General features: G+C 41.3%; 1 protein-coding gene across 1 annotated transcript; it reads right to left on the reverse strand.

Annotated features, from left to right (window-relative positions):
* Positions 1-17,333: 17,333 nt before the first annotated feature.
* On the reverse strand, positions 17,334-118,755 carry mapk1 (mitogen-activated protein kinase 1). The gene is made up of 9 exons (XM_080208517.1): positions 118,596-118,755; positions 63,601-63,783; positions 62,241-62,430; positions 35,905-36,021; positions 30,154-30,268; positions 28,293-28,424; positions 23,581-23,690; positions 20,849-20,991; positions 17,334-19,466 (listed from the first exon to the last, which is right to left on the reverse strand). The coding sequence occupies exons 1-8, from the start codon at positions 118,721-118,723 to the stop codon at positions 20,872-20,874; spliced, it is 1,095 nt and encodes a 364-aa protein (XP_080064643.1). The 5' UTR covers positions 118,724-118,755; the 3' UTR covers positions 17,334-19,466; positions 20,849-20,871.
* Positions 118,756-140,849: the final 22,094 nt, after the last annotated feature.

A 140,849-nucleotide genomic window follows, 5' to 3' on the forward strand; every position in this document is an offset into this window, starting at 1 on the left:
GTTTTGGCCGCCGTACTTACGCAAGGATATTTTGGCCTTGGAGGGAGTGCAGAGGAGGTTTACTAGGCTGATACCGGAGTTGAGGGGGTTGAGCTATGAGGAGAGGCTGAATAAACTAGGCTTGTACTCATTAGAGTTTAGAAGAATGAGGGGAGATCTCATTGAGACATATAAGATGATGAATGGGATGGATAGGATAGAGGTGGAGAGACTCTTCCCGCTCAGAAAGGACAGTAGGACCAGGGGACACAACCTCAAGCTAAAGGAGGGGGGGGGGGGGGGGGTGCGGTTTAGAACGGAGTTGAGGAGGAACTTCTTCACTCAAAGGGTGGTGAATCTCTGGAATTCTCTGCCCGTTGAAGTGATGGAGGCTACCTCGCTAAATATTTTTAAGACGCGGGTTGATGGGTTTTTGATAAGAGAGGGGATTAAGGGTTATGGGGAGAGGGCAGGAATGTGGAACTGAGCCACGACAGATCAGCCATGATCTTACTGAATGGCGGGGCAGGCTCGAAGGACTAGATGGCCTACTCCTGCTCCTATTTCTTATGTTCTTATGTATGCACTGAGAATTGCCAGAGTACCTTGCACAGACTTGCTGAATCTGAGGCCTGTGGTCTCAGGTTATCTAAGTTCAGATGGTAAACCTTTTTATTCAGAAAGGTACCTGGATGGCCCACTGGAACCTTGATGGTCACATGAATGCAGGCTGTGGCTTCCTGGGTGAGGGGGAGTCCAGCAATAACTGAAGCCTTTGGCTTGCCCTGCCTGGCTGGTTTGGTTCATTCAATGAATGAATGAATGTGCGGTCCATCTGAACACAGCATCAGTTACAAGCTTGACAACGCGATGGACAGCTGAATGAGAAACTCCACCAAGATCCCCCACTGACCTCTGGAATGATCCAGATGCATACAAAGTGACTTTGAGACTGGCAGTGGGTGCCTGCCCACACATTTGGAAGAGATCACCAGCCCAATCATGTGGCATTATGAAACCATGGTGTCCTGAGAGAGAGGCAGAACCTCCTGTAGCACTGGACCTCAGATAGGGTGAGGTAGCTGGATCTCTGCCTGTACCCTCCATCGCAGGATGTTGCATCTTCTGAGGTGCTCTCTTCCTACAATGCTGCCTGCAAACACCTGGCTTCTTCTCTCTCTAGTCCCTCCCTCCTCGAAGGAGGTGCTGCCAGCAGCGTACACAATGCCTGTCTTCTGAAATACAGATGACACTGCCCTGTGCACTGAAGACTGCAATGGGCTGAAATGCTCTAATAGAATTGACAGAAGAGTCCTCATTACAAGGCTAACAAAGCAAATACTTCAGAGGAAACGGCCTGAAATCTCAAGACTAAAGCAAATTCCCACAGCCACTGTCCCCTTTTATCCTGCCCTTGAATAGAAAATGTGATAAAATGGTATGTCCGCCTGCCCATATGTTGTAATAAAAATTGGATGGGCAATGTGAAACTCCACTCAGTTACCCTTTCAGTTGCCTTAACTGGCTGATCTATTATTGGTCGTTGCACTGCTGACTCTGCATTGTGCCCTCTGACCAAAATACCACACCAGTGCATGATAACATTGGGACATTTGATCAATATCTTATTATGAGATTTTGGGTTGGGTGTATGCCACTGATATTATGTAAAATTCTGCCCACTGTTCCCTCTAGCACTCAGTCATTGCTGCCATTGTAGGGCTGGGAGAGGAGATGAAAATGGGAGATGAAATCAGTTTGTCACTGGGTTGAATGACTGGGAGCGTGTTGCCAATAGCAGCAGGTTGTGCACCGCTGTGCAGGCAGCTGTGCCACTCGACCAGAGCCAGTTTGTGGTGCTGCAAAGAGAGAGTTGACCTTCACTACAAAACCAGGAGGAACAATAAAACACTTCAGAGTGTTTGAAAAGGAAGATGAAAGCAGATGTGAACACAATGGCACTGCAAGCAAACAGATGGCTCTGGGCTGTGACACTCCTCCCCCATACTCACTGTCACCAGCAAGAACATTCTCACAAACCTCCATTCAATAAGCACAAAATGTATTGAGTAAATTCAGCACAAACATGCACTGTAAATCTCACTACTCCCAAGAGCTGAATTAGTTTTTTTTTAGAAAACGTGTCAGCTTGAAGCTTGAGAGGGAAGCTATAACGAGTGGAAAAATCTGATTAAAAGCACCAAGGTTTATGGCAGGTACAGATACGAATTTACAAATCTATTATTGCCATGTCTATTAATATGTTAATATAAATTTTGCACAGTGCATGCATTTCTTGTTCATAAGTTTCACTGCCTGCTGTTACGTTTTTTTTCCTGCTGTATTTTCACTAGAATGATTCCAAGGAGCAATGGTTAATGCTGCTGCCTCGCAGCTCCTAGGACCAGGGTTCAATTCCAGACTGGGTGTCAGTGTGGAGTTTGTAAGTTCTTCTTGTGGCCACGTTGGTTTTTGCTTGGTGTTCTGGTTTGCTCCCACAGTCAAAAAATGTGCAGGTTAAATGGTTTTATCATGATAAATTGTCCCTCAGTATGTCTGTGCATGGCTGGGTGTAGCCTGGGATCTCATCCACCTGTCCTGGTTGAATCCCACCCAATGTCCAATGTCTGTCAGGATAGGCTCCAGCCCGGAATTAGAGTAAGCAGTCACTTAGAGAGATTGAGCAGTTCAGGCCTACACTCACTGGTATTTAAAAGAATGAGGGGCAATCTAATTGAGGTATGTATTATGTTAAAGAAGATTGACAGGGTAGACAAAAAGCAGATATTTCCCCTTGTTGGATATTCTAGAACAAGAGGCCATGGTTTTAGGCTAAAATTTAAATTAAAAATGAGGAAGAATTACTTCCTGCAAAAGATGGAATCTGTGGAATTCTCTATCCCAGAGTGCAGTGGACATCGGAACACAAAACAAATTTGAGCAGATAGATAGGTTTTTAATTGGTAGTCGGATGAAGGGTTATGGGGAGTGGGCAGGAAGGTGCAGATGAAGCCGAGGTGAGATCAGCCATGATCGTATTGAATGGCAGAATACATTTCAGGGGTTAAACTGCCTACTCCTCCTAGTTCTTGTGTAGCATTTACTATTGTATTGCTATGTCAATATTTCCCATTCAATTTTGCTATGTCAACTGTCACAACGTAGTTGCAGGTTCAGACCAAGAGGTGGCCCTGAGGCATAGAGTGAGCCTGTCTCTCAACTCTATAACCATCTTATGTTCAGCAACTGACTTTCCAACAAGCACCAAGATGGAGGCCTGGCTGTGAGAAGAACCGTGACTGCCAGATCCTTCTGGCACAGCCAGAGTCTTACCGCATTGTGCACTGCCCTGGAGCTGGTTGGTGTGATGAGTGTGCCTTTGCACACGTCTGGAAAGAGATGCCGTGGTTTTTGTCACGATTCATTCCGAGCAGCCCCGTAACGCAGGACCCCATTGTGCTCATTCGATTGTTCCTAGGGACACGTACCCAGATAAACATCAGCTGCTGCTGAAGGACTGCCAATTTGGTGAAAGACTTGCTGGTCTTCCTGAATGTTTCAGACAGGCACATTCCAAGGTCCAGGACTAATTGCTGAGGGACACACTGAAGCTTATGGCAGTTGCTGCAAAGGCTCAATGGAGATACACCACTGTGCAAGTCTTCCTGCTGGAATCTCTGTAAAACCTCTCAGATGGTATACTTGAAATGAAATTAATAATTGTAAGATACTGTAAATGGTATACCTAGTGAGGTTCCTCTTGAGTTTGCATTTTGTCATATCAACTTTGAACTGTTACACTACGAAAAGTATATTTTTGAAAAATATTGATTGATTGTATGGTATCATTAAATTTCTTGAAACCAACAACTCCTGGTGGGTGAGACTTGTGGTCTCCGGTCTTTGATCCCGGACAACTCCCCCAGTTAAGTGCCTAGTTGATACACGATGCAGTGGGTCTTCCCAACAGGGGGTATTATGGGGCTCTCGCCCTTGGTTCTTTTGCCAATAACCATAAATTGTTGAATTCTATGTTCCCCACCATTCCATCAATGGGAATAGTTTCTCCTTATCCATGCTCTTCAGCTCTCTCACGATTTTGAGTATCTTTAAAGAGAATGTTGAAAGGAGATTTGATAATAAGAACAGTCCCAGCTTCACCAATATATGAAGAGGTTTACTTCTATTATAAGAGGAAAACAGTGGCACTGTGGTTGTGTCATTGGACTGGTAATCCAGAGGCCCAGGCTAATGTGCTGAGGCTTGGGTTCAAATCCAGTGATGGCAGCTGATGGAATTTAAATTCAATTAATAGAGCTGGAATACAAAGTTATCTTCAAAGTGATGTTGGCTATGAAATTATCACCAATTGTCATAAAATTAATGATAGTTGTTAAAATTGTCTAATTCACTAATGCCCTTTTGAGACAGAAATCTGCCAGCCTTACCTGGTCTGGCCTACATGTGACTCCAAAGTGGTTTCTCTTAAATGCCCTCTGAAGTGGCTGAGCAAGCCACTCAGTTCAAGGGCAGTTGGGGTTGGGCAACAAATGCTGGCCTTACCAGTGACACTCACATCCATGAAAGAATAAATAAAACATATGCCAAAGCCTCAGTAGCATGTCTCTGTCACATTTAATGATGAGTCAAGTTCATTCCATGCATCCAATTAGGTCATTCTATTCACAGCCCAATCTTTCACTTTGTCATAGTGGTCTACAACTAAAGACTTTGGGTCAGAACTGGGAGAATGCCCCCACTAATTTTTTTGCTGGGTTCAGTTGGGAGATCTGCATGTGCACCAATTTGCAGGAAGGACACGTGTGTCTCCCACCTCTGGACAGAGGGCCTAAGGGCAATCCATGGGGGTGTCCCACTGCCATTGGGATCAGTTGGGGTTGGAATGAGGCCAGCAATCGGGGTGGCAGGTTTGGAGATCGGGTGCTCCAAACTGAGATTTTGGGGGGGTGGGGGGAGGCGGCGGTGGCATTGGGGCTGGCCTGGGAATGCTTGTGAGGGTCACGATTGGGCCGTGACGAGGGGACAGCGCTGTGGGGGTCCTAGGCCAGCCAGCGATCAAGACTCTGGCGTGAACAGGCCCCTCCCGCCCGAGATTTTAATGATATTCACGATTGTGACCTCTGCATTGCAGAGTGTGGGAGATACGAGTCTGAACTTCCATTGAAAAAACAATAGTGAATTACACCATTTTTCCGGCTATCAGAGAACACGCTTTCCACCTTTCATCCACTCCCAGATTTTAAAACTCAAACTCAGCATTTCATTCTCCTGCACATCTCCTTCCCTCCCCACCGCCACAATGAGGACACATTGGGAAACAGTGGAATCATTTAGCTAATTGACCAAATCAATAAAACCGGAGTTCATTCTTTCACTTGACCTCTAACCGACCCCACCCTTCAAATTTGCAATTAAGCTTTCCAGCTTGAAATGGACATGGACCTACATTCCACCTGTCGCAGTGCTGTTCCTCTCTCCGTTCCACCTGACGTGGTGCTGTTCCTGTCTCCGTTCCACCTGTCGCGGTGCTGTTCCTGTCTCCGTTCCACCTGTCGCGGTGCTGTTCCTGTCTACATTCTACCTGACGCATTGTTGTTCCTGTCTTTAAAGAACAATGCATCATTTGACTTTTTGCAAAAAATCAAATCAAATGATGTTTTAAACTATTAAAGGTCACACAATCGTTATAAACATGGAAATGTGATTTAAAATCAGAAAAATGTGGGGCATTCCACTGTAGTGGAAAATAAAGATTTGTGTTAATAACATGCTTTGCTAAAAAGAAATAAATTTAGATCCTATTTCCTCTTCTCAATGATTTTACTGCCATTTGGCAAGCTAGGCAGAAGTGTTCCAGGGAGGATACGCACTACAATGACGCACCCTTACTATAGAGCATCTTGCTTTCAATGTCCAACAACAGCCTGACTTCATCTGGGTGAGGTTCTGCAGTTACTGCCATCCTGTTGCAGCAAGACCCAGATGGCAGTAATAACTTCAAAGGTGACTCATTGTGGCTTAGAGTTATGATGGATTTATTACCAATGATAAATAGATAGATAGATGCAAACAAGGGTCTGACAGAACTGAAAACACAACTACTCTCCACTCCTCCCTGTTCCAACTGAGGTTCCTCCTTGACCCAGGAGGCACAACGTTGCATCTGATTGGCTTGCCTTCCCACACTGCCACTCCAGAGGGTCCAGCCCAATCACACGCCCATCAAGGATTATCCCCTTAAAGGGGCCACACTACCAGAGCAGACTATCTTCCCCTACTAATAAATCACTCCTCTTTAATGACATGCCATCAGACAATAGAAAGAGCAGCTGCCTAGCCTCAGTGTAGCTGAGCCCAATGAGAAGAGGCTTTGATGTTTCAAGGTTATCTTCCATCTCTCTATAGTAATGGTGACACATCTTCTACCCAAACTGTGTAGCAACAAGGACTTACTACAAAGAGAAAACAAACTGCAATGAAAAAAGTGACAGATGACTCTTGTGATAATGCAAAGTTATAACACAAACACTTGAGGTGATGTGATTCCCAAATGCTGTTCTCTTAATTGTAAATGAGTATTTAGTGGTTTTGCTAAAAGTGTGTATGGATTTGGTTGCAAGACACTGGAGAAAGTGTGCAAATGTTTTGGGATCTAAAACTGAACAGTGATGGTTTATGAACTCAAGATAGGCAATAGGATTAATAAATCATGTAGGAATCAAACTGCCTGACTCACACAGATAATTGCCAGGGAGAGGAGTGGAACTGGTGGCAAAGGGCAGGAACCAAAACCAATAATATAGGACTTCCTGATACTTACCTGGAGGAATTTTGTTCTCAACTGTGATTGGAAACCAGACAAGCAGGATGACAAACCAGAGACTGTGGAGGGGTGACAGCAGCAACAGGTAGATAGAGCTTGGTGTCATCAGCGTACACGTGGGAATCAACATTGCATTTTCAAATCACTGAGACAACAAACGGGGCCAAAAATAGATCCTTTGGTGACTCCAGAGGTAAAGATGGGGTGCAAGAGCAGATACCTTTGCATGTGATTCTCTACTGCAAGTGGATAGCTAAGAATAAGACCAGACCAGGGATTCCCAATCAACTGGGAGATGGAGAGACATTGGAGAAGGATACTGAACTCAACAGTGTCAAAGCTTGCAGAGAAGCCAAGAATTTGTGGCAGGCGGCGGGGGAAGAGAGAGAACAGGACATAATTTACCACGTCACAGTTACACAGAATTTAATTTGAAATTTTAAGAACAATTTCAGTAATGTTACAGTGGCAAAAACCTGACTGAAGGGGTTCAAATTGGAGCTGCAGGAAAGACGGCCAGATATCATAGTAATGTGTTCAAAGACTTGACAGGAAAGAGGCAGGGGGAGAAGTGGAGATGGGCTTATAGTTTGCAGGGACAGATGGGCTTCGGAGGGCACATAACAGTTCTTTCTCAAGTAAAATACCAGCTCGAATGGGGGTTACAACAGGAAGATTGGATGAGCAACTTGGTGGGAATAGAGGAGTAAGAAGTATGTCTTATAGTGATGAGTTTGGAAAGGGAACGAGGAAGACCATATCATAGATTTTATTTCCCTGGTCTCTTGTACTTCTGCCTTTTAAAAGGAAGGCAGGCAGTGCGGAAGAAGTTTTCCATTTCCACCTGCTGTTAATCAAAATGCATTGTTATGCAACAACGTACACATTTTGGTAATTTCTCATTTGCGTGTGCAATGAAGATTAAAGCATTTCTGCAGACTATAACCCAGATTATTTGGACTGTATACATCACCCTAGAGATGTGATCTTGGAACATGACCACGTTACATTCAACTGCACTAGCAGCAATCAAAAAGGAAATAAAATGTAATACCATATAGCTAAAGATATGTCAGAGCACATTTTCAGCGTCACAATCTTTGATCACAAAGACATTTAAACGCCAAAAGCATTACAGAACAGACTCCTACAACTCGGGGCATTTTAATCTCATAACAGTAAAGCAAGACAGTAAACCATATACAAAATGAGCCTGGAACATTATAATTTAAACTATTAGGACAAGCAGGCAGCCGGTTCCACCCAATGTAAGGAATATTTTTGATTTCTTTAGCTAAAGAACCAATCAATGCTTCATATAAAAAGTAGCTAAGCTTGTGTGTTGGAACTGTAATGCCATTGAGTCAGGGAACTAGGACAGGCCAAATGATTGTGTCTTTTTGTATCCATCATTGGAATTAACTGACAGAATTCAGCCAGCAACCTATTTTACATCCAACTCAACCTGCCTCACTTCCAGACAAACCTTGTATGGCTTCCTCTCTCAATTGAACCTTTGGCCCTCAAATTACCGTTGGCTTCCTCCATCCTTGCTTCTAACCAGGATACCAGGAGATGTGGATGCTTATGAGACTACAAAACATAGAACATTACAGCGCAGAACAGGCCCTTCGGCCCACGATGTTGCGCCGACCAATTAAAAAGCAATGACCCTCTAACCTAAACCAATCCCTTTCCATCCATAAACCTATCCATGGATCTCTTAAACGCCCCCAAACTAGGCGCATTTACAACTGCAGCAGGCAGGGCATTCCAATCCCTCACCACCCTCTGGGTAAAGAACCTACCTCTGACATCCATCCTATATCTACCACCCCTTAATTTAAAGCTATGCCCCCTCGTGCTAGCTTTCTCCATCCGAGGAATAAGGCCATCACTGTCCACCCTATCTAAACCTCTAATCATCTTATATGTTTCAATAAGGTCCCCTCCTAGCCGCCTTCTTTCTAACGAAAACAACCTCAAATCCCTCAATCTCTCCTCATAGGACCTCCCCTCCATACCAGGCAACATCCTGGTAAACCTCCTCTGCACCCTCTCCAATGCCTCCACATCCTTCCTGTAATGTGGGGACCAGAACTGCACACAATACTCCAAGTGCGGCCGCACCAGAGTTTTGTACAGTTGCAACATGACGCTGCGGCTCCTAAATTCAATCCCCCTACCAATAAACGCCAAGACACCGTATGCCTTCCTAACTACCTTATCTACTTGATTCCCAACTTTCAGGGATCTATGTACACATACACCTAGATCCCTCTGTTCATCAACACTATTCAGAGTCCTACCGTTAGCCCTATACTCTACACATCTGTTATTCCTGCCAAAGTGAATTACCTCACACTTTTCCGCATTAAACTCCATCCACCACCTCTCGGCCCAGCTCTGCAACTTGTCCAAGTCTCTCTGTAAACTATGACACCCATCCTCACTATCTACCACACCTCCGACTTTGGTGTCATCAGCAAATTTACTAATCCACCCAACTATACCCTCATCCAGATCATTTATAAAAATTACAAACAGCAGTGGCCCCAAAACAGATCCCTGAGGCACACCACTTGTAACCGAACTCCATGACGAATACTTACCATCAACCACCACCCTCTGTCTCCTATCTGCTAGCCAATTCCTAGGAATTAATAGGAGCAGAATTAGGCCACCCGGCCCATCGAATCTGCTCTGCAATTCAATCATAGCTGATATTTTTCACATCCTCATTCTCCTGCCTTTTCCCCATAGCCCCTGATCCCCCTTTTTAATCTCTGTCCTAAAGAGGCTCAATGACTGGCTTCCACAGCTTTCTATGGCAAAGAGATCTACAGATTCACCACTCTTTGGCTGAAGAAATCCCTCCTCATCTTGTTTTAAAGGATTGTCCCTTTAGCCTGAGGTTATGCCCTCTGGTTCTAGTTTTTCCTACTAGTGGAAACATCCACTCTATCCAGGCCTTGCAGTATTCTGTAAGTTTCAATTAGATTCCCCCTCATCTTTCTAAACTCTGAATACAGACCCAGAATCCACAACTGTTCCTCACATAACAAGCCCTTCATTCCAGGGGTCATTCTTGTGAACCTCCTTTGGAACCATTCCAAGGCCAGCACATCCTTCCTTAGATACGAGGCCCAAAACTGCTCTCAATACTGAAAATGAAGTCTGACCAGAGCCTTATACAGCTGCAGAAGTACATCCCTGCTCTTGACATGAATGCGAACATTGCATTTGCCTTCCTGACTGAATGTGCAAGTTAACCGTAAGAGAATCTTGAGCAATGACTCCCAAGTCCCTTTGTGCTTCTGATCCCCTAAGCATTTTCCCATTTAGAAAATAGTCTATGCCCCCATTCCTCCTTCCAAAGTGCGTAACTTTACACTTTTCCACATGGTATTCCATCTGCCACTTTGTCCCGTCTCCTAACCTATCAAAGTCCTTCTGCAGTCCCCCTGCTTCCTCAGTACTATCTGTCCCTCCACATATCTTTGTATCATCTGCAAATTTAGCAACAGTGCCCCACCCCCTTTGCCTATCTGCCTGACCTTCCGATAGGACATCTATCCTTGGATATTTAGATCCCAGCCCTGATCCCCTTGCAGCTACATCTGTGATGTCCACAGCATTGTACCGGCCAATTTTAACGTGTAAAACAAGCTCATTTACTTGTTCCATATACTGTGTGCATTTAGGTACAACACCCTCAGTCCTGCATTGACCACCTCCCTTCTCATACTTGTCACTTTTTTTGCTCTGAGGTTAGATTACTACCATCTTCTGTACTCTGTTCCATTACGTAGTCCGGAAACTTTACTAACCTCTCCTGAGCCTTCAGTGTCTTTAACTAGTTGAAAATCCTCATCATTAACCTGCACTTCTACCCTCTCTAACTCTGATTTTCTAATTCTCCATACAACTGAACCCTCCTCCCCCTATTATTTAGTTTAAAGCCCTATCTACAGCCCTAGTTATACGATTCGCCAGGACTATGGTCCCAGCACGATTCAGATGAAGACTGTCCTATCAGAACAGGTCCCCTCTGCTCCAATATCAGTGCCAATGTCCTGTGAATTCACACCCATCCCTCTCACACCAATCTTTGAGCCACGCATTTACCTCCTTAACCTTATTGACCCTGTGCCAATTAGCTCATGGCTCGGGTAGTAATCCAGAGATTTTTTTTGGTTCAACTTCTTAATTTAGCTCCTAACTGTTCATACTCCCTTAGCAGAAGCTTTGTTCCTGTTCTATGTTATTGTTACTTTTGTGGGCCACGACAACTGGACTTTACCCTCCCACTCCAAGTCCCTCTGCAGCCCAGATGAGATATCCCAAACCCGAGCACCAGGCAGGCAACACAATTATCGGCATTCTTGATTCTGGTCACAGAGAACAGTGTCAATGCCCCTAATTATAATATCCCCAATTACAACTATTTTTTCTCCCCTCACTTGAACGGCTCCCTGTACCACAGTGCCGTGGTTAGTTTGCTCATCCTCCCTGCAGTACACGTTCCTGCCCACACAGGCAGCAAGAATCTCAAACCTGTTTTACAAGCTCAGGAACTGAGGCTCCTGCTTGGCACTAAATTTGAAACCATTCAGCTAATGTTGCAATTCCCCATTCCCTTAGCCTATCAAGCCAAATATCCTATAAAATTAACGCTGTGCTAGCCCTGAATTCTCATCTTTCTCTCAATTTCTCCCCTTTGACATACTGCCATGGAATATTTTGCATCCACTTGAAAGTAGATGGACCCTTGTCTAACATTTTATCTAAAGGCAGCACCTACCGTAGTGCAAATTCCCTCAGTACTGTAATGAATTGTCAGCTTAGTTATACTGCCATCCCAGGGGCCTGAATCCACAACTCATTCTCACACCAGTGCTGTATGTACATGGAGCCACAGCTGGTAATATACACAAATGGCAAACAGTCTGCTATTGTTTATGTATTCCAGCACCTTTAAGAAAACTGAATTTAACTGTTATATCTGTTTTGAAAGATGAATTTTTATAAAATGCACTCAAGGTTTCTTATTGCTTCTATAAAGTTGGACTAGAACAGGATTAATGCAATTTCTGATAGGGTGACTGAATAAACCTTCATTGTTAAAGTTGTCCTTCAGTCTCTGAAACCCTGATCAAAACCTGCAAGTGTGTGAAAATATACAGATTAAAAAAGGCTACCACAAAAAGAAATCAGAGTATAAGAGGTTCAAAATAAAATGCTCTTTGCACTTGAAGGTCAACATTCAGAAAGCTTCATGTGTCTGATGAATAGAGAACTTGACACTGCAAGCCCAGCTGAGCAGCAGCTTGTTGTTAGACTGACACACCGTGAAGTTAGTCTTCTGCTTAAACAGGAATTTTTTTTTGCATCTTTCCCAAGAATGCCTGATCTAATGATCCAAACTTTCATGCAATTATTCACCCACAAATGATAAGTATTGACATCATCCAGTAGTACACTGGGTCCAAGGTTAACATTGTTGCAACTATTTTATCAGCTAGTTGGACCCATATCTGGTACAAAGGAAGACGGATGTGGTGTTTGGAGGTCAATCTCAGTTCCAGGACATCAGTGTAGGCGTTCCTCACGGTAGTATCCTAGGCCCAACCATCTTCAGCTGCTTCTTCAATGACCTTCCTTCCATCATCAGAAGTGAAGATATTCAGCATTACGTTCAGTATCATTCATGACCCCTCAGATATTGAAGCAGTCCATGTCCAAATGCAGCAAGATCTAGATAATATCCAGACTTGGGCTGACATGTGACAATATTCATGCTTCACAAAAGCCAGGCAATGGCCATAAGTAACCAGAGGGGAACTAACCATCGCCCCTTGACACTCAATGGTATTACCATTGCTGAATCCCCCATCAACACCATCCTGGGGTTGTAGTTACCATTGACCAGAAACTGAACTGCATTAGCCATATAAATACTGTGGCTACAAAAGCCGATCAAAGGCTAGGAATCCTGTGGAAAGTAAATCATCTTCTGGCTCCCCAAAACCTGTTCACCATCTACAAGGCACAAGTCAGGAGTGTAGTACTCTCCACTTGCCTGGCTGAGTGCAGCTCTAACAACATTCAAGTAGCTTGACACCATCCTAGATAAGGCAGCATTGCTTGATTGCCACTGCTTCCAGTCAATCCTTCCACCAACGATGAATAGTGGCAGCCATGTGCAGAACCTATAAGATGCACTGCAGGAACTCATCAAGCTTGTTTAAGCAGCATTTTCCAAACCTATGACCACTGCCACAAGCAGCAGATATCTGAGAACACCACCACCTGAACATTCCAAGTCATTCAGACTTGGAAATATATTGTCATTCCTTCACCGCTGCTGAGTCAAAATTCTGGAACTCCCTTCCTAACAGCACTGTGGGTGTGCCTAGACCTCAATGAAAGCAGCGATTCAAGGCAGCAGCTCACTACCATTACCTTCTGAAGCACAACTAGGGGTGGGATTAAGTGCTGGTGCAACCAGCTACTCACATCCCATAATTTTAACAAACCAAGCTCCACAAATAACCAATTTAATTGGGTAGATATCACACCAGTACTAAACTGGTTGGGCCCCTTCGTATCAGCTTTATAAGTAACACGAGTGCTGGGCAGAATGGTGATTGTGCAACTTTTCCCAAAGACAACTGGAGACCATACTGCAGACAGAAATGATCTTACCCATCTAATTTGTATTTTTTAAACCAAACTCCATTTATACTGTATTCTGCTGGAGAAGTAATCCTGCTTCTAATCAAGAGGTTGTGCTGTGGTTTTCAAATGAGAGTTCGGATTGCTTATAGGTCTAGAAACAGATGCTGGTGACTTGAGAAAATAGACTGCTTTATGTCCCACCCCATTAACATTGCTATCAGCAATTGCAATGTAGATGCTCAATTTTCTTACTAAGCCAGTCAAAATAAGATTCGTGCATTCATTTGAGCCAGAGCCCAAGAGAAGCGACTTCTTAACATGAGCAACCTAACCAGTGACTTTTAAAACTTTACTCCTTTTGCTACACATCCAGATTTGTAATCTTTGGGAATCTCAGGAATTTTAGCACATCATTGATCAGAGACCTAAAATGTAACAGCAAAGACAAATGTGTCCTTGGATTAACATTCAGAAATGCGTATTTGGTAGATATATTTCAGTGTACCTGTTTATTTTCCTGCCAGTCTGGTATTCATCAGCCAAATGTTAGAGGGAATTGGAAAAAACACCATCCTCACCTTCCCAATTTATGTTTTTTATGACTAAGGTTAACCACTGCCACCGCCCCCCCCCAACCAGATCAGGAAACATCAGGGTGGCACAGCAGTTAACACTGTTGCCTCAACACCAGGGGCCCAGGTTCGATTCCCAACTTGGGTCAGTCTGTATGGAGTCTGCATGGGGTTCCTCCAGGTGCTCCTGTTTCCACCCACAGTCCGAAACACGTGCTGGTTAGATACATTGGCCATGCTAAATTCTCCCTCAGTGTACCCAAACAGCTGCCAGAACGTGGCAATTAGGGGATTTTCAAAGTAACTTCACTGCAGTGTTAATGTAAGCCTACTTGTGACTAATAAATAAATAAACTAATTAGTTTAAACTGCTTTGTGATGTCATTGTGAAATCATTCCTCGTCGAATCAAACGAAAATTAAAGAGCTTTTCCCCTCGCCGTTCACCTGGAAAACACAGTGCTCAAAATCAATCACAGAAATGTCTCCCAATGAACCAAAGCTGCCAAATCCCCTGGCCTGATCAGGCATCCAGAAACATGTCAACATGTTTGACCTGACCAGAAACATGTAATTAGCAAGCCAACAAGACTGCAAAAAGAGGTAACAGACTGGTTAGCAATCCCTTGATCACACCTTTATTCAAGGCTGACACTAAGCAACAATTGCCTTTGGTGCCTCTAGGGAAGATAGATCTTCAAATACCCAAGATAGTTGAACAGGCTCTGTTGTGATGCCTTCCTTATTCAACCTAGGAATATACAAATCAACTCAGCTCATATGAAGAATGGTCATCTGGGCAAGGCTGCATTCAGTATCCATGGAAACATACCAACAGCATGAGAGAACTATTTAAATAAAGAGGAACTGTGGGCTGAATAAATCAAACTGTATGATGTTTTTGCAATGGAATCCTATAAAAAAGTTTTAACTGGGTTGCTGCATGGAACACATTGCTTTGCAATGAACTGCACTGACAGAAAATCCCGATGGGTCTTGACAAGGTGGATTGGATGTGAAGTGGATGATGTTTTCTCTTGTGGGAAAATCACGGCACCACTGTTTAAAAATAAGGGTTCACCCATTTAAGGCAGATGAGGGGAGATGGTTTCTCTGACGGTCATGAGTCTTTCGAACTCTATTCCTAAAAAGGTGGAAGCAGAATCTTTTGATATTAAGGAGGTAGATAGATAGATTCTTAATAAGGGGGTGAAAGATTATCAGGCACAGGCAGGAAATGTGGGGTTAAGGTTACAACCAGATCAGCCACAGTTTTATGATTGGTGGAGCAGCTCAAGGGCCTGAGTGGCCTATTTCTACTCCCAATTCATATGGTCATACGAAAGCTTTTTACATATACTAGCTACCCTGCATATTACTCATCCATAAACAATTTTAATCTATGGATTACAGCTTCTTTGGAAATAAGTACTTATTTTCTAATCCTGCATTCTGCTCTTAAGACTGCCTGGCTACCTGAAAAGGAAGGAAACTCAATTCCAACAACTCACCAACTTTAATAGACGCACCATAGAAAGCATCCTTTCTGGTTGTATCACAGTTTGGAATGGCTCCTGCTCTGCCCAAGACCCCAAGAAACTACAAAAGTCGTGAACGTAGCCCAATCCATCTCACAAATCCACTGACACTTGCTGCTGCCTCAGCAAAGCAGCCAGCATAATTGGGGACTCCAAGCGCCCCAGACAGTCTCTCTTCCGCCTTCTTCCTTTGGGAAAAAGATACAAAAGTCTGAGGTCACACAGCAACCAATTCAAGAACAGCTCCTTCCCTGCTGCTGTCAGACTTTCCAATGGACTTAACTTGCATTAAGTTGATCTTTCTCTACACCCTGGCTATGACTGTAACACTACATTCTGCACTCGTTTCTCTATGAACAGTATGTTTTGGCTGTATAGCGTGCAAGAAACAATACTTCTCACTGTATGTGACAATAATAAATCAAATCAAAATCAATTCCTATTCCCACCTGGCAGTAGGAGTTTTACATATCCAAAATGGGACACAAACCCCCTTTTAAACTGCAGGCCTACTGTTGTTATCAGAGCTCTCCCCACTTAGTGTATAGGTGGAGGGATAGTGCAACTTCCTGATTCCCCACTACACATTCAATTGGAGGGGGAACCAAGTCTAATTGACAGCTGAGGATAGAATGTAAAAACATTCCATTTGCATATAATTTATTAATTGGCAAAATGTACCTGTAATCAAATGGCTTTGACCATGTCCTAGATGCTAAGTAAACAGGTTTGCATATACGAACATTCAGATCAGTGAAAGAGTTATAGAACATTGCGCCCCCGCCCCCTCTACCTTCCACAAAACTGTGCTCCGGTCTTGTTTGGTTTTTCTTTCAACTAACCCTCTGGCACGTGGAACCAGTTTCATTCCCAGGCTACACAAAGAACAACACAGCACGGGGAACAGGCCCTTCAGCCCAACGAGCCCACGCCACCATCTTAACAATGTATTTTTCCTACACCTCCCCTGACCCGTGTCTATGCTTATGGTACCCCCATTGGAAACCAGATTCAGGGGAGAATAATTTAGGGACAATTTGTTACACCAATCAGCCTAAGAGCACATCTCTGGGGTGTGGGAGGAAACCGGAGCACCCGGAGGAAACCCACGCAACCACAGGGAGAATGCGCAAACTCCCACAGACACTGGTCTGCACAGCTGGTAGTGATAGTCACTGAGCTGTTGTGGTGCCCATCTGCTGGTCCAGCTTTAAGCATCCACAGACGACGCGAAGTACTAGGCCGCTCTCAAAACATCCAAGAGCAGCTCACGCACGACCCACCATGTGCATGCCCCTTGTTAGACAACAAGGTGGACCGACGCACCTGTGGAGTAAAAGAGATAAAACATCAACACACATAGCATTAGATTTCCAGGAATGTCCCGAGGCTCTGACCCTTATTTAAAACCATCTCCTATAACCCTCCATCCCTGTTTCACTCATGTGTCTATCTAAGTAAACCTTAAACAAGTCTTGGTGTTCCAGTCCATCGGTGCAAGGATATTGGCTGAGGTCAGTATTGACCTCACTTAGCTCAGCTTTTTGTAATCCTAACTCCATTTAGCCAAGTAAAGACATAAAACAGCAACCTCTGCATCTATCTTTCATTTCCAGTAAACTGGAAGGTATAGGAGATCAGAAAAGCAAGAGGGTCTGATGGACACACATACATAACAAGGAACAGGACTGAAGAGATTAGTCGCGCACGCTGTGCAAAGTTGTGTATAGAACATACTGTATTTAAAAGATGCAGGGAGACACCAATTTAAAGAATTTTACAAGAGCTGTATGTGCCAGAAACAAAAAGAACATTCATTAACAGGTTAAAATTTGTTTACATATATAACATTGAAAAAAACTTAAGGCAAAATAAATCTTTGTACCTACAAGTTTGTCCATATATATAATATGCTTAATCCAATACCAGTCACAATACAATCAGGTATGTCTATGCGGTTACATCACATTTTGACACCTATTGTTGCAAGGGTTTTTCCTTTTAAAAATTAACCATAACCGCTTTTCCACTTATTATATCAGGTTTTCAGACCAATCAGAACAAAAAAAAGCCAACTGAACAAATTACATGATAGAAACAGAGTGCTCTATACAGTTACATCACAAAGTCTGCAAAAGGCGGCATTTTTTTTAAAGAAAGGATCAAAGCGAATTGTTACATGATTTATACAGGAAGCAAACCAGGGAGGAAACTGATGAGAGGATTAGGATGAAGCTTGGAGAAGCAAAAGTTTTACTCATTCTATGAGTCTGTAGGTGTCTGTAGTGTGTCTGTTTGGGGTGGGTGTGCGTGTGTAGGGATGGTGTATTGTCAGGGAGTGGTGTAGATGTGGGGTGTATGAGGGAGTGTCTGTGGGTTTCTGTGCGTATGGTGTGGTGTGGAGAGGGTGTGTTGGTGCGTGGGATGTGCACATGCAGTGCGTTTAGGGATGTGTGTGGGTGTATGGGGCACGCATGCACGCTGTACGGGGGGGTGGTTGTGGTAGTGTGTGCATCCCTGTGTGCATGTTTGGGGTGTGTGTGGCACTTGGACAGTCTTTGTATACAAAGCTTAACAGTCATGCTTGGACACGGTAAATTGTACAAGGCAATTGTCACCACAATAGGTTTCGAGACTAAGGATCAGGCACTGCACTTTGAATTCAAATATAGCTAAGAAAGCTCCACATTGTACAGGCTTCATCCACAAACACTCTGCGAACACAGAAAAGGGACAGGAATCTTTACGGCACCCATCGTCCTCAATGGCAAAAGCACACAGGGTCTTAGAACTCTAAGCTGCTCTCAAGGAGACCCACTCACTGAGGCTTCCTTCACAACTGATCAAACATTCTCAACCTAAAGCATCCTCCATTTGTACTTCCTCCGATAGAGTCAGTTATTACTGTGTAATACATAAAACTGTTACAGGACAAATGAGGCAGAACCCTCTTACAAACCAGGTAAGACTTTAAACTTGGATGCATGTTATCAAGTCAAAGCTTCTGAAATGGAATCAAGTTAATTTTAATATATTGAATGGAATGTCATTAAAAGAAAACCAGAGTAAAACACAATAGTGTCTTTGATATACATCAACATTACATAATATTTCAGGGATATACACCAGTAATTTACTTTCAAATCTATAAAAGACTTAATAGTGAGGGAACCACCTTGACAGGGCAGCCATCCTTAAAGTGTACACAATCTATACAACCAACCAACAGAGCAACACTGGTTTAAAAGAATGCAGGTTAACATCACATATTTTTCCTCTCATTGGAAATCTAAACATTTCATTATGTCTGGGGAATCCCACTGAAACAAACGAGGTTTAGAAATCCCACACAATGCATTTACAAGATTTGAAACAACAGATTCGTCACTGATGTGACCAGACACTGGGCAGTTGTAATACTGAATGATCAGTTATACTTCGATAATTCTCAAAGTGCATTTAAAAAAACTAAACTGAAGTGCTTATTGAAATCAAAGGTGTCTGTCATTTTTTGTATTAGTTCAATAAGTCAGTCCTGCTTTCTTTCAAACACCATCGCTAAGTTACGTAGGATGTAGATCATTAAATGTGTACGCACTGGCTGTACATCTTTCAGATTTTTTTGCAAACACCAATACAGCCAGTGTGTGAATTCTCGTCTCCGAGTTGAGAAAGAGTCCACAGCAAGCAAAAAACGCCATGGCTGCCAGAATGGACAATCTCCACGGTTACAGATGCCACGGCAGAGTTTTTAAGAGAGAGTACAATGAATAAGCTGAGATGCACGAGACAGGATTCAGGAGGAGTTAGAAACAAACGAACTCTGAGCATGTCCAGTCCTGCAGTCCTGGCCCTGGAAAAGCAACACACCAAAAATTAGTAACACTGGGGATGGTACATGTACACACCTTCCTTTGACCGAAGGAATCACAGAATCATGCAGGAGGTCATTCGGTCAACTGTGTCTGCACTGGCTCTCTGAAGGAATGTTCTATCTTGTCCCACTATTTCCTAAGTTAACCTGAATTCACCTTCTCGACCTTTACTCAAGTAGAGGAATTTAAAAGGCCTTTATATTAAGCCACTTTTCCAAAACCCATCTGAAACTTTACACCTTTGCAGTCCTCCGATTGAACAGACATCCAAAGACCAGAGAAATTGGCAATGTAACAAAGCCAAAATTGAGGGCTCCACTGAAGTTGGACACCCCAACAGATAAATGGAACAAATCACAAGTGAAAAAACACATCTCGGGTTTTAAAACTGGCACCTTGGATAAAATGTGGCAGTGTAGAATATGAAATTCCCTACTCCAACATTCAGAAACTTGAGTCTGCACCCCAAGTGTTTGTAATTGCAAAAACACAGTTTTCATATGAGACTACTAGTTTGTGAAGAATGACCTTCAGGTCCTATGTCGGTGCTGAGGAATCACTTTTTATAATGCAATAGCATTAACAATTTGCCCCTGAAGACTTGCCCAAAGCTGCAAGACCACCACCGCAAGCTGGAAGCCCACTGTGGATCAAGATAAATATCGAGCAAGGTGGTTCAAGTGACTGACAGAATTTCCTTGACATCGACAGATCATCCTTCGCCATTTAAGTAAAACTAAATTAGGATCTCTGACCGAGAATCATCCGGGTCTATTCTCTCTCCACAGATACTGTCAGACCTGCTGAGATTTTCCAGCATTTTCTGTTTTTGTTGTAAGTTAGGATGTAATTTAGCTGGAAGGCTGATCCTCAACACACAGTCATTGTACTGCCAGTTGCACAGAAGCTGTAGGGTTGGCTGAATTGGGAAATCATGTCATGAAATCAAAGTCATTCCAACCAGTTCTTCAAAGGTTGGATGAATTGAATTGGAATAGAGTGAAATTAAACTTTCATTCTACATGATGTTCACTGCCAGTATCATCTAGCATAGAATCATGTCCATTCCCCATTTCTCTGACTGAAGAATTATAAAAAAACATTTTACAAGCAAGTTGCACTTTTAAGACATAAGCAGCATCAGTTGCTGGTTAGGAAAATTGCACTAATTCCTACCTGTGTAGTAGTGCTGACACTCAACAGAATAAGCATAAAATACTGGAGGGGGTAATCAAGTGAACAATTATTGCAGTTTTGCACAGGATTGTCACTTAATACACTTAATATCTAGAATTTTACCATCCTTTTTCTGCTCAACTTTCATCACTACATTGCACCCAAGAGTTGTGTTAAATATTACCTGTATGCAAAAGCGCTTGTAGTTTAGGAATGCTGATAGAGGGGTTGAAACCTGGCTGTCTCCTCGAAGATCAGCTCCTTCAGCTTCTCCTTGGGTAGGTCATCCAGCTCCATGTCAAACTTAAAGGGTGCTTCTGCAATAGGCTAAAATCAGAACACCAATTAAGAACATTTCTGGGAAATAAATATCAAAAGCTATTGTTTATTACGTCCCATAGTTTTCCCGGGAGTTCCTCTGCTACTCATCATCCCAAAGCAATCAAGTTAACTGTGGGAGTGTAGCCAGGATCCCAGTTTACATGAACCCAACCCAAGATGAAATGGTCCCACAGTAGGTCAAGCTATAGCAGCAATCAATACATTACAAAATCTTTCGAAGGAGGAAATCATTTGAATGGCCACATGTCTGCTGCCAAAGATCTATCCACTTAGTCCTAATCCCCTAGCACCTTACTTGGTCTTTGGACTTTTTTATATTTTAAGTATTTAAAAGCCAGATGGATTCAGTCCCCTATTGAAACCTCTTCTGCTTCTTAAAACACTCACCTTTCACCATACATCTTCTACCTCCCAGTCCTGTCCACAGTCCCCAAACAAAGAGAGAAGGATTTCCCAAGCCATAAAGTCATTGCCACTTCATCAGCTTATAAGAACATAAGAACATAAGAAATAGGAGCAGGAGTAGGCCATCTAGCCCTTCGAGCCTGCCCCGCCATTCAATAAGATCATGGCTGATCTGTCGCTGCTCAGTTCCACTTTCCCGCCCTCTCCCCATAACCCTTAAACCCCTCTCCTATCAAAAACCCATCAACCCGCGTCTTAAAAATATTTAGCGAGGCAGCCTCCACCACTTCAACGGGCAGAGAATTCCAGAGATTCACCACCCTTTGAGTGAAGAAGTTCCTCCTCAACTCCGTTCTAAACCGCCCCCCCTTTATCTTGAGGCTGTGCCCCCTAGTCCTATTGTCTTTTTTGAGCGGGAAGAGTCTTTCCACCTCTATCCTATCCATCCCATTCATCATCTTATACGTCTCAATGAGATCTCCTCTCATTCTTCTAAACTCTAACGAGTACAAGCCCAGTTTATTCAGCCTCTCCTCATAGCTCAACCCCCTCAACTCCGGTATCAGCCTAGTAAACCTCCTCTGCACTCCCTCCAAGGCCAAAATATCTTTGCGCAGGTGCGGCGCCCAAAAATGCACACAGTACTCCAGTTGCGGCCTCACCAATGCCCTATACAGCTGCAGCAAGACCTCCCTATTCACCTTGACTCTCTGCTGGCTTCTTTTGCCCAATAGCATCATAGAAACACAGGAGGAGTAGACCATTCAGCCCATCCAGCCTGCTCTGTCATTCAATAAGATCGTGGTTGATCAAACATTCAATGTGTCTTTCACTATACGATTCCCATATCCCTTTGTGTCATTGGTCCTTGTCCAAGTATAACTGGTCATCCCTCCTTATCTTCTATCCATTACAAATGTTTCTCTTTCTTTCCTCTCTTCCTTACTTCCCTGGTTCTGTACTAACTGACCTGAAACATTCTCCCTCTAAACTGATGCGTGTGTCTAGAATATTCTTTTCATTTTAACCATTAACTAACCACTGACTTATGAAAAGGAGTAGTGGTGACAATAAGTTTTTATTTTCTTTAGAAGAACATGCGACATCTTCTCAAACCTATACTCTCTTGGATCTATACTTGACTCTTTTTTGCATCTGCATGTTGCCCCCTGGCGACATGATCTTAAAACAGAGCAGTTTCCACATGTACGATGACAACGCTCAGCTCTACAACAATACTTGACTCCTCCCATTGTCTCGAAAGTGAAGCATCAGATTGCTTATCCAGCATAAGAAATTTCATTGAAATAAATGATTAAAATTCAAAGTCCAAGTGCCTTCAGCTCCACCACAAACTGGCTGCTAAAGATGGACTTCAGCCCTCACTGTGACAACTGTCTGAGGGGGAACTGGACTGTTCGCAAACTTGGCATCTTGCTTAGCCCAGAGTTGAGCTTCTGACCACAACTCCGGCCCATTGCCAAGATCCGCTATTTTCATTTTTGTAGCATCACCCAACTCCATCTCAATTCACCTGCTGCAGAAACCTGCCTTAGTTACCTTCTGACTAGCCTAACAACTCCTAGCTGGCCTCCCATGTTCTCCAACAATAAACAAGGTTTAAAGCTCCACTACCTATGTTATAACTTGTACTGTGGCCTGTTCACCCATCCCTAACCCCTAACACTGACCCCTAACCCCGATCCCTAACCCCTAACACTGATATCACCCGTGTGTCTACTAACTTAGTTGGTCCTGGTTAAGCAATGCCTTGATTTTAAAATTCACATCCTTGATTTCAAAGTCCTCCATGGCCTCACCCCTTCCAGTCTCTAGTCTTTGGATCGGTACCTTGTGCTCCTCCATTTATGGACTTACGTGCATCCTTGATTTTAATTGCCCCACTACTCATAGCCATGCCTTCATTCCTGGATCACAAGCTTTGTTTCACTATTTCCCTTCCCTCCTTTTAAAGTGCTCCTTAAAACCTATCTTTTTGGCTAAGTTTTTAAAGCCTCTGTTGTAATATTTCTGAACAAGGTTTTAAATTTTGGTTTGAAATGTTCCTGTGAAGCTCCAGTTATGTTAAAGGTGTGTATAAATATAAGGTGTTTTATGTAATAGGCGCAGCATTGCCTTTAATCGAGAGTTAAATGTCTGCTCTCCTACCTCATCACTGGGGTCATAGTACTGCTCCAGATAAGGGTGAGCAAGAGCTGCCTCCACTTCAATCCTCTTGTGTGGGTTAAATGTCAACATTTTATCCAATAGATCCAGAGCTGCAACAAAATGAAAACATCTAAATGAAAAATCCTTTTTCTAAGCACAATTCCCATGATCATATTACAACATCAATTTTTCTCATTACAAATTTCTGTGTCCTAATGGGGTTTTAGTAAATAAATCACTGATTATGTAACTGGGTCATTACTAACGCTTCCTGAAATTTTTCACGCTGTTTTCTTCAGCAAATTTGTATCATAGAAAGTGGCTCTGTTTAATGTGCTGTCGATGTTGTCTACATGGACTTTAGCAAGGCCTTTGACAAGGTACCACATGGTAAAATCTCATGGGATCCAGGGTGAGGTATTTAAATGGATGCAAAATTTTTTTGACAGAAGCCAGGGTGGTTGTAGAGGGTTGTTTTTCAAACTGGAGGCCTGTGACCAGTGGTGTGCCTCAGGGATCAGTGCTGGATTCACTGTTATTTGTCATTTATACTAATGATCTGGATGAGAATATAGGAGGCATGGTTAGTAAATTTACAAATGACACTAAGATTGGTGGTATAGTGGACAATGAAGCATGTTATCTCCAATTGCCACGGGATCTTGATCAATTGGGCCAGTGGGCTGACGAATGGCAGATGGAGTTTAATTTAGACAAATGCGAGGTGATGCATTTTGGTAGATTGAACCAAGGCAGGACTTACTCAGTTAACGGTAGGGTGTTGGGGAGAGTTACAGAACAAAGATCTAGGGTACATGTTCATAGCTCCTTGAAATTGAGTCACAGGTGGACAGAGTGGTGAAGGAGGCATTCAGCATGCTTGGTTTCATCGATCAGAACAATGAATACAGGAGTTATCTTGTTGAAGTTGTACAAGACATAGGTAAGGCCAAGAATTACACACTTGGACTACTGTGCGCAATTCTGGTCACCCTATTAAAGAAAGGATGTTATTAAACAAGAAAGAGTGCAGAAAAGAGTTACTAGAATGCTACCAGGGCTTGATGGATTGAGTTATAAGAAGAGGCTGGATAGACTGTGACCCTTTCCTCTGAGAGATCCATAAAATGATGAGAGGCACAGATCAGCTAGATAGTCAACATCTTTTCCCAAAGGCAGGGGAGTCTAAAACTAGAAGGCATAGGTTTAAGGTGACAGGGGAGAGATAAAAAAAGTGTCCAGAGGGGCAATTTTTTCAGAGGGTGGAGAGTGTCTGGAACAAGCTGCCAGAGGTAGTAGTAGAGGCGGATACAATTTTGTCTTTTAAAAAGTGTTTAGATAGATACATAGGTACAATGGGTATAGAGAGATATGGATCAAATTTGGGCAATTGGGATTAGCTTAGGGGTTTTAAAAAGGGTGGCATGGACAAGTTGGGATGAAGAGTCTGTTTCCATGCTGTAAACCTCTGACTATAATTGGATTGTATAACCAGAACTATACAGGTCAGCTGCCCCTTTAACAAAGGATTTTGGAGAAAACACTTTTCCAGTTTTCACTGAAGAAAGATTTATATTGATTTGGGAAGCAAGGGATTGGGGGCAGGAGGAAAGGAAATGATCTTCTGATTAAGGTGCAACTGGTGTGCAATCAATGTCTGGTGTTGGGAGCGACTGAGAAAGATGCAATGAGAGCATGACAAGCAACTTTCTAAAAATACCGATTTTTTAAAATGTTTAAAACCATTTTTATGGCCTTTGGGAAAAGTAGCAAAAGATGAAATTGGTTGAGCACGTTAGAGGGATCATTGACCTTTTGTCATTCATCCAGCAGGTGCGGAGGCAGATTAAGAAGACAAGAGACAGCAAAGCAAGGGGGAGGGCGAAGATGCAAGGGGTATTCAACTGGATATTTATAAAAGGACAGAAGGAGGAAGATTAACAGCTAAAGCCTGTTGAAAGCCACTTAGGGCTAAGCTTTTCCTATATATCTCACTCGCAATGCAGTTCCTTTCCTCACCACAGCAAGTCACCTACCATCTGCTCTCTGAAAATGGTAGAAAAGTAAAGGAAAAAGAGGAGAGATAAGAGGAAAGAAGCAGAAGTGTGAACCGAAATTGCAGCACAAAGACAGGAACAGTTTCTGGGTGCAAGGCCACAGGAAATCAGCCAGTTACAAGTAAAAACACAGACTATATAGGATAACCTAGAGCACCTGGATCCTTTCTAATTTAGTGACAGACAGCTCTCCGTTATTACAGCTCTTCATGTGGGAACATCATTTATTCCCTATTCAAGAAAACTTCTAATTTCAGAGGATACGTCACTAATTAGTAGCAGGGGATGGCATGATGATGGCATTGCTGCAACTGCCTCAGTACTCAGTGCCGACAACTGCCAGTTTCCAGATGCAATTTTACAACTCATCTGCTTTATCCTGGACCACAATGTCTTCACCTTCAACAACCAGACAGATGGAACAGTCACGGGGCCCATATTCACACCTCAATATGCCAACATCTTCGTGCACAGGCTCAAACAAGACTTCTTTACCACACAGGACCTTTAACCGATGCTATACACTAGATACACTGATGACATTTTCTTCCTTTGGACTCATGGTGAACAATCACTGAAATAATATGATGAAATCAACAAGTTCCATCCCACCTTCAGACTCATCACGGACTAGTCTCTAGAATTGGTTGCATTCTTGGACACTTGCATCTCCATTAAGGACGGTCACCTCAGCACCTCACTGTACCGTAAGCCCACAGATAACCTCACGATGCTCCACTTCTCCAGCTTCCACCCTAAACACATTAAAGAAGCCATCCCCTACGGACAAGCCCTTCGTATACACAGGATCTGCTCAGATGAGGAGAATCGCAACAGACACCTCCAGACACTGAAAGATGCCCTCATAAGAGCACGGTATGGCACGCGACTTATCGATCGACAGTTCTGACGCACCACAGCCAAAAACTGCATCGACCTCCTCAGAAGACAAACACGAGACAGAGTACCCTTCATTGTCCAGTACTTCCCCGGAGCGGAGGAGCAACAACATCTTCTCCTGAGTCTTCAACATGTCATTGATGAAGATGAACATTTCGCAAAGGCCACCCCCACTTCTTGCCTTCAAACAACTGCACAACCTCAAACAGACCACTGTCCACAGCAAACTACCCAGCCTTCAGGAGAACAATGACCACGATACCACACAACCCTGCCATAGCTACCACGAAGACATGCCAGTTCATCAACATGGATGCCATCATCTCACGTGAGAACACCATCCACCAGATACACGGCACATACTCTTGCAACTTGGCCAACACTGTCTACCTAATATGCTGCAGGAAAGGATGTCCCGAAGCATGGTACATCAGGGAGACCATGCAAACGCTATGACGACGGATGAAAGAACACCGCTCGACAATCACCAGGCAACACTGTTCCCTTCTTATTGTTGAACACTTCAGTGGTCACGGGCATTTGGCCTCTGATCTTCAGGTAAACGTTCTCCAAGGCAGCCTTCACAACATACGACAGTGCAGAGTCGCTGAGCAGAAACTGATATCCAAGTGCCACACACGAGGATGGCCTCAACTGGGATCTTGGGCTCATGTCACACTATCTGCAATCCCCATGACTTGTCTGAATTTGCAACATCTCACTTGCTGTCCTGTCTGAAGACAGTACACATCTCTTTAACCTATGCTTAATGCTATTGCCACTCACATTGTTTGCACTTCTTTAAGACTTGAATAGCAGATTAGCTGCAAAGACTCGCATTCTAATCACTATTTTGTAAACTGGGTGTGCCTTTATATGCCCTGTTTACAATCAGAACTTTCCATTCACCTGACGAAGGAACAGCGTTCCGGAAGCTAGTGGCATTTACTACCAAATAAACCTGTCGGACTTTAACCTGGTGTTGAGACGACTTACTGCGTTTATCCCAGTCCAACACCGGCATCTCCACATCTTGTTCTGTTATGCCATGTCTACGTGCAGTGAGCTTAATGCATTCTTTATATATGGCATTAACTGCACACAAATTATTCCAAATGTACATGACAACACATTTAATACAACGCCTCTAACTATTTCAGAAAGTGAAGGGATTCGGCACTGTCAGATATCAGAGTCAACTGATTTATGATGGAGCAAGGAAGGTCATACGTTTTAATCTCCAGTCATTCAATTTAATTTCAGCTGGATCAGCGAGTTTCAATTTGCATGGCCAGGGAGAGAGAGAGAATGACAGTCCTACATTAGTGTATTGTACAATACAGAAATAGTGAATTCCCTTTTTAATGGATAAGGACCATCAAGAGCCCTAGTGAAACTGGATATTCACACTTGTCCATCATTCCAAAAGTCTACTGTTTAATAAATATTTAGAAACTGCAAGCGAGTCCAATTCTAGTCATCAATAGGACAAATCTCAGTATTTTTCATCTTGAAATATTCGCAATGTGACCTTCCCATGTTACATTAAAAAGTGTTTCCCCTTGATCTAAAAGCAAAATTAGTAATACACGATCGTTTACAGTATTTCTCCAAAGTGGTTACAGGTTTAGATGGAAAACAGGAGTCTGATTTGTTCTCAGCACTTCAACCTTTAGATCCCTCTCAAGTGTCACTCAAGATCAGCAATGCAAATCTGCAGACATTTCTCAATGGCACCTCTGTGCTCATTCTTACCTTTCCCATCAGCTTTGGGGAACAGTCTATTCCAAGGAACTTTGTTCTTATGGGGCAGAGATTGCAGATAGTTTCTGGCTTTGACATTGATGATACAGTTCAGATCCTCTGGAGAGGGCGAGCCAAGAATACCTAAAAAACAACAGTGGGTTACTCTGGAAGTTCTTGGCTGGGGTAAAATTTTAACAGAGCTCCAATCAAGAATTCGAAGGGTCAGTTCTCTGACAGTTTAGCCTGTAACTATACGTTATGTTATGACAATGAACCATGCAGACAAGATTCCATACTCAATCACTAATCTACATTAAGTTGGCTGATTTCAGCTGGAGTGACATTAACAGGGAGCTTGGACTATGGGAAACCCCTGAACAAGTGCAATGCCAGAACAGGATTAACAATATCTGTAATAATACCCTTCACAATCATAGAATCTTATAGCACAGAAGGTGGTTAACTTGACTTATGGTGCCTATTTGGCTCTTTGAAAGAGCTAGCCAATTAGCCCCAGTTTCCTGCTGTTTCCTTGGTGTTGAAAACTGGTTCCTTTTCAAAGCTACTATTGAACTGGCTTCTGCCACCTTTTCAAGAGATGTGTAACTGAAAAAAAATTATTGTCCTCACCTTCTATTCTTTTGCCTGTGTTACGGTCTGCTTACTGACCCTCCTGCTAGTATAAATAGTTTCTCCTTACTATAGCAATCCTACTATAATACTGAACACCTCTATTGAATCTCCCCATAACTTTCTCTGCTTCAAGGTCAATCCCAGCTTCTCTAGTTTCTCCATACTACTGAAGTTACTCATCCTTGGTATCATTCTTGTAAATCACAGCTCTCTATCCAAGGCCTTAGCACGATGGCACAGTGGTTAGCATTACTGTCTATCAGCGTCAGGGACCCAGGTTTGATACCCGGCTTGGGTCACTGTCTGTATGGAGGCTGCACGTTCTCCCCATGTGTGCATGGGTTTCCTCCAAGTGTTCTGGTTTCCTCCAACAGTCTGAAAGATGTGCTGGATAGGCGTATTGTCCATGCTAAATTCTCCTTCAGTGTACCTGAACAGGTGCCAGAGTGTGGCAGCTAGGGGATTTTCACAGTAACTTCATTGCAGTATTAATGTAAACCTACTTTTGACACTTAATAAATATGCTTTAAAAACATCTGTCCTAAAATATAATGTTCAGAATTGCACAAAATACTCCAGTTGAAGCCTAATTAGTCATTTATAAAATCTTAACATATCAAACAATCTATACACCAGATTATTAAAATCTTGATATTTGCAGCAAGCAAGCATGAGAAAGCAATGGGACGTATTGTTCATTCAATACACTGCTTATATATGGATAAGACCCATTTCTACACTGCATCAGCCATCATGAAAAATATTGTAATCACAATCAGCAAAAAGTCAACAAAAATTACCAACACGAAAACAAGTCCTTAAAAAAAGGAATAAAAGGCTGTGAAATTATTCAGCCAGGGTTCCCTGTCCTAATCACGTCAAGCAACTCCTGCTGGAAATCAGGACGGGACAGGCATGAGTTGGACTATGCTACATGTGCATTCTTGTCTTGCTCTTTCTCTATATGCCTCAGGTCCAACAGCTTGCTAAGACTGACACATGAAGAATGGCCATTTGTGGAGGCACTCCGAACCATATTCCATCAAGAATTGGCTCCACGGGAAAGGAATAAATTACTAGCAAACTGTATTCTTTACTCCAAGTAAAGACCATTGGGAAGATTTGCAGATCTTACAAGTTAAATATTGTGGGAACTATTCTGCTTCAAAGCAAAGCAGTCTCCTCTCACAAATAAAAGCCTCTAAACAGCAAGTGAAGGTGGTAGCGTATTTCTTACCAAGGATATGGTTGAGCTGATCCAAATAGTGTTTCCCTGGGAAGGTGGGTCTACAGGAGAGCATTTCAGCCAGGATACAGCCTACTGACCAAATATCAATGGATTTGGTATATCCCTGCAAGAAAAACAGAACAGCAGTGTACACTCTCAGGTTATACGTTGAAACTGAACTGTAGGCAGATGAGCCAGAACATAGACTTCAAGCAGTTTTGCAATAATGCTTGAACCCCTGTACCTTTAAGACAGAACAACTTGTTCCTTGGAAACTATCAATGTTGCTCTTTGAAAAGCTGTTAGATCAAGGTAGCTGTGCTTTTGGTTCTCAGTCTGAAGTTTGGTCTTTATTCCTGGGGCAGTGGCAACCTGCTGAAACTGGCAAATAAGGGACTGAATTCCACCACCCCCACCCCCAAAAATAATTAGCCAGTGTTCTGTGCCCTGCCAGTAGGTGTGAATGCATGAAGACTGAGGATATAGTGGAATTCAGTTGTACTAAAGAGCCTGCCAAAGTCCAGATTCAAATTAAAGCAGTCAGTGCCACAAAATCACACCCCAGGCTAATCACCATCTTTGTAGGAAGACAGGAGGGGATAGAAAGTAATCAGCTAGTTATTGGCACACACTTGACCACAAGTCAGAATTGCATGCACAGAAAAGAATCACAACCTGACCAGTTCCATTCTGAAATCCACTTACCAAAATTGATCAGTTTTTGACTGTGTGTTTTAAAGGATAGATTTGTCAATCTGTAGTTTATTTCAGAATCACAACTGTTACAACACAGGTTGGGGCCATTTGGCCAGTTACGAATAAGCAATTTGCCTAGTACCATTCCTCCATCTTCTCCCCACGACTCTGCACATTCTTTTCAGACAACAATTCTTGAATATCTCAACTGAACCTGCCTCCACCACACACAAATAGCGCATTCCAGATCTTGAAAATCTCCATTTTCAAGTTGCAATATATTGACACTGGACACTATTGATTTTGTATTAATGATTTGATTTATTATTGCTACATGTATTAGCATACAGTGAAAAGTATTGTTTCTTGCATACTGTATAGAGAGAAGGAAAGGAGAGGGTGCAGAATGTAGAATTACAGTCATAACCAGGGTGTCGAGAAAGATCAACTTAAGGTAAAAGAGTTAGAGTAAAGTTTTAAAAGCAGAGAACGAGTGCAAGATAAAATGAGGGGGTATGCTGGACACAGCATGCAAGAGGTTGCCAGACACTGGCACCATCTAGGTTTAGCTTCTGCTATGCAGAGTTAGTGTTTTGTAGTACACAATCATTTGTGTATTTCAGGGTTAGTAAAACTGGAGAGAGCAGATTTGAAAATGGACCAACAAAATATACTGACCTTTCCCTAAAATTTCAGCCAGACTCAATTTGTAAATAAACTTCCTAGAAAACTTGATGGTAAACGCAAACACCAAAATGACATTAACATGTGATATATTTGACTCCTGATTCAAGACTCTAAAAGCTGGTAGGTCAACAAAAGGTCCATCTGCAAAAATTATGACTACTTTCAGAGTGCTGTTTACTGGCCAGGAAATTCAACACATTGATTTTCTGATCAACTCTCAGAATGTAATGCTGTAATGATTATACATGAGTACACCAGAGTTCAAGCTCACCAAACTAATTTTGGAATGAATTCTGCTGATTTAGAAGTGCATTATTGACATTTATTGACCTGTTCTCCTCAAATTCCAACCCCTCAAGAAGATTCTCAACCAAGCAAAAATCTTATCTGATGTACACTTTTTATACTTGAAGACGTTTAAATACAAAGAAAGAAAGAAAAGTTAAACTAATTTAAGCTGAGGTCAGTTGTTAAGGTGATAGCCAAAGTATCCTCTATCCTTCCTTTATTTGTCTGTCAGTAACATGAAAGACCCTGTATTTCCAACATTTGTCATTGTTATAAACATTAAATTTAGCCTGTTTTTCATCAACCACACTCTGACAACAATTATCTCATACGCTTTGTGATCTGAGGTGGTCAGGCATGACCCATAGCAGGATGCTGTGTCCTGCAACAGGAACAGGCCAGGCCCCCTCTTGGCCGTTCAGATTTTCACAAGCACTGAAGAAACAGACAGTGAGTTCATTTATAACAAAACAAAAATGCCCTCAGTATTCAGAATTAATTACAGTAATTCTGAGCAACCAACAAGGCACATAAATGATTAGGTTGGGTTTTCACTGACAGTTGATTCTCTGAAGGTACAAAACAGCATTTTCAAACTGTGGAGACTTTGTCTTCTCTGCAACCAGACGTTACTCAAGGCTGCAAGATGAACAATGGGCCTGTAGAAGTTTATAAATTACAACAGAATTATTACACCCATGGGGAAGTCACACAGTTGGACGGCTGCTACTGAGAAACAATTCAACCTATTATCCGTAACTCATCTGCAATCGCCTGTCAAATTGCTTTCAGTTTCAGTCCCATCTATTACAGGGCCCACAGGCAGGTTCACTCCAGCACTAAATCTCCTCCCCCTTTAAAGCTACGTAACATTAAACAGAATTCTGGGCTCCTTTGAAGCAAGTTTAGCATCAATTCACATACAAGTTGCTCAATGATCATGACATTACTTTGGCAAGTGTTTAAAACCCAGACCTCCAGCGGTGATAGGTATTCTGAGAAATCAGCATAATAATTTCTTCGAATCAAGTTTAAAAGAAATCTGAGCATCAGCTTCAGACAGACATCAAGAATCTACACTTACCAAATATTTAATATAGTGCTATGGCTTCTGTAAACCATAATAATCTTCATATTCTGATATCATAGTTAATTGCCTTGTAAAGTTGGATTTTTGACAGCAACTTGCACTTATTATTGCCTAAGTGTCACGTCGAGTGGGGTAGGCAACCATGGTTTTACAATTAGAGCAACAGTGAATGACCTCGCTGCTGGAGTTCTGGTTCAGAGACATCTGTACTGAACAAAGTGTTGACACAAGTGGTGCCAACTCCATTCACACTCGTCTTCATAGGAATTGTCTGTACTGACAATATTTGACGAGGACAAAGAGAAGCATGAGGTGCACAGTCTTCCTCACGTGTTTGAAGAAAATACAAGCCCCTTCCTCAGGGGATCCTTCCCTCCGCCTGGCATCAGCAGCCACTATCCTATAAGGTCACTGTTCCACTGCCTACACTGACTCTCAGTCACCAGTCTGGACAATGAAGAGTCATTAGAGAAGGCTGCTTATCAGTTATCTATTGTGATGTGATAGCTGATAACTGATCTGAAAGGCCCAATTTTTAAAACGTTTTACTAGATTAAGGATAAATATGATTCCTGATCAGTTTTAACTTGTACATAACTGAGGTATTTGCCCTACTTAACTCTTGACAGCATGCACGCCTGGTACAATATTTCATATAATTTACATCCCTTGTAAAACTAAGTTACCAAAATAGCCCTTTCCCTATACTAAAGTTCAATTTACTTACAACCTGGATTTACCAACATTACCACTCTCAACAGTTCCTCCAAAGACATTTAAAAGGAAGACAAAGAGAGAATGGAGTTAGCAGCATAACCCCAATGTTCATGTCAAAACCCATTTAATCTATGGGTAACAGTTGAGCCCTGCAGTTGCTCCTGTCTTGTCAAATTTGGTTACTAGGATCATGAACGCACACAAACATGGTAGACCATTTCAAGTTAGACACAGCTGAACAATCTGTTGGGAAGTTGAGTAGAGTAATTGTAGTGTTTATAAAATGCTAGGGGAAAACTGCATGGCCCCTTTAAAAAGATGGTGTTTTTTCTGTGCTTAGAAAGGTAAAATCAAGTACATGTAGAGTATAAAAATGAAACATCCGAAATGGAACATTTGTATCAAAAGGCCAAGCAGCAGTGTTACCAAGACAAGACTTTTGAAGTTTTTCGAATGAAGCACTTCATTACCAAGAACCTATTAAATTTAAATCTGATGGTTTTGGCAACCTAGGACCAATCCTATTGTAGGGGCTGTTGATATGTCATCACAGGTATAAAAAAAGGCAGTGGGACAAAAAGCAAAGAGCAACTGCTGTTGGCCAGAGTTACAGCTCTTAGTCCAGCTCTGGAGAAAGAACTGCTGATTCTCATGGTCTCACTTATGTCTTAAGAGAAAGCACCATCTCGATATCGAAGTTCACAAGCATTCGAAGACAGAAGAATCAACACTAAAGGCCAGGATATTCCAGAAGACGTCAAACTTGGTTGTAATTGACAGACTAAATTCTTTGTTAATGAGTGGGAATTGTAGTTATCTGAACAGTATTCAATTACAATCTTGTTCTATTTGGCTTGTTAATAGTTTAATGTATTCACTGTTAGATAAATAAATTGTTTCTTGTTGATTTGTGTGTGTGTCAGGGAGTTATTTTAATTTAACCACAAAGTTGCTGAGGAGCAGATCATACCACTTCACACACTTTTTACAGATGAGATGAGGCACTCCTCTTGGGGCAACCTCTGCTTTATAATACAGTTCAATGCAGAACACCTCTAGGGAAAGAACGTTCTCTCTTCAAATACCAATTCCTAGTCTTGAGTAAATGCCGCCACCAACATTCTAAGATGCACAGCTATTGTTAGTAGCGGCTGCCAAAAGGCATTTTCTATGGGACATTGTGGCCTTTACCAAAAGAATGTGTCTCACTGATATACTTTCTCTCCTTTCCCCAATTTGTGATCCAAGCTAAGTTCCAGAGTGGTGTCCAATTTTAAAGTAGTCACAATGTTTGCGTGCAAGATCCTATCAAAAAAAATACAGCCACAAGATAAACAATTAAATTCCTCAATTCATCCCTTTGGATGAAATTTAATGCATTTTAACAACACCATGAGAAAAAGGACTTAGTTAAGCCAACGCAGTGTGCGCGCACACTGGAGTGTCATTTGAAACGTTTAATGTGTCAGCTCAAATTGTTCCCACAATTTTAAAGCATATGACATGTCATTAAATGACAAATGGTGCAACTGCCAATAAACTAACAGAGGAATAAATGGCAGGAAGGAAAGCAAACCTGGTCAGAGACTAGCCAAAGTTACAATCAAAGTATCTGGTTGACCATCACACACATATTTGAATGTACTAGAATTTTCATTGCTGCTTCTCAGGTTTGGGGATCAGGGGTGGAGTCAACATTTTTATCTGAATAATTAGAGGAAACGGTGTCAATTCACAATGTCACTTTTTTTGGAAGCCTAATCTATTAAGGAATAGGTTGAAGTTCTCACGTAGCAAAAAGATGGTACAGCCACCTTTAAGGATTGATAATGGACAAAGGGACTGCTTTCAGGATATCACAAAATGATTTAATTTATTATTGCCATTTGTATTGGTATATAGTAAAAAGTATTCTCTTTCATACTTTCCAGGTAAAGCATACTGTACATTGAGAAGGAAAGGAGAGGGTGCAGAATATAGTGTTACAGTGATAACTAGGGTGTACAGAAAGAACTTAATGAGTTAGAATAAAGTTTTAAAAGCATAGAACGAATGTAAAAGATAGAATTAGAATGTGTACTGAGCACAGCATGCAAGAAGTTGCCTCACTCTCGCACCATCTTGGTTTAGCTTTTGCTATGCACAGAGTTAGTGTTTCACATTACACCATCTCCAGCATAACATAAGAAATAATGTGTATCACAGGGTTAGTAAAACTGAAATCAAAACTGCCTAGGTCAACTTTGGTTCAGCATTAAAAATCAAACAGCCCAAAAGCTCACCTTGGAATTGAGCATAATCTCAGGTGCTCGGTACCAACGGGTGGCAACATATTCCGTCAGGAATCCAGTATGATCATGGTCAGGGTCAGCCACACGTGCCAGTCCAAAGTCACAGATCTGCAAGGGAGGAAAATCAAAGCTTTATTTCTGTATTAGGAAACTACAATATTTCCTACTCCATGTATTGAAGTGGTGCCAATGTCTGAAAAGATGTTCTATGCTCTAATTGAGGGCAGAATCCATAGCCACACCTTAGTCACAGGCCTTCTACGCAAAAGCTGGTGGTTACTGCCAAAACTGCAAATAGAAGTTTTATGATCAACCCACACAACATCCCAAAACTCCCAACCACTCTTCCGGTAATGCATCCTACTCACATTCCCTTTGAGGTTAAATTAACAGGTCTAAATTTTCAGGAAGAAATTGGACTCAAAGTTTCTCACTTTGCAGATTTGAACAATGAAAGGGAGGTTCGAGGGAATCGCATAAAACACACAAGTTGCATCCTAAGAGATTTGATGCGGTGGTGATGAGCAGACTGGTGTGATGCAGGGCAGTGCGATCTGACCCTTCAACAAAATAAATAACACTGGTTTTTCAACACTGCAATTGTGTTTGTAGACGTGTGAAGGGGAGCCAGGAAACCCAGGAGGCAGACAGGTTTGCAGTCTGTTAGCTTATATCACAGTTTGATCGAGAGTTGGGAAATTACTCCCAAACTGACAGTAAATGGAGGTGAGAATGTCCAAATACAGTGAAAATTGAAGTAAATGGTCGCCCCGGGAACAGCACTGAATTGGCTCTTGCATCCGGCAACACTGAACAATAGACAAAACAGCAAAATTTAACGTCCTAAACCTGGCCATAGCAATCTGTTAGAAAAAACTCATTTATATCAATCTGTTACTGACTGCAGAAATACCAATCATTTAATCCAGGTCAGTTTATTAGGAATCGGCCAGAGTTCTGGCATTGTGCATTAACAACGCCAAAAATAAACTGCGCCCGGTGGGGGGGGTGGTGTCGGTCGGGTCACATGATGCAAGTGCAGAATGGTTGCATTTTTGCAAACCCCAGTGCAACTAACTTTTAAATCTTATTTATCCTGATGCACAACCCATAATTATCTAATCCTGAAATGCATACTGTGCTATATTCCTAGAAGATCCTGGTAAAACTGAGGTGACGGAGAAGAATAAAGTCAATGAAAAGCGTAATTTGGAGACAGCTGGAGTGGGGACTTGCTCACAATGACTGTTTAGCTGGCAAGTGGGCTAACTCTCTAGGAATTCTGATGCTCCTCTCACTCTCCGAGCTTTCCTTTCGTTATCTGGGTTAGTTTGGTGCTGATATCAGCTCCAATTTATTCTATTTGATACGATGCAGTTTTTCTCATCAGATTGGAGGGGGCAGATTATATCTTTTGCCGATCTAATCCCATCCGTGGATGTCTTGACAATTTATCTTCTTCCAATTAGTGGGGTCTCCTTGGTGGGGAAATGGGTTAAATTTTCCAGCTGAAGGTGGAGCTTGTGTAGATTCTCAGGTGTGGCCGGAGATGAACAAGGCTTATTTTGCGGTGAGTCCAAGCGTGGTGAAACCCTCCTTGGCTTATTGGCTCTTCTTGTAATCGGTGTCAAAATCCCTTGTTTTTTTGGTTGTGTACACAAGGGTAGCAGCTACTTTCAAAATTAGTACTTAGGTGCGGACATTTTATTACAGTTTTAGGTCTCCCTAATGAAAGGTAGCTTGTTAATTTAGATACTTGGGCTCTTATTTTATCCGCACTCTTCATCTGAGCCCGTACAACCTCTGCTTCTGTTATCTGTGAGTGCGTACATTATAAAGCTGCATGTTGGATTTTAGGTTGTATCCTGATGTTTCCTTTTAAGATACCCTTTCATTGTTCAGAGGTTTTAGGGTACCGTTTAAGCTCTAATTAGTTGTATCTGACCTCCATAGGGGCTCCTTATGCTATGTAACTCGGTCCTTGTTATTCTGTGGGTGAGATTGTGCACCCATTATGCCATGTGCTCACGGCTTTATCCTGTTATTCCCCCACTGTGTAATGTTGTTTCATTATCCGTACAAAGAGACGCAGAGAGTATAATAATCAGAACAGATTGTAATTGAGAAACAAAACCAATGATATTTGCTAGCCTTTTCTATGTATGTGGAAAAATGATTATGCTATACTGTACCAATCTTGAGGGTGTGTTGCATTATTTGTAAAAATGAGGAAAATCTTTAATCAAAATATTTAAAAAATAAATCCAATTAATTTAGGTTACAGATATCAATTAAAGAATAAAACTAGATTTGTCTCACTGAAAATTTATCACGTCACCATGCATCAGAGAAACATCACACATTATCATTTATATTTTCACAGCATCAAAACGCAGTTTCAGTTTTGCTGTTTTTGCAGCCAGAAGCAGCAGCTATGTGCGCTTAGGCTGTTTTACTTTGGTTCAGATTACAAATTCAGATCTGGTCACCAAACATCAGGTTCCCCCTCAGCCTACTGAGCACAGAGTTGAGCTGACCAAGGTGATTAACTGATGGATTCCGACGTCAATACTGATAGTGATGCAGTTTATATGCACTATGTTGGCAATCGAATTACCAGTGGAGCCAACACTGTAAAACTGGCATCAGATATTCCACAATTCTGGGAGGCAGTCACGTTGAGATGGGAATTTGCATATCAGTGTTGCCGTATTACAAATTTAGTACTGGATTTGCATCAATACCAATGTGAATTTGGCAGAAAACGTATGCTGCAATGACTGAAGTCTGTTCGCTAATCTGTTTTTCTCCCTGTGATAAATACAAAATGTACTCCAACAGTCACAGAACAAATTTCAGGCACGTTTAGAACAAAGACAAGGAAAAATGGTGGATCTGAATACCAGCACACAACAAACACAAGCTTTTACATTAACCATTTTTAGGAAAAACAAAGAAAAACATGAAGAGTTATGAAGGGTTCTGACACAATTTTGTTCTTGAAATTACAACTTTAGTGGCAGACCCCAGCATGCATTATTGTTGCAAAGGTCGACAAACATCCAGTCAGGCATGATGGTAGATCACCATTTTTAAACTTAAGTGGCAAACAGATGGGGGTGTGTCAGCCTGCAAAAAGCTATTAAGTATTTAACATTAAGGACAAAGGCAATATAGAAGGATAACTAACACCTTTGTGAAATTCCAGAGTCTTCCTGGCCACTATCTAAAGTTGGACCAGGCTATTTGCAACCTCAGAATTCTACTGAACATAAACTGAGCTTCCAGCCTTGAACTTAACTTTCAATTTACTGAATTCTCCATTACAGACTGTTATTTCCATATTTGTAACATCACCCATCTCTGCCCTCTACGGCATTTAACTTCAGATACTCTGTCCCAATTCTACTGATGTGGAGATGCCGGCGTTGGATTGGGTAAACACACCAAGTCCCACAACACCAGCTGTTGGACTTTAACCTGGTGTTGAGACTTCTTACCTCAATCCTATTGGCCAGCTGCCCATCTTCCACCTTTCAAAAAAATTTCTTCCCCTGTTCAGATCCCTCCCAGGCCTCACCTCTTCCCATCTAAGCAACCTCCTCCAGCCTGCAATCCAATGAGATATCGTGCCTTGTGTGTATTATTGAATTTCTTTTCCCCACCACTGGCAGCCAGGCCTTCAGTTCCCTAGGCCGTAAGCCACTGAATTCACACCAGAAACACCCCTGTCTCTTCTCACCTTCTTTCAAACTTAAAACCTGACTCTTTGTCCTAGTTTTTAAGTCAGTTTGGTGTCAATTTTGTTCGATTATATTTGTGAAACACCTTAGCCGGTTTTACCACAAAAGGTGAAAGACAAATAGTTGCTTTCTATTGTTGAAAAGATAGATATATTGCCAAAGCATTTTGTCATGCATTTATCAGAACAATGTTTAAACAATCGGCAATTTTACCAAAAGGGCAATTAGTCAAATCGGATTGACAGGGCTGTTGTCGAGGAGAAAAAAATGGGGAAACTAAAGGCTTGACACACACCTCAGCAATTCAGAAACATACGAGGTTTGTGCATATCCATTTTGTTTGCAAAGGAAAGGTCTCTGCATATAAATTTTTATTACTTCTAATAGCGTCATAGAGATATACAACATGGAATCAGACCCTTCGGTCCAACTCATTCATGCCAACCAAGTTTCCTAAATTGGGCCCCATTTTGGCCCATTATCCTCCCTGATCATTTCAATTTTGTTAGTGTACCTGCCTCTATCATTTCCTCTGGCAGCTCATTCCATACATGCACCACTCAGAAAGCTGGCCTTTGGGACCCTTTTCAATCTTTCCCCTCTACCTTGAACCTGTGTGCTCTAGCCTTAGACTCATTAAATGAGCCACATAAGCTCAACTGGTTGTATACCACTGGGTGCTAGAGAACAACACATAGACACTGACGAGTCCAGGGCAGCGAGTCACCCAGGCAGCAAGCTAGGGAACCTCATGTGCAGCAGGAAGCTCCATAATTTCCTGTCTTTTGCTTCCCACCTTTCTTAAACAGGGGTGTTACATTAGCAATTTTTCAGTCCTCTGGGACCCTCCGTCTCCAGTGATTCAGTATGGTCCGAACTCTACCTATCATGAGCAAACAAAGGGAGGTGTTGCATTTTAATCAGTCAATCACTGGGACATCTCGCTCACATACACGTCATTGCATCAGCACTGAAATTCACAGGCATAGCATCTTTTTGGACTGAAGGCAGCATCTTGTTAGTGAAATATACCATTCCCATTGCAGCAGTGAAACAGCTCGCTTAACATGTTATTCAATTTCTGAAGTAAATTATCCTAGAAAGGCATTTTTCAGATCTGAAAGTGGTAGTCTTTGATCCGTTTGTAGGTTTACATAATACACAATAGACAATGATCTGATCAGGACAATCATTGTCCCACGTGATAGCTTTGATGCACTCTATTTCTGTATCAAGCTTGCAAGGTTAGCAAATGCTATTTACAAGATTGCTGATCAGGCCAATCTTAATAGTGCATGGTGCTACACAAATCCCAAGATGCATATTGATCACTGAAGCTTAGATAACAGCGGAAAGACATTTCGGTATTTTTCAACGAGCATATCAAGGACAAAGAGCATGCTAGACTGCTCCATTTCAAAAGTGGATTTGAACCTGGTATGGAGCACATTAACGTGAACAATCTGGAGTTCACTAATAGCTACGCCAACAATCAATTTAAGATGGGTCATTTATGCTTGCCAGAACTGACATACATTCATACACAGGGACTCATTTTCTGCAAACAAGAAGAATATGTTCAAGTCTTGCATGTTCTTTGAATTGCACGAGGGTGTGGGGGAACTTAGTTTTCCATTGCTTCCTTTATGGTACCACCTTCATCAGAGGGGACTTGCCAGAGTCCGTTTTGCTACCAATCAGCACGTGTTCTGTTGCAAAACAAATTGTGGTCATTCGAAATTTAGCATTCTCGTATTTGTTCTGATGACTGCAAGGTGAAAAGCTTTGGTAACATCTGTCGCTTTTCAGCAAATTCTAAGTTCCAAGTTACTCTATATTTAGCATTTCAGTAACTGTTAGTTCCTTTATTTTGAAGGGACAGTCTTCTCAGACCTTCATTAGCATCAAATGGCATACACTGAATCATTTCCTGATTTTTCAGCTGTGGGAAGGCTGCCCATACCCACTTACCAATTAAGTTAAGCCACACTTAGGCTTGAAAACTAACTCCTTATGTTGTGTACTACATTCAGACATCTCAAAGTAGCAGCTAATTTCAAGACCGGATTCCGTAGCCCTGCTACCGCCCTCCCCACTTCTCCACAGGACGTACCAAGGACGTACTGGGTACAGTATCAGTGGTACCAGTGATCGTCTGGTACTTCAACCAGGTAACTAGTCCCATTCTACAAACCTAGAAGAGTCAAGTACCTGGCTACTGGGGCCAGATGAGAAGGATGTCACGACAACCTTGGTCTTATCTATCACACGTTCGTGTTTTGGCAAACAAGAGCATGACTAAGTTGAACCTGTGACTTTATGGTGTGTGTGGCATTTATCAACAAAACTATTAGCAGAGTCAAATTCCACTGGTAGCTGCCAGATTATAAAGTAAAAGTAAACAGAAGTTGTTGTAATTGCAAGGCAAGCCCAGCAGTATCTGAACAAATTATAAAGTCTCTATGGCAATAACCAGTCTTTTTGCTTTTTAGATGCTGAAAATCTCCATTTCCTAAATTTAGAAAATTTCCTGATGAATAGAACTGATGCCCCCCGCCAAAGTAACACTTAACCAGGGGAATGCTTCACTGCAATGTTAAAAGACAGAAGTGGTATTATCTACGCTTCAGTAACTTTTGAATAAATCAAAGTAACTACCTGAGACTCACTCTTTAAAATCAACAAGTAACAATTTATCTAACAGTGAACAAGTTAACCAAACTATTAACAAACCAAATAAAACAATTCTAATGGAATACTGTTTAGATAAATACAGTTCCCATTTAAAAAAAAATAGAATTTTAGTCACTCTCTAAATTACAACCAGGTTTGTCGTCTTCTGGAATATTGTCTTCTTTGCTATCCAGATGAGGCTTTGAGCTAAAAGCTATGCATTGTAGCAAATGGCAGTTGCTGTCTCTGCTTATCGTCCCACTGCCTATTCTTTTATACCTGTGATGACATATCCACATCCCCTACAATATGTTTGAATCTCAGGTTACCAAAACATCAATTTGAAATCAAATAGGTTGTTGGCATCCAAATGCCTGAAGCTTGTTACCAAGGCAACCCTGCTGTTTGTCCTTTGATACTGCACATGCTCCTGCATTTTTTTTTAAAACTTTCTAAGCAGAGAAAGAACTCAACTTTTTTAAAGGGACTGTGCAACACTTTCACCTCAACTTTCTACAATTTTTAAATAATTTTACAAACACCAAATTCTAACATTCTATTCAACTTCACAACAATGAGGAACAAATATTAAGGACTAGGGAGCTTAATGTCCTGGCCTGTTCCAGGAAATAATTTTGTATTTTACGCACAACAGGAAGAAGTACATTGATTTTTTTTAAAAAACTCAATCTGTTATTTAATCATTTAGAACATAGAACAGTACAGGCCCTTCGGCCCTCAATGTTGTGCCGAGTTATGTCTAAACCCAAGATCACCACTCCCTATAGTTCAGGTGTGCTCCATGTGCCTATCCAATAACCGCTTGAAAGTTCCTAAAATGTCCAATTCCACTATCACAGCAGGCAGTGCATTCCACACTCCAACCATTCTCAGAGAAGAATCTACCTCCGACATCCCTCCTATTTTTCCCACCATGAACTTATAGTTATGCTCCCTAGTAACAGCTACATCCATCCAAGGAAATAGTCTCTGCACATCCACTCATCTATCCTCCTCATCATCTTATAAACCTCTATTAAGTTGCCTCTCATCCTCCGCCGCTCTAACGAGAAAAGCCCCAACTCCCTCAACCTTTCCTCATAAGACCTACCCTGTTTACAGCTGTTTTTTTTTTGAAACAAGATCACTCATGTAGGGCAAAGGTTTCCCATCCTGTTACTTACAGGTCCCAAAGGGAATGATTCAAATTAAATCTTACAATTAAGGCGTGATTCTAGCAATTTAAGCAAATAACTCCATAAAAGCAAACAGGTTTTGCTACTGCACAGAGTGTGGGAGGTAAGAGTGAGCAGAGATTTAAGTGGAGTTAGGAACGAGTACCAGCTTGGGCATTTGGTGCAGGTTTTATGCACTTTTTTGAGCCTCGAATGTTCAAAGGCACACAGATAGATGATTGGTGGGTTTTAGGAAGTTATTCTTCTAAACAAGGGCAGCAGTTTAGGCTAGCGTTGGGGACATGTGTATTGGATTTATTGTTTTAAGCTACCTAACATAAATACAGGTAACAGTTGAGTGATATTTCTAAACTTTATTTGGTGAAATAAAACATAATAAAGATGGCAGGACAGTATATGCGTTCCAGCCGTAGCACGTGGCAGCTGGCACACAGTGTGATTCACAACCGCATCTACAGTTAGGTTTCTGCAGCTCGATGAACTTCGGTTCAGAGTTGATGAGCTGGAGTACCAGATCTGGATACTGCGATACATCAGGGAGGCGGAAGTTACCACGACCAGAAGGCTGTCACTCTCTTTAGACCAAGTAATTCTGATTTTGTCTGTGGTCAGGGACAAGAGGGGGGAACTGCGACTGAGACAGGTATGGGGACCCAGAAAATAGCATAATGAGCATACATACTGTTACAAAGTTGAGTAGAGTAATTGTAGATTGAAAAGTAGCACGTTAGAATTTGGTGTTTGCAAAATTGTAAAATGCCAAGTGCAGCAAGCATTGCATGGTTCCATTAAAAAGTGGCCTTTTCTTTGTGCTTAGAGGTTAAAAATGCAAGCAGTGTCCCCAAAATGAAACATTTGTATTGAAAGGCCAAGCAACAGTATTACCAAGGTAACAGGCTTACAGGTTTTTGAATTTAGCCAATCAATTTGAATCAGGGCAGGCTTTTGAATTTAGCCAGTTTGAATCAGGCACTTAGATACCAGCAACCTATTAAATTTAAATCTGATGGTTTTGGCAACCTAGGACCAATCCTACTCTGAGGGACATTGATATATTATCACAGGTATAAAAGTGGGACAAGGAGAGGGGGGAACTGCCATGGCTCTTAGCTCAAAGCCTCACCTAGATAGAAAAGAATCAACAGAGAAGGCCTAGAATATTCCGGAAGAGACAAAACTTGCTGGTAATTTACAGAGTGACTAAAATTGTATTTCTTTCTTAATGAGTGGGAATTCTATTTGTTGGAACAGCATTCCAATAGAATTGTGTTTTATTCAGTTAATAGTTTAGTTAAACTTATTCACTGTTAGATAAATAAATAGTTACTTGATGATTTTAGAGAGCATGTCACAGAGTTATTTTGATTTAAACACTAGAAGTTGCTGAAGAGCAGGTCGTACCACTTCACACTCACTGCTTCCAGATTATTGAGTGAGATACTCCTGAGTGGTTGGGTGTCAGTTCTTGGAAGGGGGTGAATCAACTTCTGCTTTATAACACCACATACAAGCAATTGAGAAGCCTGTAATTGCCAAACAGGTTTGATGTTCTTGCAGCTTGTGTGGACACGAACAGGGCTGGCAGGGAGGATGAGCTAACTGACCACAGCATCATGGTGCAGGGAGCCATTCAAGTTGGGGAATAAAAGGAACGTTGATGAAATAGACAGTATAGTTACTGTAGATAGATAGATAGATAGAAACTGTTGTCTGCCGCTCAGAAAATGAATCCTAAAGGTCATGTTGTTTGCCTGACATCAGGGTTAAGGACATCTCTTCAGGGCTGGACAACAAATTGGAGTGGGAGGAAAAGATCCAGTTGTCATGGAGCACATGGGAACAATTGAAATAGGTAGGACTAGAAGAGATTCTGCTGTAGGAGTATGAACAGCTGGGATTAAATGTGAAAAACAGAAACAAGATAATCTCAATCACTACTGAAACCATGAGCAAACTGGTACCAAGTAACTGGCTCTTGTGGCAAAAGATTGGTGTGACTGAAATGGATTTCAATTTTTGGGGAATGGCATCAGTATTGGGAAAGAAAAAGCTGCGTTGTTGGGTCAGCTTTCACCTGAACTGCACTTGGATCAATGTTCTGGAGAGTTGCATAACTCGGGCTGTAGACAGGGCTTTAAAATAGTTGGGGAAGGGTGGGCAAAAGGAGATTTGGAAAGTTGAGTATACAGGATGGTGATATGTGTAGTAACTAGAGTGTGATAGTATTTGCAATAAAATGGATGAATTGATAGAAAAAATAGAAAAATGAATACGTTATAATCATTACAGACAGTAACTAAAGCTGGGTCTCAAATATTCAAGACTATTTGGCATTTTGGAAGGTCAAAGAGCAAAAGAGATGGGGTGGGTCTGTAAATAAAGCATGAAATCAGTCCAGTAATGAGAAATGAACATGGCTTGAAGGATCAAAATCTATAATCAGTGTGGGTGGAGATTAGAAATAGCATAGTCAGTCACTATTATCAGGGGACCTATACTAAACTGCAGCACAGATCATAAACCAAGGAATAATGGTGGCTTATAAGAAAAGGTATTGCACTGCAGTAAGAGTGCAAGAAATTAATCTGCTTATAGAATGGCTGAATCAAATTGTCTGAAGTAGACTGGATGAGTTCACAGACAGATTGTATTTGGGACAGTTTCTTAGAGCAATATATTCTGGAACCAGCCAGGAAGCAGGCTACTTTAAGCCTGGTAATGTGTACTGAGACAGGATTAATAACAAATAGCCTCTAGGTAAGAGTGATCATAGCATGATTGAAATTTGCATTCAGTTTCAATATACAAAATTCAAGTCTGAAAATAGTTTTAAACTTAAATAAAAGGCAAGTACAAGGATAAGACAGTGTTGCCCAAATGGAATGGGAAAAGGTTAAAAGATGGTTGAGGAGTAGTAGTAGCAGGCATTTAAGGACATATTTCATAACTCTCAAAGACATCCCAATGAGAAAAAAAGACTTTACAAGGATGATGCACTTACCAGTGACTAGCTTAAAGTTAAGGATGGTATCAAATTGAAAGAAAAGATATAAAATGTTGCAAAGACTAATAAAGAACACGAAGATTGGGTAAATTTTAGAAACCAGCAACAGATGACAAAAAAGAGGGAGAAATTGCAGTGTGGGAGAAAGATGGCATCAAGTATAAAAACAAACAGTAAAAGCTGCAACAAGTCAGCACAGCATCGAGGACTCAAGGGCCTGTATTGCGCTGTAATGTTCTATGTATATAGAAAAAGGAAAGGATCAGGTAAAGTGAACAAGGGTCCCTTAAGAGGGTGAGACTAGGGAATTAATAAATGGCAGACAAGGAAATAGCAAAGACTTTCAACAAGTTTTTGGATCTGGCTTCACAGCAAAAGACACAAAAAGCATTCTAAGAATGGGACAGAAACAGGGGAAAGGGACAGAGAACATAAAATAATTACTAAAGCACTAGGAACATGAATGGGACTCAAGGCTGACAAATACCTTGAGCCAGATGGCCTGTATCCCAGGGTGAAGGGCCTTCATCGCGAGGGTGATTGAATATAAAAGTAGGGAGGTCTTGCATTGGTGAGGCCGCAGCTGGAGTAGTGTGCAGTTTTGGGCGCCGTACTTACGCAAGGATATTTTGGCCTTGGAGGGAGTGCAGAGGAGGTTTACTAGGATGATGCCGGAGTTGAGGGGGTTGAGCTATGAGGAGAGGCTGAATAAATTAGGCTTGTACTCGTTAGAGTTTAGAAGAATGAGGGGAGATCTCATTGAGACGTATAAGATGATGAATGGGATGGATAGGATAGAGGTGGAGAGACTCTTCCCGCTCAGAAAGGATAGTAGGACTAGGGGGCACAGCCTCAAGATAAAGGGGGGGCGGTTTAGAATGGAGTTGAGGAGGAACTTCTTCACTCAAAGGGTGGTGAATCTCTGGAATTCTCTGCCCGTTGAAGTGGTGGAGGCTACCTCGCTAAATATTTTTAAGACGCGGGTTGATGGGTTTTTGATAAGAGAGGGGATTAAGGGTTACGGGGAGAGGGCGGGAATGTGGAACTGAGCCACGACAGAGCAGCCATGATCTTATTGAATGGCGGGGCAGGCTCGAAGGGCTAGTTGGCCTACTCCTGCTCCTATTTCTTATGTTCTTATGATAGCATTGGTGTAATCTTCCGAAATTCCTTCGATTTTAGAAAATTGCAAATGTAATATCACCAATCAAGAAATGAAGGAGACCGAAAGCAAAAAACTATAGGCCAACTGGTCTAACATCTGTTATTGGGAAAATGTTGCAATCCATTATTAAATAGTAGTAGAACATTTAGGAAATTGCAAAACAAACAGGCAGAGTCAAACAGTTTTGTTAAAGGAAATGTGAAAGAGAATAAAATTCTTTCAGAATGCAACAAGTGGGGTGAATAAAAAGGAACCAACAAAATGTGTAGATGAATTCCCAAAAGGCATTTGATGAAGTGCCACAAAAAATATTCCTGTGCAGATTCAGAGCTCATGGTTTTGGGATGATATTAATATGGACAGAGAATCGACGAGCTTACAGGAAAGACATGGTGGGAATCAATTCATCATTTTCAGGTTTATAACTAACTAGTGGAGCGCCGCAGGGTTTAGCGCTAGGGCCTCAATTTACGATTAATGGCTTGTACTAATACAAACGTAGGTAGGAAAACAGATTGTGAGGAGGATACATAAAGTCGACAAAGGGATATAGATAATTTAAGTGAGTGGATAAAAATTAGGTTAGATAGCATGTAATGTAGAAACGTGCACTTATGCACTTTGACAGGGAGAATAGAGAAACAATGTTACTTAATGAAAAGAAACTGCAGCATGCTGAGGTAGAGAGATCTACTACATGAATCACGTGGACAGTTGCAGCAAATTTTCCCTACTTCAAGAGACGAAAGCATAAAGACTATGTGACCAGGGTTCATGTTATGGACTGATCAATTCAGACAGCAAAGTGAACAGTACTCTACATGAGCAGTAAATTTGCAGCAACTACAATCTTTACCAACGTCAGAGTAACAGATGCTTCTCCTTCAAACTGAAAGTGATCCTTGAAACAATTAAATGGCAAAATGTTACCAGCCACTAATTAGGGGAGGCAGTGGCACACTGGGAATGCCATTGGACTAGTTATTCAGAGACCAGGTGATGCTCTGGGGGATCTAGGTTCAAATCCTACCATAGCAGATGGTGACATCTGAATTCAATAAAAATCTGAATTTAAAAGTCTCATGATAATCATGAAACTGTTGTCGATTGTCATAAAAACCTATCTGGTTCACTCACGACCTTTAGAGAAGGAAATCTGCCATCCTTACCTGATCTGACTTACATGATACTCCAGATCCACAGCAACGTGGTTGACTCTTAACTGCCCTCTGAGCAAAGCAACTAGGGATGGGCAATAAGTGCTGGACGAGTTAGTGACACCCACATCCCATGAAAGAAAATAAAATTAGCTTCACTTCCCTAATCACCTCAATGCTGCAATTCACCCAGTGTTAAACATCTTTGAAGATAACAAAACCGTATTCCCCAATTCATCGAGCTATTGAATAAATTACTTTAGAAAGTTAACAGCATATCAATAACCTAGGATGCTTGACCCAATTCAAATGAAAAATTAATAATTTGCAAAACCAGTCATCAGTAATACTACATGGAGGGAATGAATTAATGTCTTTCCACTCAGACATTAGCACTGGGAACTTGTTCAATTGCAGATGCGTATGAATGCCTTGGGCATACTGGACTGTAATGTTTACTTCCTACAGTTAGAAAATTTAGTAGGAATCAGTTTTAATACAAAATTTTCAAATGTATTAACCAATAAAAGAAGCCGCTGTCTTGTTAAAAGATCAGAATCTTTTATGAAGCAAGTTACACACAAAAGGTCAAAGGTGGATCCTGCTTTAAAAATGAGACGTATAAGATGATGAATGGGATGGATAGGATAGAGGTGGAGAGACTCTTCCCACTCAGAAAGGACAGTAGGACTAGGGGGCACAGCCTCAAGATAAAGGGGGGGCGGTTTAGAACGGAGTTGAGGAGGAACTTCTTCACTCAAAGGGTGGTGAATCTCTGGAATTCTCTGCCCGTTGAAGTGGTGGAGGCTACCTCGCTAAATATTTTTAAGACGCGGGTTGATGGGTTTTTGATAAGAGAGGGGATTAAGGGTTATGGGGAGAGGGCGGGAATGTGGAACTCAGCCACGACAGATCAGCCATGATCTTATTGAATGGCAGGGCAGGCTCGAAGGGCTATATGGCCTACTACTGCTCCTATTTCTTATGTTATGTTCTAACTGGGTTAAATAAAATTAGGTGTGTAGGCTATAAGACTACTCTGTCCAAACTAAAATAATGGCTGATCCTCTACTTCAATTCCACATTCCTGTCGTAGAATCTTAAAGTGCAGGAGGCCATTTGGCCCGAATGAGTCTGCACCGACCACAATCCCACCCAGGCCTGATCCCCATAACCTGATGTATTTACACTAGCTAGACCCCCTGGCACTAAGGTTTGATTTGATTTATTATTGTCACATGTATTAGTATACAGTGAAAAGTATTGCTTCTTGCATGCTATACAGCATAATGTTCATAGAGAGGGAAATGAGGGAGTGCAGAATGTGGTGTTACAGTCACAGCTAGGATGTAGAGAAAGATCAACTTAATGCAACATAGGTCCATTCAAAAGTCTGACGGCAGCAGGAAAGAAGCTGTTGAGTTGGTTGGTATGTGACCTCAGACTTTTATATCTTCGGGTCAATTTAGCATGGTCAATCAACCTAACCCTCACATCTTTGGATTGAGGGGAAATCGGAGCATCCAGAGGAAACTCTCAGATAGGCGGAGGATTTGCAAACTCCACAAAGACAGTGACCCAAGCCGGGAATTGAACCCCGGTCCCTGGCACTGTGAGGTAGCAGTGCTAGCCACTGTGCCACCGTGCTAACCACTGTACCATCCTATCCACATATCTTGTTTCCTTTAGTGTCCAAAAATCAATCCATCTTCACCTTGGCTATTCTCATCCACCGAACATCCAGAGGATTTCTAAGATTCACAAATCTCTCACCTTGATCCTAAATAGCCGACCCCTTACCTGAGACGATAGATCTAGACCCCAAGTCTAAGGAAATAGCCTGTCAGAAGCAATCCTGTTAAGTCCAATATAGGAATGAGCTGCACATCAGTACAACTGTAAACCTGCAGGCATGCTTGCATGTTTTAAATTGACCGAAGAATGGGAGTGTTTTGAAGAACTGGGGTTTTTCCAATCAACAAATGTTAATTAAGGCGAACCCAACCAAGAGCAGAAACAACTTTACCTCCAACATGACAGATGGGACTCAAATTGCAGCTTTGAAGTTGGGCAGCCTCATTACCCAAGTGAGTAACAGTATTATGCAGCATTCATAATTGCTTGATACTTCTGCAGTCTGCCACTGGATGACACAAAGTACCAAAGATCTGCAGTTAAGCATGTGAAAGCACGTGTACAACTTAAGACAGGTAAGCAGGAACATAGATCATACTTTTGCCTCAATTTGTGAACTGTTAGTTTACTGCATACATTCAAAATCAATTAATAATATCGATAATAAAGTTACCCTGAGTGGGAGTGAGCTGTGAGAAGGATGCAAGATGCTTCAGTGCAATTTGGACTGGCTGAGTGTGGGGGCATCTGCATGACAGATTCAGTATAATGTGGATAAATGTGAGGTTATCCATTTTGGTAGCAATAATAGGAAGACAGATTACTTGAATGGGTGTAAATTGAGAGCTGGATACTCAATGAGGCCCTGGAGTCCTTGTGCATCAGTCGCTGAAAGTAAATGCACAGGTACAGCAGGTAAATGGCATTTTGGCTTCATCGTGAGAGGATTTGAGTATCAGTATAGGGATGTTTTGCTTCAGTTGTTGGGGAGACCACATTTGGAGTACTGCATGCAGTTCTGGTGTTGTTATCTGAGGAAGGGTATACCGTAAGATTTACTAGGCTGATTTCTAGGATGTCAAGTCTATCATATAAGTCAGTTAGGATTATATTCATTGGAGTTTAGAAGCGCGAGGGGGAAATCTCAAACTTATAAAATTCTAACTGGATTAGACAAGATAGATTTAGAAGGGGTGTTCCCAATGGAGAAGTCGTCCAGAACTAGGGAGTTATAGTTTGAGGATGATGGGGTAAACCTTTTAGAACTGAGGAGAAATTTCTTCACTCAAAAGGGTGGTGAATGTGTGGAATTCACTACCACAGAAAGTAGTTGAGGCCAAAACGTTGCCTGATTTCAAGAAAAAATTGGATACAGCTTTTGGGGCTGAAGAGATCAAGAGATACTTTTGAGGCAGGGGAGGGGGGGTCAGGATATTGAATTGAACATGATCAGTCATGATCAAAATGGCAAAGCAGGCACGAAGGGTGGAATGGCCTACTCCTGCTTCGAGTTTCTATGTTTCTATCATACCAAACCACTCCAAGCTAAAAAAATACAATCCTCGTGCTGATGTAGGTATTCTTTTAAGTACAGCATCCTGCAAGTTTAGTCCGAAAGTGCTTGAAGCTAAAGGGGGGTGGCAATCCAATTCAGAGTTCAGAAAGCAGTTTCTGAACCTTAGGATAATGTTCTGATCTTTTGGCTGTTCTAGATTTTTACTGCATTTTATGAAAAATAAAACTCAATTACTTAAAAAAGAGAAACTAAAGTAAAAGCGAAAGAATAATTTTGGCTCTCATGGCTGATGTTGAGGTGGTTTTTATACTATAGATATAGCACATTACTACCAGATAAGTTTCATTGCATTGATAAAGTGGATGAGAAAACATTGCAGACATCACTGACAAAAGCCAGTAAAAGACACATTAGAAACATCCAAAATATTCCAGTGTCTACCATCTTAACTGCTGGCGCCACTCTTGATAATTATTTTTCATTAAGCATTTGGTTATTCTGATTTGTTGGCAATGTATTTGAAGCTATTAGTTACTGGGTTTGCCTCCAAGATAAAGTTCAAATTTCATTAACTACGTACTTCAAACTCTGAACATTCAATGAGAATGCCAGAACTAAACATACATTTGGAACATTGTATTTCCATTTACAAATGCTCCATTAGCCCAGGCACAGGATTATCTACTTGTATAATGTTAACCGTAAATCTTTGGAAATTGAACACCTGCAAAACTTTCCACTTGACAATCTGAAAAAATGATTGCACACTTTTAATTGGAAAGTTTAATTGGATATGAAACCAGTTTAATAAGATAAATCCCCCTTAATCAGGATGTAAATTGGATAATTCCCTAAACATAGTATCTAATTAAATGAGCTTTCAATGTTTTAAGAAATTAGTGTATAACTTGTTTATTTAAAAAATACCACGTATGGCTAAGCAGAACAATAACTTCCACAGACTGGAGTTGCAAGATGATTTATTATATTGACAGGTTATTAGTAATAGTGATTTGCCCAATTAAGGCATGAATTAGTTTCAATCTGACCCACCTGATGGCAAATAGGTGAGCTTTTCACCTAAATAATTCTGAACATAATTACTACCCATGGTTGAGCTGGTAAGATAATTGAAAGTGATCTGGTTAAAATGGGTCAAAACTGGCCAAAGGGAACTAAAAATGGCAAGAATTCAGAGGCTTTAATTAAACCCTTTCCATTCCTACACATTAAGCTGTTACTACTTTAAAAATCAGATTTTGTTGCAGCTTCAACATGGCATTTATATTCCTCATCAGACCCATTTCAGTGTTGAGCAATCACAATTATAGAATGATACAGTATAGATGCACCAGTCGTGTCTGTGCCAACTCTTTGAAAGGGCAATTCAATCAGTCTCACTGCACTGCCTTCCTTCCCTCCCACCCCACCACTGCCCTCATAGCCCTGAAAGAAATTCTACTTCAAATATTTATCAAATTCCATTTAAAAAGTTGTTCATTTGCTACCACTCTTTCACTGCATTCCAGATTATAAAACTTCATGGCACAAATATTTCTCTCAAGTTGCATCATCTTCTTTCACCAATCATCTTATGACCTGCATCAGGTTATTGTTCCTTCTTCCTTTGGAAGCAATTTCCCCTAAATCAAAATCATTCATAATATTGAAAACTGCTAACAAAAAATGGGAGTAAAGGCCATTCAGCCCATCAAGCCTGCTCTGTATTTCAAATGGTCATGGGCAGACCTATTTCAATACCACATACCCACGCTCTATTGATACCCCTCTAGATTCTAGAAATATAAATATCTAAACTTTAAACATATTCAGTGACATGGCTTTCACAGTCTTCTGTGATAGAGAATGCCATAGGTTTCACACTCAATTAAATTTATCCACATCTCAGTCCTAAATGGTCTAATCCATATCTGGAGAATCCTTGTTCTCAACACTCTAGCCAGAGAAAACCACATCCCTGAATCTAGTTTGTCCAATTGGAATTTTATACATTTCAATTAGATTTCCTCTTATTCTTCAAAAACCCAGAGGATACAGGGCAGTTGACCAAGCTCTCTTCTTACAACAATCCTGCCATCTCAGCAAATCAGTCTGATGAACCTTGCACTCATTCTATGACTTCTCTAAAGACTACTAAAACTGTACTTAGTACCCCAGATGTGGTCTCATCAAGGCCCTGTACAGCTGTAGCAAAACATCCTGGCTCCTGTATTCAAGTTCTCTTGCAACGAAGGCCAACATATCATTTGCCTTCCCAACTACTTACTGTAGTTACTTGCATGCTTGCTTTCAGCTACTGGATCTGGACACCTAGATTCCTCTGTACATCAACATTTCCCAATCATCACTTAAATGACACACTGCCATTCTGATCTCCATCCAAATTGGATAACTTTCTATTTGTCCACATTATAAAGGCAGCTGCCATGTATCTGCCTACTTGCTCAACTTGTCTAAATCACCTTGAACCTCTTAATATCCTCAATACTCACATTCCACCAAGTTCCGTATAGTCAGCAAACTTGGAAATATTACATTTGATTCCCTCATCCAAATCATTGATTTCTACTGTTTCCTGTCTGCCACCAATTTTCAATCCATGCCAATATATTAACGCAACCCATGCGCTTTGATTTTACACACTATCCTTTTATATGGGACTTTATCAAAAGGCTTTCTGAAAATCAAAATACATCACATCCATTGGTTCACCCTCCTCTATTCTTCTAGTTACGCACTCCAAAAACATGCAAATTCCATACTGACAGTCACCCAAGGCCAGAATTGAACCTGGGTCCCTGGTGCTGAGAGGCAGCAGTGCTAACCACTGTCACCAAAATGGACCTGCATTTGTCATCACTCTTTCTTTTCATATACTTGTAGACACTTTTACACAGTCTACTTTTATATTACTTAATCTTTACTTTAAGATCAAACCCAGTTCCTCTAGTCTATACAACGCAAATCTCTACTTTAAGATCAACCCCAGTTCCTCTAGTCTATACAACGCAAATCTTTACTTTAAGATCAACCCCAGTTCCTCTAGTCTATACAACGCAAATCTCTACTTTAAGATCAACCCCAGTTCCTCTAGTCTATACAACGCAAATCTTTACTTTAAGATCAACCCCAGTTCCTCTAGTCTATACAACGCAAGTCTGTCATCCCTGGCACCGTTGCAGTAAATCTGCCGTTACCTCTTCAAGGCCTTAAGACCCTCCTGAAAGAGTGGTGGCCAGAATTAGCCACAGCAGCTGGGGCCCCACCACATCATTTTACTTCTTTGATTGTGTGCTCTTATTATGAAGCCGACTACCTCTTTTTAACTAGCCTTCTCAACTTGTCCTGCCAGCATAAAAAATTGTACACATAAACCATGTCTATGTTCCTGAGCCCCCTTTAAAACTGTACCATTTAATTTATATCACATCTCTTCATCCTTCCTCCCAAAATTAAATTTAACATGTCAGTCATCTATCACGTGACCTAGTCTGTTACATAACCTTGTCCTCAATAGCATATCTCTAAGTTTTAGTTCATCTACAAACTTTGCAATTATGCTCTTTATAGCCAATCCCAGAACAATTATAAATATCAGAGTATTATCACCACCAACCCCTGATGGACACCACAGCATACTTCCCACCCACTGAAAAATAACTGCATGGAGTTGATCATCCTTTATCCAGAAATCTGAAAACAAAATACATCCAAATACCACGCACTCTGAATCTCACTGACCTTAAAGGAAGCCTGTAACCTGACAGTCATGAACTTTGTCAATCATGCCCAGCCAACATGGCCCAACATGAACCTCGCAGACTTTAGCATGGGGTGTCCAACTGTTTGTCTGAACAGTTCATCTTGTGAACACTCTCCTACAAACAGGATCTTAATAAGTTCCATCTGTGGTGCTATCCAACGGGTATTTATCATTCAGTGGTACGCCTTAGTTTGAGTAATTTTATTTAGTATAGCTGCTTTATTTTAGGAATATAGCTGCTTCAGCCATTGTAATGCCAGTAGGCCCAGATGCAGTATCCAAAAACCAAAATTATTTCAAATCCAAGATACAATCAGCCCCGAAGTTTTTGGGTAAAGAATGCGCAACCTGTATGGCTCTCTGCCCCTTATTATATATCCATGCAGTCAAAATCTTCTTAATCCCTCTTAATTTGTCAAGCAAGTCAAATACATTTTCAATATTCATGTATATTGTAATCTCAAACTGGTCAAATAATATCTTTTTCAAGTCCATGCTGGCTTTAATTGATTAACCCACTTTTTTTTTTAAAGTACCACTCCCTTTTGTTCCAATTAATAGATTTAAACATTTATCAGACTTTAGGCTGACTTTCTTGCAATCACCAAGTTTATACCTTTTCAACTGAACAGGGGTGTAACCATTTACAATATGTGGTACCACTCCCATATTTAAAAATGATCACAGCCTCTCGAATTTTCAGCTTTAAACCCCCATGCAATCTACAGAATACCTCATGTAGATCAAGTACCATTTCCATTTTGAGGTCTGCCAATCTCAACCACCTTTTTCTAGGCAACTTCTCTACTACCTCCTCTTTTACTATGATACTGGCAACATCTTAATAAAAACAGATGCAAAACACCTCTATCCTCTGTCCCACATGATTTCTGTGATCCCTTATCAACTTATCCCTCTTGTTTAAGCTCAACTCCTGTACATTTTATATTCCATTAAGTTCTCTAGGGACACAAGAAATAGGAGTAGATCGTATGTTCCCTCTGCTCAGCCCACTTTCCCACCCAACTCCCATATCCCTCCCTTCAATTAGATCACAAAAGTCCATCTCAGTCTTGAATATATTCAAGCATGGTGGGGTGGTTACATTCCATTGAGACCATTCGAGAATCTAATTCATTCGAGAATGAATTTTAGAAGAATCACAATTCATGCATGCACTATCTAGATTTGATTTGTTATTGTCACATGTATTAGCATACAGTGAAAAGTATTATTTCTTGTACTGCACAAACAAAGCATACTGTTCAGAGAAGGAAACGAGAGACTGCAGGATGTAGTTTTACAGTCGTAGAGGACAAGAGTAAAAGATGGAATTACAAGGCATACTGGGCACAGTTTGCAGTCGCCTCGCTCCTGCGTCATCTTGGCAAAACACAACTTCAAAAATGCAAGGATATAGGAGATCAAGTCCAGGGGAATGTGGTGGCTTTCGGTCCCATTAATTTCTCCAGTTCCTTTTATGAATGAGTTAATAGGGCCACTCAACCCCTCAGGCCTGTTCAGCTAATCCAATTTTATCCTTATTTCACATTTCTGCTTACCCCAGCTAACCTTTCACCTCTTTCAAGAATCTATTTCTGCTTTAAAGATAAGGAAAGACTTGGCCTCAACCACATTTTGAAGACAAGAATTCGAAAGATGCATGATAGATACATTTTTGAGTATAAAGGAATTAAGGGGGATGGTGAGCGGGTGGATAAGTGGAGCTGAGTCCACAAAAAGGTCAGCCGTGATCATATTGAATGGCGGAGCAGGTTTGAGGGACCACATGGCCTATTCCTCCTCCAAGTTCTTACGTTACATTATGACCCTCAGAAAAAAGTCCTCACCGATCTTGAATGGGCAACTCTTATTTTTAAACAGTGGCCCCTAGTTCTAGATTCGCCTACAGGAGGAAACATCCTCTACACATCCACTCTGTCAACTTCTCCCAACCCCCAAACTAGGATGTTACAAGTTTCAATCAAGTCACCTCTCACTCAAACTGCAGCAGATACAAGCCAAGCCAGTCTAGCCTTTCCTCACTAGATAATCGACCCATTCTAGCTATTAGTCTAGTAGCCCTTCTCTGAACTGCTTCCAATGCATTTACATCTTTAAACAGTACTCCAGATGTGGTCTCACCATAGGATGATAAAGTCCCTATAGCACAGGAGTCCATCCAGCCTATTGAGCCTGCACTAACAACACCTCCTTCCCAGGCCTTTTCCTTATAATCCCACGTATTTAATCCTGCTAACCCCCCGACACTAAGGGGCAATTTAACATGGCTAATCAACTTAACCCGCACATCTTTGGACAAAGCCCTTTATAACTGAAGCATAAGCTCCTGATTCTTATATTCAATTTTCTTTTGCAGTATACAATAATATTCTATTAGCTTTGCTAAATTACTTGCTGGAAACCTTCTGGAATTCATGCACTAGGACTTTCAAATCCCTCTGCATCTCATTAAAACCAATCTTTCACCATTAGGATAATGCTTTTTGTTTCATCTGCCAAAATGGACCACCTTAAATTATACTCCATTTGCCAGATCTTTACCCACTCATCTAACCTATACATTTCCTTTTGTAGCATCAAATTCTCTTTACAACTTGCATTCCTACCTCTGGCATCAGCAAATCAAGCAACCATATTCTTGGTCCTTTCATTCAATTTGTACAAATTGTGAAAAGTTAAGGCCGCTGTGCATACCACTTGTCAGCCTACTGTTTCCTGTTCGTTGGCATGGATAAAAATCGGCCAATATCACTCCTGAACCACAAGCTTTTATTTTTCCACAATAATCTCTGATGAAGCACCTTGTCAATGCCTTCTGAAAGTCCAAATACACTATATTGACTGGTCCCCCTCACTGCACCTGTTGCTTCTTCAAAGAACTTAATAAATTGGTTAGGATTTCCCTTTCACAAAAGCATGACTGTCTAATTTATCTGACTGTCCTGTTATAACATCTCTAAAAGCTTTGAGCATTTTCCCCACAGATAAGCTAACTCGCCTATAGTTTGTGGCTTTGTCCCCTTTTTGATTAATGGAGTTACATGAGCTATTTTCCAATTTTGTGGAAGCTTCCCCAAATAGAGAGTGAATTTTGGTAAATTAACTGCAATACATCAACTACTTTTCCGATTCTAGGACAAAATTCACCAGGCTCTGGGGACTTAAGCTGTTGGAACTGTGGACTGACAGAAACCACTTGCATGACGATGATAATTTTGACTTCCTCCCTCCTAATTCCTGATATAGAGCTACTTGGGCCTGTATTTGCTGGAGTTCAGAAGGCTGAGAGGGGAGCTCATAGAGACTTACAAGATAATGAAGGGGCTAGATAGGGTAGAGGTAGAAGTAGAGAGATTCTTTACACTTTGAAAGGAAAACAGAACTAGAGGGCAAAGCCTCCAAATAAGGGTGGGGGGGAAGGGGGAGGCAGTTTAGAACAGAGTTGAGGAGGAACTTCTTCTCTCAGAGGGTGGTGACTCTCTGCCCATTGAAGTGGTGGAGGCTACCTCACTGAATATGTTTAAGTCATGGGTAGATAGATTTTTGATCGATAGGGGAATTAAGGGTAATGGGAAGCAGGTGGGTAAGTGGAACTGATCAACTTCAGATCAGCCATGATCTTACTGAATGGCAGGGCAGGCTTGAAGGACTAGATGGCCTACTCCTGCTCCTATTTACGTTCTTAAGTACTTCTGGGATGTTACTCTACAATGAACGCCGATGCAAACTATCTATTCAATTACTCTGCCATTGCCTATAAGTTTGATACCATTGTGAACTTTTTTTTAGTTAAGCATGGATGGTGGCTCCTACCCTTGGAATTTCTCTCTCTTGTTGATCTGTATCTATTCCATGTATTCTGAAATATTGCTTTAAATATCTGCCACTGTATCTCTGTGGATCAAGCCATAACCTATATTGACAGTTCACTTTCGGTGGTTTGGCCTTCACGCCCTCATAATTGCTCATATTCAAGTTTCGAATACTCGTCTCTCCCTCAAACTGAACGTAAAACTCAATCATTTTATGGTCACTGCTACAAGGTGCACCTTCATTAGATTAATCGCATTCTTAGCTCATCTGCTTTGTTTCAATTGCCACACGTATTCAGATACAGAGCCTTAAGTTTTGTCCGTTTATTACTTTTGTACCTCTGTCTCATCTGTTGATTTACTCAGTGTTGTACGCTCTGTCCCTTCCTGGCATGGTCTGTTTATCACTTTTTATATTAATACCTTCTTCCCTTCCCTTGTTTCTACTTTGAAATACCACATATGCCTATATTTGATCACTTGCCTCCAACATTTAGTTCGAAACCATCGCTACTTCCCTAGTTATGGGGATCGCAAGAACACTGGTCCCAGCACGGTTCAGGTGTAGACTGTCCCAAAGGTACAGCCACCACCAATCGGTTCCAAAGAGTCATACTGGGTGTTAACTTGGTTTCTCTCTACACTGAAGCCACCAGACCTCCTGGGTTTTCCCAGCACTCGGTTTTTACTTCAGATCCACATTATTTTGTTTTTATTCTCAAAGCCTGAATGTTGGGCAGGTACGACATTGACATGTGCACCCCAAAAAAATTAAGGCAAGCAGTCTCAATTCGAGAGGGTTGGTACAGATTCGAGAGATTTGTTAAATCCAAGGACTAGCCTCGAGAGTCAAGTATGCGGCTTTGCCATTCAATCTGAACTGGCATTCAAGTTTGACTCACTTATTATAGGCAACAGCGATTGAGTCATGTTCTTTGCTTAGGTTTTGCAGTAACTAGCACACAACACATTAACACCTAGACTACAACAATGACACACAGATGAAGTCAAAGGAGCATTCCATGGTAACCTCAGCAGGGTAATTAGAAGAGAACACAGCAGGAGCAGATTCATTATTCTCAGTGATTTTAATGCCCCAGTGGACTATAATGGATGGAAGTACTCGGACGCCATGGTATAGGCAGAGCAAACTCAACTGAGCAGCCCCTTCTCTCTAGTGCAGCATGATTAAGATTTACCCATCACAAGCACAGTCCTCCAGCAATCAGACAAACTGAAAACAGCATGCATGCAGTCTGGATCCAAACACTGGCACAAGCTGGACTACTTTATGACAGAGATCTCAAAGACATGTGCTTTACCCAATCCCTTAAAGGTGCAGAAGGTATTGTATCTTTGCAGAAAAAAATCTAAGGTGCTTGAGCACAACGTCAAGCCATGAAGGAAGCATGATGTAGCTGTTCTGAAGGACATGGCCAAGAGACAATTGATGAGAACTGGAACCCAAACTAACTGCACAAATTGCAAATGTTTGGAGGATAACACTGCCATTGAAGATTCTTCCCCTCAGTACCCCAGTTTATATTATGATATACGAAGCCTGCATTATCACTTATCCTGTAGTACTTTCATCCTCCTGTAATCTGTCTGCAAATTTTCTCCAATTGCTTTCTGCAATTTAGAACCTACCAAATACATTCAGCAGCAAAATGGCTTTTGTTCTTTTTTAATTTTAGTCCAAGATTGAAGTCCTTGAACTCACATGCTTCATTCTTTGAGTGTCGTAACTGTATCTTTGGTCAATATGGCCACCTCCTTCCTTCCCTAACTTTCCCAATATGTTGAAGCCAAGAATGTTGCACCCATTCCTCCCCCTTGCTTGAGCCAGGTCTGCATTACTCCCAGTACATTTTAATCTCACGTGGATACTCATGCCTGCCAACTTTATTTTCAACACTCCATACATTAATGCACAAGCACTCCAAACCCATCATCCATCTCACATTTCCCCATATGATCTATCCCATTTTGGGACTACTTTCTTCTAAATCTTGATCTCTCCCAGTTCTACCTGCACCTTCTACCTCCTCTCAAATGATTCATGAGGGCACTCATATGCTAGCCACCACATGCCAAATTCGGTTCGAGCACGCCCCCACCACTGCTTAACCTCCCTGAAAGAAAGTTGGAATAACAATGTCGAGATGCAATCCATCTTTCTTGTACTTCATCACCAAGTTCCTATCCAAGCAGCACAACAGCTCAACTTGGAAACATATTATTGCCCCTTCATTGTCACAGGGTCAGATCCTGGAACTTCCAATTTATAAATGTTTTGGGAGTGCCTTTATTACAAGGATCACTGATTCAAGACAGCAGTTTATCATCCTCTCAAGAGCTATTAGAAATGGACAATAAATGCTGGCCTTGACACTGGTACCCACATCTTGTGAATGCATTAAAGGACACTCCCGCGTAGAAATCTGAAGCCCTTCCTTCTGCATCATTTCTCCAATCAAACTCTAATCATAGACCTAAAACACCTAAGGAGACAATCAGATGGGATTGCAGTGCCTTCAGAGTGGCCACTGGTACATCATTCACACTCACCTTTGTGTCATCCCCAGTGCAAATAAGGGAAATGTTATGAAACTAACCTTCAGGTCACAGGTGGTATTGAGCAGTAGGTTAGATGGTTTGAGATCCCGATGAAGGACATTGGCAGAGTGGATGTACTTTAACCCTCGCAGGATCTGATACAGGAAGTAACAGATGTGATCATTGCTAAGATGCTGAGTCTTCAGCAGTTTATACAGGTCTGTTTCCATCAGGTCTTGTACAATGTACCTGGAAATAAAAGTCAAGGAAGCCACAAACATTTCCTATACGGAATATCCTGGAAAGGTTGAATCCCTGTTTCGTTTCTCTTCAACAAAGTTCACAATTTAACTCAAAAACGTTTGTAGTTCCAATAACATTATACTGATCTTTGCAACATGACTCCACAAAAAATGCATGATTTCAAACAACCTTGTTCCTTAATTACATTCCAGAGCTATGGTATTGAAACCACAACTCCTCAGAAGTGCTTCCACTGAGTGAGTCACAAATCAACTCAGCACTCCTTTTGGTCAGGAGGGCATAGCGATAGTTGTTGATATATTGGGGAGGACATCTATCAAATTATATCCAGTGATTGCACCAGTCTCCAAACAGATGGACATTATGGTATCAGCACGTACATTCAGGTATTGGAGTCATTTAGTCAGATTACATGAGGGTCATGGTTTTCATTCTTTTTTTGGGATTGCATTCAAGGGGAGGGAAGTCAGTGATTTTATTCTGGGATTCGGTGTTGCATAAGCATATGCTGAGTAAAACTCCAACTATTCTGTCCTAACGATGCCTTGACATTAGAGTCATTAAAGCACTCACTATACTAATTTAAATTCATATAATCGATAGAATCTCTACAGTGCAGGAGGCCACCTGGCCCACAGAGCCTGTACCCAGCCTCCAAAGGAGTACTCTACCCAGGCTCACTCCCCCACCTGATGCCCATAACCCCATGTATCAACCATGATCAATCTACCTAACCTGCACATCTTTACACTGAAGGAGAAAACCAGAGCACCCAAAGGAAACCCACGCAGACGTGGAGAGAATGTGCAAACTAGTCACCCAAGACCAGAATCAAATACTTGCACTGTGAGGCAGCAGTGCTAAGCACTGTGCCACCTACCACTTTTGACCACAGCTGCCATCTTTGTAGAGTTTGAGCAAGTTTGAAAATCACTTATTATATAAGCCTGTTTTTGGGCCAACTCTCACCAGGAATTGAATTGATACTGTTCATTACCTTTTACATAAAACCCTTGCAACCAGCACACAGGAGAAACTTTCACATCCAACTTGGGCTAATGTGATGAATGTTTGAGATGAAAGGACAGCATGCTAACCCTGTATGTCAAGCAGCCAAATATATTTTTTTAAAATGTTACTGTAGAAGCAGGATACACATCTTTCATCTGGTCAATGGTGGGTGCTCGGATGATGTCATTGATGCCGATGATGTTCTCATGTTTGAAGCGCAGCAGGATTTTAATCTCACGCAGAGTCCGCTGGCAATATGTCTGGTGTTCAAAAGGGCTGATCTTTTTGATGGCCACACGAACCTTATTCACATTGTCATGGGCTGAGCTGTAAAAACAGACACAGCATTTCACGGGGTTGAACACAATTCACCAAAAAAAAAATTGGACTGAGTGGAACACTCAGTAAGAAATCTGCACAAATCTACAGGACATGGAAAACACACACATCTACACAAGTCATAACCTTAAAGGAGGAAAGAGAAAACAATGGTTAAATCTTTTAAAAAGATCAGGACAAAGGATTATCAGTTGAGTAGCAAATTAACTGCTTATCAGCAGCTTCCCTAATATATATAAACACTGACCCCAGTTAACTTTTTTTAAAATCGGGTTTGGGATATTTCCTTCCCCCTCCTCCCTAACTTCTTTTTGTCCATTTTCTTCCTCCCCTCCTGTCCCAGAGCCATTAACTGGTTGATTGGGCCACAATTCCTCTGGCATGGGAGCAGCCATATGTCATCTTGCCCAAATGAGCTTAGAGTTGAGGTCCACTTGCATCATTTGTCACACAAGTAGCCTATGTAGAACATTTAGGTTTCTCCATATGTGATGTTAATAAGAACACGGTCTAAGACATAAGTACATCCTCAAAGTTTCATGCACCCACTTAACCCTCACAATCCAAAAGTGTGGGCATTCCAGACCTAGATGATAAAATGTCAGATCATTCAAGATAATTCAATTGAACATGACACACGTACAGGTCAAAACACAAATACCATAATTTTTATAGTGAGGTAAAGATTGTGAAATAACTCTTCAGAAAACATTTTCATTTATTTAACTTACTTAATTTATGTAACTGATCTCCCAACGTTAAATCAACTTGAAACATGCAGTTTATGTATGTCTTGCAAAAATCCGGTATACAGTAGATTTTCTTTTGCAAATGGCAATTTACTTAAAACTTTTAAAGTTTAAGTCTTAGATTCACAAGCTAGCTTACATTAACACTACAATGAAGTTGCTGTGAAAATCCCCTAGTCACCACATTCCGGCACCTGTTCGGGTACACGGAGAATTTAGCATAGCCAGTGCACCTAACCAGCACATCTTTGGGACTTGTTTGAGGAAACCAGAGCAACTGGATGAAACTTACACAGACACAAAGAGAATGTGCAGACTCTGCAGTGACCCCAAACCAGGGATCGAACTGGGGTCCCTGGTGCTGTGAGGCAGCAGTGCTAACCAATATGCCACTGTTAAAGGCAATTGCAAAGGCAGGAAACAGAATTGACTAATGTAGATATGGAAATAGGCTAAAAGATAAGTTGGTAGACAATTAGCAACAACATTTAATGAGTAGTTGATAACTCCCAACAGCAATGTTATTCCTTCAAGAAAGGAAAACTGACAAGGATGCAATGTCTGTAGCTAGGAGATTGATGATGGTATCTTCAATCTGGGGAGAGCTTTTTGCATTGTATAATATTAGGGTGAAGTACTAGTGATTACCTACCTTAACTTGGGGCCAATTTGAAAAACAATTAGAAGCAAAAAGGATACCAATATCTTAAATACACTGCTCTAAACACCAAAATGAAACTGCACAGCTATCAATAGACTAAATATGCCTACAGACTTTACCACCTTTATCATTCATGCATATAAATACTCACATACTAACTACTGGCAAACAAATAACATGCAGCTGACCAGTCAAATGCTGTGCAAGTACCACTGGACACAGAATGATTACACAATGTATGGGGTTTATAGCTGCATAAGCAAGTTGGTTGTATCTTGTTTTTGCTCAGGCAAATCCATTAAAATAAACTCCAGAACTTTAAAAATAGATTAGCTGCCGAGACACATTTTGCGTGGCCTTTTCTTGACCTTTACCTGCCTTTTTAAAGCCAGGAATTGTACTGCTCGTTTTAACAGCTAGGTCATGATAGATCTTTTCACATTGCACACATGCAACAGCAAAAATGGCACATTAAATCTACATTTGCACAGCCTCAAATGAGAAAGGTAAATGAGAGAGCAGGACAATCACGCTCCCAAGATTTTGGCTACAATCCAGAACATGGCATACTGCAATTACCTAATATCCTTTTTAATCCTGTTTCAGCTCATGTGCTCAAAAGCCCGAGTGGCCAATGGTAACAGCAATGAGATTACTGAAGAGTGCACAGCTTTCACCAGCCCAGCAAGAATTTATGGCTCAAGGAACTAAAAAATACAGGCTCTGATTTTGCAGTCAGTGGGGAAGAAACAGCGGGCACTGTTTGTTACACTTACAACTGCCGAGAGACATTTCGTGGGTTTCAAAGAAGCAATTTATGGATACTAGAGACCATCTCCAGTAGGGAGTTCTCTACAAATATCTGTGGCACCAAAACAGGACAATGTGGCTCTTCAGACTGAAAAATCCTCATGGATATGCAGTGTAACCAGGAAGTAGAAATTAGAATATCTGATTTCCCATAAAATCATGTATAGTAAAAGGGCAAAAGAAAGATTGAATTAAAAAGGTAAGATACAAAAAGAAAAAACTGAAAAATCTTCAATAATTAAATTTGGATTGAATGACACTCTATACACTTTAATTACACTTTGAGAAAGGCTCATCTGGACTTGAAACAACAGCTCTTTTCTCTCCTTAGAGATGCCAGACTTGGTGAGATTTTCCAGCATTTTCTCTTTTGGTAACTTAAATTACATGTTCTATGTCAGAGAGATTTCAATGACGAGGGCGTACATCATTACACCCGAATGGACCAGCCCTAATCTTTCGTGATATATTTAGTGGTCAACGATACCACCTTCATACCCTCACATGCTGAGGCTACTAACAAGGCACTGACGTAACACGGTCGAGGAAAGCAAAATCGGACAACCTTAACAGCGCGTGCTCAGACTTAGCAATTGCTGTCCATTTGCTTCCTAATAAAGGAGAGTGCTGATAAGTCTCAGCTGTTTATCACAAAATACCAGCCACTGTGAATGCTGCACACAAAACACTTTATATTTAATAGGTTAATCAGCATCTGGAAATAAAAGGCCAATCCTGATTTCACCAATTCTAAAGAATCACACTTGAAATATTAAGTGCATCTTTCTTTTGCAGTTACGGCAATCTCTCTACATTTACACAGCTTAATTCCTTTTAATTTTGGGGTTAACTTTTGTAGGAAATCCAGTTATTTTACTAACAGATGGAATGATAATGTACTTGAAATAAACATGGTGTTTCAGATGAAATGGCTCACGTGTAAAGTGCCCCGTGAGTCAGTTGTAGCAGAAGGAGATCCTCAGCTATATGGTTAGTACAAAGCCTACCATATGTAGATCACACTGCACTGTACACAATTACTATTTAAAACAGGCCATTTGCACACAAGTACCCAACTTCACTTCCATAAAAGTGCCCCTTCACTTCCATAAAATTGTTGGCTTTGACTTGCAGCAGCTGAACATACTTCCATCGTTAAGATTTGCATTTTTAAATTTTCAGTTTACGTAAAACAACGCAAGATAGAAACACTCCAAAGCACTATTACATATTCAAACAACAGATCGCAAGCACCAATAACAGTCACAACCTAGTCATCTGTCCAGCAACGGGTCTTTAGAGCCTTAAACAATGTACAAGATGGTGCTTACTTGCACAAAATCCAGACTCACGTGCAGGTTGCCACAAGCTGATTTACAGACAAAAGGCTTACCAATGTCAATGGATTTCTCCTGCCCTGGTAGCAGTGCTGCTTCACTGACTGAACTGCAATGCAAATTCTCCTGATCAAAGTAAAGCTGAAGCAGTAAATTACAATTACATACAATAAGGATGGCCGGACAGTGGACAATTTTCAAAAAGTAGTCATTTTATTTAAACAACCAGAGAGATAACAATCCCTTAAAATTATCTGCAGGGGGAGGGTTCAATGTTTTCCTCAATGTAATTGAGAATCAATCATGGCTGAGTAATTCAATTAGTTAACTGTCCCAAATTAAATTTGACCTGCCTATTAGCATTATTTCTCATTTTTGTCCCAACAAATGGGTGTCAATACAGACTATTTTGCCATGTGGTAGATTGTCTATGTGCGCCTCAATCTGTCCTGGTGATGGCTGCACCTCAACAGTACATGCTGTGATTTTACACAGCAGACTAGTGAAAACTGAACTGCACAAGTTACATAATGTACAATAAAACAGCAGACGGGATAAAGATCAGGTTGACAACTATTGGCTAATGATCAATCTATCCCATAAATAGGAACTTTAAACAACATGTTCTAACATCTTCATTCCCAAGTCCAATTTTAGTTTGTGCTTATGTTTGAAGCCCTGTTTGAAATGGATGAGCATCCAATTGGTATTAGCTACATCCATTAGGATATTTGAAAAGGTAAAGATTAACCAATAAACCATTTTATTCTCAAACCATGTACATATTTTAAACAGGTATTGGTTAATTAACAACCACTCTGGACATATGCCAAAGTTCTTTGATTAATAATTACCATAGAAAGAGGCACTGCTTGCTTTGAGTAGCAAGACAGACAATGTCTGTAACAATCAGCAGAAATTTGGTTAAAGCACCCCAAAAAATTGACAGGCTTTTAACAAGTGTGTTAATGGGAAAAAGTACCACACACAATGTGGTATTCTGCCATAACCTAGATTACAGTTTATGTTGAGCTCGTTCATCTCAGTTGCAGCTGTAACTTGAGGAAAGGTTTAAAAACAACTCTTCCCAAGTGCAAGCATGTCGGCATCAAACAGAGGGGGAAAAAAAAAAATCAAGGTCAATTTTACCTGTCAGTGTGTTTCAATTTACGAGCAACTACTTGGGTAAACAAAGGAGTTACTCATGTTCTTGAATTTATACTGTTAGATACATTAATCCCAGCAAAGGGAAGAGCAGAAGCAAAGACACTCCCAATTCACTTTTGTACAACCTTGAGCTGAAAGGTTTCTAGTAAGGAAAGGTAAATGTATGGTTTGGGCGAGTTTTGCACCCAAATCTGCACAGTGGGATAAGGAAGATAGGTTGAATAACCGTCTGCCTTTTTTTTGAAAAATCACTATCCTCAAAACAATTTCAATGTGTGTCAGTCTCCATCCTTTTCCACAGAACTATAGAATCCTTAGTGCAAAGAGAGACCATCCAACCCATCGAATCTGCACCATCTCTCCAAAAGAACATCCCACCCCAGGCCCTCCCCTCGGCTCTACCCTTGTAACCCTGTGCATTTACCATGGCTAATATATCTAACCTACACATCCTTGGACATTAAGGAGCAATTTATCATGGCCAATCCACCCAACTTTCACAGATCATTCAAACAGGGAGCCAAAACATAAACCAGCAAATGCAAGTCATTGATGCTAGGATTAGCCCAAATCTGTTGGAACAGCTTCGACTATTCAGAGCTTCGTGGCTCCATCAAGATGAAAAAGTTCTTCAACGAGCATCTCGGCAAGATAAAATTACTGCACCTCAATCAACAGAGGGAGAGCAACAAAGGACAGTAATTCATTTGAACCAACTTCTGTGTTTGAAAGCAAAGCTTTTTTACTGAAAGCCAAACTGCAGCATGTGTATGCAAAGTACAGGATCCTAAACAACTCTCCAATTGATCTGCAATGCAAAGCAATTGTGCTCAGATCAACCATATTTGATTAAGTCAAATCTTGTCTTACAAAGACAACTAATCAAACGTGAGAGTTTTTTTAAATAAAGGTACATATTATTGAATTGGGAGATTGGCATATTTATTCCAGACATGTCAGGCAGGCAAGCTGCTACCAAACTCCTATAACTAAGGATGACTAAATTGGTAGTGAAGGAGTGTTGGGAACATTGAGTGATAACCTTAAAGTTAGAGCTAGGAAATTCATGGATTGAGGTGAGGAAGCAGTTCTTTAGACAAAGAGTGCAGTAATTTTGAAATTGCTCCTCCAAAAAGTTGATCAGCCTAAGTCAACTAAAAATTTCAAAATGGAGATTGACAGAATTTTGTAATACAAGTGTACTAAACATTATGGAAATAAGATAGTTTGATCGACTTAAGATGCAAGTTAAACATGATCAATTGAATTGCAGGACAGATTTGAGGTATTAAATAGCTTGCTCCGTTCCTTTAAGAGCAACTACTCTTCTTCAAAAGAAGCATCTGGCAACTCCTCTGCATTCCACTTTCAAGATAACATGCACAGCCATAGTTGAGACTAAGCCTTTTACACAGCTTTTTGCAGTTGTTTGTAATTTATAATTTTCCATTATACTTCTGCATTGTAATGGCACTCAGCAAAACTTCATTTCCTCTCAGCTGACTCCATTATTCTATTGTAAGATGTGAAATATTAATTTCCTGTCAGGTGACATCCAAAATGGGAGGCTCACAATGACAATTACAGAAATCGCTGGAGTCAAGCAAAACTCCAATAACAAAACTACAATACAGAAAATATCTAGTCTACAAATTTAGTTTCTTATATTTGGGAATTATGATTCTCAAAATGGGCTCATAATGAGGATACCACAGCTTTGAAATCATATCCAAACATCTGAGTACTTTAACAGTGATCATTCAGCAGGTTTATTGATTGCCTTCAGTGATTAAAAAAAGCTAACTATACATTGGTATTAGCACACAAGGAACACAGCTTTTAAAGATCACCTTAAAAATGAACATAGATAACTTCAGGCAGTGTCAGCTGACATGTTTTGATAGTAACATTTGATAGCTCCTTACCTCTTGAAACTATAATAATTAGGGCAGACAATGGATTAGATCAGTCAATGGCTTGGTTTCAGAATCTTAACGTCAATTAATCAAACCAGCTAGCAGAAATGCAGAATCAGAGTTGGCAGCTTAATTTACAGAATAAGCTGGGTAAGATTGTGAGGAACTTGAGGACAAATATCAAGTCTTCTGCATATGGAAGAAAAATGGCTGACATGAATTGTTGAAATTGAGATACATGTTCAATATGTTTAACCAATGCAGAGCATCAGCTAAAAAAGCCAACAGAATCATATCAACCAGTTAGAAATACTCAAACTAAATAACAGTCTCGTCAGGCTGTACCTCCAGTGGAGTGCTGTCTGGTTATCAACATAATGGAAACAGTGCCAACATTTTAATCCCTAGTGTCAAAGATCACGAGTTACATGGCATAACTGGAGAACTTTGACCTTTCAGCCTCAATAAATTATTCGAGTGGTGGCCATGCTAAATAGCAGAGGCAACCAAGTAATCAATACATGAAATTAATTTTTGCATAGAGTAGTGGAAACAAAAAACACTTGGGAATAATTTAGACAATGTAACATTGCAGAGGGAGTTCTTTTTTCAATACATTGATGAGGATCCAACTGGCTTTCCTCATCCCCAATTTTCCTGGGAAATATGTTTCAGCAGGAACCAACCTGTGAGTTCTCTTCTAGATAATGTACGTATTAAAAAGTGCAGCAAGCTCAACAATTATACAGGACGACAAAGCCCAACTAAAAATGCAACTCAGAAGACAGAAAATAGAAAAACTATGGCGATGTTAAGAAACCTCAACAAAGTTTATGCTCCATTCATGAAACAGCTGAAAAATAACAGACATACTATCAGTGTACACAATTAAATTTGCATCAAGCATGTGCTCATTTGATGGAATTCATCTTGTGTCAATTTGACTCATTGTACTCAACTCCAAATCACAAGCCTGTATCCAGAACTTGGTACGCAGTCAAGGATGGCACTTCAGTGCAATATTAAATGATGGCCGCACTGTTGGAGATATTTGCTTTTCAATGCTATGTATTCACTTGGTGGTGGTGGTGGTGGCGGTGGGGACTGTAAAAATCCTATGGCGCGATATGAAAAAGAAACTGGAGAGATCTACCAATGTCACAGCCAACACATTCTTTAAGCAACATCACCAATGCTGTTTGTGGGACCTTGATGTTCACAAAAGACTGACATTTTCTACATAACAACAGCATGACTACACTTCAAGATAATTCAGTTACCATGGAGTGCTCTGGGATACCCTGCGTATATGAAAAATGTTAATGAATGGAAGTTTCTTTTTAATAACATTACAACTACAACCTTAATTTGACCACCTGTAAACCTGAGATTATTCAAGACTCTGCTGCCCATGTCCAAACTCGCACAGGTCCTGGTCACCCATTTCCCTTACGCTTGCTGATCACAGGACCCAAGTTAAGGGCAGTTATGGAAATCCTCAAATGGCCTCATACCTCACCATTTCTGTATCCTCTTTTACCCCCATAACTTAAACATTCTGCATTCTTCCAACTCTATTTCCTGTGCCCCCGCTCCCTTTTGTTTGCATTCTAGTCCATAACCTCAAATCCCTTCACCAAATCACTGTGCCAACACAACTTTTTCTCCTCCAAGATCCTCCATAAAACCTGTGACCAGGTTTTTACCCACTCCATCAAATTTTTTTTTAAACCAATAATGCATTCTTCTCTTCTATATTAAAGATATCGCTGCAGGTGGAATCTGTTAATGTTTCACTGGATGTTTTTGACAGTGCAGGTATCCACTATGACTTTATTTTTAGGCATGATTTATTTCATTGTGAAAGTTGTACATTTGATTTCCACTGTTTTGGATTAAACTTAGTAAAAAGTCTGACAACACCAGGTTTAAGTCCAACCGATTTATTTGATAGTAAACTCACTAGCTTTCGAGGTTACCCCCTTCGTCAGGTGAATGGAGTGTTCTGGCCTCAGACAGAGCATATAAAGCACAGACAGTTTACAGATTACTGATTAGAATGCGAATCTTTACACCTAACCTGCTGTTTAAGTCCTAAAGTGGCCGACAATGTGTGTGGAAGGAGCACTGATCACAGGTTAAAGAGATGTGTATTGTCTCCAGACAGTACAGTAAGTGAGGTTTTGCAAACCTAGGCAAGTCACAGGGGTTACAGGTAGTGCGACATGAACCCAAGATCCCTATCTGCAACCCCCGTGACTTGCCTGGGTTTGCAAAACCTCACTTACTGTACTGTCTGGAGACAATACACATCTCTTTAACCTGTGATCAGTGCTCCTTCCACTCACATTGTCGGTCACTTTAGGACTTGAACAGCAGGTTAGGTGTAAAGATTCGCATTCTAATCAGTAATCTGCAAACTGTCTGTGCTTTATATGCTCTGTCTGAGGCCAGAACTCTCCATTTACCTGACGAAGGGGGTAACCTCAAAAGCTAGTGAGTTAACTATCAAATAAATCAGTTGGACTTAAACCTGGTGTCAGACTTTTTAAATGTGTTTACCCCAGTCCAACGCCGGCATCTCCACATTTGGACTAAACTTCACAGCTGCTGGAAAGTGTCCCTCTGGCAGTCTTGAAGCAGTTATCAGACACTACTGAGATAGTGACAGTAAAGCTCCATAATACGAGTTATATCTCAGACGCTAATGCAAATTTTGTATATTAAATTAGTAAAACGTTGCAATGCTCATTACTTTCATAAAGTTCTCTAAACTGTAATTCACAATATGATCTGCCTCTCAATAAACCCATTCTAAGCCAGTGTGTAATAATGTTAATTTTACTACCTTCACAACCCAAGTGGCCAAGAAGGTTCAAGACATATCCAGTTAACTAAATACACAAACAACATGCTCTCTCAGGACTTCTGGTCTATCTGCTCGTATACCAGCGTTAACAAGCTACAGGATCCAGAACCTCGCTTTACAAACTTCATACTCACACATGATTCAGAACAAAAACTGATCATAAAAGTATTAACTTGTTGGGGTATAGTTAAATGAACATGTCAGCAAGATGAGACAAACACCACAATCCTGTCCTCACTGCATGTCAATGCATCTGCACTTTCAGTAGCAGTGAGTAACAATGAAAAATGGGAACCTTGGCCAATTGTCCCCTCAACCCAGGGACATCCTACCCTCCTCCATTCAAATTTCATCTCTGCTAAAGATCAGCTCATTCAGGGTAGACTAGAGATCAAATCTGGGATCATCACTCAACTGCTGACAGGATGAGCTATTGAGGCAGCTGAGATCTCGTTACTTTAAATGTACTCTCTCTGCAATGCACCAGCTTATTGCTGCAGGATTGTTTTTAGCTTTATCCACTATTCAATCATCTGATACAGAAGGATCGCATTGCAGCAAGGAAAGAATTTCTAATTTACACAATTTACTCAAGAATTGACAGGAGAATAGCACATATTGTAAATGAATCCCAGCAATTATCCCCCTTACTGGAAAAAAGGAATCTAGAATTGCTGTGTGCCATTAGTATTTGATAAAGGCATCAAGTTACCATAATTTGGTAAATGCGGCCAAAATTAAATCACAAAATAGCATTGTGTAACAATGTATCCAGTGTCAGGCTTTATTTAGTCAGCAAAGTGTTTGATGTCCAGAAATGCACATTTAGAAACCTCCAAATCAAGTAGTATGAGCATTTATATCCTGAAGACTCACTGCAGGTCGTCAAGGCTGAATAAAACAGGAAAGGAGACATGGTTAATCATAACCATTAAGCTACATCATGTTTGAGTTTTAAATGTCTGTTAAGAAAAATTGAGGGAGAGAAGTTCCACAGTTGAAATTCTTGAAATTAACAAGCTACATCAGGAGAACATGAGTCTCATGTTCACAGTGGGATGGAGGAAAAAAAGCATAGATTAATGCAGAACAGTTTATTCATTTGTCAGGGGGTAAGTTAGCAAAAGGTGAGTTTCCCCACACTGAGGGGTAGATGGCCATATGGTTACTGGTTTCAAAGGGTTATGTGTAGAGGAAAATGGGTTAGCATTTATTATGAAACAATTGTCAACTACCACTGATTACTCTGCTCAGCCACAGTAGAAGCGGAACAATTTCAAACAATATCATTGACTATAACACTGGTAACTACATTATTAACCTGTCACCAGCAGGCTCCTTGCTTGCATTAGCCTCTGCTTTCCACATTAGCACACAGCATGAGTGGCACTCAGATTTTATCCTTAGACAGTAAATGAACCTGCACGTACTTTGCAGCTCCTACTCTGATATTTTAATCAGTCTAATGTACTGCTGCAATTTTGATTGCACCCTTGGACTTTGTTGCTGCAGTAACTGAAAATGCACCAACACGACTGTCAAGGATTGCTGCTGCAAGGGTTTACCACAGCTTGTGTAGCATATTTATTTTGTTCTAATAAGTCAAGTGAGATGAGAATGTATTAAACTATACATCAAGTCAGAAAATTACACCTCTTCACAGTATGTGCAATTCTATGTCAATTGTTAAATCATATGGGCTCTCCAACCATACACTAAATTTAAATTGGCCCAGAGGAACAATGCTGTGCCTAAATTATTCTTCCACATTGAGTTCCTGGCAGCCTGATTTTGCAGTGTGGTGAGCGATAAGCCGAATCTCATCACAACAATGTGGTTGGCTCTCAACTGCCCTCAAGCAATAAATGCTGACCAGTCAGCAATGCCCATCCCATGAATGAACAAAAAAAAAGCAATATCAACAACAACTAGGGACCAGTGTATGCTATGATTCATGGTACGTTACTGGTTACAGGCTAAAAAAGTGGTGCTCAGCATGCAAGCAATGAAATAGGAGGTTATTATAAAAGGGAGGGAGGGAAGTCCACTAAAAAAACAATTTTGCTGCAGATTGTGCATGCTGATCTCAGCCACATCAGTGTACAGATCAGCTATCAGACTTTTTGTAAAGCTCTTCAAAACTGAATACAGAACAGTGGACAAGTCAAACTCAAACCTGGATGACCTTTCAGATTCACTGTGAACAGTAATTCAATTAACTCAGATTGGGAGGTGGTCTCTGCTCAGATGTGGCAGATCAACCATTTACATCAATTTTCATGTCAGGTAAGAGAAGAATCTAATAATTTAGATACCAAGGCTGAATCAGTCAACACTGCTGACATCAAATTCAACATTTAGAAGTATTGGTAAAGAATTCTGAAAAAAAAGTCTATACAACTTTATTGCTGACTCATTCTGGGTAACGATCCATGGCCACTCGCAGCCTTCTGCTGCACTCTGTGCTGAATCTTCATCTGTAAGCCTGTAATTCCTCCAGATAAGTAAAAGCACAGCCAACCAATGCCACAACACTTCCCATAGCTCCTTCTGATACTGATACCTTGACGGTCATCTCTGGATTCAACTATATCAACGTTCTGTTATTTTTCCATATTCCACCCTAAAATTCTAACTTATCCAAAACTCTGTTAGCTACATCCAGCCCTTGCTGACTGAAGTAATCCTCTATCAATGTAATAAAACAATAAACTCCACCCCAAGATTAAGATCCTCAAATGACTTGCTCGACATCATTAACCAGCTCCAGACCTTTTAGTTCTTTAACATTCAGTCCTCCCCAGCTCCTGCTCCCTTTACCTTCACCATCATTACCCATGAAAGGGCATTTAATCATCTGGGTCCCACTCTCTGGAATGCTCCCTTGATCATCTCTGCAAAACTGCCTTAAGACTCAACTTTTTGACCAAGCTTTTAATCTCCCTTTTCCTGGTTCAGTATTTTAAAATTACAGACAATACATAAATGGAGGTTGTTGATTTAATAGATAGTTCTTGTCAGAAGGCTACTTAACCAGTGAGGAAACAAAGTTGAACTCAATCATTACATGCCCAAAGATGCACATTTTCCAGGAGCAATCAGGAGCAGGAATGCCGGCTGTAATTCCTCTGGACCATGAGCACTGAAGCCAATTTCTTTGGCTGTTGTCCTGCTGAGATCTGCTCACAAAGCACACAGTAAAAAGTCTGACAACACCAGGTTTTAGTCCAACCGATTTATTTGATAGTAAACTCACAAGCTTTTGAGGGGACTCCCTCTTCGTCAGGTGAATGGAGAGTTCTGGCCTCAGACAGAGCATATAAAGCACACACCAGGGAGCAAACCTGAGTCCTTTTGGTTTGAGTCCTTGTTCCATAAAATGGAGTACCATTACAGGTCAATCTGAATCCCTCTTGCTGCAAATCCTTATAGATGTGTCATAATAAAATTCCTCTTACAAGTGTCAAATATCTAAACTTTCAGCACATTAGCAAGCAATATCCAATATCAGCCTAAAAGTTAACACTGGTGCATCCATAAAAACTTCAATGGTAGGAGCTAAATGGTTGCTGTTTTAAAGCATTCCACACATTTATCAATTTTTTTTAAAGCAATTTTGAACTTCGAGAAGAGGCTTATCCATTCCTTTGCCACTTCCAAGTTCAACTATTTCAACGCTCCCTCCATATTGAATTGTTCAGATATACACCACAAATCTGAACACTTCTTCAGTTCATTGTACAGTACTGTTGAGGCAAAGATTGAAATGCCTGGTCTGAAAGCAAATCAGATGTGGAAGTTAAACAGCCTGGCCTAAGTTGCTTTTAAAAAGTTTATCAATTTTTTCTTTAATGCTAGCTAATGCAGGGAATGATCAGATAGTTTTTACAATGCAGAAAAGCAAGAGCATTAACTACTGCAAAAAAAAAAGGAAATGTAGAAATGAAAGGTGGATACAGTGTGACCAGAAATATACTAAGTTTAATTCAGACTTTGCATCAAGAACAATGGTAAGGTTAACAGAACTTGCCAGGTCTTGTGGTGCAGTGGTAACATCCCCACCTCTGGATCAGCAGCTTTGGGTTCAAGTCCAATTCTGGGACTTGATGGCCATGGAAGCCAAATTTGTAATGTGGACATAGGTTTATTGTCAGCCTTTATATACTTCCAAAACACCTGAACAGCTGGACAGTTTTCTGGTCAGGCTTTTGTTTTTATTTGAGAGATATGGGTGTTGCTGGCTGGCCGGCCAGCATTTATTGCCCATCCCTTGTTGCCCTTGAGAAGGTGGTGGTGAGCTGCCTTGAATTGCTGCAGTCCATGTGCTGTGGGTTGACCCGCAATGCCATCAGAAAGGGAATTCTAGTATTTTGACCCAGCAACTGCAAAGGAACAGCGATACTGCAGAAAGTATTGATAAAGCACTGCACTTTGCCAAGCATAATCATGAGCCAATCCAATGGAGATCCTTTGGACCACATTACAATTCAGGCAAAGGAACACAGTAGAACAGTTTTGAGAATTGCATCCACCTGAGCCAAAGGTCAAAGCGACATCACCCTGCGCACCAGTACTCTCTTCCCAATATTACTGGGAACGTGCCAGATTCTCCACAGTTTTAGTTACTGTGCAAATAGACGTCAGTCATTGCGCCTTGTTTATTCAACACATTTTTCACATGATTAAGATGCTGTGCACATTGGCAACAGAAAGCTGAGGGGAATGCAATATTAAACTAGTGTAAGCAGCAAACAGTGGTTTAAAAAGGAGGTCCATTTTAAGCTTAAGATTTATCCACTGAATTAACTGAATTTTTAAACAAACTATTTTTAGACTTAACAGTTTACCTTTGTGTGCTATTATATTGATAGTTATGTGGAGGTTGCCATGGACACAAGGCCTACACTGCAGCTTGGATTGCAGCCTGCACCAAGTGAGAGTCACGAAGGAACGAACATTAAAGGACTAAAGATAATACATCGGAAACAAGATAATTCTGATTTTTCACCAGACACTAAACGAGAGGTTGTACAAGCATATTTTTCCACCATTTTAAAATGCACTTTGAAGAGGACAGTTCTGGAAATTATCTGCTAAGGCTGAGGCTTTCACAACTGAACTCTGTTTGAACTTTGAACATCAGTCAAACTCAAGGTGGTCAGCAAGAGAAGCTACAAACAGGCCTTTTGAAGTGTCACACAGATGGAGCCCTTTGAGGATCTCCAATGTCATTTTTATTGGAAAATGAACTGCAACAAAACAGATTACATCAAGGTACAAAGAAACCAAATGAAATACTATACCACACAAGTTTGCAGTGTTCAGCTACCATCCCCAACAGGAGATGGAGATAACATCGGCATTGAAGGAATGCGATTCAATCCCTTGAAAAGATACAGGCATAAAGAACACTGGAAAAAGCTTGTCCTGAGCATTCAAGGCCTTACTTACTGTTCTTTCTCTCCTACTTCATACATAACTGAATCTCCATTAGACCTAGGGTATATTCCAAACCTTGGTACTGGTGCACCTCATGTTCGACAAGCCTCATGTAAATCTATTTAACTTTACATGCTAGGCTAGGTTAAATAAAGCAGTTTGGGCAGAAATCCAGAGTGTTTCCACTGGGGTCACAACTAGTCTCAACAGTAAAGCTACCTCAGCAATGGATTTACCACATTCATCCACAACACAATTAAACTGAATTACAGTTGTAAGGTCCATTCAGATCTTTAATACTCAAGATATCAGCAACTTTCAAAACTCCCTTACCATGCGGACAAAATAAGACCGAATGCTCAAAACAGGATTTAAAGGGGTGTCACCACAGATTAGACTTTCAATTACTCATACTGAATCATTATCTGCTAACCCTCTGATCTGTAACAGTTTAAGCAAGGAGTCAAAGCCAAAGGGCAAGATTCTCTGGCCTCCCCTCAGTGTTTTTCTTGGTGGCGAGGCGCAGCATGCCACAATGGCAGTGGAATTTTCTGGTCCTGCCATTGTCAATGGAAATTCCCATTGAAGCCAACCCATGCCCATGGCAAAACCTGCAGCAGGGAATGCACCACCAGCATGACCAGAGAACCCACCGGGAGTGAAGAGCAGAAGAATTCCAGCCAAACACTCAACCATTTCAGTTGGGTTGATTCATCCCTCATGGCCCAGACACTGTCACCATCAAAAGGCCACCAACATTCAAAATTTAAACGTGCCAACATGTTCTACACCATCACACCTCTAGTCCAGAAATCTGAAGTCCAAAAGCACCAGCTGCCCAGAAGTACCAAAGAATTCACAGACTCACCATTCAACTGTTCGAGTGCTACAACAAATCAAAAAGGTATGTGCTCGCCTGATCTTCAGAATGATGATAAGAAAAGGCAGGCAAAGAGGAAATTGAACGTTGTGACTGTGTCGTGCGGGAAAACATAGCAGAAGACTATAAAGCCACTTGATTTCTCTCTCTACACCATCTCTGCTGATCTATTTCTTAATTTCTCTCCATCCCTACCTCTCAGTATTCTCACTCTTTCATCATCTTTGTCAGTCTCTCGCCAGTCAATTTCTTCATATCTCTCCCTTTATCCGTTGGTCTCTCTCTCTCTCTCCCTCCTCACCAAGCTCAATACTGTCAATCAGCATACCAGATGAAACACCAGACTTGGAATTGGCTGCTCTAGCTGTTAATGGGTCACTTCCTCCTACACCTCTTCCAACTATGTCAAAAAGCAATGTAATCAGCTGTTCCCTGTCTCAACAATGTCATTTTAGTACAGTATCTTGGGAGCAGAAACATGAGGATACAAAATTTTGATAAAACAATTTATTATTGCTTTATAATGTTGATTACTTTCATGTACCATGTAAATATATTTGTGCTTTCCAGTTAATACACTTGTGGTTAGAAATTCCAAAGTCCTGAAAATTCCAGAGTACCAAGCATTCCGGACCAGAAATGTTATAATTATTCTATATTTAAAAGGTCAGAGGGCAAAGCATTACAGTTGCATCTTCTAAACACACTATACAAAACCATTTCTGTGCATAGCTCAGACAAGACATTTTAAATTTGCGTATGGAATTGATACGCAATTTTCCAAGTTTAAACCTCTTCATCACTGAGAAGTGGCATTCAATGTTTGCCCTTGGCAAGTCACAGGCTGCCCAACAATATTAACTGATTAGATCTGAAAGTTACTGCTCAAATGTAAAATTATCACTCCAGTCTCTGAATTGACCCCAAAACTGTGGTAAATTATTTAGGCCTCTTAACATCAGTTGCACTTCAATCTTACCTTGTATTGTGGACACTCAAAACAAAATAACCAGAACTAGAGAGTTATAAGTTCAGACAGATTTCTGGAAACACTCCCAACACCCAGCATTAATCTGGGCACTGGTCCCAAACCTCACTCGGCACTTCTACAGGCAGCAGTCCCAAACCAAATTCATTTCATAGCACAGTCCCCAGTCAACCCAACATTTCTGTACATAGCTGCAGTGAAAGCACTGACTATTTAATACAGAAAACTTTGTACTGCAAAACCAAAATAAATCCATAGCTTTGAAAGAACATGAAAACTTAAACTGAACACATCTCTTTACAGGGCACTGCACTTTCTACAGTTAACAGTAGCACAGTGGCTAGCACTGCTGCCTCACAGCACCTGGGATCCAGGTTCGATTCCCAGCTTGGGTCACTGTCTGTGAGGAGTCTGCACGTTCTTCCCATGTCTGCATGGGTTTTCTCCGAGTGCTCCAGTGTCCTCCCACAGTCCAAAAGACATGCTGTTTAGCTGCACTGGCCATGTTAAATCCTCTCTGTGTATCTGAACAGGTGCCAGAATGTGGAGCCTCGGGGATTTTCACAGTGACTTCATTGCAGTATTAACGTAAGCCTATTTGTGACAAATAAACTAACAATATGTTAACAAAGGGACTTTTGATTTTGCATACAAAATATTCTTGCATGAGTTAGCTAGAGTTAAATTAAAGCAAAACTGTAGGCATGTGTCAGAACGGAACAGATCAAAACTTGGTTCAGTCATGAATGTTAGCTTTTCAAAAGTTCTAATACAAACATACACAAATAGCAGACAGATAAAGTCTAACTGATCTGCTGAGGTTGTTCCATTTAGTCATGGTGCAATTAAGCATCATGAACCTCAATGCTTCCCACCCTCCAGCAACCATGAAATCATCTGTGGGGGACAAATTTCTTTCACACACGCTAGGCTAATACAGGGAAAAATAATTGCACAATTCCCTCTGTTGCTTTGAAGACAACTGGTTCGAGTCCCAGGAGATAACAGCTCCTCAAAAGGTACAGTAAGCAACATCTCATACATTTTTCTTTATCTACATGGGTTTATCAGCCTCATTCAAGAGCTTGACCTTTTCAATGTTCCAGTTCTGCTGCACTAACCAGCAAATCCAAAGATCTATGGCTCTGTGAAGACAGAAACCTCCAGACATGTAATTTAGCCCTATGCTTACATAGCCCCTATATGCATGTTGCTTCACTCCCTCTAGCCCATCAAATCCAAAACAAACTCAACAGCCTTGTATAGTTTTAGACATACCAAATTAAAAAAAAAGTAGACGTTGTGATTAAGTGATTTGGCAACCCCGTAATCTCCTCAAAGAATTTAATCAAGTCAATGAGACCTGAAATTTTCCAGAGCCATGTAGAGTGTGTCCAATAGCTCCTTCTCTGTTAAGACAACCCCAAGGAGTCACCTTTCCTGTGGCTAGTTGGTAAATGTGCTGTTCAGCATTGAAGTGAATCACGCAGACCAGGAAATCCCAGCCTCAGCTGAGTTAGCGGATCATAACTAAAGCAGTGTTGTGCCAAGATTCTCCTGGGTGTCGCTGGCAGAGGATCCTAAACTCCTGATTGAGTGAAACCACTTTCCTCATCCAATAAAAACCTAATACAAGTGTTGCCATCTTATGTGGATAAGGATTAGCTTCTAAAAATCATAGTTCTACTAATTTGAATTTAGCAACAGTAGTCCATTGGGACTCATCGTGTCCTGATAATGAGGTGGATGTAAAGGTGAAGAGGTTTGGAAGCAGGAAAAAAATTCAAAGAAAAATCAACAAGGGAGATTATCACTGATCACAAACCAAAGATTAACTGGAAGTATATGTAATTATAGGATCTTGTTTGGCTGTGATGCAACCCCAATTGTTCCCAGCAATAAGTTCGTCCACGAATACAGTGGTTTTGATTTGATTTATTCTTGTTACACGTATCGTATACTGTGAAAAGTATTGTTTCTTACGCTATACAGACAAAGCATACCATACATAGAGAAGGAGAGAGTGCAGAATGTAGAGTTACAGTCATAGCCAAGGTGTAAGGATCAACTTAATTCAAGGTAGGTGCATTCAAAAATCTGATGGCAGTAGGGAAAAAGCCGTTCTTCAGTTGTCAGTTGGTATGTGGCCTCATACTTTTGTATCTTTTTCGCAACAGAAGCAGGTGGAAAAGAACATGTCTAGGGTGTGTGGGGTCCTTGATTACGCTGGCTGTTTTTCTGAGACAGTGGAAAGTCTAGACGGAGTCAATGGATGGGAGACTGGTTTGAGTGATGAACTGGGCTACGTTGACAACCCTTGGTAGTTTCTTGTGGTCTTGGACAGAGCAGGAGCCATGTCAATCTGTGATACAACCAGAAAGAATGCTTTCTATGGTGCATCAGTAAAAGTTGGAGTGTGTCACAATGGACATGCCAAATTTCCTTCAGCATTGGTGGACTTTGAGCTATAGCATCAGTATGGAAAGACCAGGACAGGTTGTTGGTGATCAGGACACCTAAAAACTTGAAGCTCTCGACCATTTTTACTTAATCCCCACTGATGTATACAGGGGCATGTTCTCCACTACACTTTCTGAAGTCAAGATAATGGAGGAAAACAGGTGCCCGCAAACCAAATCCTAAGGATTTAGCACCTTTAGAAGGGCAAGGGAAGAGACCTGGAGGGGAAAAGGCAGGGAAAATCCTCCTTGCTTCTCCGATGACAAACGTGGAACTGAGACTTACAGGGCACAATTCAGTACAACTATTCACTTTGTGCACAGTTCTCAGAAGTGACTTCTGCACTCAGATTAAGGAAAATCAGCAAGACACGATTACTGATTAGTATCTAGCGTCTTCTTACTGAAACAGCACTGTTGACTGTAGGAGAGATTTTGTCATGATAATAATTTAGTCAAAGTTCCATGCATGAAGGATGATCACTTGAACATTGCACTGGAGAACAACAGGAATCTGGCAAAGCAAATCAGGATGAAACACAAGGGTAAAATTGGTTCCAACATCAATATCATAGAACCCCTACGTACAGAAGTCCATTCAACCCATCAAGTCTGCACTGACCACAATCCCATTCCTGCAGCCCCACACATTTACCCCAATATTAGGGTCTATCTAGCATAGCCAATCAATCTAACCCATACATTTTTAGACTGTGGGAGGAAACTGGAGCACCCGGAGGAAACTCATGCAGACACAGAGAATGTGCAAACCCCACACAGACAGTAGCCCAAGGCTGGAACTGAACCCAGGTCTCTGGCACTGAGGCAACTGGGCTAACACTGTGCCACTCTGTCAGAATGTCATTTGCTGAAGTCAGCTATCCACTCATGCAAGAAGCTTGTTTTTCCACGGATAAATTAAAACCCTATTTGCACATATATTCCTGTCACTACCTCCCCCGCCCAAAACACTACAAGAACATCTTAGTTTCTGAAAAATACTAAGTGGAACCACAAATCTGCAACAAGGGCTATCCCCAATCAACAATACTAGAGATTTTAATATTCTGCCTGATACAAGCATCTTCCAACCAGCTTAGCAGTCGCAAATGCAAGGGCGTGGCAAAGTTCCTTTCAAAATCTGATTAGCATCAGTGTTGGGTTTACAAGAGTCACTGTGCAGCTATAAATACTAACTCTTTACACAAATAAAAGTCTGATTAGTCTCAAATGTGCATAACGACTCTCTACCAGCTTATTCTTTAGTGCCACTAGAGCTGAAGTCTGGAAAAAGTGGATTATGCATTTGCGCACAGTAACTGAACTGCTTCTACACTAATGCTCTTGCATCCTGATGCTATTTTGTACCATGGTTTGAACACGTCAACATGACTTGATCTTTGCAACAAACCACAGAAAGAGGCAGATACTGTGACTGCAGGTTAGGTGACCGAAAAAAAAATCAGCTGCATCAAGATCAGGTCATTTACACCTACCATGGCAATAGCCCCTGAACTCATTTCATTAACTGCCAAGTCAATAAAGATTTTTCACCATAACCATTTGAGTCAGAGCCAGTGTACCAATTACAGAATATACAGAGTGCTGACACACAGCTCGTATCAATAACAACATACTTTTGGAATGATGTTTTTAAAGTCACTTCTAACCAGGTTCTAACAGACAACATCCAACCTTGGGCTGACAAGTAACATTTGCATCATGCAAGTGCCAGACAATAGCCACCAACAAGAGAGAATCAGCATTCAATGTTCTGCGCCATTTGCAGCCCCTCAGATACTGAAACAGTTCATGTCCATATGCAGCAGGACCTGGACAGCATTTAGTAAGTTACATTCACACCACACAAGTGCCAGGCAATGGCCATCTCCAACAAGAGAGAATCACAATCATCTCACTGACACTCAATGGCCTTACCATCGCCAAATCCCCACCATCATCCTAGGGATTCCATTAATCAAGTTCAATTTCTGGTCAGCTATATAAATACAGTGGCTACAAAAGCAGATCAAGCACTGGGAATTCCGTAACAAGTAACTCACCTCCTGACTCCCCAAAGTCTGTCCACCACCTGGAAGTCAAGTCAGGGGTGTGATAGAATATTATCCATTGGCCTGGATGACAGGAATGGACAATAAATGCTGGCCTAAGCAGTGACACCTACAACGTATAAAAATGAATTTTAAAAATTATGGTACTACCTATAACAGTGCTACCACCACTGAGAATAGCTTTTAAAATCGTGGTGGAATGCAATGAATGGCTGTAGTAACAGAAACCCACTTTAAGGATTTGTGGGACTGCCAGAAAATTAAACAACCCTGCTTCTGTCAGATACTGGGATGGGAATTTAAATGGGAAATAGAGGACTGAGTCTTCCATGGGTCAGCTGTCACCATCGGATTGCCACTCTATCCCTATCTCACTCCGCCACTCCAAAGTTGCCCATTTCTAGCTTGGACTTCTTATTCCAACTTCTTTAGTAATATGGAGCACTCTCAAAAACCAACAGTTTTCATGTAGCTTTGGCTGAGTGAAAACAAACTATATCCCCTTTTAGGGTACTACCTGCAATATTTTGCTAAGTGTTTATGAACACACTGAAAAGCTTTTCAGTGTGATTGCGTACAAGTGTCTGAGTGAATGTGCAGGTTTACAGGGTGGGACAGTCATGTTGGGTTGGGAGCAGGTTTTCAGTCGCAGGCTTGTCAGATCAGGTGCATTGTTACCCAGGAATAAGTGAACCGTCCAAAAGACATGCTGGTTCAGTGCACTGGCCATGCTAAATTCTCCCTCAGTATACCCAAACAGGCACCAGAGTGTGGGGACTAGGGGATTTTCACAGTAACTTCATTGTAGTGTTAATGGAAACCTACTTGTGATGCTAATAAACTTAAATCTACAACTCAGTTAGAGACAATATCATAGGGACCCAGGGGAATTGCCCATCAAGTTCAAACTTCCTGGGCAATTCTCTTGGAATCCTTGCATTGGACTTGAGGTGCCCAGTGGCGCAATTTTCAGGATACATCCAGTCTCTGGCTGTCTGGGAAATGGAAGAGCTGGGCCATCATTATCGTGTCATTTGAAGAGGTAAGCAAGACAAAAACAACTTTTAAGATATTTCAACTATCTTCCCAGATATGAACTACAGTTCAAATAGTAAGATTGATGAATTATGCATCTGCGCACACTTCTGTTCCTCAAACTGGTGCATTAAAACATTCCCCTCACCACAGCAATATTGATATTCTAGTGGCAAAGCACACAACGTTAAGTGGGGAAACCTTTTCCAGTTCCTCCACATTGTACTTACTACTTATGGTTCTAGTAATTTTTCGTACATTCCTTTGTTAGGATATTTTAACACTTCTGGAGACTGTACCACCACTCAAACAAAAGGGGGATGTATTATTCATCACAAGCAGTACATCTTCATGTTGGATAGCATATGGCTAGACAAAGGAGGGACTGTAATAACTGCAACATGTCTGTGCAGATTTTCACACATTATTCTCCCTCTCTTCATCACCCCCCACCCCCACAGCCCAGATAGATACATGAATCAGCAGGTTGGGAAGATTCACCAGACACAATCCCTTTGTTTCTGCTCAGTATCTTAACTATGTTAACTAGTCCATTTACTAAATGTATACAAATATTCCAAAAACAGAAATTCTCTTGGTTAGAAAGTATTAAAGTCTTTGAAATGAGTCAAGTCCAACAGAGTAAACTGATGGAACTGCACTGGTCTAGCAATACTTTGATTTTAAGGTTCTCACCTCACCCCATCTCTGCAGCCTCCTCCAGCCTTGCAAACTTGTCAGATCACTGTGCTCTTCCAATTCTAGCTTTGAGCATCCCCACTACTAATGGCTGCATCACTGATGGCCATGTCTTCAACTGCCTAGGCCCCAAGCTCTTGAATACTCTTCCCAAATTCTCCAACTCTGCCTCTGAAGGCACTTAAAACTTACCTCTTTGTAAAGTTTTTGGTAATCTATCCTAATCTCATGCAGCTCAGTGCCAATTTGCTAATAACTGCTCCTGGAAAGCTCTATGTAAGTGCAAGTTGTAGAAAGAGAAATGGATTTTAAAAATCAGAGGAAGAATATCAAGTGAAAATGGTGTCATTTGAGGAAAAGAAAGTTAATACTTGTCTGTTCGTAGAGTTTGAATGATCTCCATACAGAGTAGACCTCTGTTAAAAATGACTCTTTAAATGAGAGGCTGTTAAGCATAATTTATGCACCACCTTCTCAAGAAGATTATTGAAAATGTAGTTCAGCTCAAGTTGTGCAGCACTTCAAAGCAGTCTATATGCAACTAATGCGTATCCTTAAGGATGATCAATCTTCTATACTAGCCAATTACACTAAATCCCTTTGAAATACGAGCTGCTGTGAGCAAAAACAGTCCATTTACTCAACATATTCCTATGCCATTTAGAAGCCAGCACAAGATTATGGTATTTACCTGAACTAATGAACATTCATCACAAAATTATACTATTGTATTCTTTCACTCACTCTCTTTGCCTGCAGTCCCACTGCAATTGATCCCAGGCACGAAAGACATTTATTGTCTGGCACTCTGCTCCGGCAATGGCAACACACTTGCTCAAGCAAAGAGTAAGCATCACCATTCAGAAGGTTAAGTGCTCACTCACTAACCATCTAGCTGATAAAAGAGTGCCTTTTGAAAAAAAATCAAATCTCCACTACTGCAGCCTGCATGAATCTACAGCATTAACCAAAATCAACTACAGTTTCATTTAATCAACAGTACACCATAATTTGCTACAAATAGCCCCATCATCTCACATGACAGCTAAAGCTTATTTTACAGACAGAAACTAGCATTTGTATAATCACAGCTCTTGAAATGTCCCAAAGCACTCTGCATACAATGAATTTAAAATGCAGCTACTATTATGTGTAGGAGAATAAGTCACTTGTGCTTTCAAGTCAAGCAAGGACATGAGAACATTTTAAATACATCCTTACTTTGTATAATAATGTTTACCTGTCCTGATTCCTCTAACATGGGCAGGAGGTAGAAAGTGGTCTGGAACCAGCAACCACAACAGGTACTAAAATCAACCCAAAAATCAGGTGATTATCTGACATTTGCTGTGGTCAAATCTATGATGCCTCCTTATTCAAGGTCTTGAGAAAGCATCAGATCCCAGCTGGGCAACTCTCTCACTTTCCTTTCCACACTGTCCACTTCGAAGTTTTTGGAAACATGTCCTCTGGACTTCCTGTTCAAATCTCTGAAAAATCTAAATTAGTTGAAGACAAATACGTGACTCATTTGTCAGATCTGGGTTGCTCTGAACTCTTAATATCCTGTGTGGGTTCGCCCAAGTGCTAGCGATAACTGTACGGATTGAACTGCTCCACTGGTGATAAATGTTAATCTTCAATCCTGTCAAAAAGGCGTGGTGCTCTAACAATTTCAGTACCACAATCTGATTACAGCTAAAGGCTGATACCTAACAGGATATTTCATGCTGCCCCCCGCCCCCCCCGCCCCCAACTCCTTCCCACAACATGTGACAATCACATTAAACTGCAAGTTTCGGCAATCATTGTACAGCAGCAGGCTGGACCCCAGAATCCAATAGATTAAACAAATGGAAAGATCAGCAATCACCCAGGGCATTCAAAAAGATACTCCAACTGATTAACATACATGGTGGCTCAGTGGTTTGGTGCTGAGGCAGCAGTGCCAACCAGGGACCCAGATTCAAATCCAGCCTCAGGTGACTGTGTGTGGTGTCTCCACGCTCTCCGTCTCTGCGTGGGTTCCCGCCGGGTGCTCCAATTTCCTCAGTACAAAAATATATGGGTTAGGTGGATTGACCGTGCAAAATTGATCCTTTGTCTCAGGGGGATTAGCTAGGGTAAATACATGGGGTTGCAGGACAGGGCCTGGGTGGGATTGTTTTCAATGTGGGCTTAATGGGTCGAACAGCCTCCTTCTGCACTGTGGGGATTCAGTGATTCTTTACAGGACTGTGCAAATACTTGCAAGAAGAAACACAGGTTTTGTCCATAAATGCTCTTAAATATAGATCCCATCACTGTGATCTGAGAATTTGAATTTAGTTAAAATAAAACTGGAAATTAAAAAAATCTGACTGAGAAGCAATCAGATTTTCATAAAAATCAAGCAGTTGACAAATGTGTTCCGGGATGGATCCACATCCTTAACCAATCCAGTTTCTGACTTCAGTCCTGCCATAACATAGTTAACTATTAACTATCCTCTGAAGTGGTCGAAAGAAACAGTTCTATCAAATTACTACCGCAGCAGTTTAAAGGTGATAGTTCAATGGGAACTATGCAGCATATGGAGGAATGAGCAATAAATTCAAACCTTTCCAGCAACAGCCACAACATTAAAACTTCAGAAATTTAGTTACAAAATTTAATTACTAAAAAGGCATTGAAGCAAACATCATTGCCACACTGACGAAAGAATACTTCAGTTCAACCTTCATTTAGAAAAAAGTTCCATTTTCAGAGGGCCAATAAAGTCCCTGCCTTAAAGTCTCATGTGTGGCAGTTGTGTCACCATGCCAACCACCCTGCAAAATTTGTCTCTCCCTGGCTAGGAATATCAAATGGCACACACTCATGACTGCTATTGATCTGTCGTTTTTCCAATTACAGATCAAATAGCAGCACAAACCATTGATATAATCCCACCGAAAGAAAACACACGTCAATGTTAGAAGCAGAGGAAAATTGAGGGGTTTCTTACAGTTACACACAGTGGCTTTGAAAATTTCCTCCCACTCGAGCTCTAACCTCATGCCACCACTATTTTGATAGAGCAGAGAACGTGGAAAATGTCTGGATGGAAGAAACCCTAAGCGCTGAAAATTTAAAATAAAGGTACAAAAGAAAATGCACAGCTCAAGCTGCATTGGAAAATGAACATTTCAGGAGAAATTCTGCAGGAAATGCATGAGGTGATGGTGGAACGTAAAAAGCAGAGGTACCCAAAAACATCAAAATTAAAATATTGGTTTCAGTACAAGTGCCTGGATAAAGCAATGGCAAGTCCCCTGGTCACTGGTTATAAGGCTGGGCACAACTCAATTGTGCCTACAATCCATTCTGTCTGGCTACTCAGTGCTAATAGGCTTGATCAGCACACAACATTCAAGACATCCAAATGTGAAAGTTGCTTCTTACAGGACAAGAGACAGTGGAAAATAATTCTAGTAAACTGTTGCTCACACCATTCCATTCCAGAGAATGGATTTAATCAAAAAAATTCTCCTTTGGACTTATAAAACTGTAAAAGGTGTGTCTTTTTTACTTTATTCGTTCACAAGGTGTGGGCATCACTGGCAAGGCCAGCATTTGTAGCCCATTGCCTCTGAACAGTATGTTTATTACACCATTTCAGAGAGCAATTAAGAGTCAATCATATTGCTGTGGATCTGGAGTCACATGTAGGCCAGGCCAGGTAAGGAAGGGAGGTTTCCTTTCCGAAATGCCATTAGTAAATGGAGGCCAGTTTTAGACTTCAGATTGATTAATGGAATTCAAATTCCACCAGCTGCCATGTCCCCAGACCATTAGCCTCGGCCTCTGGATTACTACACTAGTGACACTGCCCCCCACACCATCCTCTCTACAGCATGCTAAATGTCACTGCGTTGCTTTTAAAACCAGTCATTCTGCAACTAACTCATTACTGTTCAGGAAAGATCATTTCTTACAGCACGATGCAAATGTATCAAAGGATCAGAACACAGTCACATGCAGCTGAGTGAAGACGAGGCACATTTTTGAAGCCTTGATAGCAGCTCCTTGACAATACACAAAACACTTAACTTAAAACAATAAAACATTTAAAATGCTCTCCTAAACAGAAAACATGAAGCCAAAATCTTATTTTTAAAAAGTACGCAATTAAGTGTTGTTCATTTCATAATATGAACAACCTCTCTCTCTCCCCCACCCCACCAATAAAAGCTGACGGGTGGTAGGCAGGGGTCAGTACTTGGGCCTCAGTTATTAACAATATACATCAATGATTTGAATGGGAGGAACCAAAAGTAATATTTCCAAGTTGCTGCTGACACAAAACTTGGTGGGAATGAGCATGGTGAGCAGAATGTTAAGAGACTTCAAGAACATTTCAACAAGTTGATTGAATGGGCAAATACATTGGAGATGCAAAATACAAAGACAAATATAAAGTTATCCACTTCAAATGGGAAAACAGAATGGCAGATTATTTAAATGGTGATAGATTGGGAAATATTGACATATAAAGAGACCTGGGTTCCATGGAAAGCAAGCATGCAGATAGAAATACAAATCATATGTTGGTTTTCACTGCAAGAGGATTGAGTACAGGAACAAGGATATCTTACAGCAGCTGTACAGGCCTTGGTGAGCCCTCAGTTGGAGTCCTGTACACAGTTTTGGTCTCCTTATCCAAGAGGAGATATACTTGCAACAGAGGGATTGCAGCAAAAGTTCACCAGACAGATTCCTAGGATGGTTGCTGAGCCCCCCAACACACACACACACACACACACCATGGGTAGCACAGTTAACCTACACATACGTGATCACTAAGGGGCAATGCAGAAAGGCCAATCCACCTAACCACAACTTCAAACTACGGGAGGAAACCAGAGCACTCAGAGGAAACTCAGTCATCCAAGGCCAGAATCAATCCTGGGGTCCTTGGCATGGTGAAGCAGCAAGGCTAACAATTGTGCCTTTCCACCCCCCTGACCTAGGGAGCTTGATGCTGTTTCAGAGTTGAGTGAGCTACATGCTTTGCGGTCTCATCAATGCTACTTTGCAATTAACCACTATGAGGGTAAATGGGCGACCGAGGTAACCCATGCTTCTTCCCAAGAATTAAGACTGTCTGACATTTGTTCTGTACTCAACAATGCAGCAGAGGGGCTAGAAGCATACTAACCTGCACTACGGCAATCCGAAGATGTCCAGCTAACCGCAATAAGGAGTAATTCAGAATAGAAAACAACACATTGCAAACTCAACGATTTACCTGACAACTGAGCTAAGAACATGTTACGACTAACATCAAGAATTCCATATGTTAAGACTGAACAGGAAGAAACATGAAAAGTTACACTATACTGACTATACTATTTGGGGTGGGGAAATGTGCATCCTGAGATCCAGTTCAGATTTCAGGTCCTTGCAAGTGCACACAGGAATCTGTGATAGCTGCATGACAACTGGATTGCACTAGAGTGTATCACAATACATTTGCCCCAAAGGCCACCACCCCCCCTCACCCTCCTCCCTGCCCCCCTTGCCTCCCTCACAAAAGGTGACACTAACAAATCCAATAAGGAAAGAATAATTTACTCAGAAGTGGCCAGGAGATGGAACTCACTACCACAGGAAGTGGTTGAAGGAAACAGCTTAGCTGCTTTCAAAAGGAAATTAGACAAATCATGAGGGAAGATAAAGACATGCTGAAAGACAGATGAAGTAGATGGAATGAGAGGAGGCCTGTGTGTAAAGGCCAGCACACATTACCTTAAGTGGGTCAAAAAGGCTGCTATGTTGCATATTCTATCTACTAGCTAACCCATCATACTACAACCAAGTTTTTAAAAATGTTATAAAAAATGTACACAAAGGGCAATAAACATTTTGAATTTTCTACCATGTATGATAGTAGAATCAAAAACATTAATGGAGCTTACATTGGACAAACCACTACAGTACTTCACCAAGCACAATCATGGACCAAACCAACAGAAGTCGATAGTTGCCAATGCCCTCTTAGGGCATGGTACCAAAGGAGGAACCTTTCAGAAAAATCAGAGTTACTCACCAACTATATTTAATAACTTTAGTTTCTCCTCAGTTGGCACTTTCTCCCTTATTGTTTGGAGGATTGGAGGGGGTCAGTGGGGAGATGTAGGGCAACATGGGAAAAAAAACAGGCGGAATCTGAAAAAATGCCAATCAGAAAAGCAGCTTAAAAAAATTATGAATTACCAGGAATCTCAGTGATTAGTTTATTCAGACCCATGTGGCAACTACGTGCTCATTTTGAAAGCTTAGTTGCTCATATAACTGGCTGTTCACACTTGGGTACGGGTACCATCTGTTGGTACGTAGCATAGATCTGACCAGAAACTGATGATTCTTACCATTTTGTACTTAAGATAACAGTTTCATTTCTCAGCATTAACATCGTCAGATTTATGAGCACAATACTTATTTAAGCAACTTTTTTAGTGTGTGACCAATGTATAAGCTGAATTGAGATATGGGAAATGGTAGTCATAACCCATTAGCAATGGGCAGTTTTCTGTGCAGGATTGCAATGAACATATTGATCATACCAGAAGCCAAATGATGTTGATCACTCATGGTCAGATTGTCAGAAATAAATTACTACATAATTTGTATCTCTCACCAGTGCCCTCTTGAAAATGAACTCACTACACCAAATGTGAAAAGTTTTGAAGATGTGGTGGTCAGACTGATTGGTACAATGGTTTGACTGCAGTCAGGAAACAGTGCAGGTTTTTTGCAAAGATTATTATGCAGCAATATAGCACATCAGTAGCAGCAAACACCACTCATAACTAGCGTTAGAGACTAAAAAAGTACAAGGCATAAACAGAAATGAAGATAAATAATTGTCTAACCATCTGCACTGCTCCTTGATGGTCACATCATTGATCAGATATTTCAGAATGCAACAGCAAGCAATGAACTAACAAGGAGCTCCTTTAATAGCAATAGGTTGGGCTGCAGATCATAGATCTGACCATTTCATACTTGATACAATTCAAGCAAAAGCTGCTGTAATTTTTAAATATAGAGATGACTCTCTGACCTACAAGTGTTATACTTGACATGTACCCCATCTTCATCCAGTCGTGATTTTCTAAATGTTCCTAGTTTTTCCCCATTTACAAAAAATTCAGTGCATTTGGTCTAACACAAAAAAACTGATAGCCTCCCCCATCATTTACATCATCAATATGTAACATGTTTGGCACGCTCGCTTTAAAGTAAAATAGAGGAACGACAAGTTGACGCAATCACCTCTGAATTCTGTCTGACAACAAGCCTGGATAGTTTGGTTGCTCAGAACAAGAGGGGCCAAAGTCAAGAGACTTGTCAAGAAGCTGCAAGATATTAACGCCTGTGGACAATGGCAACAGCATCTGTGCTGACTGTAGGTAGACCACTAGTCTCACAGAGAGGGGTTAGGAATGTGAAGTTTTAGAAATGATTATAGTTTAAACTATTTAATCCCACGATAGAAGAGAGTTGCAGGTCTAGAAAATAACTAATTAGTATTTCTACCTGGATACAATGCGCATGTGATTTAAGCAGCCAAGGAGACTTGCTTTGGGAAGGGAAAAGTCCATAGCAAGCCACTGTACTAATGGGTCATAGGATTTCCTAAGATATCACTGGACCTCAGTTTGCCAGAATCTGAGAGAGCAGGAAAATAATCTTCACCTAAAGCAGAGAAAATGCTGAATCTACTATTCGCTGTGGAACATGGGTGGGATCTCACAATCAGACTGAAGAGACAGAGTTTGAGTATTTTTAAAAGGAGGCAATCTTGGGCTACAGCAAAGGAATCCTTCTCAAATGGAAGTCTGCCCTGGGATTAGAAATGTAGAAACTAACAGCAGGATAGGCCATTTGACCATAGTGACCTGGCTGAGAATAGAAAAAGCAAACAAGCCATCAGGAGCAGAGGAATAGCTATGAAACAGAATCCCTACAGTGCAGAAGGATGCCATTCAGCCCATCAAGCCTACAGTGACTCTTCACCTTAGTCAAGCCCATACCCCCACCCCATCCCTGTAACCTCTTGAATTTACCATGGCTAATCCACCTAACCTACCCAATTTTGGATACTAAGGGTAATTTAATATGGTAAAAAGTCTGACAACACCAGGTTTTAGTCCAACCTATTTATTTGATAATATACTCACAAGCTTTCGGGGTTAGTCCCTTCATCAGGTGAATGGAGAGTTCTGACCAGAACTCTCCATTCACCTGACGAAGGGACTAACCCCGAAAGCTTGTGAGTATATTATCAAATAAATAGGTTGGACTAAAACCTGGTGTTGTCAGACTTTTTACTGTGTTTACGCCAGTCCAACGCCGGCATACCCACATCATAATTTAATATGGCCAGTCCACCTAACCTGCACATCTTTGGACTGTGGAAGGAAAGCCAAACACCTGGAGGAAACCCACACAGACATGGGGAGAGTGTGCAAACTCCAAATGGACCGGACTGGTTCAGGGATAACAAAGAGTACAAGTTGTCTAAAAATGTTTCTTTTGTTAATGTCTCTAAATTTTGTTTGATGCAGTAAAAGTCTTAACTTAGAAATGTTGAGATCCTTTCCAGTCAGTGACTTATAAAAGCTATCAGTTTCTTTTGGGATCATAAACATATCTAGTTATTTCTTCTTCCCCCTACACTTAGAGCTTCCCCTTAAATCCATCAACGTTCCCCTCAGAACACGCTATAATTTCAGAAGAAGAATCAAGTTATTAGTAATTATTCAACCAGACAGCACTGTCGTTTCAAGCTAACTACCACTTTTCAGAAAGAGCCATTTGATTTTGTAGCTCCTTAACCCAAGTCATCAAGACCAACTGTGCCATTCCAACTGCACCATTCCAACTGCTATTCTGGTTGAAATCATCAAGACTAGGGATCAAATTTGGGACTTTGGTAACTTGATCCTTTACCAACTGGATCACTGGGAACACTGTCAAGATAACCTAACCTCTTAAATGGAACCAATGTGCTTTTGTGACATTAAACCATCTATTAAGGTAACAATCCAATTGATGTATTGAAGTACCTTGGGGCATTTTACTGCTATAGGTGCTGTTTAAGTGCAAGTTGTAGCATTACATAATATTACGATTTAGCGTAATGTTAAAATGAAGGATAGAACAAGACGGTAGAATCAATTCTCAAGGTTACACAAATCGTTCTTTCTACAAGTACTCTAAATCTTCCACAAAGGAAGCCTCTTCAAATTAAGGAATATAATTGTGCATCAGGCACACAAATGGCGTGGACTCAAGTCTCTCATTACACTTTCAAGCCTCCCAAAGTACTTAAAAAAAAAGCAAAAAAAAACAAGGAAGCTCATTTACCTCAGGATTTAGTAACACAGTACATTCACCTACATCAATTTATGAGCCTACTCTAAAGTGGCATTGTCACTGGACACCATTGCAAATAAACAACACTTTAATGCAAGATATTCTCATGATGATCGAGGCCACGTTTTTAAAAAAGGTTCATCCATTTGTCTTTTTAAATTGCATTTCTCCGGTTTATATTTATTTTCAGTACACATACTTTGCATCATGTGTCAAATAATAACAAAAGATTTTAGGAAATACAAGCCTGCATGATATGCAATGGAATTCTTGGTGTATGGTGGTCGGAAGAGAGGATGATGGACATTCACCTACATCAATTTATGAACCTGCTCTGAAGAGGCATTGTCACTGAAAACTGTTGCAAATAAAATCAACTCTTTAATGCAAGATATTCTCATGATGAGCACGGTCACATTTTAAAAAAGGTTCATTCTTTTGTCTTTCTGAATTGCATTTCCCCATTTTCAGTATATATACTGAACTACATGTAACAAATTGCCAGTTCAGCTCAGTGAACCAGGTTCACAGAGAACTTAGATTGGCAAATTTTCTTTTTTTGAACCTGCAAGCCTCCAACATAACCACATGTTTCTGGCTGACGACCTTTTTAATACTTTGATTATCAGGGATAGGGAGAGAATCAACCTTCAAATCCTCAAGTGACTAAAAATAAATCCCAACTCCTGCAATGAGATGTGACTCTGCCAAAATGAAAATTACCTTTATTAAAACATTACCCCAGTTGGTATGGCACATCATCTCATTTGGAACAAGTCTCTTGCAAACAGAACAAAGTAAAATTGCCTTTAATGCAGACTTAGATTATCACCTTCAATTAATGTTCAAAATTATTGCATAAACAAATGATCCCTTCTCACCCTTAACTCTGACATATGAAAACAGAAAAATCTTGAGACAGAATAGCAAAGCACGAAATGCACTGTATATTCTCCACCACATTAGGCACAAAGATAACTGATACCAAGGGTTTTCATATTTTCCATAGGAGGAAGGCAATGCAAATACAAATTCTTGGAAACTTCTGCAAATATGTTTGGATGTCTGGAGAGGCTGTGCAAATACTGAAACTCCTGGAGAGTCCTGCCAAATTCCTGCATATAACCACTGAAGGGAAGCAATCCCATAAATGAGAAAGTTTCAGTGCAAAACACAAATAACACGCTCATAGGTTGACTATAACAGAACAAATTCTGATGACTATGAAGATCCTGGTTGATGCTGGCACCACTCAAGTTATGAGCTGCACAATTTGAAAACTCTCTTATTGGAGAAAGGGTGATAGTAGTTATAGTAACTGCAGGTTAGTTTGTTTTAAAAACCTTCGCCACCATTAAACTATGAAGGGGGGAAAAAAGTAAATGCATTTGAGGGATCAGAGTTATTTAAGAGTCAGTATGAATTTGTAAAAGGCAGACTGTGTCAGACTATCTGAATTTTTTGATGAAGTAACAAAGGAAGTTGACAAAGGGAATGCAATGGAAAATGTTTGACAAAGTACAATGCACAGACTGGTTAAGAAAATTGTGACTCATGGAATAGAACAGGCAGTGTCAGTGTCAGTGTCAGCTTGGATAAAATAAAATTGGCTTAAGAACAGAAAAGAGTAAATAGAAACCGAGAGAAAATGCTGAAAAATCTCGACAGGTCTGGCAACATCTGTAAGGAGAGAAAAGAGCTGACATTTTGAGTCCAGATGACCTGTTGTCAAAGCATTTTCTCTTTTGGTTTCATATACCAGCATCTGCCATAAATTGCTTTTACCCAGTGTTTATCTCACTTCTCTTCCAGGAACGCGAAACATCAGCTCTTTTCTCTCTTTACAGATGCTGCCAGACCTGCTGAGATTTTCCAACATTTTCCCTTTTGGTTTCAGATTCTTGCATCCGCAGTAATTTGCTTTTATTAAAGAGCAAATAGATATTTTTCAGACTGAAGAATGATACGTTGTCGTCTTCCTGAATTGTTAGTGGTAGGGCCATTGCATTTTTCCCCACATTTTGAAATAGAGTAAAATTTCAAAATGTATCAATTCTACCGAACTTGTAGTGGCAGTGAAATTCAACTACAGCAGAGCATACGTGAGCCAAATGGGCAGATGATTGGCTGATGAAATTTAATACAGAAGTGTATGGCAATGCATATTGGCAGAGGAGATAGACAGTGGCGATATTACCTTAAGGGCATAGTTCTAAAGGGTGAGCAGAAACAGAGGGACCTGGGGTGTGTGTATACACAGACCTTTGAAGGTGGTGGGATACATTAAGAGCACTTAGAAAAACACATGGGACACGGACTTAAATAGGGATACTGAATACAAAAATCAGGGAAACAACACTGAACATTTACAAAGCTCTGGTTTGGCCATTACAACGATAGTGTGTTCAATTCTGGTCTCTCAATGCAAGAAGAATGCAAGCATCTTTTGACAGCGTGCTTCTTGTCTATCCAATTATGAGGCCAGTTTGGGGAATCTCTGCCAGTGTGAAAAAACAAATGAAAAAAATTATTCACCTCCGGCACTGACAGTCCTGGATATGCAAAAGGACAGCATCCCAACTTCCCATCAACTCAACCTTGCACATTAAATCTTCAGACAGCCAAACATGATTGCTTTCTTGTCCAAGTACAGTGTAATATTAAAATCTAGCTGCTATTTGTGACCTCAGGCAATTTCTTTTGCATTTCATGACTGATCCTGTCGAAATAATTGGAGGTTTTGGCAAGCTATTCGTGCTTTAGGCTGATAAACAATTTTGGAGTTCAGGTTCATTCCATTCAGGTAGCTAATCGGAGGCTCCCATGAACTTTAGCACAATGAAAGAATCTGAGAGCTCTCAGACAATCAGGAGTGTGAATTTGCTCTATAGGAAACCATGGGGTGTCTGTGCAACAGTGGGCAGACACATGGTACTGAAGCAATCAATCGAACTCGTTCTACGTGAGGAGGGACTTAAGTTGAAATAAAATAAACTCTCATTTTTCATGTGTTCCTACATCATAATTCCACTTCAATGAAACAGCCAATTACAAAAGCCTTCTTTACAGAGCATTGTTTGAAAGTGTATTTCACCTCAACTGCCACGTGATCCATTTAGGATGTATATTATTTGTACTTCAGTACTTGCTGCATTGATTGGAAAACCATTTTTTCTACTGCCCTGAATTGTCAATATTCCATTCATGATACGAGCAAAAAAAGCTGTCAAATGTGCCTCAATGGAAGCACTCTCTGCTAAATAAGAGGGTTAACACAGCACTGTCTGAGGTGCTGAATTTGTGTCAAGATATCATACAAAGGCCCATTTGGCTTCTCAGGTAAATGTTAAAAAAAATCAAAGAAAATGAGTTCAGTTTCCTAGCCAATTTTTTTTTCAATACTGCTGAAACAAATCGTTGTTATTTAATCACATTGCTGTTAAAGTCTTTAACATGTGTAAATTTCCAGACAATAATACTTCAGTAGCAGCTTTGGGGTGGTCAAAGTTTATTTTTGGCACTGTAAAGGCAATTTGCTCTCTTTCCTCAAAAGGTCTGTTCATAGACCGCTTCGACCAACAGTTTTAAATACACAAGCAAAATACTTCTTGATATTTAGAATTACAGCAGTTGACTGAACTACTTCAGGAAATAAAATAAAAGCTCCCTTGCCGGGACAACAGGTACAAGACATACTAACATTGGTCTGATCCCTAAGTTTGCACTAAGCTAGGTTATGTAAGTTAATATGGCTGTTGGAGTAATTACAGTAACTGGCTTCTGTTGAGGAAAAAGGGTTATTCAACGTTCCCACTCAAATTCTGACCATTCTGGTAGCCCTTCTCTTCACAAGAATGAGTAGTCTACATATTCTTACCAAAAAACCATGCTCGCAATTGGTGGGGAAAATGGGAATCGGGGGGAGCACAGAGGCAGTTGGTGCTGACACCACCAATCTTCCCAAACACAACGTGGAATATGACACGCACTTTAGCCCAAACAAATGGCAGTTTTGATCAGGAAAGTTCCTAAAGATCAGCAGGTGTGATCCGGAACATTCCAACATTCATCTGAACCCTCCAATGATTACATTTTACACATGGCACAAGGTGACAACTGGACTTTAGAAACCTGCCGGCTGTTCAGATGTGAATATACAAGGGAGATTCATCTCTCACACTCAGAATTATGGTGCAGGAGGCGGCCAATCAGCCCATCATGTCTGAACCGGCTCTCCAAAAAGCATGATTGCTTCTGTTCAAATAATCTAATAACCTCCTGAATGTCTCGATTGAACCTGCCTCCACCATACTCCCAGACAAAACATTCCAGACCCCAACCATTCACTGAGTGAAAGTATTTTCTCACATCACATTTGCTTCTTTTGCAAATCACTAAATCTCATTCTTGATTCTTCTATGAGCGGGAACACTTTCTCCCAATCTACTCTGTCCAGCCCCTTCATGTTTTAACATCTATCAAATAGCGTCATAGCCTTCTTCTCTCCAAGGAGAGCAGTCCCAACCTCTCCAATTTATCCTCATCCCTGGAACCATTCACTTGGATGAATTCGGAGCAGACCATTTGGCCCCTGAGCTTGTGTAATTATTCAATGCAATCATGACTGATCTGATGGTGGCATTAACGCCACTTTCCTGTCCATCTCCCATAACCCTTGTTGATCTAAACTCTGCCTTGAATATATTTGCTGCGCAAGCCCCAAATGCTCTCTGGGGGAGAGAATTCCCAAGACTAATGACTCTCAGTCTCTCCATTTTAAATGGAAGACCCACTTATTCTGAATCTGTGCCCCAGTTCTGGATTCCCCCACAAGGGGAAATCTCAGCATTCACCCTGTCAAGGCCACTCAGAATATGCTTCAATAAGATCACTTCTCATTCTTTTAAACTCCTAGCTGCTCAACATTTTGTAATAAGGCAGCTCCTCCTCCCAGGAGTCAGCCCAGTGAACTGCCTCAACATAAGTGTGTGCGCACAGAGACCAAAGCTGTACACATACTCCAGGTGCCGTCTCAGCAATGTCCTGCAGAGCTGTAGCAAGACCTCCCTATCTTTATATTCCATCGCCCTTCCAATAAATCCCCCTGACTGGCTAGGTGCAAGAGATGAGTGAGGGTCACTCCCTCTTCCCACATTAAATATGTTTGAACCATTTCAATTTAGAGGGTGTGAACAATTCTCCAAAACCTGGGGATTCAGTGCTGCACAGTGCAGGCTCTGTCTGGGAGTGGCCCTCCTAAGGTAGCTGTCTCAGTGTTGAGAGTGTGAGAGGGGGATTGGATTGGAAACTTGCAAGTTACACCTACTGCTGAGCTTGTCCATCAGATAAGATATGATGATTGATATCTCAAGCAGAGTGAGAGCATTGCAGCAGCTCCGAGTGGTAGGACACTAGGAAGTTCTGCAGAACAAAGGGACCTTGACGTGTTTGTCAACAAATCTCTGAAGGCGGATGGGCATGTTATTAGCATGGTGAAAAAGGCATATGGGATACTTACCTTTATCAATGAAGGTATAGATTACAAAAGTGGAGAAGTCATGTTGGAGTTGTATAGAACTTTGGTGAGGCTACAACTAGAGGACTGTATGCACTTGTTTTCAAAGGAACATAGAAGACTAGGGGTGGCCTGATCGAGGTGTATAAGATTTTGAGGGACATGGGCAGAATGGACAAGCAGCAGCTGTTCCCCTTAGTAGAAGGGGGGGAACATGGGTTTAAGGGAAGGAGGTTTAGGGGAGATGAGGAAAAACTTTAGCCAGAGGGTGGTGACAGTCTGGAATGCACTGCCTGGGACAGCGTTAGAGGCAGATTGCCTCACATCCTTTAAAAAATATTCAGATGAGCACTTGGCACGTCGTAACATTCAGGGTTATGGGCCAAGTGCTGGCAGGTGGGGTTAGGTGGGAGTTGAGGTGTTTCTAATGTGTCAGTGTGGACTTGATGAGCCTCTTCTGCGCGGTGTTATTCTATATTGTAGGGGTCTCCTCGTCTTCAACTTCAACCTCAGTCTGTATCCAACAGATAATCCTGCAGCATGATGCCAAACATCTTCCCTTGCCCTCCTCTTTCAGCATTCTGAAGGGAGCATGCTATCTGTAACACCCTGGTCCTTTTTCAATCATCCTCTAGAATCAGAATCTTTATAGTGCAGAAGGAGGCCATTTGGCCATCGACCCTCCATCAATAACAATTCCACCCAAGCCCTATCTCCATAACCCCACATGTTTACCCTAAACTCTGTGAGACTAAGGGGCAATTTAGCATGGCTAATCCACCTAACCCGCACATCTTTGGAGCGTGGGAGGCAACCAGAGCATCCTGAGGAAACCCACGCAGGCATGGGGAGAATGTGCAAACTCCACACAGGCAGTCACCCAAGGCTGGAATTGAACCTGGGTCGCTGGTGCTGTGAGGCAGCAGTGCTAACAACTGTGCCACCATGTTCTACCTTTTCCATGGTACCCTTCCATGCAACTGTAAAAGGCATTCACTACCTCCCATCTCACCATCCAAGGTCCTACTCCTTCCAAGTGAAACAGCAATTTACTTGCTCTTTCAATTTAATATACTGTGTTCATTGCTCACAACCTGGTCACTACACTGGGGAGAACAATGGTCCCTTCAGAATGCTGAAAGGGGAGGCAAGGGAAGACGTTTGGTAGCATCACGCTGCACGATTATCTGCCGGATACAGACTGAGGTGGAAGATAGGAGATCCCTATAAGAGTTGTGGGAGAGAGGATAAACAGTGAGAACAGAATTGCATGGAATAGATTGGACAGAGCCACGCTGGTGGGGAATCCTTGGTTGAGCACAAAGACGTATTGGAAACAAGTCTGAAAGGCAGCATCATCTCAGTAGATGTGACTACTCTGGGGAACACCTTCATTCTGTCTGCAAGCATGACCTTGTGCTTCCTATCACTATCATTTCAATTCTCCACCTTCTTCCCACTGACTTCTGTTTTTGACTTGTCACAGTTTCAATGAAGCTCGATGCAAGTTCGTAGAACATCTCACCTCAGCACTCTACATGCTTGTGGATTACCATAACTAGGAGGAGTAGTAGGCAATTTAGCCTCTTAAGCCTGCTCCACCATTCAACATGATCTCGGTTGATCTCAACTCCACTTTCCTGCCATAGCCATTCTAAATTAAAAATACGTTTCTCTCTTCTTTTAAATATTGAGTTCAACAATTTTAAATCATAACCTCGCCCCCATTTTTTTTGGCTGATTCGGTTTTTTTCTCATTACTTTCTTAGATCCTTTACTTTGTATTTGGACAGTTGGTATACAGTCGTTCACATGTCACCTGCACACACTGTATTTCTTTACTACACCAATTACCACTCCTTTTGGTTTCACCATGAAGAAAACCTTTTGTCATTTAATCTCTCTTTCTCTCCACCATACAGACCTTACCCTGTGTTCTTCCTCCCTCCTGCTTGAAACCTCTATATTTCCTCAGTTCTGATGAAGGGTCATCAACCTGAAACGTTAACAGTTTCTCCCCACAGATGCTGCCTGACTTGGGTAATTCCAGCATTTTCCATTTTGATTTCAGAATTTCAGCATTTTGGTCTTGCACTCATGGAACATAGTTTTCTTGCATGCTTAACAGCATAATGGCTACTTTCCCCACAGAAAAGGTAACAAGTCAAACTAGAGCATTTTCACATTGCCAACTATCCTTTAAGTGGTGCCAAAGATGGTATCTATCCATCAGCATTAGGCCTTTGTCCCATCATAATTGTTCAAACGTAGTCAGGTCTCCCTTTGAAGACTGCAGTCATCCCAGCTATTCAAACACCACTAGGTGCCCCATTTACTTTTGCAATAATTAATTTAGTGCATTTTGTAACAGCAGAGCATCACAAAATATAGCCAATCAAGTATTTATTGAAGCATAGTCACTTGTAATGTTGTGGCTGCCATGTAATAGAACCAGAAGATCAGCTTCATTCTAGAGTGAAACCCTATTATTGCCACTAGGGCTGGCAAACAGAATGGAACAGGAACCAGCACTACCAGCCAACCCTTCAATTTTCTTCAGTTTAGTTACAATAGCAACAAGTAATAGAGCTTGAAATTAGTCACCATATGTCCCCCATTTAAAAAAGCAAAAAGGATGTTATGCAATTATTTAAATATTTTTGTTTAAACAGCAAGTGCCAATGACATCAGGAGAACTGCCTTGGGAGGCATTACAGAGTGAAACAGTGTGATAGAGCAGAGTTATGAGTAAACATAGTGATTAACCCAGGGTGCTTCCGTGGACTTGTCATTTCAGCTGTCAGATTCTTAACCCCTCCCACCCAATTCCCCAATAGACTATTGCATTTTAAACACGCAGAAAACAAAAGAGGATGTTAAGCAGAATTATTACTTCTAAAAAAGTGTCCTAATGGTGTGACTAAGGAAGCTGAGTGTTGGTTACAGCTTTTGCAACCCTGAATTCTAAGATATATTTAGCTCATCAAAGCAGATCATGAAGCATCACTGTCTAGTTACTGTTTGCATAGAAAGTGACAGTACTTGTGCTCCCAACTCCTACAGAGATTCCCCGCTGAGCAGCTCTGAAAGCATTCAAGCTTCTAAAACTGAAGCAATTTACACATGGATTTTGAGAAATGTGCTTGAACCCACCCCAGTATTTGGGGAAATAAAGCTACTGTTCAGGTTACAACTCTGCAGTTCTGCCCTGGGAGGCTGACGGTAGAATGAATGAATGTCGAATGCTGCTAAAGTCTACCAATCTTCCATAGTTTCATTGGAATTCAAGGAGTGCCTGAAGCATATTCATTTATGTAGGCAGTACCAAGAACTAGTCAAAGAATGATGGGTCCTTTTGTTATTTCAGTCACTGTGCATTAATAGTAAAGTCTACCGTTTCTAAAACAATGGATTACATTGTAAATTATAACACTTTGCCAGTCCTGAGTGTAGAATACTCCTGTCATTACGAGCAAACTGATGCACTGAAAAAGTGAGTCTCTACTTCCAGTCCATTTGTATTAGCCAATAGCATTTGAGTAAAACAAAAGCACCTCAGACATCCCACTTGAGAGATCATTAATGTGCCAGTTATTGCACCAGTAGTACTTCTTTCTATAGTTATTTAAAAAATATTGAAGTAGAAAAAATGGATGATGTGAAGGTACAACATGGCTATTTTCAAGTTACTAGGCAATTAAAGGCAACCATAAGTAAAATGCAACAACCATGAATATACTGATGAGAATGGACTGCTGTCCCACATTACATTTGCTTCCAGCCAATGAGTCAATATTATATACTTTTCAACCTTTTGAGTGAGGAGAACTCTGCACTGAAAACATAGTAAGCTCCAAGGAGAGCAGTTTTGATAAAACAGTATCTATCTACTTTTGAAAATAGAGAGAAAGAGGAACTACACTTTGAATTTTAATCTCATGAACTGTTTTGTACCAATATAGACAAGACTTATTATCTTAATAACACAGCTGCCAAAACATGTAAATATTAGGGGGCAGAATTTGCAGTTCTGCACCCAGATACCTCACGGGCTTTTCTTAATACAGTGGACTATAGCTCTTCAAGCTGGGAGAAGCTTTCTGTTTGACTGTCAGATTCCTGAAATGTTTAGTCGTTATTATAAATTATAAAGAGACACATTCTACAATTAAAGCCCTGTTATTCCTTGGGCAGCTGCTACTTTGCAAAAGTTGGATCAGGGAATCCCTGAGGTTGCATCATTTGTGGCTTGTGCTGGTATGAGGTACACCATAGACAGAATTTTGAAGATTATCTTGACAACTAGAATGCTTAACATTTAAAGGGGTACACGCATCAGCCTTCACCACAGATACAGATTAACTCTGTATAGTAGCAGCTCCTTGGACTCCTGCTTTACAACAGTTTCAGAACTACAAATGGTAGCAAAAAGAATCACAGAATCTCTACAGTGTATAAAGAGGTCATTCAGCCTAGAGAGACTGCACTGACAATAATCCCACCTAGGCCCTATCCCCATAAGACTTCATATTTACCCTGCTAATCTCCCTGACACTATGGGGCAGCTTAGCATAGCGCGGCCAATTAACCTAGCCCGAACATCTTTGGACTGTAGGAGGAAACTGGAGCACCCAGCAGAAACCCATGCAGACATGGGGAGAAGGTGCAAACTCTGCACAGACAACTCAAAGCCAGGTCAAATCTGGGTCCCTGGCATCATGAGGCAGCAGTGCTAACCCAGTGCCATTTTGTTGTTTTTTTTCTGACTAACTCTAAACATGTGGAAAGTTCCCATTTCCATAACAGAAAACTTGCTTTGTGCAAACCTTAAGAAAGTTTGAGGAAAGGTTAGCATGTTAACATTGATGGTGCCTAGTCTATTATGAAAATAGCGGATTCACAATTACAATCAATAAATATATTTTCTACACTACCTATCTTTATTTAAATCAGATCTTGGCCATCGCTGGCTGTCAGTTCCAAACAAATGCTGTAACTGATTGTCTGCAGACATTGCAATGCCCCTCACTGTGCAAGAAAGGGCAACTGCAGCTCTGTCATTAGGATTTCAGTAAAGTGCAATAGTTGCCATGCAAAGTCATTCACTATGCCCACATCGACTTGGATTCTAGATTTTGTCCTTTCAAAACTTGGATGGTATCCAAAAATAGCACTGCACTGGACAAAACTGGGGGCAATGTAGATAAAGGTGGTTAGAGTTGTCACTGATGACAATCATGCAAGAAAATTTGAGGTGTGAGAATCGCACAAAAAGACCAGGCAATACTTATCTTTCGTTTACGTGTGATTTTTCCGATCACAGAACAGCAGCATAGCACGAAATGCCAACATCACGTGCAAGCCTAATTCAAGAACCTCACGACATGGGTTAATCAGAGATCGCATGGATTTCTTTAAGGAAGATTGTGTTTGATAAATTTAACTGAATTTGAGGTGCTAACTGCATTTGATGCAGTTTATACGGACTGTGATAAGGTCTCTCATGGCAGTTAAGGAAGTAAGGGCCCATGGTAAAGCGGCACATTGGATCCAAAATTCGTTGAGTCAGGAAGCAAAGGATGAACTGTAAGATGGCGCCAGAGTGACGACTTCTTGTAAGCTCTTTTATTCTCATTCTATGCTTTTAAAACTCTATATTCTGCATTCTCTCTTTTCTTTCTCTATGGCATGCTTTGTTTATATAATGCAAGAAACAATACACTTCACTGTATAACACCACATGCGAGAATAATAAATCAAAGGTAGTCAGCTGTTTCTGTGACGAGAAGACTGCTTTGAGTGGGGTTCCACAGGAGTCAGTGCTGGGGCCCTTGCCATTGTAAACATGCAGACCATCTGAGGAGGACAGTGCCTGATACAAAAGATTTCAGCAGAAATTCGGATTTGTCAGGATCCTGGTTGTAAATGTTAAAGCGACCAGTGGTTTCTATAACTGAGAATACAGTAGCTACCGAGGAGGATCCTGACCCTGGATTGAGGAGTTTGTTTTTTCCCCATCAGCCCGGCCTGATTCTTCATTCCCAGAAAAACCTAGCTTATATTGGAGACATTCTATCAGTGTTTGGAAGTTACTGGATCAATTACACTTATGACAAGTTGCCCTGGAGTATTCCTGATATTTTTCTGCATTTGTTCCTATTAACAATGTTTTCTTTCTGCTTCCTCCACTGGTGAACTCAGGAGTTAGGGAGGGAAGAAGTGTGGTAGTGTGGCCCCTTTAAGGGGATGTTACCTGAGGGTCACATGATAGGGTCAGGCCCTATGGAGTGCCAAGATGGGAAGTTGAGTCAATCAAGGGAAAGGGTCAAGGAGGATCCTCACCCTGGCTCTACTTAATACCCGATTTCTTATTCTTATGCTATGTGTCTCCCCCAATTCTTTGTGCATCTTGTGTTTCTTCTCTAACGTTACCTCGCAGTTCTCATTCCCCTGTTTAAACCTTAAATCGGTCATTCCTCTCAATGTTATTTGTTGGATTTTTGCACAAAATTGTTAACAGACATGATTCAGATCACTGCAATTCAAAGAACTCACTAATTGTTAAGCGTTTAGAGGTATTTGGAAGCTTTGACAAGACACTCCAGAAGGGCAAGCTTTTCTTTCTAAAACATTGCTTAATACTTGCTGATAGCAGGTCACAGCACAACACATTGCTGAATATTCCATCCTTCAATTCAGAACATGTTGACTGAATGATGATCTAGTTCTTGCATTATTAAAAATGATTTGCTGCAAGATGAAAAGCAGCTGGCATTCAAAACAAGACAGTCCACGTCCATTCCAAACTACAGATAGAATACCAATGACAACATTTGGTAAAAGATAAAATTGGATTCCATACGTGCACTGATGGCATGCAACTACCTCTACCATCCCTCTACTAACTTGCACGTAAATATCAATTTCAAGTCCCAAACTCCAGCAGTTTTGAAAAACCACAACTATTGCCTTTGGACCCTACCAAACACTATGCGCTCTCATTTTCAATTCCACCCTCTATTGTGGCCAATATTTTAGCTTAAATAGACTGTTTGGCCCCAAGCTGAACTTCCAACCACATACCATCTCCCCTACAAAGACTCCTCACTTCCATCTCAATCTTTGCCTCAGCCCATATGCTATAGTCCATCCATAATTTTAACAACTCCAGATTGCAGTACTTCAACACTCTTCAAAAAAAAAATCATGTTTGGATACTTAACGTTCACCTGAGAGGTCAGACAGGGAGGGCCTTGGGTTAATATACCATTTGCCAAATTCAAATTGATTGGCTAAATTCAAAAGCCAGAAAGGCATTGCCTTGGTAACACTGCTGCTTGGCCTTTTTGGTTCATTTGGATGCTTCATTTTTGCACTCTACACATACCTACATTTTAACTTTCTAAGCTCAGAAAAAGCACCACCTTTAAGGGACCATGCAGCCTTTTCCCTAGCATTTTACAAACACCAATTACACTACTCAACTTTGCAACAATATTGAAGTCATGAAGTAGGACTGGAATACATCATCCTAACTTAATGGGGAGTCCTGCCAATTGAGCCACGGTTAACACCATTAAAAAAGCAGCAGCCTTAAAACAAATGCAGTTTTGAGGAAAACCCACGAGTCACACAGGGCGGGAATACTACAAGAACAGTACAAGTGGTTTTATTTGATCATATTTACTCAACAATCTATTCTGTAGCAAGTTACAAATGATACTCTACACCATAGATGAATATAACCTTCCATCTGCTAGACAGGAGAGAAACAATAAGGCAAAGCATTTACTGAATAGGGAACTTCATACAAATTTATAGACAGACGTCATTGTCCACATTGTCAAATATATGGATCACTGGGATGTCTTCTGACGAAGGTGGGACATGTACAAGGAGGATGGGTTGCTCCTCGGGGCGGGGGTTGCGGTTCAGGAGGATTTAAAATTAGTTCAGCAGGGAGGTGGAGACCAGACAGCAGGCAACTGTAGGGACTGGGGAAGAAAGAGACTGAGATAAACATAATACAGATTAAGAGCAGGCAGAGGGAGGCCGCAGGGCTCACCAACACTCGAGGTCTGGACTGCATTTGCTCCAGTGCAAGTATAACAGGTAAGACAGATGAACTAAGAGTCTGGATCACTGCATGGAATTATGATTTTACTGCAATCTCAAAGACACAGTTAAAGGAGGGACAGGACTGGCAGCGTAACGGTCAGGATATTGTTGTTTTAGATGGGACAGAAGAGGAAACAAAAGAGGTGGAGGAGTTGCATTGCTGATTAGGGAGCACAGCACTGCTGTGTTGAAGGAAGAGGCATTGGAAGGAACTTGTGAGGCATTATAGATGCAGCTTAGGAATAGAAAGGGTGAAATCACAATGTTGGGCATGTACAACAGACCTCCCAACAACCCACAGGAAACAGAGAAGCAACTGGGCAGTCAGATGAGGAAAAAATGTGAAATAAAGCAGGATAGTTGTGGTGGGTAACTTTAACTTCCCCCATAATGACTGGAACTCCCTTACAACCAGGGACTCAGATGGAGAGCAATTTGTTACATATGTCCAGGAGGGCTTTTTGACACTTATGTTGACAATCCAACCAGGAAAGGGCCATATTAGACTTGGCATTGGGGAATAAGCCAGGCAGGTGATTACCGTTTCACTGGGGGAACATTTTGGGCTGAGTGACATTATTTCCATAAGATTTCAGGTAGTCGTGAATAATGACAAGAGTGGCCCTCAGTTGAGGGTGCTTAAATAGGCGAGGGCCAATCACATCCAAATTAGGCCAGAACTGGGGAATGTAGATCAGGACCGACCATTTGAGGAAAAATTCACAGCTGGCACGTGGGAGGCTTTTAAAGGCCAATTGACTGAAGTGCAGGCATGGCAAGGCAATGGTCCAGTGGTATTTTCGCTAGACTATTAATTCAGAAACTCAGCTAATTCTTTGGGGACCTGGGTTCAAATTACACCACAGTAGTTGGTGGAATTTGAATTCAATAAAAATTCTGGAATTAAGAGTCTACTGATGACTATGAAACCATTGTTGTTTGTTGGAAAAACCCATCTGGTTCACTAATGTCCTTTAGGGAAGGGAATCCGCTGTCCTTACCTGATCAGGCTTACATGTAACTGCAGAGCCACAGCAATGTGGTTGACTCAAGTGCCCTCTGACCAAGAGCAACTAGGAATGGGCAATAAATACTGACCAGCCAGCAATGTCCATGCCTCGCAAATGAAAAAAGGAGGGATATGTCCCCACAAAAAATGAAGGATAGAAGCGGCAGGATTCAGGAACCATGAATGACAAGGAAAATCGTAAGTTGAGTCAAAAGGAAGCATAAAATAGGCATCTAAAACTGACAAAGCTCTTGAGGAATATAGTGAAAGCAGGAGGAACTTAAGCGTGGAATTAGGAGGGCTAAAAGGGGCCACAAAGTATCTTTAGAAAACAGGGTCAAGGAAAACTTCAAGACTTTTAATGCATATATGGGGAACAACAGTAGGCCCACCCAATGAACAGAAGTTGTACATGGAGCCACAGGAAGTGGTGAGATCCTTGATTGTATCAATATTCAAAGAGAAGGGCATGATGGATGTTGAGGTCAGGGATAGGTGTGTGAACACACTTGAGAATGTGTGGCCAAATATGGCCAAAGTGATTAAGGAAACATATGGCATGCTCACCTTCATCAGACAGGGCACTGATTACAAGAGTTGGGAAATCATGTTGCAGCAATATAAAACCTTGGTTAGGCCACATTTGGAGTATTGCATACAGTTCTGGTCACCACACTCCTAGGATGCCCAAGCTTTGGAGAGAGTACAAAGAAAGTTCACGAGGATGTTGCCTGGTCTTGAGGGTATTGGCTATGAGGACACATTGAATAAACTAGGATCGTTTTCACCGGAAAGACAGAGGCTGATGGAAGACCTGATAGAGGTCTGCAAAATTATGAGACACAGGTAGGGTGGATAATCAGAGGCTTTTTCTCAGGATGGAAGTGTTGATTACAAGAGGATACAGATTCAGGATGAGAGTGGGAAGGTTTAAGGGAGATGTGGGGGGGGGGGGGGGAATGTTTTTCATGCAGCGTGGTGATGGTGCCTGGAATGCACTGCCAGAGGAAGTGGTGGTAGCAGGCACATTAGCAACATTAAAGAGGCATCTGGATGAGTACATGAATAGGGAGGGAATAGAGCGATATGAATCGAGTAAGAGCAGGTTTTTTTTTAGTTCAGCTACGGCATCATGATTGGCACAGGCTTGGAGGACCAAACAGCCTGTTCCTGTGCTGTACTTTTCTTCTTATATTACAACTGTATGTACACAACCAGCTGTACCATGTCTGAAATCTGTTGCATATCTGGACAAAGTTTAACATAATTGCGGTTCACTCTTCAAATCACTTCAAGATAGATTTCTACAGCATTTAACAACAGCACCTAGAAAAACTGGATATGTAAACAACAGGAGCAAATACACACTTCACGTAAGCCTCCAAGATTATTTAAAAAGCAAGTTTTTAGATGTGTTTAGTCTTATACCCACCCCAAGGTAAAACTAGCATTGCAATCTCAGAAAATCTGATTAATACAAGATGCTTTACTTTTCTTTAATGGGATTAGAAAAAACATTCAGGATTTTTTTTTACAAACTACTGCATTTGCTCCAACCAACCAACCATTGGATCCTGCTAATAATATGCAAAGAGACTGCACCTTTCATACCATAGCATAAGACATTTCACACTATTGCAACTAAGGCTAAAAGCAGCATTTCGGTCTAATTTTATGCCCTTGTGCTTCCCTCACCCACAATTATCTGAAGCAGCAATCAACTACTTAGTATAAAACCCCAGGTGAGCCAATAAATCATGACAGTAGACTTCAAACTTAATAAATTTGATTTGTCTCATTTCAGTGTTAGTTTTATTGAATTAAGCTCAAATAATGAAGGATATTGATAATTTCTCCTTATTTATTCAATTTCCACTGGCAGGAGGGTTGGTAGCCAGCATACATAGATTCAAGGTAACTGGCAAAAGAACCAGAGGGAGACGAACACAAATATTTAGGAAGCACGTTATGATGATCAGGAATGTCCTGTCTGAAAAGGGCAGTAGAAGCAGATTCTGTAATTTTTACAAGGAAATTAGACATATACTAGAGCAGGAAAAAAACTGCAGAACTATGGGAGGACAGGCGAGTGGGACTAACTGAGTGGCCTACTGTTTTGCACAAACAATTTATGAAACGTACATACTTTTCATAATTTTGCTTTATCGACAAGTAATCCATGTGAAAAAGTTTGAATGCATGATAATCTGTAGTTTAGAGCAAGATAATTAGTATCAGACCAGAATTATATTCCAGCATAAATCAAACATGGAATCGGCAAAATGCAGAAATGCCACAGAATGACACTGCGCTATACAATGGGATTAATTTCAATTTTCCAATGGATGAATCCTAACTAAGCTGTGACAAAGTTAAAGTAGATATTTTCGAAGAACACCTCATTAGAGTTTTTGTGGAGAAATAATATGGAGCACGAGTGAAAATATAGATTATCAGCAAACCAAAATATATCCAATAGCATAGATTAACAGGAACAGTGAAGGGAAAAAACTAAATAGGCTTCAGATCAACTAGTCAGAAATAATAGGGACCAGTGAAATTTATGATAAATGGGAGAAATAATATAGGTAATGTCTCAAAACTCGCAACCTTGGGACTGAGTCTGTTGAATTCCAGTGAAAAAAGGCAGAACCTCAATTAGCAGGAGACATGTGAATCCAGGCCAAGCTGAGTCGGATCAATGATCGCTCAGACAAAGGAGTATGGGAAAAGACCAACATGCAAAGCCAACAACTAGTTTGGTGTGCCACCACAACAGTTACTGAATTGTCCTGGCAAGTTGATGCATAGCAGCATATAAAACCATCCAGTTTTTAAGATAGCTTTCTTTGAGACACCGTACATGTATGATAAGCCTAAGTGAAATCCTGCAACATTTTAAATTCAGTGATACTACCCGAATGAACATTTGCATCATAAAACATGGAATACAGCCTCATCAACATATGGCAACTCTGACTTGAACCAAATAACAAAATCCCCCATCACAATAATCCTGTGATCATTTAATAACACAAATTTTAAATTTCAGGGATGAATCAGATAGAAACCAAAATGAAAGCAAAATACTGAAGATGTTGGGAATTTGAAATAGAACAGGAAAATGCTGGAAAATTTAGCAGGTCTTAGAAGCCACGGTGTCCATATACATGCATGCATAAAAATAGCTGGGCAATTTACTGCGGTAGTTAAAAAATATATTGGTACCTTGCATTTATAAGTAGAGGAATAATATAAAAGCAGATTGTGTTAAAACATTATAAATCATCCTTTAGGCCACAGGTGTAGTTTAGTGGACAATTGTGGACACTGCTTTTCAGAACAGCCATAAAGGCCTTAGAACTGGTTTACTAGGATGTCAACAACATTGAGAGACTTCACCTCTGAGGCAATACCCTAATAAAGGTTTTCAAGTTGATGGGAGGTTTTGACAGAGGAGACAGAGAAAAACCATTTCCTCTGGTGAGTGGGTCAATAACCAGAGTTAAAATCATTGGCAAAAGAGCTGTAGGGGAGATGAGCAATTTTCCACTCAGTTGTCAGGACCTGGAACACCACCTGAAAAGATGGCGCAATCTAACGGGTTAAAAACTTTAAAGGAGACGCACCGGTACTTCTGAAGGTACGGACAAAAAGCAGAGAAATGAGACTAAGCATATTTCCCCTTTCCAAGAGCCAGCACAGGTAGGGCATGCCAAATGTTCTCTCCATGCTGTACATTGTTGTAATTCTAATGTAGAAAGGGTTATAGAACAGGAGAAAAGTGCAGCTAACTTAGGAACAACTGCATTTAGATCACTGAACTCAACTCTACACAAGACCTGCTACAGTCTCACAAAGCCACAAGAAAAATTAAATACAACTGTGTACTATGGAGAGGAAACATCTACTCCAGGTTCCAGACGCAAACATCACAGACAACAAGCATATTGAAATGTCACAGAATTCAAGGATATGTGTTTCTATATTTAACATAAGTCAAAACACAACCTGCCCAAACCACACTAAAACCATAGCACACATTAAATGAAAATGTGCCTTGTGGGACAGGGTCAATGAGGCAATGGCCCAGAAAAAAACTGCAGCTGGTAATATTTTTACAAAAACTCAACAGGGTCAGGTAAACTCCTTGCAAGTGCAGGAAGCGACTTCACAGAAACTATCAAAGTTATGAACGTGAGGTACTAATTCAGAATACAACATTTTAATAAAGGAGGGCTGGACACAATCATCTTTTTGAACCACCACACAACCATATTTACTATTGGTGAGAGCATCCTATCTAATTAAACTCATCAGTGGCTGGATTACACAGCATTTTTACATTATTTTCTCTGCAAATAGAGAAACATTCATGCTTGTAAAATTCCACCTTATTTTACAACCAAGTCAAGATGTTTCAATTGACTTGATGTGTTTGAATATTGTACAAGAAGCTCTAACATTTCCCCAAAAAGTACAATTAATTTGCCAAGGGCAGTGGTGGAATATGGTATTGTTTGTACTTTTCTCGCATTTTATTTAACCACACATTGATTTACTGTTTCTTGCACAATCAGACCACATTGATCTAATAATCCTAATTAGTCAGGTCCTCAAAGAGTACAGCAAACCATGACAAGGAAGCAGCGTTCACACAAAAACAATATTAAATTTTCCAGCCAGCCCCACCTTATCTGTTTTCCTTGAATAGATGTTAATTGAACAGGTTTGGTGCTGGGCCCTTGCAATTTGCATTGTACATTAATGATTTAGATTAATGACTAAAACGTAGGGGATTTGATCAAGAAATTCACAGATGACACAAAAATTGGTAGAATGGTAAATATTTTGGAGGATAGCCATAGACTACAGGAGGAGAGCAATGGACTGGTCAAGTAGGCAAAGTGGTATGTCAACCCAGAAAAACCCACTTGGGGAGGGTTAACAAGGCAAAGAATTACAGTGGGAATGACACGTTCCTGGGAAGTACTAAAGATCAGAAGGACCTTGGAGTGTGTACATACAGATTGATAAGGTGGTTAAGAAGGCATATGGGATACTTGCCTTCATTAGCTGAGGGACAGAATATAAGAGCAGGGAGGTGATGCTGGAACTACATGAAACACTGGTTAGATCATAATTGGAGTACTGCGTGCAGTTTAGGTCATCACGACTGAAAGCTTGTGATTGCACTGGAGAGCTACGAGGAAAGGTTGGATAGGCTGGGCTGTTTCCCCTGGAGCAGTGAAGGTTAAGAAAGAGCTATACAAGACTGAGGGGCACATAAAAAGTAGATAGGAAGGCACCTATTCCCATTAGTAGAGGGGCAACAGATTCATAGTAAGAGGTAGAAAGCTAAGCGAGGAGCTAAGGAGAAACTTTCACCCAGTGCAGTGGGAGCCTGGAACTCTGTCTGAAAGGGTGGTTGAGTCAGAAACTCTCATAACATTTAAGAAATATTTAGATATTCCCTTGCATGTCATAATTTCCAGGTTTATGGGTCAAGAGCTGGAAAATAGGATTAATGCAGTCAGATCTTTGTTGACCGGTATGGACAAGCTGGGCCAAAAATGACCTCCGTGTCCACGAATCTATGACTAGAAATAATACTTCTCCAAACCTGAGTATTGTTGAGAGACACACACTCTATGGAAGCTTTTCATCTTGCACTCATCAGGACAGATGTGCAAGAAAACATGCAGTATAAACTGTTGTTCCCTTTACAACTGCTATTCTTGTAATGTTTCAAAAAGCTTTAATAGTGTCTCTTTTTTCAAGCAATACTCAAGTTCTGTACTACCAAATAACTACTGCTATAAATCATGTTTAATTTGCATGGATGCACTTGAGGCTTTCCCATTAACGTTTTCATAAACATCTAATTAAAAAATTAAAATCATTGGTATGGCAAAAATAAACTTCAAAGTGCAACAGAAAAGTAGGTTTAAACAAAAGAGCTGTACATTCATATTAACTTTGTGAATTTTTATTCATAACTGATGATGTAATGTTTCACAGATGTTAACATCTAGCCATTATCAGCAACATGTCAACTCCAGGAAATGAGACTCCAGTTCTGGGATATAAAAGCCAGCCACAACTAGCATTTAAACAACTTTGTGGGAAAGTTTTGCGGAGATAACAGACAAGAATCTTACACTACACACAACTGATGTTTCTTTTAAGGGCTTCCTCAATGAAATAGCAAGTAAACATACTGTCTTTTACGATACCAAACCACAAAGCAGTCAATTCAACTCAGAAATTAGCTAATCTCAGTTGAGATGCCTCCAGTTATTTCAATAACTGCAGACAGAAGGAAAACAAAAGCAGCCTGGATTTTCCCTTCTGATCTTACCCGGCAAGCCCTGTTGTAAACTGTGTGCGTGGATATTGGGCAACAGGGTTGGGCAGGGCTGAACTGTCCACGACAGTCAAACAGTCTGAAAATGCTCAGCGTCTAGACTCTAATGAAAAATGGCCACTCAAGCGAAGTAATGGAGGGCTGCCAATGTCAGTGGAATAACAATTCAGCTACAATCACTAACCTGACAGAAAGCAGTTGCTAATTCATCAATTCTTTCAACAAATGCCTCGGTCACAGGAGTTTCTCAAAAGATATGCAAACTATTAAACTTGCATTAGGAGTAACCAGATGTGCCCATTTATGTGCTGCAATCACCAGTGATGTTGATTCTACTTTATTTATATTGTAGGACATATTACACAGCACCTGTTAGGCAAGCACAGGCAAGAAGTCATTCTACTGGCCTGTTGCAGCAGGCAGATAGTTCCATAACGTCCAAGGCAAAAAAAACACTTTCAGGTGGTTCCCTACACTTTGGAGGCAGCATTGGCTTAATCCACTCCACGGCACTCCTGGTGGCCATGGATGCTGTAGTAACTAAGTATGGCCTGTGAAATAGCCCAATGCAATCATATACAGCATCCTCGTATTTGACTAAAGATAAAGATTATTTGGCATCTCCACTTTTCAATCTGAATTTTGCCCTCAGTACATTCTATAGATTATTTTTTGTATGTATACCAGTAAGCAATTAGAGATCCAAAGCACAACTATAAAATGAACAGGCTTTAGACCCACTCTAAATTTAAATACTGTAGGTACAACCTTATACCCTACATCACCATCTATGTAATCTCCACTTTCCTCACAAATTCACAGCCTCTCCCTAATTACTGCAGCCTCAAATATCCTACTACACCTAATGTCCAGGCTCCTTCACCTTTACCCTCCCCAATCTCTCATCCCCTACAGCTCACCCTACTAGAACTTCTCTCTACAAAGTCGCCAGTTTAACCAACTCCTCGCTCGAATCCGACTTTCTCTTCATCCTCGATTCCTGAACCACTCTCCCAGCCTCTCCAAACTCCTTTCTCTTTCCCTCCAAATCCCCACCCTCCTCCCTCCATCTCTCAGTCCTGTCCGATGTTCTCATGAGTCTTAGCCGCCCCAAACTCCACACCTTCCCCTGCTGCATCCCCTCCCGCGGATCCCCTGCCCGGATCCCCTCCCCACCCTCTCGGACGATCCCTTCCCCCCCCCCCCCCCCCAACCTCCCAAAATCCCTGCCTCCTCTGCCGCCCCCTCCCATTCCCTCTGCGGGCCCGCGGCCCTCTCTCCTGCCCCCGAGAGTGTCGCACTCACCAAACCATGCCATAAGCTCCCTCCCCGATGTAACTGAGATTGGTGTAGCGCGGCCCAGTATCGAACACCTGCCCGCGGATCACCTCGGGCCCGGTTGCGCACTGAGGCAGAGTCGGCGCGGCCGCCATCTTACTCAGATCATCCGGAGTGACCAAGCCTCGCGCCTATTGGACAGGCGGCCGCACGTGACAGGGAAGATCGCGATTGGACAGTTGGAAATCACCTGACCCGGTGCCCAGAGCGAGCGATCCGATTGGCTAATGACAGACCATCTGACCCTCCACCAGCGGGCACTCCGATTGGCTAATGACAGACCATCTGACCCTCGAACAGCTGGCACTCCGATTGGCTATTAACGGACCACCTGACCCTAAACCAGCGGACAATCCGATTGGCTAATAACAGACCACCTGACGCTCAGCCCACAGCGAGTGGTTTGATTGGACAAGACCGACCACCTGACCCTCAGCCCTCACTGAGCTATGTGATTGGCTGGCGTCTGAAGTGCTGGAAGATGGTGAGTAAAGAGAGAGGAAGCGAACACTTGCATTTATATAGCGCCCTTCATGGCTCCAGAGCCGCTTCCCGAGCCAATGTCAACGTTCTGAGGTGGAAAATAGCAGCTATTTTATGCACAGCAGGATCCCACAAACAGCTTTCTACATTATACATAGATATACATATATAGTCCGAAAGACGTGCTGGTTAGTTGCGTTGGCCATGCTAAACTCTCCCTGCGTGTACCCGAACAGGCACTGGAGTGTGGCGATAAGGGGATTTTCACAGTAACTTCATTGCAGTGTTAATGTAAGCCTACCTGTGACGCTAATAAATAAAATTAAAATTATGTGTAATGACTAAATCATTGGTTATAAATTAGGAGGCCATTTGACCCATCAATTCGCGGGGGGGGGGGGATGGCCTCCCACTCACCAGAAACGTAGCTAATGTTGTGGGGACCCGGTTTCAAAGCCCGCCATGGCAGCTGGTGGAATTCGAATGCAATAAAAAAAATCCGGAATTAAAAGTTGAATGATGACCATGAAACCATTGTCGGAAAAACCCACCTGCGTACATTAATGTCGTTTAGAAAATCTGCAACCCCTACCCAGTCTGGCCTACATGTGACTCCAGAGCCACAGCAATGTGGTTGACTCTCAACTATCTTCAGGCAACTAGGGATGGGCAATAAATGCTGGCCAGCCAGCGAAGCCCATGTGCCACAAATGAATAAAAAAAAATCATTGACCAAAGGCCAGCTCTGACAAAGGGTCATTCACAATCAATGTTGGCTCTATTCTCGCTTCACAGATGATATCAGAACTGCTGAGATTTGGCAGCATTTTCTGTTTTTGTTTCAGATTCCAGCATTGCGGTATTTCACTTTTATTAAAACAAAAGACATGCTACCAATGCAAATAGTCCCATTGCACTACCTCACCCTTTCACAGTGACCCTGCAATTTATTTTTTCAGCTTAGGTGCTTATCCAATTCCCTTTTGAAAGCCCTGATTGCCTCTGCCACACTCTCAGGTACTGTAGCCCAGATCCTTGTCACTTGTTGCCTAAAAAAGATTTTCCATATGCTGCCTTTGGTTCTTTGGCCAATCTCTCCAGCATGTGTTCTCTAGTTATAGAACTTTACACCAAAGAGAATCATTTATTTCCACCTACTCTGTCTCAACTTCTCATGATTTTGAACATCTCTATCAAATCTCTGCTCTTGTGGTGACTAGGTTAGTCTGCCCATGGAATTGCAGGACTTTGTCCTGAAACAATTCTAATAAATACTTTCTGTGCCCTCTCCAAGGGCTTCCAAACTTCCTAAAATGTGGTGCCAAGAATTGGACAATATACTCTGGTTATGGCAGAACTAATGTTTCATAAAGATTCATCATAACTTCCTTGCTGTAATGCTATGTGTCTCCTACTTGTAATGTAAAAGATTCTGGACTGTATTTATAGAACCTAATCCAAAAGTAACATACTGTGAATGTTGGATATCTGAAATAAAACAGAAAATCTGGAAATACTCAGCAGGTCTGGCAACAGATCAGTTTCTCTCAGGCTGGCTGTACTTAACATAGATAAATCCCCAGGTCTAAATGAAACGCATCCTAGGTTGCTAACGGAATTTGCGAACATTCTGGCCAAATGTTTGTCTCTCCACAGATGCTGCCAAACCTGAGTATTTCAGCATTTTTTTGTTTTTATTTGATTTCAGCTTTTGTAATATTTTGTTTTAATACAGCCTCTAGCAATAAACTCCAGAGTAGTATGTGCTTTTTAACCATTTTCTCAAGATGCCCTGCCACCTTCAACAATTGGTGAACTAATATCCCGAGGTCCAGCTTTTCTTATAATTTAGAATTGTATCCTCTTGTTTATACTCTATTGCCTCCTTGTTTTTCCTTTTAAAATATATCATTTTGTCTTTATCCACTTGATGTCTACTACTGTCCTTCTCTCTGTTCATGATATTTTCAATTTTTTTGTCATCTGCCTGTTTTGAAATTGTACCCAGTGCACCCAATCCCAAACTATAAATATATATTTCACAAAAAGCAGTTTTCTCAAGTACAGAGAACCATTCATTATGATCATGGCTGATCATCCAACTCGATAACCTGATCCCACCTCCCTCCCATATCCTTTGACCTTCTTCACCTCAAGTACTATATCTAACTGCCTCTTGAAAATATTCAATGTTTTGGCCTCAACTACTTTCTGTGGTGAAGAAATTTCCCCTCATCTCTGTCCTAATCCATCTACCCTGTATCCTCAGACAGTGACCCTGATCCAGGCACCCCAAATATAGGGAACATCCTTCTTAAATCTACCTTATCTATTCCTGTTAGAATTCCATAGGTTTCTATGAAATCCTCCCATTATTCTTCTGAACATCAGCGAATACAATCCTAACTAACTCAGTCTTTCCTCACACATCAGTCCCGCCATCCCAGGAATCAGTCTGGTAAATCTCTAGAACATCCTTCCTCAGAGGAGGAGACCAAAACTGCACACAATATTCCAGGTGTGGCCTCAACAGGACCCTTTATAATTGCATCAAGATATCCCTGCTCCTGTACTTAAGTCATCTCGCTATGAAGGCCAACATACCATTGGCCTTTTTTACCACCACTGCTTACCTTCAGTGTACAAGGTCATCCAGGTCTCGTTGCACATTATCCTCTCCTACACCCTTTGATTCCCTTGTTAGTCAAGAATCTGGCTAATTCAGTCTTAAAAATGTTCAATGACTCTACTTACACTGCTGTCTGGAGAAGAGCATACCCCTGACTAACCGCCCCCTGAGCGAAAACAAATTCACCTCATCTCAGTCATAAATGGGAGACCTCATATTTTCAAGCTGTGGCCCTGATTCTAGTCTCTCTCACCAGAGAAAACATCTTCTCGGCATCCGTCCTATCAAGTGCTCTCAGAATCTTACATGTTTCATCTGTGCCTGTATCCATTGGAGGTTAAAAGAATAAGATTATTCTTTTAAACTCCAATGGATACAGGCACAGAAGATGCCACCTCTAACGATGCAGCACTCTTTACTAGTGTGGCACGGTGGCATAGTGGTTAGCACTGCTGCCTCGAAGTGCCAGAGACCCAGGTTCGATTCCCGGCTTGGGGTCAGTGTGTGTGTGGAGTTTGTATGTTCTCCCTGTGTCTGCGTGGGTTTCCTCCAGGTGCTCCGGTTTCCTCCCATTGTACAAATATGTGTTGGTTAGGTGCTTTGGCCATGCTGAATTCTCAATCAGTGTACCTGAATGGGCGCTGGAGTGTGGATGACTTGGGGATTTTCACAGTAACTTCACCGCAGTGTTAATGGAAGCCTACTTTTGACACTAATAAATAAACTTTTTAAAAAACTTTAAGTGTCAGCCCAGATTATCAAGCCTCAAGTGGAACTTGAACCTTAACTTTGTAAGAGGCGAGAGTGCTGCCATTGAGAGAGAATTTCGCCTCTAATCAAAGTAGCTCAAATTACAAAGAATTCACAGCACAGAGAGAGGTCATTCAGCTCAACTGGTCCATGCAGATGTTTATATTCCATGTGAGCTTCTTCTTATTCTAATAACCATGGTCACCCAGTGCCCATATTACTCTTATTCTCTCTCATGTAAGCAATCAAGGCCCTCATCAAATGCATCAATGTTATCTGATGCAAAAACTTCTAGTGGTAGCGTATTCCACATTCTTAACACTCTTGTGGAAAGTGGCCCCTCTTAAATTACCTGTTTATTCTGTTTGTGGCCTTGATGCTCCAGGCTCACCCACAAGCAGAAGCAATTTCTACATTTGTTACTCCCATTCCTCTTATTCCATGCCCTGGGAAGATGTGAGCAATCATGGACTTCCACTGGATTGATCCATGATTATTATCCTTGGCAAAGTACTGGAGTGGTTTGCCTTTGCTTTCTGCAGCAAGCTGACCAGGAAGCTCTCCCCCCTCTTACTGCCTGTCATCAGGCATGTTGAAAGGATCCAAAGACTGAGAATCAGCTGATTGGCCATGTCATGAACACAACCTTTTTGGCCATCAAGTCCTGTAGTGGGAGCTTCTGGCCCAGAGGGAGGGACGCAACTCACTTCACCACAAGACCTCCTGCTGCTCCCTTCCATCATTCCAAAAACTGCTATCAGATATCATCATTTCTAAACAAAATGCTGCTCTCCTTTCTTTCCTGGTAGTGTCACCATCTGAATGGGGATAAATGGATGTTTTTCCGGTTGGCGATCAGTGACTAGTGGTGTGCCTCAGGGATCAATGTCAGGACTGTTTACAATTTATATAGATGATTTGGAGTTGGGGATCAAGTATAATGTGTCAGAGTTCGTAGATAACACTAAGGTGAGTGATAGAGCAAATTGTGCAGAGGACACAAAGTGTGCAGAAGGATATAGATAGTCTTAGTGAGTGGGCAAGGGTCTGGCAGATGGAGAACAGTGTTGGTAAATGTGAAGTCATCCATTTTGGTAGAAATAACAGCAAAATGGACTATTATTTTAGTGATAAAAAGTTGCAGCATGCTGATGTGCAGAGGGACCTGGGTGTCCCCATGCATGAATCGCATAAAGTTGGTTTGCAGGTGCAGCAGGTAATTAAGAAGGTTAATGGAATTTTGTCCTTCATTGCTAGAGGGACGGAGTTTAAAAACAGGGAGGTTATGTTGCAGCTGTCTAAGGTGCTGGTGAGGCTACACCTGGAGTACTGTGGAGAGTTTTGGTCTCCTTACTTGAGAAAAGATATATTGGCACTGGCGGGAATGCAGAGGAGATTCACTAGGTTGATTCCGGAGTTGAGAGGGTTGGCTTATGAGGAGAGACTGAGTAGACTGAGAATATACTCATTGGAATTTAGAAAAATGAGGGGGGGATCTTATAGAAATATATAAAATTACAAAGGGAATAAATAAGGTAGAAGCAGGGGGTTGTTTCCGCTGGCAGGTGAAACTAGAACTAAGGAGCATGGCCTCAAAACAAGCAGAAGCAGATTTAGAATTGAGTTGGGGAAGAAGTTCTTCACACAAAGGGTTGTGAATCTGTGGAATCCTCTGCTTAGTGAAGCAGTTGGGGTTCTCTCATTGAATGTTTTTAAGGCAAAGATAGATAGATTTTTGAACAGTAAAGGAATTAAGGGCTATGGTGAGTAGGCGGGTAAGTGGAGCTGAGTCCACAAAAAGATCAGCCATGATCGTATTGAATGGCGGAGCAGGTTTGAGGGGCCAGATGGCCTATTCCTGCTCCTAGTTCTTATGTTCTTATCTTAATTCAGGTGACACCCTTACAACTTTCTCCAGTATTTCAAGATACTTTTCTGTACATGGAGACCAGCCTGTGTGATACAACCAGCATACTATTAAAAATTTAACTCTTCTCTATAGAAAATCTTTTATAAGCTATTTTTCCACCCCTATTTGCAAGCTTTTACATGGTATGCATAATATTTACAGCACATAAACTACCCATGTGGCCCAACAGATGCATATGGTTGCTTATGCTCCACATGAACTTCCTCCCACCCGTCTTCATCCAATTCCATTCTTTTCTCACTCATGTTTATCAATTACCTCAACTCATCTTTGCAGTAGTCAGTTCCACATTCTAAACACACATTGGGTAAAGAAATTTCTCCTCTATTCCTTACTGAATTTATTAATGACTATCTTGTATCTCTTTTTAATTCGAGTTTTAGCCTCCGCACAAGTGGAATCATCTTCTCTACATCTATCTTGCCAAATCTTGATTGAACCTGCCTCCACCACACTCTCTTAACTCTTTTGTGTAAAAAAAGCTTTCCGTTGTGTTGCCATTGCCTGTCTTCTCTGGTTCTCAGCCTTTCCACCGCTGGGAACTATTTTCTCTATCTACTCTGTCCCAAACCCCTTGTGATTTTGAAAACCTCCATCAAATCTCCTCTTCTCCGAGGAGAACCTGCCCAGCTGCTCCAATCTATCAAGGGAGCTGAAATTCCTCATCCTGAATCCATTCTCACGAGGTGCCCGGAATTGGTCTCAATGCTCCAATTGAGGTCAGATCGGGTTTTTGTAGAGGTGGTGAACTTCGTTTTTCTGGTCTGCCACCTTCAATAACTGGTGCACACACACACACCCGATTGTTCTGCTGCTGCACCGCCTTTAGAATTATGTCCTTTATACTGCCCCATCTAGTTATTTGCACCAAAGTGAATCATTTCACACTTCTCTCCATTAAGTTTCATCCTTTGTCCACCCATTCCAGAATATTTTCACTTTGTGAGTTATGATCCACAATGCATTGCCTGAAAGCACAGTGGAAGCAGGTTGAAATGTAACTTGCAAAAGAGAATTGGATCTCTACTTAAAAGAAGACAACATTTTCACATCCACAGGGAAAGGGCACGTGAGTGGGACTAATTTGGAGCACTTTCTGAGAACTGGCATAGGCAGGATGGGCTGAATGGTCTCCTTCTGTGCTGTGTGATTGTATGAAATCAGCAGTCGGTGTTGCACGCATCACACCCTATGGCTACTTTGATAGATCTTCTGGCCGCTCAGAGAGTTTAGAATCAGCAGGAATGAACAATTGTGGGCACACAGACCGATTGCAAACATTAGACTGGCGCCCAGCCTCTGTCCATTCAGTTAGGATGGTATCTATAATTAAGGAGTAATGGAACCAATCTCTCGGGACAAGTGACATTAATGCAATCTGATTTGAAGCCATCTGGTAATTAGGACCAGGAAAGAAGTATGTGATTTCCAGAAATTAGACATTAGTGGACTAAGGAGCGAACCCCTTCCAGTAAGTAAATCTAAGTACTGCTGAGTGGTAACAGTAAAACTGGAGTGTTAAGTATGCAAAATGCATACCTTAAAACAGTGAAGAGACAAAGTGGAAACTTTATACTGATTTTCTTTATCATTGAACTAATTGCCTCCATATAAGAGGTGGATGTTCTAAATGAGCTTAAGACAACTAAGTTCCTGAGCAATAGATGCTGTTTTCCCCAGAGCATTGAAAGGAACTAGATTTGGTGTGGCAGTGATCGTCATTTTGTGGAGGTCAGTACCACTGAAAACAGGATAACTTAGTGTTCATCAGCCCCGCAAAACTAGCACAGACATGACAGAAGACAACTCTAGACAACCCACCTCAAGCCCCATTCACTTGTCAGTTGTGTTCACTGACCTACAGTGAGTCGCAGTTACACAACATCCCAGTTTTAAAATTCCCATCCTTGTTTTCATTTATGTATTGTTTCACAGGATGTGGACATTGCTGGCTAGGCCAAGATTTAATGCCCTTCACGAGTTGCCCTTGAGATGATGGTAGTGAGTCATAGTCTTGAACTCTTATAGTCTGTGTGGTGTGAGTACACCCACAGTGCTGTTAGGAAGGGAGTTCCAGGATTTTGATCCAATGACAGTGAAAGGGGCCAAAATAATTCCAAGCCAGGATGGTGTGTAGCTTGGAAGGAACCTTGAAGGTGGTAGTGTATCCATGCATCTATAGCTGTTGTCCTTCTCAATGGTAGAGTTTGCAGGTTTGCATATGGACACTGACCACTTCCGCCTGGTGAAGCCAGCCTCTGATTGAACGGGCATGGACACGAGTGATGGGAAGGGAGGACCTCATAATGGAACTTGGAGCAAGGCCCCTATAGCACAGGCCTTGGAGCTGGAGTTCGTGCAACACCGGCCCCAGAGCAGGGGGCTGCCCAGCATGAGGGAAAGAGGGGGAGTGTACGTGGGAGAGGAAGTGAGCGTTGAAGAAGTTGTGAGAAAGAGAGCATGGGTATGTGTGAGAGAGGGAGGTAGAGTGTGTGAGAGAGGGAGGTAGAGTTTGTGAGAGAGAGGGACAAAATGTATGAGGGGGGGGGTAGAATGTGTGAAAGAGGGAGGTGGAGCATTTGAGAGGGAGTGAATGGCTGTGAGAGAGGGGAAGTTAGTGTGTGTGTGTGTGACACAGAGGGAGGGAGATGTGTAAGCTGGGAAGTGGGTTTGTGTGTAAGAGAGAGGGTGAGTCTCAGGGGGGCAGTTTGTGTGGGAGAGGGAATGTGAGAGAAAGGGAGATGTGTGTGTGTGTGTGTGTGTGTTTCTGTGAGAACAGGAGACCTGTTTGTGTGAGAGACAGAAGGAGAGGTGTGTGAGAGAGAGGTGAGGTGAGTATGTGTTGGAAAGGAGTGTCACTCCTTCCAGTAAAAATAATAGAAGGTAAGACTTAATTACTTTTAAGTAAGAGAACCTTTTCATTATTAGTCGATTACCAATGCTAAAATGGGTGCTACTTCCAGGGGTTAATGTTAAGGGGGCTATGGGAGGGTTGCTTCACCAGGGGTTAATGTGAGGGGACCATGTAGCTGGTGAACATATTCGTGACTGTGTGCTAGAAAACATTTATTTATGTTTGATTTCTGTGTTCATACCTATTTAGCAGCAAAAAGGTGGCGTCAACATTATCAGAATGCTTGGGGTTCCCTGAAGCACCTGGGAAGTCACTAGGGCTTCCACAGCTGGAAAAGTTTGGCTAACCCTGTCCTTTCGGATTGGTGGGGAGTAGCCAGGAACTGAAGGTCAATCTGCAGGACACTGCGTGTGCAATCCTGGAGAAAGGTCATCAGGACACTTAAAAATGGTTTCATGTCTTTACCAGATACAAAAATATTGAATAATGGGAATAAAAGACTGTTTGACTGTCAAACATCAACCAAATGTTAAGGGGTCTTTTTGCCTTTCAGTTGGAGTAGGAAGGCAATGTATGTTACGATCCCAGCTGATACAGGATAGTCAGGTCCCAGAATGGAACCTGTCTCAACAGGTCCTAACTTTTATATTTTATTTAGAGATGTGGATGAACAGGGTCACATTTCTGATTAAATTTCAACAGAGGAATAATACATTTGTTAAACAACACACTAACTTGGATAGAGTAGCAACAGCCAAGTGAGTAACAAAATAATACTTACTAACAATGAAAATCTATATACAGACAGCAAGAAAAATGCTACCGATTACTTCGACTCAAGTTCTTAGACTGTCTGGGAGAGTCCACACTCAGCCCCAAAATTTGCATACTTCGTCCCGATTGGCCAGTCACATGACCTTCTGAAATCTCACCCCTTAAAGGGGTGCTATTATCAACAAAAAAATTAATAATACACTACACCTTCACTCCAGCTATACCTTTTTACAGAGACATACAGATTTGTAAGGAGAACACAGGTTACAAGATATATCTTATACGTTTATGTTCTCAGTAAGTATTCAGTCCATGTAAACCAATAGGTGAAACGTGGTCAGACACACCACACTCTGAAACCGAGTGATAGATGCCATCCAAAATAACTTCTGTGGATTTCTCACCAAATCCCACAGATGCTTGTCGCACTGTGAGCTGACTGGTCTCTTTGAAACTTTGGCTGTCACACGAGGGTTTCCGATCTCTGTTCTCATAGAAGACACATGCTTTCCCAAACAATGCTTTCAGTCAATGCCTTCACCAAGGATCCGTATCCAGGATTTCAATACCTCCTTATTGGTCTGCCCTTGATCACAATATGCATTCAAGCTTCCACATAATTTCTTAGGTATCCAGCCAACAGAACACCACTGCTCTACAGGCTATATTAAAGGTGTCACCAACCTTAGGTCACCTCAGTTTTCTGACTCTCACTTGCCAACATCTCCAGGTCTGTACGTTTTGGCCCAATCTTTAACTTGGCGTCTCCCTCTGCTCCTGACTTCATTGAACAGAACCATTTTCCAGGTTTCAGTTCTTTTTTTCTTTTAACTGCCTGGAACTCTCATTTCCTGGTTTCTGATTGTTATTTAGCTTCTGGGACTTGCTTTCTGTCTCCCTGTATTATCCTGCCTGTACTGGCAGTTCTTGTGGAAAGCTTTTTTGCTTCTGGGTTATCTAGTTCCAACTGAGCTGAAATGTTTCTGTTTTTCAGTGTGGTTGCTAAGCAGCAGTACGTTTTATTTAAATCTGTAATTGTTTTTACATTGTAACTGGCATTTTACAATGCAGGGAAAGTTTAAAGTGGAAATAAACTGCAGACTTATAGGTACCTTTGTTTAACATGAAGCCAAACTGAACATCTAACTCTTTCTTAGCACACACATATAAAAACATAAATTGAGCATAAATTTACACCTTAGCCTCTGCAATATCTGCACTCCTTTAAATCTGCAGCATTCCCACTTTTAATTACTTTGCCACTGGCGTACATGCCTTCATCTGCCTAATGCGTAAGAATTAAGAACCTCGCTGATGTTACCTGAAAGGATGTCTCAAAATCTCGAAGGTAACTTGAAACACTGGTTCCTAATGGTGTATATTTGTTTGGAACAATGTGAGGAACTATATACAACCCAGTGAAGCACCAGACCAGTGATTGTATGGACAAATAATAAATAATATGTATTAAAGTAAAAGAAAAAAAAATCATGAAACAAGGAAGATTTAATTACATATGACACTTAGACAAATAACTAAACACACCATTTTATCTGAAATTACCTCCTCTTCTGAAACTATATCCACATTCCGTGACCTCACTAAGACATCCCTTTCCCAAAATAACATCCATTTTAGTAACTCTGAGAGTGGGATTTTAAGGCTTCACTCAAGCGAGAACGGAAATTCCTGTCCGAGGTCAACAGAATTTCCGTTGTCCGCCCCTCGCCTGTTCCGATTCCACGGCAAGCAGACCGGTAGAATTCTGGCGTTTAAGTCAAATCCAGCTCATAGTTATCACACAATGCAGCTTAGATGACCAAGTCTGGGAAAACATCTTCTCCTGGTTTCAGCGTAGGTATAAAACTGTGTCTTTTAGAGGAGAATATCTGCCATCAGCTGTGGCCCAAAATGTTACATGGAATAGGCCTCTCTGAAGATTTTGGCCTGTCTGGCTGTTAGATGGAAAACTAGCCTTCTCCCCGATGAGGACACTAACAGTTATACTGCTCAGCTGCTTTGATATCCACCTTGTGGATTCAGCTGTCTATCTCCCAAATTCCTTGCCTTTAGAAGTTATCAAATTTATAAAGCCCAACTGATCTCTAGTAAACAATGTTTCTGATACGGCAATTCACGCCGCAATTGCTTGCGAGTCATGTTCCTGAGCAAAACACATCTCAGGATTCCTCTAGATGCCGTAATCATGTTTCTGATATGGCAATTCACATCACAGTTTCTCTGGATGCCTGCTAATCTTGTTACTGGGAAAATCACATCACAGTATTCCTCTAGATGCCTGCTAACCATGTGTTATTTTTGTTTTCATCTCAAGTTGACTGTGAACCTCATTAATTCCCAAATTCTAACACTAAACCAGTGATAGGCAACCTAGGCTGGTGAATGGGCTGCATGAGTGGACCTTCAACGTCTCAATAAGTTGTGAGGTTGAAATAAGGCTTCTTCGCTAACCATGACGCTATGGATTAGATCAAATACATGTAATACAGACTGATGTTTCATAATGAGTTGTAGAAAATGCTTAATCATTTATATATTAATGGAACTGTCATCAACATCAAACAGTAAAATCAAAATAAATATTCAAGCTTTGGACACAGGGATTGTGCGACTCCCACAGTCAATGCTGTGTGCATTCAGTGTGCATCTCGCTTCACTTGCCCTTGCTTTACATGCATATCACTTCAGTCATACTCGTAGGAAAGAAAACTTCAGATGGAAATTAGCAATATATGGCAACCCTATGCATGGGCAATGACAAACAAAATATCTTGTGGGCCATACTCAGAATCCAGATGGGCTGCATATGGCTCCTGGACCACAGGTTGCCCACCACTGGCCTAAACTCTGAAATTTCCTCCTTAACTTCCCTTTTTCCTTTTTAAAATGTTTCTTTAAATCTACCTCTTTGAGTGGAGAATCTTTAAGGAGATCTTTCTTGGTGCTCAGCAGAAATTTATTCCGATGGTCAAAAAGGACCGTAGGAGGAGAGGTAATAAGCCGTGGATAACGAAGGAGGTGAAGGAAAGTGTTAAATTAGAAGCGGAGGAATTTAGAGTAGCTAAGAGCAGTGGGCGAGAAGAGGATTGGGAAAGGTTTAAATGTCAACAAAGATTGACAAAGAAGTTGATAAAGGAGGGTAGGAGAAGCTATGAAGCTGGGCTAGCACTTAATATAAAAAAGGATAGCAAGAGTTTTTATAAATATATAAAAAGGAAGAGGCTGGCTAGGGTGAACGTTGGTCCTTTAGAGGATGAGAAAGGGGACCTAGTGGTAGGGGATGGGGATATGGCTAAGGTCTTGAATAACTTTTTTGTTTCTGTCTTCACGGAGGAGGACGTGAATAATTTGCCGGGTGTTAGAGATGGAAAGATGATAGGACTGGAGGGTCTTAATGACATTACTGTTACTAGAGAGGTGGTGCTCAACAGACTGGAGGGGCTGATTGTGGACAAGTCCCCAGGACCGGATGGAATGCATCCGAGGGTTCTGAAAGAAATGGCGGAGGTGATAGTGGATGCCTTGGTGGTTATTTTCCAGACGTCGCTGGATTCCGGGGAAGTGCCGGAAGATTGGAAAACGGCTAATGTTACGCCGTTGTTTAAGAAGGGTGCCAGGCAAAAGGCGGGGAATTATAGGCCGGTTAGTTTAACGTCTGTGGTAGGTAAAATGTTAGAATCCGTCATTAAGGAGGAAATTGCGAGGCATCTTGAAGGGAATTGCTTGATAGGGCGGACGCAACACGGTTTCATTAAAGGGAAGTCGTGTCTGACAAATTTACTGGAGTTCTATGAGGATGTGTCTAGGGCAGTGGATAGAGGAGAGCCGGTGGATGTGGTCTTTCTGGATTTTCAGAAGGCGTTTGACAAGGTACCTCACAAGAGGTTATTGCAGAAGGTCAGGGGACATGGAGTTGGGGGTAGGGTGTTAGCGTGGATAGAGGATTGGTTGTCAAATAGGAGGCAGAGAGTGGGGGTCAATGGGTGCTATTCGGATTGGCGGTTGGTGACTAGTGGGGTGCCCCAGGGGTCGGTGCTGGGGCCTCAGCTATTTACCATTTATATAGATGATCTGGAGGAGGGAACCGAGTGTAGGGTGTCGAAATTTGCTGATGACACCAAGATTGGGGGAAAGGCAAATTGTGCAGAGGGTGTGGAGAGTCTGCAGAAGGATCTAGATAGGCTGGGCGAATGGGCCAGGAAATGGCAAATGGAATTTAATGTTGGCAAGTGTGAGGTGGTCCACTTTGGTAGGAAGAATGGTAGGAAGGACTATTACTTACGTGGCGAAAAACTGCAGCAGGTGACGGTGCAGAGGGACCTCGGGGTCCTTGTGTGGGTTCTTGATAAGAGAGGGGATTAAGGGTTATGGGGAGAGGGCGGGAAAGTGGAACTGAGCCACGACAGATCAGCCATGATCTTATTGAATGGCGGGGCAGGCTCGAAGGGCTAGATGGCCTACTCCTGCTCCTATTTCTTATGTTCTTATGTTCAAACCTTTGGTCATCTTCCTTAATTTCTTCTTACAGTGGTGCAGTGGTAATGTCATTGGACTTAATCATCAAGAACGTGGGTTCAAATCCCACTGTGGTGGCTGGTGGAATTTAAATTCAAATAATAAAAAATAATTTGGAATTGAAAGCTAGTCTCAGGAATTTGGGCTGTGAAGCTATCATCGATTGTGGTAAAAACCTATCTCATTCACTAATGTCCAATAGGGTAGGAAATCTGCCTTCATTACCTGGTCTACATGTGACTCCAGAACCACAGCAATGTGGTTGACTCTTAATCACCCTCTAAAAAGGGCCTAGCAAGCCACTGAATACCAGGGCAATTGGGGATGGGCAAACAAACAGGCTTTGTAGCTGATGCCCACACCCCAAGAAATGATTTTTAAAATGTGCCAAGGTTTTGCTTTACAATGCTCAGATGAAATAACTTAGGATATTTTAATTAAGCTAAATGCTCTACATAAATACAAGTTATTGTAAAACAAAGTCAGAATTGGTCCACAAAATGTTAACTATCCTTTTCTGGGCTATTTCTCTTTTACCTTTTACCCAATGACGGTCTCTCTCCTTCTGGGGAGGTGACAGCCTAATGGTAGTATCACTAGACTGTTAATCCAGAAACTCAACCAATGTTGTGTGGACCCGAGTTCGAATCCCACCACGGTAGATGGTCGAACTTGAATTCAGTAAAAAAAATCTGGAATTAAGAATCTACTGCTGACCATGAAACCATTGTTGACTATCAGAAAAACCCGTCTGGTTCACTAATGTCCTTCAGAGAAGGAAGTCTGCTGTCCTTACCTGGTCTGGTCTACATGTGATTATGGAGCCACAGTAATGTGATTGACTCTTAACTGCACTCTGACAAGGACAACTAGGGATAGGCAATAAATCCTGGCCAGCCAGCGATGCCCATGTCCCTCGAATGAATTTAAAAAATCATGGACTTTTAAAGATGCTTGCAGGTGACATGATTCCTATGTTGGTCATGGAGTCCAGAGAAGATTATAAGTTCCTAAACTCCATTCACTTGCACTTGATTTTTCTGAAATCGATATGTGGGCAATGAGCTGAAAACAGAGCTCTTAAACAATTCCTGCCTCCCAGTGACAACCTCCATCATCAGCTCAAAAACATTGAACAAGTACTACTTTATTGGATGCTAATGAACTTTTGACACATACCATCTATGACTCACCTTGCAAAAGCCTGAAGAACATTGAATTTTTTCTGAAAATCTCCATTATACCATAACGTATCATACAGTGTAGAAGAGGCTGTCCAGGTTAATCATTGTGGTTTGCTTATCCAGGTTCAAGTTTCTCCCTTGAAGATTAATATAACCCTAATTTCGAGAGAAGATGTTTCGCCTGGAATACAGAAATTCTCCAAGTTAATGCAGGATGAAAAGGCTGCTTTTGTCACAAAGGGAAGTCCCTTGAGATAGTTTACTGGGCTGTCCAGAAGGGCTTTGACATGGTCCAATTTGAAAGAACAGAAGTTAAGCTAAAACCAATGGGACTCCAGGGTATAATATTCAAGCGCACACAGAATTGAAGCTAAAACAAGAAACAAAGTGCTTCTGAGAGACGTAGTGGGATTTTATGGCCTCACTCATCCCGAAACTGTAAAATCCCACCCGAGGTCAACAGATCTTCCCGTGCTCCACCCCTTGCCTGCTCCAATTCCCATGGCGGGCGGGCTGGTAAAATTCCGACAACAGTGTCAGACTGAAGGAGTGGGTGGGGAATCCTGAATGTGGTCCTTACAACCACTGCAGGGGGGTGGTGCTTGGGCCTTGTTGTTCCCTGTCTACAAATAACCTGGATGTAATCACCAATGGTAAATTTACTATGTTTACATATGGCATTGAAATAATGCAATGCGGATGGAGGATACAGTTACGTTCTTGCAGAAGGCTGTAGATATTGTATGTATATTCCAAGTTGAGACAATTTAGAATCTTACAGTGCAGAAGGAAGTCATTCAGCCCATCAAGTCTGCATCGATCACAATCCCATCCAGGTCCTATCCCCATGACTCTGTGCATTTACGCTAGCTAGCCCATCTGACACTAAGGGCAATTTAGCATGGCCAATCCACCTAACTCGCACATCTTTTGACTATGGGAGGAAACCCACGCAGACATGGAGAGAATATGCAAACTCCACACAGTGATCCGAGCTGGGAATTGAACTCAGGTCCCTGGCGCTGGGAGGCAGCAGTGCTAACTACTGTGCCACCATAGAATATTAGAATATGCAACCAGACTAATAGAGCATCAATCTTCTGAGGTAATGCTGAGGCTTCATAATTCATACATCACTGCACAATATTGGAATAAAAATGGCAATATGCATTAATCCAATTATAGCATTAAAAATGCTATAGGGGAAGTTGGAAAAGATCTGACAGCACCCGGTATTGAAACACGGAGATATTCACAAAGGTATCTGACAAAAATCATTTCTAGGCCACGTATTGAGGAAGGACTTGGAAAACATGGGCCATTAATCTCAAAAAGCAAGTGACTAGAAGGGAGCTATTACACTTCAGCCTTTTTTTGATATGTGTCTGGGACAGTAAGCTTCGATGCAAAAGATACACCTTTTTTTTAATTAATATGTGCCCTCCTGCAAAACTATAAAGTCTCTATAGATTACCCAGTGGGACAATTAAAACTCTGTAAACCGTTTAGTATCGGCAGGTGACATCCTGGTAATAATCAATATTAATTATTTCTAATAACTAAATAGACTTGGCCTATATTACCCATTCTTCAACAAGCTTATGATGCCAAATGACAATCAAAATACTTTGCTTTAATAGGGGATTAATTACAGACAATATTGGGACACACATTTCCTTCACACTTTCCACACTTTCTCAGAACACAAAACATGCGTTCCCTTGAACAGAGGCAGAAGATCATTATTAAAAGAAACTCATCACATTGACAATCTACAAATTGTGAATAAATCCTGGCAGATAGTAAAGAAATGCTTACAAATTAAAACAGAACAATTGGATTTGACACGGGGGCCTCCAGGGTGTGTAAGACAGTAAAGGTATAGAAAAGGTAACCAGTAATGGGTACTTTGATGGAGTTATTCAGACTATTTTCTAATGGAACGAATGAGGTTTTCTTCATGCACATATCTTGTGATCCTCTGTTTCAGTTGCCCCATTTGCCCACTGTCTCCACCACAATGTGTAATTCCCTGTAAGTATCCCCAACATAGCCCCATGGCTCTGAGTTATTCTTTAATCCAATATTATGTATTTCATCCTAGAACGCTGAAAAAATGCTTCATTTCTGAGCTGTTCTTTTTTGAGTGTGGATCACTGTTAAGTTAATATTGTTGTTGCAGTTCTGCTTAAAATGAACTGCTGGAATTTGCAAGATTTCCCTGCTGTCCCATTCAGCAAACCCTCCTGTTCACCTCCCTCGCACAAGTTCTCTCAATCCTCCTACCAGAAAGAGCAGGCTCAGAGCGGAGGCTAGGTGTTTTCCTCTGGGGAAGGAGGAAATTGAAAGGGTGGAGGAGAGGGGAGAAGCAATTTGGCTGAGAGTTAAGCAATCATAGCAATTTACTGCAGTATGTAAGGAGCGCACTTTGAACAATCATTCCTCCTGATCATAGTCACAGTGGGAAAATGCTGCTTAATTGGCACAGATATTTGTTTAATATTTAATCTGCATTACTAATGCTATTAGGAAACACATTAATAGTCTGGTATGATTCTCCCAGTTTCCCACTGATTGTGAAATCCTCAATCAACATAGCGTAAGCGAAAGGGAGATCAGGAGGCAACTGGCAGGGATGGACAAAGGCACTGTGGAGCTCCCTCTTATTTTCATCTTTAATAAGAAGCACCTGGGGTCCAGGTAATTTCATACAATCATAGAATACCTACAGTGCAGAAGGAGGCCATTCAGCCCACCAAGTCTGCACTGACCACAATCCCACCCAAGACCCAATCCCATAACCCCACATATTTATCCTGCTAATCCACCTGACACTAAGGGGCAACTTAACGTAGCCAATCAACCTAACCTGCACATCTTTGGACTGTGAGAGGAAACCAGAGTCACCGGAGGAAACCCTCGCAGACACGAGGAGAACGTGCAGGCTCCACACAGACAGTGACTGCTACTACCTGGACTTCCTCCCAACATTATTTATTTGGGATCACTATGACAAGGCTGTTCCTAGACGTAGAGCCACATCATCTCTGAATTGAAATCTAAGAACATAAGGAAAGGAGCTGGAGTAGACCCTACAGTCCTTTGAGCTACTCCACATTCAATAAGATAGATTCATAGAGGTTTACAGCAAGGAAACAGGCCTTTCTGCCCAACTTGTCCAGGCCACCTTTTTTTTAAAACCCCTAAGCTAATCCCAATTGCCCGCATTTGGCCCATATCCCTCTATACCCATCCTACCCATGTAACTGTCTAAATGCTTTTTAAAAGACAAAATTATATCTGCCTCCACTACTGCCTCTGGCAGCTTGTTCCAGACACTCACCTCTGTGTAAAAAAAATGCCCCTCTGGACACTTTTGTATCTCTCCCCTCTCATCTTAAACATATGCCCTCTAGTTTTAGACTCCCCAGCCTTTGGGAAAAGATATTGACTAACTAACTGATCTGTGCCCCTCATTATTTTATAGATGTCTATAAGATCACCCCTCAGCCTCCTACGCTCCAGAGAAAAAAATTCCTGTCTATTCAGCCTCTCCTTATAATTCAATCCATCAAGTACCGGTAGCATCCTAGTAAATATTTTCTGCACTTTTTCTAGCTTAATAATATCCTTTCTATAATAAGGTGACCAGAATTGCACACAGTATTCCAAGTGTGGCCTTACCAATGTCTTGTACAACTTGAACAAGACGCCCCAACTCCTGTATTCAATGTTCTGACCAATGAGACCAAGCATGCCAAATGCCTGCTTCACCATTCTGTCCACCTGTGACTCCACTTTCAAGGAGCTATGAACATATACCCCTAGATCTCTTTGTTCTGTAACTCTCCCCAGTGCCCTACCATTAACTGATTAAGTCCTGCCCTGGTTCATTCTACCAAAATGCATCACCTCGCATTTCTTTAAATTAAACTCCATCTGCCATTCGTCAGCCCACTGGCCCAATTGATCAAGATCCCATTGCAATTGGAGATAACTTTCTTCACTGTCCACTATGCCACCAATTTTGGTATCATCTGCAAACTTACTAACCATGCTTCTTATATTCTCATCCAAATCATTAATATAAATGACAAATAAAGTGTACCCAGCACTGATCCATGAGGCACACTGCTGGTCACAGGCCTCCAGTCTAAGAAACAATTCTCTACAACCACCCTCTAGCTTCTGTCAAGAAGCCAATTTTGTATCCCTTTAGATACCTCACCCTGGATCCCATGAGATTTAACCTTATGCAACAACCTACCGTGCGGTACCTTGTCAAAGGCCTTGCTAAAGTCCACGTAGACATCATCAACTGCACTGTCCTCATCTACCTTCTTGGTTACCCCTTTAAAAAACTCAATCAAATTTGTGAAACTGAGCTTTGATTTCAATCCGCTTACTTTCTCAATTCCCATCTTGTTTGAGGTGTCCAAATAGCCATCAATCTCAGTCTCGAATATACTTAATGACTGAGCATCCACAGATCTCTGGGGTAGAGAATTCCAAAGCTTCACAATACCCTGAATGAAGAAATTCTTCCTAATCTCAGTTTAAATTATTTGCCTTGTATCCTGAGACTGTACCCCATAAATGTTAGACTCTCTAGCCAGGGGAAACAACCTTTCAGCATCTGCTCTGTCAAGCCCCCTGAGAATCCCATTCGTTTATGTGAGATCAGCATGGTGACACAGTGATTGGGACGGCACAGTGGCATTGTGGTTAGCACTGCTGCCTCACAGTGTCAGAGGCCCAGTTTCAATTCCGGTCTTGGGTCACTGTCTGTGTGGAGTTTGCACGTTCTCCCCATATCTGCATGGGATTCCTCCAGGTGCTCTGGTTTCCTCCCACAGTCCAAAGATGTGCAGGCTGTGTTGATTGGCCGTGCTAAATTGACCCTAGTGTCAGGGGATTAGCAGGGTACATATATTGGATTGTGGTAGGTGCAGGCTCGATGGGCCAAATGGCCTCATTCTGCACTGTAGGGATTCTATAATAATCACCAGAGATCAGAGAGATTTGGGCCTCCTTGCCTAAGAAATACAGAAAATTAACATTCAGGTACAGCAAACAATTAGAAAGGCAAATTGCATATTGGCCTGTATTGCAAGGGGGTTCAGAGAGCGAGGATAAGGAATGTGGAGTAAGTGTTGTCCAGTTCTCGGTATCTCTAGGATCCTGCCCCCTCACTCAACCAACATACACAAAATGATTTTACACAAGTACTTCTGCATGTATCAGGCAAAAGGCACACAAGCCAGGAGACAGTGAAACAGTCACAACTTCCATAGAATAGAACAGAATCATAGAATCCCAAAAGTGCAGAAGGAGGCCATTTGGCCCATCAAGCCTGCACCTTTATTTGAAGACAACAACAGTCGGAATTAAACTTTAACAACCTTAATTTTAATTACTGAATTATTCTAGAAACTTAAATACTCTTACCCAGATACTCCTTTGCCAGTTCATTAAACTCTTTGCTCTGTTCCTTTCTTCTTTTTCTCATTCTGTCTCCTCATGAATTGATTCTCCCTCTTCTCGGAAGGCAAGCTGCTCTGCTCTTTGCCATGTGCTGATGTGCCTTTCGAAAGGCTGAGACCATGGGTCAGGTTGAGCCCTGCCAGCGCTGGGTTCTTACAGCTTTCTGGCTACTTTCTCTAATTTTCCAAGGACTTGCCCAATCAGGGGCATCAATTTAATTGGTTTTATCATCTTGAAACATGGGTTTTCGATGGCTTGCAAACAGCGAATCCTTTGTACGTTTCTGCTTTGGGCCTGGGTGTCTCGGCTTTGGCCCAGAAAAAGCACCTGGTCTTTTGTTTTACAGAAGCACGTCTGCCCCATGTATCTCATGGTAATTTGTTTTGTCAGGAAATGTCTAATTGCCTTTTTACATTTGGTAATGTTTTCTAGTGCTTCTCTGCTTTTCAGTTGTCTGGACTTGAATTTTGCAAAAGCCTGTCTCCAGGCAGAATTGTCTCTGTGTGTTTGGACTGAGGTAATCCCAGTACACCTTAAGTTTTGGCCAGTTCCTAAGCCCTGTTTTTATTTCAGCTGCTGAGTTTATATTTCTGCCTTCCTGGTTGTCTATAACTGGTTCCCTTCCAATGGTTCTATTTTACTCGCTCAGTTGCAGGCTGCTACATAAGGATCACCTGTCATTCTCCAAAATACCAGCGATTATAAGCTTACTCAATTGTAGGCCAACCCCTCATCTCAGGGATCAAAATAGTGAACTTTTGCTGCTTCACCTCCAAGGTAGATATATCTTTCTTTAGGCAAGGAGGCAAACCTGTACCCAGCGCCTCAGGTGTGATCAAACCAAAGCCCAGTGCAATTGCAGCAAGACTTCCTCATTCTTGTCCCCCAAAACCCCCTTGCAACAGAGGCCAACATGCAATTAGCCTTCCTAATTGTTTGCTAATTTCCTGCGTTTCATACCTGAGGACACCCCAAAACTCTCTGGCATTTAAAAGTTTCTTCCTGTTAAAAAGAAAAATCTGACTTTGGAACTTACAAATAATAACTGGATGATGCAAGAGAGATTGGCTTTTCACAAAGATTCACTTTAAAAAAGCAGAAGGTTGTCGGATTCAGGCTAAAATAAACAGTCAAATTTATTCAGAAGCATTTAATCACAGATACAGAAACAAAATAAAAAACAATGCAGTATTTCATGTGTTGCTACAGTACAAGGAGCGCAATATCCTTGGAATCACATTTCAATAACTTCCGAATTAAATATCCGAGGAATCAGAGCACACAGATATCTCCCTGATATATATTGATATATATCAATGTGCCGACTGCTTCCTGCCTGATTTTCCTGTATATACTGTACCCAGGAAAATCCAGTAACGCCCAGTGCAGAAACAGGAAAATCTGCCCCAATGTTATTGCATGTACAGCAATCTGAGGACAGCATGCTTCCCCATCCACAGACACTGCAACGGAGAGCCACGTACATTGCAACACCACACAAGCAGCAAGCTTTTGTTAAGCACAGGATGTTGGGCAATAAATTGTGCCTTGTATGGTGCCCTTAAAAACCGCAGTCGTAGCCTGCATGGGGCAAACT

Source organism: Carcharhinus amblyrhynchos, chromosome 20, assembly GCF_965287045.1.
Source record: "Carcharhinus amblyrhynchos chromosome 20, sCarAmb.v2.hapA, whole genome shotgun sequence".
Taxonomy (NCBI): Eukaryota; Metazoa; Chordata; class Chondrichthyes; order Carcharhiniformes; family Carcharhinidae; genus Carcharhinus; species Carcharhinus amblyrhynchos.

Bases quoted from the DNA above. Each gene is read 5' to 3' on its own strand.
- mapk1 (XM_080208517.1), bottom strand. From the start codon at position 118,723: ATGGCGGCCGCGCCGACTCTGCCTCAGTGCGCAACCGGGCCCGAGGTG. The intron at 62,431-63,600 runs GTATCCTGCTTC...TTTTATTTCCAG, and splicing joins ATTGACCAGATGAAAGATGT to GTACATTGTACAAGACCTGA. The intron at 30,269-35,904 runs GTGAGCTTTTGG...TTTTTCTTGCAG, and splicing joins AGATTATGCTCAATTCCAAG to GGATATACCAAATCCATTGA.